The sequence below is a fragment of the Phoxinus phoxinus genome, assembly GCF_949152265.1.
Source record: "Phoxinus phoxinus genome assembly, chromosome: 24".
Taxonomy (NCBI): domain Eukaryota; kingdom Metazoa; phylum Chordata; class Actinopteri; order Cypriniformes; family Leuciscidae; genus Phoxinus; species Phoxinus phoxinus.
The window spans coordinates 7,805,106-7,913,522 of record NC_136899.1 but is presented as its reverse complement, the minus strand read 5'-3'; the positions used below and the strand labels follow the sequence as shown (position 1 = coordinate 7,913,522).

At 39.7% G+C, this 108,417-nt stretch overlaps 1 protein-coding gene across 1 annotated transcript; it reads left to right on the top strand.

The window, feature by feature from the left end:
• Nucleotides 1-11,624: 11,624 nt before the first annotated feature.
• ek1 (eph-like kinase 1) lies at nucleotides 11,625-71,752 on the top strand. Its single transcript, XM_079601093.1, has 17 exons — nucleotides 11,625-11,874; nucleotides 22,907-22,971; nucleotides 24,077-24,746; nucleotides 38,616-38,771; nucleotides 38,886-39,239; nucleotides 42,209-42,321; nucleotides 44,675-44,837; nucleotides 46,965-47,073; nucleotides 55,817-55,884; nucleotides 56,506-56,631; nucleotides 56,769-56,954; nucleotides 62,137-62,198; nucleotides 63,298-63,507; nucleotides 64,115-64,264; nucleotides 65,433-65,626; nucleotides 66,834-66,971; nucleotides 67,952-71,752. The coding sequence occupies exons 1-17, from the start codon at nucleotides 11,787-11,789 to the stop codon at nucleotides 68,052-68,054; spliced, it is 2,955 nt and encodes a 984-aa protein (XP_079457219.1). The 5' UTR covers nucleotides 11,625-11,786; the 3' UTR covers nucleotides 68,055-71,752.
• The last annotated feature ends 36,665 nt before the right edge of the window (nucleotides 71,753-108,417 follow it).

Below are 108,417 nucleotides of genomic sequence, written 5' to 3'. Positions count from 1 at the left end.
TGCCACACATTGTACAGGAATGATTTGAGAAACATGATGAAGAGTTCAAGGTGTTCCTCTGCCTCCAAATTCCCCAGATCGTAATCCAATTGAGCATCTTTAGGATGTGCTGGACCAACAAGTATGATCAACAGCGGCTCCACGTCACAACTTACAGGACTTGAAGATCTGCTGCCAACGTCTTGGTGCCAGATAATGCAAAACGGTTTTGGCAGCACACAGAGAACCAACATAAATATAAACAATATGTATTTAAATATATATACTCAAAATCATTCAAAAGTTTGTTGGCAATAAGATTGTTTAAAATTGTTTTGACTTATATTCGGCAAGGATACATAAAAAATTACAGTAAATATATTTACTAGTCTCTAGTTTCAAAAACATTAAACATGGTCTTACTGACCCCATACTTTTGAACAGTTGTGTGTATATTTGGAGGATATATGTACCGGCATATATTTAATGTAATATGTGTGTGTGTTCTCATGTCCTCATATATATACATAATATACGCCCTCCAAAAGTTTGGAAACACCAACATATATATTTCTCACTTCCCAAATATACAGTATATAAGTCCACTTCTACATTTGTTTTATGAACTTATCCTTTGAACTTGGCAGCTCACTAAGTCCTACACTGAACTTCCCTGTGACTCTTGTGTGGTGCCTACTGAGCACAGCCATCTGGGACAGGTTAAACGAGGGCCGTGCCGCTCCACAGAGATCTGCTTCTGCAGGGCCCCATATACTGACCCTAGGGCTCAGTCTACTGAAAGAAAGCCATGCCCTGTCTGCCATGGAGCGGGGGACGGGTCTTAGGTCCCTCCCGCCCCTCTGGAGAGCAAGCATTGTGCACTTGCCTCTTCCCACACTCCTGCTCACCTCTGGTGGGTGGAGCCTGGACCCCCGTCAATCAGCCAGCATGCGGTCCCTGACGCACCGTAAGCCGGCACAAAAGAGCTTTTTTGTTTCTGTTTGGTTTTGTGCAGCTCTACAAAAGTGTCTGGTGCGGAGAAAGAGAAAGAGAAAGGGGTGCTTGCATGTCTGCTGCAGGTTTCTAGAAGTTGCTATTTGAAGGTTTTTCTTCATATGTTAACTATAAGTTTACTACTTATGTGGTAAAGTTGCATTGCATGCACTAAGGCTAAATGTCATCTTTACATCTTTACATCTTTGCGCTTTTCGTGTACAGACGATAACGTTGTCAAAGCGATCCCCATTCACACAGATCCTCAAAAAAAGGTTTCAGTTTCTTCTGTACACTGTCAATGCCCCCTGAATGAATCACTCTGAAAGGCCAAACACAGTGAGAGCTCAGTAAAAGCAAGCAATGTAAGGCCACATGCATGGCTGAGCTGAGTAAAGTTCAGTGCTCTGTGTTTATTTAACTCATTGGCACTACCTGAAATATTGTGGATGTTGTATAGCTATATGAATGAGTGACTTACTCTCTGTTACACTGTGAGAGTCTGAATGAAAAAAAGAAACAGGAAATGAAAGTGCAATCTAATGATAAAGAATCTTCACTTCTGTTATTTCAAATATTATTCTGAAACAGAGCCAATGTTGAAAGCTAAACTGCTTAATTTGAACTTTTTATAATTTTTTTAAAAGGAAATTAACTTGCTTGTGCATCACCACAATGCTTAATCGATGTGGGTTGTTGTTGTATATATATATATATATATATATATATATATATATATATATATATATATATATATATATATATATATATATATAAATTATATATAGTATTATATTTAAATTCTATGTATATAAAAACCCTCTTTAATTAACTGCACACTTAAACTGTTTAACCCTGTTAAAGCTTTTTTTTAATACTACAACTATCTCACTAACACTAAAAACTTCAGTGCATTGAACTCATAGTCCAAGTATGGGTGCCTACAGAAGGATAACGGCTTTTTCTAAGAATGCATTCATCACAGTTAGGCCACTGAAAACCATTCAGAGGTATTTTTCTCCATATTAAATGCTCTTCCCATATGCACCAACAGCGGGGTTCTGGAGATCCGGAGGGGCCCCTGCTCAAAGTTCAAGAGCTCCACCGTGAACCCCCCTTCCTATGCCTCCTCCACCATGGTTACACATCCATGATAGACACATATGAAAGCATGTGGCTCCCGGCTGCAGCTGACATGATCATTCGTGCTCTGTCTGGCCTCTGGAGCTTGCCAGCAAGCCTCATTAGACTCCAGCTATCTGCACTTGTAACGGGTGAAGGACACTAACTGTTTGATAACCTGTGAGGGTGGGGTGTACATGTGTTTCTCTCCGCAGGTGTATCCAATATTACTGATGAGCGAGAGTCAGCAATGCGATTGGCAGATCCACCGCATAAGAGACTCAATATGCTGTCGTTTGGGGCAGAGAAAGGTTTTGTGACGAGACCGCGCCCGATCGCCTCTGAGCCGATTTTATTGGATAGGATTCCACGTAGTGACCACGATCGTGATCTACTCCTGGCGCCGAGAAGTTTAAGAGATATCAACGCATTCTATCGTCCATATTAAGGGAAGTGGGAATTTCTATCACCTATGCACGAGTGGGCATTCACGTGTGGTTGTCTGTTTTGAACTGATTGCCCTCCCCTTTCTCGCAGTTCGAGTCTATGGTTCCGGTTTTCCCCGTTGGGCATTGGGAACGTCTCGAGGGTTGCCTGAAGTCGGGTCGTACGTGTGTGCAACTACAGACGGACACTATCTCGCCTTCAGCGTTCCGTTTCTGTTTATACGCTCCCCTGATGAATGAGAGTACCGAGTGGGCGGGGTCGTGAGTGGATTTGCATTGACTGTGTTCTAAGAAACTTTAATAAGAGCTATTTGTCTCTGGTTTAGTATTTTCTTAGATTAGTGAGAGTGGCTGCTCGCCTAGACTGTAATCTACCTGTTTTAACAATTCAGTATGGATTGAATTATTTTTAAGGCTGCTACCTCTGATCTAACTAATCTAGTGATGTCCTGATGTGGGTTTGATTTGAAGTGTTCACAACTGTACCGTATATTCTCTAAATTTACGATCTACTCTTGCTGTGTAAATCTCACGTGAGCTGTGTGTTGTTACATGTGACTATATTGGTGTGATTTGTGTTAGCCTCCTTTCTTATTCATAACCAGGGGCGCTAGACTATGATAATCCTCCTAGCTTTGAATTGAAACAGTATTTTTACAGTTCACTCTCTGGAGTATGTGTAATGTGGTATAGTTTTTAAATTGTATAAATAAATTTTGTATTTTTATACGATTTATGTTGTGCATGACTGTTACTTGTGTATAACAGGGGTAAAATTCCTGCGTATGGTGAAAATTGAATTTTACATTTTTGGCGTAAGTCGGCAGGGTCCTTGACATACACAAGTAACATGAGTCACGACGAGCAGCCACAGGTAACTGCATTAATGCCATGGTTTATGGGGGGGGCATGGGTCCCAAAATTTGGAGGAGGGGAGCCCTCTAAATTTCAAGAATGGAGAAACCAAATTGAGGCTTGTATTCGGGCTCAGGGGCTGAATGGGGTACAGCAGGTTGACTTTGTGCTGAGTGCATTGGAGGGGAATGCTAAAAGAGAAGTCCTGCTATTAGCTGAAGGAGAACGAAATACTGATATAAAAATTCTAGATGCCCCAGCTTCATTATATGGTGGCCAGCAGCCTATTGCTCAACTACGGATCCAGTTCTTTAATTGTAAACAACAACCAGGGGAGGGAGTAGGACCATTCACCCTTCGCCTACGTGAACTGCACCATAGGTGGCGAGCCAGAGAACCCCTGACCGCTGGAACAGATGATGAATTGCTGCGAACTCAATGTGTGATGGGTTTAAGACCTGGACTGATAAAACAGGAACTGTCAAGACAACTCCGCCGGGCCCCAACATCTACTTTTACTGACGCCTGTAGAGAAGCAAAGGCGCTAGAACAAGAGCTGGCTCCAGAGGAAGAAGTTCAGGTATGTCCAACCTTTTCAACCCCTCCATTAAGGCCAGCAGCGACACCGACCAGTGTAAAGGACCGAGGGCCAGATGCTTCTGACTGGCAACAAATGAAGGATTCGTTGCGACTCGAGTTACAACAGGAATTAAAAGAGCAGATAACACTCTTGGGGAAATCCTTGGTAGAAGAACTAAAGGGGCATTTGGGCCAAACCTCAGCAATACTACCACCAGCAACGGAGGCACAGTTCCAGCCATCCTGGCATTCACACTCAGACCGTGACCCCCGTCGTCAACGTTTGGGGTCGGCCCCTCCTGACCAACAGCACTACCAGTGGGATGCTCGAGGCCGTGTCATCTGTCATGATTGCGGGGAAGGGGGACACATTCAGCGTTTTTGCCCAAGGAGACGTCCAGCCCAGTCGGGTTTTCGATATCCCCGGTCACAGCAGGGCAAGTGAACCGGGAGACGCCCACAACTGCGTCCCTACAGAGGCCCTCTATGGTGGGTAAGTGCCCAGAGATTGAAGTGTTGGTCCAGGGGCGACTAATCCCATGCATAATAGATACTGGCTCTCAAGTTACACTCTTTAGCCAAACTTTATTCCAGCGTTATTTCAGTGAGGAATGTATGCAAGATCCCAGTCAAATATCTTGGTTGACGTTGAGAGCTGCTAATGGCCTTCAAATTCCTTATGTGGGTTATGCAGTACTGGACTTTAACATTGGGGGTGTGGACATACATGAGAAGGGGGTTGTCATTGTACGAGACGACTGCATAAACACAGAATATGGACTTCTAGGTATGAACATTGTGGCAGATTGTTGGGCGGGCATTTTCCAGGGTAAACACCCTGGTATTACAGCGTTTAAATCTGTGTTCTCCCCTTCTGCAGAGAAAGCCTGGGATGCCGCCTTCGCTGCCTGCCAAAGGATAAACGCATCCATACCTGAGGTAGAGCTTCAAGGCGTTGCTAAACTCCAACGACAGCCACCTGTGGTGTTACCCCCTGGGAGTGAGATGATCGTCTGGGCCCACGTTCCACAAGCCATCAACCAGCCTAATTGCACTGTCTTAGTTGAAGATTTGGATCACTATGAGCGGGAGTGGTGTGTTGCTCGATCACTGAGCTGGGTGCAAGGTGGGAAGGTTCCTCTCCGTGTCTGTAACCCAAATCCATTCCCCCTGGAGTTGCCACAACGGCGCCCCCTAGCTTCTGTGACCCAGATAGAATCAAGGGACATAAAGGGACATTCTAGGCTGGTGTTACGAAATATTGAACCCCAGGTGGTTGAAGTGGATGTTGGGCACGTAGAACAGACGCAGACTGAAGACCACCCAGCCCTTGCATTGTGTGGCGAGGACCTAACCGGTGATCAGCAATCCCAACTGGTGGCTCTCCTGCGGAAGTGGTCTCATGTGTTTGCGGCTCACGAAGACGACTTTGGGAAGACCGCGGCGGTCACCCATCAGATCCCCACCGGTACAGCTCCACCGATACGAGAAAGGTACCGGCCAGTTCCTCCTAACCTTTACCCTGACCTGAGGGCACTATTGCAAGGTATGTTAGAAAGTGGCGTTGTAAAAGAGAGTTCAAGCCCATGGGCCGCTCCAGTTGTTCTGGCAAAGAAAAAGGATGGGTCATGGAGGTTCTGCGTAGATTATCGCAGACTTAATGCAGTGACTCACAAAGACTCTTTCCCATTGCCGCGCATAGAAGAATCTCTCACAAGCCTTACCAGGGCCCAGTGGTATTCGACTCTGGACCTAGCAAGTGGGTACTGGCAGGTGGAGGTGGCACCTGCGGACCAAGAAAAGACTGCTTTTACTACCCCCTTTGGTCTATACCAATTTGAGCGTATGCCCTTTGGCCTCTGCAATGCCCCAGCCACGTTTCAGAGGCTGATGCAACGCTGTCTGGGTGCCCAGGTTTATGATTGCCTTCTCATTTACCTGGATGATGTCATTGTGTATTCGCCCAACTTCAACACCCACTTACAGCATCTTGAACAAGTTTTTCGCTGCCTCCAGGAGCATGGCCTAAAGCTGCAACCTCGTAAATGCCATCTGTTCCAGCGGAAGGTGACCTATCTGGGACATGTGGTCAGTGGTCAGGGGGTGGCAACAGACCCAGAGAAAACAGCAGTCATTCGTGAGTGGGCTATACCAGTAACAGTGAGACAGGTGCGTTCATTCTTGGGGTTTGCAGGATATTATCGAAGATTTATTCCTGCTTTCTCAAAGGTAGCTGCTCCACTTAACCAGCTCCTACAGGGAAGTGCCCACCGCCCCTCTTCAGCCGTCCACTGGACCCCCGAGTGTCAGGTTGCTTTTGAGGCCCTTAAACAGGCCCTTCTTAGTGCCCCGATACTAGCCTATGCTGATTTTCAACTCCCGTTTAGGCTATACACAGATGCAAGTTTGAACGGCCTTGGGGCAGTCCTGGCCCAAGTCCAGGAAGGCAGGGAGAGGGTGATAGCCTATGCCAGCCGTAGCCTCCATCCCCCAGAGCGTAGCGATCAGAACTATAGCTCCTTTAAGTTAGAACTGCTGGCCTTGAAGTGGGCCATTACCGAAAAATTTAAAGATTATTTGTGGGGAGCTCATGTTACAGTGTTCACAGATAACAACCCTTTAGTTCATCTGGAGACTGCAAAATTGGGGGCTACGGAGCAGAGATGGGTGGCCCAGCTAGCCAATTATTCTTATGAAATCCGCTACCGACCAGGAACTGCTAATCGGAATGCCGATGTGCTTTCTCGAATATCAGGAGAAACAGCAGATACGACGGTACATGCAGTACAAAATTTTACACCCCCAAAGTCACCTGAGAGGATAGGACGATGGGAGCGCCAGCAGAAGATGGACCCTGACCTGCAGCGGCTACACACATGGAAAACACAAGGTGAGCCTCCAATAATACATGACCCCTCTACTTTGTCCCCACAGCTCCGTTGCTTGCTGAGGGAGTGGGACCGGCTGGAACTCCAAAATGGGGCCTTGGTTAGACTTGTTACTGAGCCAGACACGGGAGCTCCGGTGCAACAAATCATCGTGCCAGTGGCGCAAGCCCGACGGGTGTGGGAAGAATATCATAAAGCTGCAGGTCACGCAGGAGGGGACAAAATGGTCTCGCTACTGCGGAGGAGATTATACTGGGTGGGGATGAGCACCAATGCCAGAGCGTGGGCAGCCGAATGTCTGAACTGTGTGGTTGGCAAACGGGGTGGGCCACAAAAAGCACCCCTGTGCCCCATTTCTGCAAGTTATCCCTTTGAAATTGTTGCAATAGATTTCCTGTCCCTCGGGAGGCCATCTGACACTTTTCAATATATCCTTGTGATTACAGATTTGTTCTCCCGCTACGCAGTGGCAGTGCCCACCAGAGACCAGTCCGCCCCCACCACTGCCAAGGCCTTATGGACGGCACTCATCCTCCCATTTGGCTGCCCAGAACGCATTCTTAGCGACCAAGGGGGGGCTTTTGAGTCGGACCTGATGTACCAGCTTTGTGGGGTGTATGGTTGCAAGAAAAGTCGCACTACGCCATACCATCCGCAGGGAAATGGAGCTTGTGAGCGGTTTAACCGTACCCTCCTCTCCCTCCTGAGCACCATGGATGCAGAGCTGCATGCCAAATGGCCTAGCCAGTTGCCAGCTCTATTGCAAGCCTATAACAACACCACCCACTCAAGCACAGGGATGACTCCTCACTATGTACTTTTTGGTCGCCATGCAAGACTGCCAGTGGATGTGCTCCATGAAGTTGCACCACCGCAATACCGGGATGATGTGGAAGGTTGGGTTAAGAACCACCATCGAACTCTCCTTCAAGCTTATGCCACGGTACGCAGGAATGTCGAAAGGCGTCAGCAGTGGAACCGATCTAGCTACGATAGGCATGCCAGAACTTTGCCACTCTTACCGGGAGAAAGGGTACTGTTAAGGAACTTCCGCCGTAGAGCCAAGGGAAAATTAGCTCCACAATGGCTCCCTACACCCTTTGTAGTAGTAACCCAGCCACACAAAGATCAACCGGTCTTCAGCATTCGACCAGAGACGAAGGAGGGCCCCATTCGAACTATCCATCGAAATAATTTGCGGCCCTGCCCTGGGGATCAACAATCGACCAGCCTTAATGAAGAGGGTTGTTCTATGGAAAATCAGGACCCCAACCGACGCAGCCTCGGACAGCCTTGGCCCTTTATTCCACTAGCTCCACTCCCCTTTGTCCCCCAAACTCAGACTGCCCCCCCCAGTCCTCGCTGTGAGCCAATGGACTTGATAGCTAGCACTTCCCCTCCTTATGCATCAGCCATACCAGCCCAAGAAGCTCCTGGGCCTGATCTAGAGACCTTGCCCTTTGCTGAGCTTGAACCGGTAAGGCCCCCTCCTTATGCATCAGCCATACCAGCCCAAGAAGCTCTTGGGCCTGACCTAGAGACTTTGCCCCTTGCTGAGCTTGAACCGGTAAGGCCCCCTCCTGTGGTTAGGAGTCACGACCCAGCCCTGGAGCTCGGTGTGATGATTGACAACCAGGACTCTCGTCGATATCCCCTGCGGACTAGTCGTGGCACCACACCTGCGCGTTATATACCTTAGCGGTCCGGACAGTCCATGCCATTGGCCACTTGACATTTAAGGACTATGGTCGGGGCGACCATGATTAAAGATTGGGGGAAAATGTAACGGGTGAAGGACACTAACTGTTTGATAACCTGTGAGGGTGGGGTGTACATGTGTTTCTCTCCGCAGGTGTATCCAATATTACTGATGAGCGAGAGTCAGCAATGCGATTGGCAGATCCACCGCATAAGAGACTCAATATGCTGTCGTTTGGGGCAGAGAAAGGTTTTGTGACGAGACCGCGCCCGATCGCCTCTGAGCCGATTTTATTGGATAGGATTCCACGTAGTGACCACGATCGTGATCTACTCCTGGCGCCGAGAAGTTTAAGAGATATCAACGCATTCTATCGTCCATATTAAGGGAAGTGGGAATTTCTATCACCTATGCACGAGTGGGCATTCACGTGTGGTTGTCTGTTTTGAACTGATTGCCCTCCCCTTTCTCGCAGTTCGAGTCTATGGTTCCGGTTTTCCCCGTTGGGCATTGGGAACGTCTCGAGGGTTGCCTGAAGTCGGGTCGTACGTGTGTGCAACTACAGACGGACACTATCTCGCCTTCAGCGTTCCGTTTCTGTTTATACGCTCCCCTGATGAATGAGAGTACCGAGTGGGCGGGGTCGTGAGTGGATTTGCATTGACTGTGTTCTAAGAAACTTTAATAAGAGCTATTTGTCTCTGGTTTAGTATTTTCTTAGATTAGTGAGAGTGGCTGCTCGCCTAGACTGTAATCTACCTGTTTTAACAATTCAGTATGGATTGAATTATTTTTAAGGCTGCTACCTCTGATCTAACTAATCTAGTGATGTCCTGATGTGGGTTTGATTTGAAGTGTTCACAACTGTACCGTATATTCTCTAAATTTACGATCTACTCTTGCTGTGTAAATCTCACGTGAGCTGTGTGTTGTTACATGTGACTATATTGGTGTGATTTGTGTTAGCCTCCTTTCTTATTCATAACCAGGGGCGCTAGACTATGATAATCCTCCTAGCTTTGAATTGAAACAGTATTTTTACAGTTCACTCTCTGGAGTATGTGTAATGTGGTATAGTTTTTAAATTGTATAAATAAATTTTGTATTTTTATACGATTTATGTTGTGCATGACTGTTACTTGTGTATAACAGGGGTAAAATTCCTGCGTATGGTGAAAATTGAATTTTACACACTAACCAATGGGAGGGCTTAGGTTGAAGGTTGATATGTATTTGTCAGCCCTGTTACACCTGTCAAAGTCCCTCCCACTTCATTAATAAGAGCGGGCACTGGAGATCTCGGATGGGTACAGATTCTCACTCCTCTGCTAAATAATGAAACGGGTTTATGTTGGGGATGTGGTGCATTGTGAGACATTGTGGAAGACACGTCGTGACCGCATCTTCCCCAAACAGGAAGGCTTATTTGACAGGTCACTGATGCATGCAGGAGGGTAATTTTATAAATTCAGCAGGCCCTTCGTTATTTTAAAGTAAGGATATACAACATTTAAAGAGACAGTTCATTCAAAAAGGACAATTATGTCATCATTTATTCATCTTTATGTTGTTTTGGAGCTTTCGAGCTTAAAAATGATGCAAAACCATTGCATAAAAACAATTTGTTTCGAACTTATTGACTCGTATGCTGGTTTTCAAATACATAGAAAAGGAAATTATGAGTGTATTATGAGTTTTTCACTGGACACTACTGTATGGCATCAAAAGACTTGATGTCTATATTGTATGAGCACATTTATAAGACTTTCATAGTGGTTTTAATTGCTTTATGATGCTTGAAAGCTTCAGTCCCTATTCATTGTAATCACATAGAACCAAATGAGCAGTTTAATATTTTGTTGTGTGTGTGTTCTACAGAAGAAAGAGAGTACTAAGTGTTTGAAATGACATGAGGGTGAATAAATTAACTATTCCTTTAAGTTACATGTAAAAGAAAAAGAAAAAGCATGCAAGGGAGCTTTGTTTTTGTGGAAAGCACACAAATGCATTACAATGTAACTTCTTATATTGGTTGCTGCATGCACATGTTCTCTCCAGACTGTCCTGCCTGTCACAATAGTGTGATAGACAGCAATAGAAAGATAGAGAAATGCAGATAAAAAGACAGTGGCACTAAGAAACCTCACTGCATTTATTTTTCAGCTCTAGTGTGTACAGGCTTGTCTGAGCCATCATAAACACCCCCGGCACTCCTCCACACACCCCGGGCAGTGTGCCTGATTGTCTGTCAGCCATTGTTGGAGAGGGTTTGCACAGTAGAGACATCTCATTTACGCTCCCTGCCATCACATTCAGCCTCATGAAATGTGATGTCATGTTTTTGATAGGTGATGGAGCTTATGAGGGCTCCTGCGTGGGAGGAACCAGCTGGCAGAGGGAGGAAAATGGTGGCCTTTTTCCAAGAGCAGTTAGACTATTGATTTGACCTTCATCTTTAAATACCAAACATTAAGGTTTTGATCTAATGGTCTCTGTTGTGTTGGTTCAGTTTGCGTCCCCATGCCTGTGATATGACTTGTGTGGTCATGTGAACATCAGGGCAGTAAAGTGACTTTGACCCAAACCAAACTCCCTGATCTAGATGTCCATAAGTAATTGCCATTGACAATGGGTGATGTACTGTAAGTCGAGGCCATAACCGGTATAGGTATCTATGGCTGCATTTACACTGCAGGTCTTGATGCCCAATTTTGATTTATTGGCTTTATTATTTTGACGACCAGCTTACATCTTCTTTTAAAAGTGAAACAACCCAAGTTACTGTAGATCTATCTATCTATCTATCTATCTATCTATCTATCTATCTATCTATCTATCTATCTATCTATCTATCTATCTATCTATCTATCTATCTATCTATCTATCTATCTATCTATCTATCTATCTATCTATCTATCTATCTATCTATCTATCTATCTATCTATCTATACACAATTAATGAGACCAAAAATTACCTCCTTTCTAATGCACGCACACGCACGCACGCCTACTTTTGACGCCACGGACACACACGCATGACGCCCCCTTCATCCAGCTCGCTGTGGTCAGAGAGAGCATCTCACGCCAGAGTCGGATCCTCCTTCAAGCAGGCGCGCTGTTTTCCCGGCTTAGCTCAGTTCAGTTCAGTTCAGTTCTCCAGCGCAGCCACTGGCTCACCAGCCCAAGTTTACGCACAGGGATGCGGGCGCGTGGAGCCGCCTGAAAATGGCTCACTTTAGGATTTACTCTTTCCTTGCTTCTTTTCACATATTAGTGTTGTGTCAAGCCTTGAGGAATTATCCAGATAATGAAGGTAAGCCATACAGTCGCTGTCATATTCGTGCGCTTTGGATGTTCATGGATTCCGTTGGACTTTGAATCACAAATGAATCAAGGCAAATGCATGTAGGCTACAATTGTCTCTCTCCCGGGGCAATCGCGTTCAAATTGAATATTTAAAGACAGAATATGCCTTAAACATGAATGATGATCACTTCTATCTGCTTAAGAGCAACACAAATGTTTTCGTAGCAACATTTGACGAGTGATACGTTAATTTGACTTTTCATTGCTGAGTTGAAAGGAATGAAAACAAGGATGTGTTTTTGACCAAAATATGATCTAATGCTGCCCCAAAAAGCTTATTTTTAGGACTTTGTTTTTGGTAGTTTGTTTTCATAAATCATCTTAAGCGGTTGTCACAGGTGATGTATAGAAACACACAAATAACATTGAATAATATTCAAAGAAACTGCCGGTTCTTTAAGACAATTCAGGCTAAATCAAACTGTATGTGTTGTAGATTGATGTGCATTTAGGATTGCCAGGGATGGTTTGAACAGGCAATGCCGTGAGCAAAGACAAATGGACGTGAGACACTTATTTGCTTAATTAAACAATTAATTAGGAGAGATCAGAGAGTGGCTCTCACAGACACTGTATTATTCAGACCCACACATCAAATCTGACCCCTGAGAGTGATCTCACTTTGAAATGCCATCAGCCAAAGTTACTCAGCAAGATTTTTTTTGTTTATTTATTTCCCTTTTCAAGTGACCCAGTAACATTTGTGATTTAAAATGTTGGGTAGCATCCTAAATGACTATATGTTCAAGGATGCAGGATGTCAGTTTACAACACAGTCCGACTTCTTTCACTCCGAGCCTTCAAAAATCAGACAATAAATTAACCTCACTGGATTAAAACGGGTTTACTCTTCATTGTTATGAGATTAGGATTAAGCCACCCATTGTGCTGTTGTCAGGAGGACGGTTCAATGGTGGGTTTAATACACATTTAGGCGGAATCTATCAGATAGGATTTTGTGCAGAGCATTTAAACATGATGTCTTTGGCTGACTGGAGGCTTTCGGGAAATTACAATTTGACAGTGGGAGTCAAATCTAAATAAGGTCGTGCAAGGTTTTCCTTTGGCTCTATCAGTTTGTTCATTAGCACATCTCAACAATTGTTAGGCTTAAATCAATCTTTCAGCTTCTCTTTGGGTTGTCATTTGTGTTGGTGTAAATTGCAGGAATGTTATAGAGGTGTGCACTTCCTCTAACCGCCAGCTGGTGGTAACCCTGAGGTGATCTTACAACAGTTCTGTGAATGTTTGTGTTGCGACTCTTGAGCAGATCTACATCTGTGTTCGAGTGTTGATGAACTGTTCATTACCTTCTTGTTCTGCAGTTTTTGTGTCTTGTAAGCATTTTCTACATTAAGGATGGTAGACGTGTCCCATATCAACATATGCTTGATATCTGTCTTCTGGCCAAACTAAAACACATCAGCACATATTTAATGTTAATGACTACATGGGTTTTTTATTCAGGGTCCAAATGACTGACTTCCTCAGCACATTTTCTGTTTTTTTTTGGAAGACATTACTGCAGTGCTTGGATATTTACACCCCTCTGGAGATAATAAAGACCAAGTTGCAGAAACATTTTTAAAATCACTAAAAAAAGGTCTATTCACACAAGCTAAATCTTGCACCACATGTAGTAGGCCTAAAACTGTTTATCGATAACTGTGTTTCTTAACTGGCTGGTCGTAGACCAAAAATGGGCCGCAGTTCTGTTCTGAAACAAAAATGTACTAATTGTATTCTATAATCTAATAAACTAATTTAATATTACTGAGCATAGTTTGGATAGAAAAATAAATAAATTGTCTCTTGTTAGATGCTAGCCAAATTAGGCAGATGCATAACATCTGAATTATTGGCAAGGGCTCGATCCACCAAAATACAGACATTTGGAAACCAAACATATTTATAATTTTGCATATTGTTGCAATTTATGGTAATAATACATTTACTGCTGTATGGCAAACGGTTTTGGTGCAGTGTTAATGTATAGCTTATTGTAAATTCTGAATGCTGGATCCAAATGAGTTGAGAACCACTGATCTTGGGTTGTAAATGTATAGCACATGGAACCAGTGACAACCTTTTACACTGTATAATGATCTTTTTATTTTTAATAAGTGCCTTCTGCTGCCCTCTTGTTTTTCTAGTTAGCGCTAAGGTCCCCCTCATTAGCTCGTCCTTTGTGCGCGTTCTTACAGCATTTAGTGACGGTTTCTCGTCTGCTTTTGTTTCTCTCCCTGGCACTCCGGCAGGGAAATTAGCATGAGAAAACACACTTTTTATGTTCAATTCAGCTGTGCTCCGAGGCTCTGTTTTGCTCTCGTTCTTTCACTCTCCCTCTCACCATCTCTTAGCTACTGACTTAGAGAGAAGCTTGAATTTGCATCTCTCTTGTTTGAGTGTTGTCTGAGGAAGTCTGTTGATTAGTATAACCTGTGGCCTTCTTTTTGTTTTCCAAGGATATTGGTTATTTTTCCCCTCTAGTTGGTAAAAAGAAGGGTTTATACATGGATACTTCAAGTCGTCGACTGGTAGGCCTTTACTTTACTTCAGATCTTAATTAGTTGCAACAGTGCTGTCATTCTGTATCTGCCATGCTGCTTAAATGATTGGAAATCTCGGTTTAAGAAATTGGGTAGGAATCTTAGAGTTAGCATTTCAAAAACAAATTTTGCAGGTCATGTTACTTTTCATGGTCCGATCTGATTCCTAAAAGCTCTTTTTGCTAATATAAATCTCAGGACGCAAGCTGTATTGATTCCAACCCAGGCTCATTGGAAGTTGGCAACATTTCTGCAAAAAGATATTACGTTGCTTTTTGCACGTTTCACGTCACTTTCAAAGAGAAAAGTCCATTGAGTGGTGCTAAGAGATGAACGTGAATCTGGCAACATTTTATCACATTGGTTGTTGTATGGAAATGAAAAGTGGAATTCCATTACCCTAAACCCTACCCTAAACCTAACCGATAGTTTTAACAACAGCAAACGTGAGATAAAATGCATTTGCTGAAGCAACTATGCAATTTTAGCTTGTTTTGAAGTCTTCAAGCTTGTTTTTATCGTGACTTGTTTCACAGGATTCGTACCCCACTGTACCAGGTGAGGTACTGAGCAAGTTTACTACATCAGAAAAGCCATACAATTGGAGCTGGTTATGTGATGCAAACATAAAATGTATTAGTTTACAAGTCATGCACTATGGTAATAGTGTTTTGAGGTCATATAACATAGTATTGTTTTGGGAACTGCACAAAAATAAGTATTTATTAATCAATAATCTGACCATGTAATCCTAATTAGTTTGAAAATGAATGAAAGTTGTTTCTAATTCACTCCTCAAGTCTTCATTTCAGATGGAAATATGTATATTTTTGCAGGTTTGTAAAAATGAGCCTAGATTGATTCAGTTGAATCAGTCAACTCAAATTCCCAGAGCTTTATTTTTATCTGCAACTATGAGTCAAAACCATTAACATGAGAGCTATTACTATTTATGTCTCCTGCTACTCTGAATGGCTCACCGTAGACCTTACCACCACCGGCTGGATCCGAACTCCTGCAGACCTGGCGGCTCATGCGGTAGACTGAGTCTCGAGGCCTGTGGCAGTTCGGGATGGAGGCACATGAATGCTTTGAATCGGGCTGGAGAGCTGGGTGCTTTCTGTTGGGTAACACGCCATGTGAATCTCCTCAATGAAACAATTCATTATTGCTCTATTTACCTCGACTTGAGCGTATCAGTGTCATTGCATCTCATATTGCATGCGTTTATCGCAAAGCTGGTGAAATTCAATCCTAATGGATTCTTCCTTGTCTTGTCGAAGGTGTTAGTTTTATAGAAAAATCTGTCATTCATTATTTATTCACCCTTATGTCTTTTAATTGTTTTTGTCTTTGAAAGTCAAAGAAAGGAATCCAAAACAACAGTAGAGCTCATTGACTTTCAATGTATGGACAAACAAACATTGAGACATTTATCAAAATCTCTAGAATATAATTCCATTTCAATCTAATATAATACTTTCCCATCCTTGTCAATCAGAGGCAGAACATCAACGTGCATCCCACATTTCCGTCAGGGGTCAAAGGTCATTGTGTTTTATCATCCGCCCTTTTGTATGAGGACTTTGCGTGTTTTGCATTTAGGACATCCTGGTTGTGGTAAAGTAATGCGACTTGATTAAAACAGATCCCTTGTGTGTTCATATGCACGAGACCCTTTTAGCCGACAACAGCTTTGATCTGTCCTCACCGCACTGTCCTTACTCCATCACTTTCATTAACATGCTCTCCACTCTCTGTTCACGGGACTCGGCCTTAATGTTTTTTAATGTCTGAGACGGTGTAAATTCTGTTGTGCGTATCTCATTAACAGCACTACGCTTATCACTGATGTTCTGCTCTCCTGGGGGTTTGAAGCTCGTGTCCTATGATTCCTGGGAGGTTTTATTAGATTGGACCCCTGCATTTCGTTAATGCAAGGCTTAATTGCTCAGAGACTCATTCCGAATTTGAAAACGGCCGTCGCATGCATATTACGACAAGCTTTTTTCCTTTGATTGAAGTTAAATAAGTATGTTAAAATAAATTACATTTTGTTTTATGAAATTTGGGATTTAAGCCAAACCCTAACCCTGAGTATTAAACTTTGATGCCTAACTTGAACTATTTATGCTATGGACATGAATGATGCCTCAAACTGTGTGTCTAATAGGGGCTGAATGAGTTTAGATTATTTTTAAGTCGACATTTATGTGATTAAAGTGGACTAGTCGCTGATGATGTCATTAATGAACAAATAAGCCTGAACCTCGAGACTCGGGTTGCCTTGTGGTTCTCTTGTCTTTGGGTCATTATATTTCTCACAGATTTCTGCTCGTTCTAAATCAGATACAGATAAAGCAGCACGGTAAAGATTACTTTTATATGAAATTTTATATGGATTAATTCTGGCTATCTCTATATTAATAGCGAAGCTGTGGGTTTTAGTTACTTAGAAATATATGCTAGAACTTTTCAGTTTCTAAGCTATTTAAATGATAAATCACAGAACAGTATTGACAATACATTTCTGCGCTACTGAATTTTTCTGTGCGCGCGATCTGCACGTGATGTGCGAGCTACTCTGTACGTATGTGTGTGTGATACAATGCAGCAGTGCATTAGTTTAGATAGGCGGTTAACTTGCATCTATACAACGTCAAACTTTAAAACATCATGGCAGGGCATTAAAGTCGACTAGTCTTGTCTGTGCAGCCCCTAGTGTCTATCTACACAACAAAACAGCATTTTAACAGGATACAAAAAAATTGGACCCCATTTACTTTTATTATAAGGACAAAAATACCAAAAAAAAGACACTTTTAAAAAAATGACTTCTTTTGTGTCCTGCAGACGAAAGAAAGTCTTAGTCAAGTTTAGAATAACATGGGTGAATAAATTAATTGTAATTATTAGTGAACTTTCACTTTATGGTTGGGCTTTGTAGATTCTAAAAATCGTGCTTCCCCCATAATTGTTGAATCACGGAAGCTACACCTGATATCTTGCCAAGAGATTTATTATTTGAACATGTGTCATGTGTCAGACAGAGAGAAACACAGGCATATAAGAATAAGACTACATGAGAGGAGGTCTTCATTCTAGATTTCTCTATTCCCCATTATCTATCTTCTCACCTCATCATGCTAGATGTAAATGGTTTCTGGGTTTCTCCTTCCTTACCCCATAATCTCTGTTTCCTCCTTCCTCTCACCCCATCATCATCATGCCTTAATGCTTCTCTGAGTTGGTACAGTACGATCTAGCTTATATACATCACAGAGAGACTTGCAACTTCCTTGTAAGGTAGAAAAACATATTGCTTATGTTTAAAGATGGAATGTCTACCTAATGCACATGGTCAATCCACATTAAGAAACTATTTCTTCAGTGTATACATTAGTGGTGTATACATTAGTGTTATACAAATGGTACATTTGCATCAGTTAAAACATTCATTCTCCTTGCAAAGAACATACGAACTGTACGAATTTGAAGTATCATCATCATTGGAACATCTCCGCTAAGTGAACATTGCATACCTCTAAGCAAAATATAACTTTACCAGCTCTCTGCTCAACACACATGTACAAACATAGTCTGACTTCACAAAATACATTATGAAATTATAAAGAAAATTAATAAAGAAAAATAATACTAAAAAATAACATTAAACAGTCAATTTTCAGTCTTCAGGCTTAGAAATAAAATGCAACTGTATAGCATGCTTCAGCAACCACTGTTGCAATGGGCAAAAAACACTCTAAAATCTAGTTTGTGAATTGCATTTTAATATTTAATGTTTTTGGTCGACAAACTGTAGGTTTTAGGTCCAGTGAGCATCTTACTCATCCGTGGTGTCCTGAGAAACTATAATCTCTTTAATCAGTCTTAATTATAAAGGTTTGTTATGATCCACAAGCTCAAAGGTGATGTCATCCTCTTCGGGTGCGGCTCGCTCTAATCTCTCTAATTATGACTTGTGTTGTTGTGTTGTTGTAACCTGTTTCATGCCCTCTCGGGATTTGATGTCCAGCATGGGTGCAGTTTAATGCTTTTGTGCGACTCCGCACACACACATCCACTCTCACCGATGCGGCAGGTGTGGTCCGGGCCGTGTCTGTGCTTCTAATGAGGCATCCCAAGAGCGTCTTCCCTGCTGTCTTCCACTAACTAACACACACGGGTCACCATTTCATGCCATGTCTTGGCAGCAGACTGTTTACACCTCTCATCATTAAACAGACCTTGGCATGGCCAGTCAGTCGTGCCTGACACACATTACACACGTTATTAGACTGGGAAATGGCCCTTGTGTCCATTGTAATTCCCAATCTGATGTGCTTCCTTTCTAAATATGATGTTTTCTAGATTGTCAGCTTGTTTGGTCAAAATAAATATTGTTTTCACAGTCTAAAAAACATGCAATATGCATCAAATTTAATTATGTAAATATACATGACTGCAATGGCAAGAAAAAGTGATTATTGATGTTTTGGGAAAACAAATAAAATGAATTAACAGTCACTTACAGCAACAGTTCTCTCATCCGCCAATAGTTTTCAGTCATAAATACGACTTTAGAGACCATTCATGTCCAATTTCCAACTATGAAACTTGTATTATGATAATTTCTGATAGCATGTTGAAGGCAGCATAAAAACAAAAAACTAGTTTGAATCCATCCACATAACCTAAGCTTGGATGCACATAAATATGCCTGCTTAGAAAATACCAAAAGATCTTCATTCACACGTGTTAAACAGGTTTGTCAGTGGATATTATGAGATGACTCATGGGTGTTAGGCTGTAACTGGATGGCTGTTCTTTTGGGCATTGAGTCAGATGAGTGTGATGGTTGTGCCGGACAGGCTGGATCTCTGTGGCAGGTCTCATCAGTCAGTTGAGGCCGAATGGAGGCTCTTTCACCACCTCCCTGTAGAGCAGACCTCTGACTCCACATGAGCAGTGACTGACAGGAACTGCCGACTGCATTTCAAATACACTCCACCACTTCTGTCAAGACAGCTGTACGATACCAATCTCTTACAATAGATATGCATTCCGCGCTTGGAGTGGATGCTGTGGAAACCGAGATATCGGTCTTTACAAGCCGTGTATGTTGTGCTTCAGTCACCCCAGAGTCCTTTTCTTGGAACCATACGAGTGAACCACATGACAAATGTGGAAGACTTATGAGACTTAAAGGTTAAGTGTGTAATTTAGTTGATTTTAAAATACTTTTCCATCCTAAAATTTAGGGACAACTTTACTATGGTTGATTTCGGTGAAAAGTGTTAACGCTGTAGCTGCATTAGATATTGGACTACATTTAACTACTTTGAAAATGTTAAATACGTACCGTATGTTTTATATAATATGAGTTTGTATAGTAAGAATGAATACCAGACGTACCATGTTGTCATTGTCAAATGACTTACTGCCTCAGTTGTATACTTTCACTGCCATTCACAATTCCTATCCCGTGGCCTTATGGAGTAGTAATGTATCCATCTGATGCACACTTTGAAATCTCGACGGAAATAGTAGGTTATCAAGTACTTTTTTCCCCCGCTATATAAATGCAGTCCATTTACCATTTTTAGCACAATTTTGTTTTTCAATTGGTGTGTCAAGGGCACAGAAACTACACACTTGAAAGTAGATAAAAAAACTGGTGAAAATATACATAATAGATATAAAATATTGTAAGTTGAGTTGTAGCAGATTTTAAACTTTTTAAATGCCCAATAAATCTAAATCTTATCAAATGTTATTAATAATATTAAGGAGTTAAGAATAGCATCCTCATCGATTGATTTACCTATTAAGTAGGATACTTGAGAAGTACCTGACAGTGGCTATGCATGAGTGAGAGTGACCCCATTGTCCTTTTCAATTCCCTGAGGGCATCTATCCAGCAGCTTGTCTATCCTTTCCCTCTCTCTTGACCTTCCCTTATCCTTTTCCCATTTTTCAGTTTTTGCTTCCCTTGCCTGTTTACATTGGAGCGGTGATTGCTGACCACTGCACTCTTTTAAGAGTTTGGCCTAATGGTTAATCTCATCTATTGCCCTGAGGTGCTGAGATCTCGTGGCCACCCCGAGGGGATTCCAGCGTTGGCCACATCCAGAGTTGCCAGCTGAGAGCTAATGATGAAGAAAAGCCCCATTCTCTATCTAAGCAGCTGTTATAGTAAACATCACATGTATTGGCCTGGACCTGTTCAAGACTGTTACCATTTTCAGGATAATGGGGTCTAAATATAGTAGGCCAGTGAAAAGGAAACGTATCATTCAACCACTAATCTGAATATTTGAGGGGACGCTTCTCCCTCAGGGTCTCTGGTGGTTACAACACTGGTCCTGTAATAGTGATTGAAAATTGAATTTAATAGTAATCTCTTTTGCCATAATGTAGACTGCTTTTGTACCTAAAAGGGTTTTCGTTATAAAATCTTGTAATTTTCTTTTTTCTGTGGTAGTGTCTCGTCTTTTAGTACGCCTGATTGTATTCTTCCTTAGTTCCTTAGGGTAGCAGGAACATCAACTTTGTGAAGCACTCCCTTCTCTTTTTCTTTGAGAGGTAGATTAAAGGGATCTTTCACCTTTTGAATAACACAGAATCTCTGAACTAGGAAGTGGGAAAGAGAACTAGACTCCTTAAACATTTAGTTTTCTGTGATATTTGGTTACATACTCTGCTTGTCAACTTGGTAAGGTTAGCTAAACTTGTCAGTCAGGTAAAATGTTGAAGTTGCTAAAACAGCTTGTGATAATCTTGGTAGCATCAGTAAGAGTGGATTATTGACAATTATAGCAATTATGTTTTGTCATGTTTTATAGATTTAAATTCATTATAGTTAATTTTTTTGTCACAGTAAAAATCTGAGCTACCTTCCCAACTGTTGAGCCCAGGCTAGATCTGTAAATTATTAATTTTCATGCTGGTTTATTCTAGTTAGGGCCTGTTTTTGGTATTTATCTTACTGAAAGGCGAACATAACAGTTATGTGTTTACCTGCAAAACCTTGTCAGTTAAGTTGTTTGCACCTGATCTTTCAGGTGCAACTGGTTGACCAAGTAGTCTTGGTGGTTAAGCTTGTGAAACAAAGTCCTTGGTTCTTCAAGAGTCAACTTGCACCATCTTGCTGGTTTAGAAGTTTGAGCAGATCAGTTGTTTGTGGTTAGGCAGCCTGGTGTCCACAACACGCTAGTCTTTTCCTCAAGGCCTGTGTGGCAATTGTTTAAAGAATGCTCTCTGAGCCAGAACTGATGTCTCAGGTGGAATAAATTTTGCCTTGCTGCGAGTTAAATGTTGCCTGCTGCTTGTATTATTGGGCTGTGCAAGGCCTGTGGCTGTATTCATTTGTTTGTTTTATTAAATGTGTCTTTAAAAGGCAGAGCAGAATGATTTCCAGATCGTTTGGACTGATATATTGGCCTGTCTGGTTTTACCCCTTCATCAGAAAACAGCCACACGAGCACCAGCGGTTAATGGCATCGTAATCTGTATTCGGTTAAGAAGTAATATCCTGCTTTGACTCTGCATATGGTTTTCTCTTCGAGTGTCAAGTCATCAAATTTGCCCAATTGCTCTATATACGACCCATAAAACCAGACATAATCCCTGTTTCCACATCAACCAACCATCAAAGCGCGATTTAAAAATGCACACTGTTTGCATGTCACACAAACCCATTGGCAGTCAGTTTTAATTAGAATTTGGATCCAGATGGTCTTTGATTTTCCTATTTTCCTTCTTCCTTTTTTTTAAATAAAATCGTCACAAAAGGGCTCACACACATGTGCCAGGAGCGGGAGAGGTTGATATTCAGCGTGAAAGAGGAACATCTGAGGTTTGGATGTGATTAAGAATTAATCACCCCGGTTGCCAGGGATGTAATTGGTTTGGAACGGAGCTCAAAGTGGGAAGTTCAGGGCTCCGACCATTGGGAGATTGAAAGACTGTTATAAATAGCACTATCAACCTCTGAAAATATTGATGTGAGAACAGATTTCAAAAAGACTGCGTAAGGAGCTGCATCACATGTTTCGTAATGGTCACAACTGATGTAATGCCACCTGACTAGATTATTGGGATTTGTCTTAGAAGTCGTTGAGGTCAATAAAATAAATCCACTATGCCTTGGCCATATTATTAAAACTAGAATGAATAGCCTCAAATGCAAAGTGTTGATTAGGCGGTTACAAGTGGTTCTGACATTTCTAGAGCTCTATTATGTTATTCAGAAAGACTGCAGACTTGAATGATTCATGCTTTACATGGCATCATGCTGTTTAAAAACCCCACTGTTGTTTTGTGAAAAATCTGAACAAATGATAAAAATGTGGTTCTGTGATAAGTATACAAGCACTGTCTGTGGCTTTAAATAACTCTACATCTCTGTTCTTTTCATTCTTTTAACAGTTACTCTGCTCGACTCTATGTCCGCCCCAGGTGATCTGGGTTGGGAAGCGTATCCATCAGAGGGGGTGAGTACCTGTGAAAGTGTGCACAGCTCCTTTTAATTTTATTTTTTTGTACATTCAAATTCATGTCGCTACCTCATATCAAATTCAGTAATTGATTTGGATTTTAAAAAGCATTCTCAATTGAATTCTGAATGGCACACAATCTTGGTAACATCTAATGATTTTCCCCTGTGGGGGTATTTTGAACCTAAAACCTTTCGATTACCAGCCCAGATTTTCAATTGCTACTTCATCCCCAACTAGTGCTGTTACACCCCGGATTTAAAGTGTAGTGCTTGATCTTCTCGACCCTGAATGGTCCACTGCTCCCCTCTGTGAAAATACAGCCTGTGACTCTTTAGAGTTTCCTGTGGGGGGTCGTAGGAGAGTATCTCGTTTTGAACAACCTTGCCAACCCGCTGAGTAACGATCTCCTCTGTGGGAGTTGGTTCTCATCCCACGCTTTTGTGTCATTCATTCAAATCCATTTTCACAAAATGAAGATGGATTGTAATAGTGGCCTTGGCACAAGTAGTCACGCTCAGATTCATGAGTGCCTGTAAAGAGAAATATCTTATGTTTTTGTGTGGTGCTGATAAAGCAGGGGAAGAGTTCAAGGTTTGGCATTTCCAGCAGTACGCATACTGCAATTCTGAAATGAAAGATTTGTGTTGCGTGAAAAACATTAAGACAGTTTGAACGTTGCTGCTTTTCGTGCCATTATTTTTAACCCACAAACTTACTGACGTCAATGCCAAACCAACAACCCATGGTATTTTTCATGGTTTTCGTTAGCCTTTGTTGATTTTTACGTATTAAAAATGGAAGTTTCCAAGGCACAATTATATTTTCTCTGCATCAGCAATGAGTTAAATTATGCACAAACAAAACAACTGAGACTATTCAGTTTGTAACTTTGAGCTGATTGCCTGTCAGAAGCACTTTCCTCTTGATGAAAGTTAAATGAAGCGTTTTCTCGTAATGCGCCCATCATGCATCTGTCAAAATCTTTCAGAACCCAATGTAAGAGCTTAGAGAGTTCAGAGCCAAAGTATACAGGACAATTACCAAAGCATTGAAGGATGTCTGTCTTTTTGAATTGATCAACTTTTGGTCTGTTTGTCAGTGGGAGGAGATCAGTGTTATGGACGAGAGGAACATACCTATGAGGACGTACCAGGTGTGCAACGTAATGGAAGCCAATCAGAACAACTGGTTGCGCACTGGACTGATCCAGCGTGAGGGTGCTCAACGTGTCTATGTGGAGATCAAATTCACTCTGCGTGACTGCAACAGCCTGCCAGGAGTCCCTGGAACCTGTAAGGAGACGTTTAACGTGTACTACCATGAATCCAACAATGCAGTCGCAGCGCCTTTGCGCCACATTCGCGAGAGCCAGTATGTGAAGATCGATACTATAGCGGCCGACGAGAGCTTCACGCAGACGGACGTCGGGGATCGTGTCATGAAGCTGAATACGGAAGTGCGAGACATCAGTGGTCTCAGTAAGAGAGGCTTGTACCTGGCGTTTCAGGACCTGGGTGCTTGCATTGCTTTAGTGTCGGTGAGAGTCTTTTATAAGCGATGTCCGCTGGCGGTGCTCAATCTTGCCCGGTTCCCGGACACGGTGACGGGCGGCGATTCAGCGCTGGTGGAAGTGCGTGGCACTTGTGTGGAGGACGCGGAAGAGCTGGAGGGACCACGGATGTTTTGCAGTGCTGACGGAGGTTGGCTGGTGCCCATCGGCCGTTGTGTGTGCCGGCCAGGCTTCGAGGAGGTGGATGGACACTGCCAACGTAAGTATTATTTATTTTACTGTCTCAAATGATGGCCTTAGAATATATAAAACATTTTCTGGCTAACTGGGTAAACATGCTCTTGATCGGAAACAATTCTCTTTGAAACAAATATTGCGACCACAATAGTGGCTTTAAATGGCAAGCATGTCCAGAGGTTCTTTATATGTTCTCTCAGCTGTCCTGCTGTGTTAGCTATTGGTTGTGAAACAGAAACTTGAGGATACACAGTTAGAAACTGTAGCAGATGGGGTTGAAGGTTATGTCTTACTCATAAGAGAAATCTGATGTTTGGATGGAAGAGATTTAAGAAGGATTATTGTTAGATTAATAGTGAAATATGACAGCGTGGGCCAGATCCTTTAGTTGATCTATAGATACGGATGGGTAGATGGATAGATATAGATAGATAGGTGGATAGATGAGAAGGTAAATATATATATTTGAACTATAGATGTAGGAATGCAGATAGATAGATAGATAGATAGTTCTAAACAAAGATCCATTATAAAGAGAACATGCTAAATAAAAGCTGACAAATTAAGTTATCCCACTTGAGATTGAAGTAGACCGCACGCTTTATTACGACACGTTCATGGAAACAGGGTTAGACTCAGGTCTTTACACTACTCTTTTTAATCTCAGAAGGCACTAATGGCTTTATTAACGTAGCCTGCTTTCTAGCCAAGACGAGGGCTACACTGTAATTGTTTATTTTTTGCTTTTTCTCTCTCTCTTCGCCTTTGGTTATTCAAAGCCCTGTCACTCCTCAACCCACGTTAGAGGAACTTGCCTGTATACCACCCCAGGACTGAGAAGGCTGCAGCTTTTAAATATTCATTTACCCATTCTGGACGGTTTTCTTGTGGGTGAAAGTGTAGATCAGAAAGGAGGGGGTCTGGACAGGGTTACTAGGAACTTTGGAGTGACTAGAAAGTAGGCTAGAGAGATGGGGGTGGGAAAGCCATCACATCCAATTCAGTGGTCTTTGGTTTGGACCCCAGCTAATAGAGTCCTACAGCTCATTTCAATGGTTAGATCTGTTAATTAGGGCCAGAGCACTGATGGTGCGAGGACCCTCTTGGAATTTGTTTATTTACTAATTGATATTGCTAGTCAGAATCAGGATGGTATAAAGAACTATTAATTGTCTTAATATTATGTCATAGTACTCAGTTTATCTCATTACTTTCAATTCAGATTACTCCATTTTAAACTCACTCAGGAAAAATATAATTTCTTGTGGCACAGCTCAGTGAGGAACATTCAGCAGCCCTGGAAAAAGGTTAACATTTTAACAGCTATTCATTACTGTGAGTGATTGAGACTGGGCTGTAACTCAAAAATAACCTCAAAATAAAAGATTTACTCTAACTGCAATAAGAGATTGGTTAATTCATACGAACCCGGTCAGCTGACAAAACATTCATTGCTCCCTGGCTCTGACAGCTCCATGAAAAACAGGGCATTGCCATGAGGAATGGTACAAAGTGAAACAGCTCGTGGTCTGTTTTCACCTTGCGGTCTCGCTGTGGGTTCTGGAAGTGCTTGCTGACGCTGGCTTTCTCCACTTTTCATGCTGCGAAGGCTTTTATATTCACTGAACAACAGCATTAGTAGAAGGACAGTAGTCTTACAGCTAAATTTTAGTTACCAATGGCGCGAGGACCCTTTTGGAATTACTCCGTTTATTATCTTCCTTTCCTTTAATTTTCTTTTCTTTTCTTTTCTTCCTTTTTATTATTCTATTATGTCCTTTTTTGTATTCCCCCTCCTTTTCTTTTTCCTTTTTCTCTCTCCTGTCGTATTATGTCTCTTGGATTCTCTCTAAATCTGCCAACAGCGCCTCAGTTTATCCCACTCACCATTCACCGTCAGCACACAACGCCGTGATAGAAGAGAGTAAAAAATAGAAAGAGACGGACGTCTTCTCCCACAACCTCGGCTCAGTGAACTGCCTCTTATATTTATCTCTTCTATTCTTTTCCTTTCGTCTTATTGTGGCAGCTCTCGAACGATCTCCAAAAGACCCCCCCCCCCCATCTCTTCTTGTTCAACACTTTGTCTTGCCGTCCGTAGATTCATCCTTTTTTTTTCTGTTTCTAAATCCTCTCTTAACCTTTTATACTGTGAATGTGTGTTGTAAACTCTGATAATAAACCCTCTTGTATCAAGTCTTTTTACCATGGCTGTTCATTCTTATCCGTATCTCTCAGCATAGAGCACTTCGGCTTACAATCACGGCCCTTTTGTTGGATGTAAATGGTTTTCGAGTGGCTTGGTGGTGCACACCAGTCTCTGAGTTTGGGTCTGGCATAAGGTCTGACCCGATGGCCCCTCGACTGTTAGCATGCCAGCTGAAGATGGGCACTCTCTTCTGTTTCCTGAGGCGTATTTTCTCCAGCGCTAAGCTCACACAGTGTGGCTGAATGGAGTGCTTTTCATTGGGGCAGGAATGGCAGAAATGAGCTCTTTGTGACGGTAATCTCGCTGTGAGGAGCTCTGGAGTGTCTTCCTCCATAGGATTTGAGCTGAGAAACTGGGTCATGGGATTGTCAGCACCCCAACGGAGATTCACAGTGGAGGCAGCTTGAAGGGATGAGCTTGTGTGTGTGCTCCAAAACGGAATTTTGGAGTGTAGATTGGAGAGGTTAACACGGTTAAGAGACCTGAGCTTTCCACACATTGCGGTTGTTCGTCTTTATAGGGGCTCTAGTAATCACATACTTAGACGTTTAGTTTGATTTCCACATCTGTAATCCCCACCACGTGATGCTCGCCTGCTGGGTTGACAGCATGACGCTGGAATTGCAGGAGTTTATCTTCGGCCGGTGATTTTGTTAAACCGGACACAGTCACCATTCAGCTCACCCACATAAACCATCTCTTCTGTTTTTGTTAGCTAAACTGTAAATGTGTAAATGGGCATTATGAAATTGGGAAATATTAGTCATTTAGCCTTTTATGGACAGAACAGTTTAGAGCAGTGGTTCTCTACCTTTTTGACTCCAATCCCGGCTATTGTCCACAACAATATTCGAAAGCCCCATAACTTTTCTTTTATATATATGTATATGGTAACACTTAAGGTCCAATTGTCACTATGAACTAGTTGTATATTACTAGGATATTAAAAGCATGTAATAGACATGCTTGAACACGTAATACACATGCACATGACATCACCGTTTTCACAAATTCACATTTTTGTTGTTTACAAGGAGACCGTAAAGGCATAGTTTTTAAAACCTTGCACTTTGAAACCCATTTTCAAAAGCGTTCGTTTTCAAGCCCCCAAAACGCCATTGTCGTGTAAATGAACGGCCAAAACACATAAAAAGTTTTCTGCTTTCATTTGAAAACTGTGTTGTGTAAATGTACCCTTAATCCTACCCAATACCTTAACTTAACAACTACTTTACTAACTATTAATAAGCAGTAATTAGGAGTTTATTGAGGCAAAAGTCCTATAGTTAATAGTGAGATTTGGACCCTATATAAAGTGTGACCATATGTATGTACTGTATATGTGCGTGTTGTATATTATGTTATATTATATTATGTTATATTATATTATATTATATTATATTATATTATATTATATTATATTATATTATATTATATACTGAAGGAGGGACCCTTGAGACATTTACATTTATACATCATGTTTTGACAACATTTGGTGAAAAGAAACTGCTTAGTTGGTACTTCCAGGGAATCCAACCACAAAACATGCCTGTGGATATTTAGGTCCCATAACACATGAAGCGTGATATACCATTTCTGCACTGTGGACATACATATACTGAATCATTTAAGCATCACTGGTACCTGGTGATAGCCCTACAGCTCAGTGAAGCATAAAGCTGCCTGTTCAACATTCAGCCCAACTCCGTAAACTGAGCTGTTTTTCCCCCCTTCATATGCGTTTGAGCCATCCCCGTAGCATATTACTAGTTCTCTGCTAGCTACTCGTTGCCAGTTTGTGTGTGTGTGTGTGTGTGTGTATGAGCTGCATCAAGTGCAAGTTTTTCTTCCAACCGAGAAGCTTTTATCGGTGAAGACAGCGCAAGACATCTGCAACATCTGCAATAGCCATTTCACTTACCCTTGATAATAACATTATTTCTGGAACAAATTTTTAAAGGAGAAAAAGATGCTTGCTCATATGTAGTACACTGACATTCTTTCTTTATAACCATATGCTGAAATGCTTGAAATGGGTTTTTTGGAGAAATATAGATTGTGCCTGCATATGAAATTCTTTACAAAACTCTTTACAAAAATCTATTTATTAAAAAATAAAATAAATCAATGAGCATGCAGAGTTGTAATCGAAAAGGATATTTTTGAAAAGGCTAAAATATACGTTTTTTTTTTTTTGGTCTCTACATAATTACCATATATATAAAAAATATATATTTAGTGGTTCATTTCGTTTTAACAATTACTTTACAATGTGTACAAATAAATAAATATATATGCTGCTTTTATTAGTGGCATCTAGTTAGTCAGCTGCCGACTAAAACGTCTCTCCATCTCAGCCCTCCATCATACTGTCTACCACATGTCATCTGCCCATTTCTTTACCTCAAGCTGCTGTTTGGATCAATAACATTTTAGTAGCCGATAGTAAACAACATGGAATAACCTGTCAGTGGATGGCAAAGTGCCAATCTGCAATTTAGGTTCACGGTCCAACTGTCATAACACAGACGATTCATGATACTTGTTTTCTTTGCCATGCAGTTGTCTCTTAGGAAACTGTAGAACATGTTCGAGTTTCAGATTGCTGGCATGCTGAGATCTGGGCAGAGTAAAAGAGAAATGACGTGCAAATCAAACACTGTGATGGTATCACTAATGACAATTAGGCCTACATGGTACGTAGCTAGTCTTAGTCTTCATAGGTGCTGGGGATATTTGAGATTTCTTTCTCAGAAAGCAGTTAAAGCAAGACCGTTGTGAGCTCTGCTGGAGAACGTCAGGATGGCTACCAGATGTAGCCGCCGGTTTTTTCCCCCTCTTGCTCCTGGGTCTTGGGTGTGGACCCCTGTCGGAAAGACATGAGCTGGAATAGAGTCTCCACAGCCAAGGCATCAAAGACTCGGCGCGCCATCAATTATACAGGGACATTGACAGCTTACAGAACTCTAAAATTTCATCCAGGGAGTTTAGCACATCGTTGAATGTTCCTTTTCTGTCTACAGGATGAATTTATGAATGTTTTTGCATGCGTTTAGTAGAAGTTGTATTTCTCGGCCTGTAAAACCGACAGGCTGGCTTCACAGTTTTTCTTTATTGAAAAAGGAAAAATGTTAAGGAAACTAGACATTTCTTCATATTTTCTTCCTTTCACCCGCAGTTTAAAAGTCACAATAGGCCTATCATTCCCGTTTTAAATATTAACATCATTATTTTTATAGAGATGTTCACAACTCACATTATGACGACTAATAGTGGTGCTATTTTTCACAAGGTGTGGTCAAAATGACACTTAAAATATGGAAAGAAACGTCTTAAACTGTTTCTGTTCAGCATGGGAAGTTTACACTTCTCACTACAGTGTTTACCTTGTGTTAAGTGTCCTTTGCTAATGTTGCCTCACAGTGACGTTGTAATGGGATTTGTTTCTACAACTGTTTTGTCTCTTAACCAGACGTATGTGTGTTTTGAAGAGGAAGAAGGCACGTGGAGGCAACGACACGTGCATCCAGCAGTCGTCTTGCATTATTTTATTTTTTTCCAAACTCTCTTAATAATTCATCTGTCAGGCTGCAGATGACAAGAGGGCTTACGACCAGGAGAAACAGTCTACTGGCTGACTCATACTTGAAATCAACATGAACCAGAATGGACCCTATATACTTGAATGCTTTTCCCCTGGTCTTATTGTCAATGTAGTGAACATTGTTCAAAATGTAAAAACTAATTTTTTTTCGTAATCTTTAGTCAAATATTAAATATTTTATATATATATATATATGTATAAAAAATATTTTTTCTTTTTTTTTTACCTGTTCCTTCCTTAAGCAGCACAAGCTATTGAATAACTGGTTTCATCAAAATCTAATTTAGGTCTGGATTCATTCTGGTATGGAAAGCTCACTTTTTATGATCCAGTCAATTCCCAATGGATAAAATAAAGTACCATGCAACTTTTTTTTATTACCTATTTCTCGTGGAAATACACCCGTTTTTGGAGCTAAAATGTTTTTTTCACATGTGATTTTTAAGGGACAAAACCCTCTCTGTTAAAACACAATCATGTCAGACATTTTAAAGTCATTCCCACATTTAAAAAACAGGCGGAGCAACAGGAGAGACCGGAATGAGATACCCAATAGCATTTACACATGTGTAATGAAATGGAGCCAATAAAACGAGAGACTGTCTTTTAAGAGGAGCCAGTTTCCAGTGCTGTCTCGAAGTCTGGCGCTGGCTGGTTTACAGACCTGATCTACAGTTCATGATTACAGACCTGCACAGCCTCACATCTCACATGCGAATCTGGACTTTTGCTATCAACCTGTATGATTCGAGTGATCAACAGCTTCTCTCAAAAATCCACAAGGCATTTGGAGGCTCTTTAAATAGATCAATATGAATTAATCTGTTTTATTCAGGAAAACAGTAGTAAGAGGGAGACTTCAGAAGTTATTTTAATGGCCACTCTATGTTCAGAAATGAAATAATGCGTTTGCTTTGGAAATTCAGCCTGAAGTTTTAGGTTCTTATGGTTTTAAATGGATGTAGTGAGACTATAGCTTCGTATGCTAGAAAAGACAGGCACGAGTAAGCGGAGAAGAATTCGTTTTTATTGCTACTTTTCTCGCGTGTATGGATAATCTCTTTTTTATAGCTCTCCACCCAAGAGCTGCGGTCAGAAGCTCCCCCTGTTCCCTCTGTATCTCACCCCACTGAAATAACAGCAAGACCGCCGGTCTCCAAACACACCTGCTTTTCATTTCAGCCCCACTGATTACAAAGTCTGCAGGAAAACTGAAGTATTGAGTATACTGTAAGTTTGAGTAGAACAGTCTGGATGCAAACCACATCCAAAGATGTCGTTCCTGCATTTCTAAGATTAAAAAAATGTTGTGTGTTAGTTCCTTAGAAGCAATTACTGTTGTATTATGTTACATTTTCTTTTCTGTTATTTTCTTTTATACTGTATTTTATTTAGTACATTTATTTTTATATATATATATATATATATATATATATATATATTTGTATTTATACTGCTGGACTATAAAGCAAGTGAAAATTCGAATAGACATTGAAGCAACCATATCTAAGGACCAAACGGAGCAAATTTGGACAAGTATTACTCAGTTATTCCTTACTAATTATTCCGTAAGTGAAAATCTGCTTTAGGCGGAATTGATGGTTGAGGAAAATTGTAGAGCTCCGCTTTTGGGTCGTGATAAAGTTGTCCACCTTGTTTTATTCAGTTGTTTCATGGGATAAAGTAGTGTCTGGCTCAAGTGGACATTATATGCCACTAGGTTGATAGGATGTTCCAACTAGGCCTACCAGCAAAGCCTGGGAGATTGGCTCTGTCACGCTGTGCATGATGGATGGAAAGCAGGAAATAGCCTTTAGAAAGAAAGGGCACTCCAGGGAGATCGAGAGAAGATTGAGACAAAGGAGAAATCCAGCAGTAGAGATGTTTAAATCCTCTCCTGACACTTCTGAGGTAATTCGACAGGTATTTCGGATGTTTAAGGCCAGGTAGATGCTGTGTTATGTGAGACTGTTACGTGAGTGCCATTTGTGCAACCATTTTCCCATGGTTATTGGAAAAGGTAAAGGGTTCGACCTCTGAAAAGCAGTCTGATTTCCTCAATTGCTTCTGCGATCAACTCACTCCTGTTGAATGGGTTAAAGAAGTGCTTTAGACCCAAAACAGGCTGATTCTGTGTGAATATTGTGAACAACCTTTTAGCACTCTGGGAGGAAAGTCTGGCTCTACCATTCTCCGGTCAGCTCTGTCATCAGCCGGGATTGGTTGGATTTTTTTTCCTTCTCCAAAAATCAATGCTACAATGCCTAATGGCCATGGCAAAAATGGCTGAAAAGACTTTAAAAAGTCTCTGCTGTGCAATTGGACGCTAAATCAATAGAGCGCTATAATCACTAGAACACTTCCATTCCTGTAGGTGAGATCGAGTTCTGCTAATGTGAAGAACCTTGTTTGTTCTTGTATGTCGAAGGGCTCAGCCAGGTCATTTGCTTACCAACAGAAACGCGAATGTGTTGAAATACCTCAGACGTTAACTGTTAGCCTATTTAGCATGTCATAGGGATAATGACGGTTTGACATTAGCCGTGTTTCCATTACCCTTCAAAATGCGTGAATTGAAAATACGCTCAATGAAAACTTTCGCAAAAACTCCCATTTATCGCTAAAAAGTTTTTACGCTCGCATGAGGTGGTTTTTCAGGCAATTCGAAAAATTTATATTTAGAAGAACTGCAATGGAAACAGTTTTTGCGTATTTACAGGTCACCTGACATAGATGACGCGGACAGAATAGGCTATAAGACAGAGTCCTTTATTAAATTTATTAAATATTCTAAGACAAAATAATTACAGGACTACTGGTTTCTAAACCTCAAAGAAATGCCACAATCAAGACTTCGAAGCAGATATGAGGGAGAAACATCCAGAAACACTCATATTACAAGTATAAGGGTCTTTCCTTGCCATTAATGCTTTGATAACACACCTACGTCTCCTTTGATTAATAATAATGGGTAGTGCGGTGGCTGGGATATATATAAACCTACCAACGTCCATAGCCATGATTTTTGGAATGACTTATCGCGAGAGGAAAAAAGTATGTTTTAGTCGCATAACATCAGTTAATGGAAACGGCGTCAATTCGCAATAGTTTTTTGTCGACATTTAGAAAACGTTTTGCGCAAATCTGTAATGGAAACGCGCTTATTGATGTATTTTGGCTGTTAAGCATTAGTAAGTCAAGCATTTACTCTAAGGTGAGCAACGATTTAAGTCTAACTGTAAGAAACTGAGCTTCACTTCCAATGTATAGTTTAAATGTAAACTAGTCCATATTTTAGCCCATAGCTAGCCCATATTTGTCCATTTGAAGGCCAAACACATGAAACATGCATCTGAAGGTTGACTATAGAGTTAAAATTTTACTGAAAGAGATTGAGGTGTGTTATTGTATTTTCAAGCACTTCTCTTTGCTTGTATGAACTTTTTGCTGTGTGTGGATCAAACTTCACTCTTATAGACTCCTAGGAGTTCTACTATTTAAGTCTTGATTCACAATCAATGAAGGGAGCATTTTGGAATTATGTTGCCATGGAAACTAGTACATACGCCTCTCTCCCTAGGTAATAGAAGGCCCAGTTTCTGTGGGTTTGGGGACTGTTTGACTGACCCTACATTTTTTTCTTCTTTTCTGAGTGGGTCCACAATAATGTTAAATTGAAAAGGGCACCTGAAGCGCTGGAAAAAGGGATGTCACTCTCGAATACACTCTCTTTTCAAATATACAATATATAATAGTTTGTTTTACGTTTCACAAGTTTCAAACTTTCCACTTTCATTGTTAGTTTCAGTTTTTTTTTATATAAAGTTTTCTATTTTGATCTTAGTTTAAATTTTATGTATTCTAGGGCTGCCATTTTTTTTTTTTTTTTGCATTGAACTGTAGTTTAGTTTTTAAAAAAAAATATAATTTAGTTTTCATTTGAACTTTCTCACCATAGTTAGGCACTGTCCCTGATCCCTGATGTGATAGAGAAGGGTCTCTGTTGAGGTGGTGGGTTGATGTCTATTGATCTGCCTCATTCAATATGAACCAGAGACTGCAGACAGAATGAGAAATACACTAATAGCAACCATTCGTCCCCATGGACCAGGGCATTAAACACACTCTCCAAACATGTCTCTCATCCTCCGCCTCGCAGGAAGGAAAAAAAAATACAAGCTCTCCGCTGTTCATTTTTCTCTCGCTTGCTTTCTCTCTCTCTTTATTCCCATGGTGGTGCTGCTCTTTCTGTCTTTCTGTCTGAAGGTATCATATATAAAAGCTATTGATTATCTAGAGCCAAGGGGACACCAATCACACCAATGTAAATATTTGATAAGGGAGCCATTTTAGATCTCTGAGATGTTCCACTTCTCTCTGTCTTCTGCTCATGAGCAAAGGTATTCTTAATATGTTTTGCTTTACATTGATCATTTTCTTTGCCCATCAATAATTTGTGTTAATATGTTGTCGCCTAATATAATTTCCTGTTTTTTATAAGTTTGCTTTCATTACTTTGATTTCGTGGAAAAAACACTATCAAATACTAATAAATACTGTGTGATTGTGTATATATGAAGACTTCATATATATAGATACAAGTGCCATCTGACATTTTCTTCTAGAATGATAATTTTTATCAAGATATGTTTATGTTCAGTTTATTCACTTTAATGGCAATGAAAATTACCTATTAATTGTCATTAAAGTGAAATAACTGAACTTAAATAAACTAGCTTGATAAAAATGCTCATTAGAAGAAAATTTCAGATGGCACTTATGGGCTTTTGCATCTGAAGTCTTCATATATAACATATATAACACAAACTTTTATGTTAGATGCAATTATCCACGATTAATCCATTTAACAGTACTAATATATATATATATTCAGAAATTAAAAGCACGTAGAATGAGAGTAGTGTGTAGAATGTAGTGCGAGAATTTCATCTTTAATGTATTTGTGAAAAAATACTAATAATAATTGTCACTGATGAATAGCATGGCTATACCAGCACCAAACCAGCATTAACCATCATGCATTCACTTATGTTACGATTTCACTATGGTAGACTTGCTGGAGGATTTTTTTCAGGCTTTCATGATCAAATTGCATCTCCTGGATCTTTCCTTCACAGCATTTCCATAACATTTTTTTTTTTTGTGGTTAGCAGTCGTAGTTGAAATCTGCCTTGTTGCCAATGCGCTGCTATGAGACACTAGACCAGTTGGGTTCCACAAAAGGCCGGGCTTTTCAACGGCTTTCTGGTTTGGCATTGGTCACCGAGAGGTTGCAAAACCACAATACACACATGCTGTTTCATTTCAGGCCTCGTTCCAAACCTCCACAGGGTCTTTACACCTCTTACCTCACACTGACCACCAGAGGTTACACATTCAACAATTGCTCCTTCTGTAGGTCTTAGCTAAATACGCTGGGGTTATGGAATCATAGGGTGTTTTTTACACCCCATACAGCAGAACTTCACCTAATAACCCTGAAAACTGTACATTTTAGCTCAGAATTATTTAGGTCAGTGAATACTCCTGGATTTGTGCCAGAATTCAGTAAGCCTGTTAGCATAAAGCTTTAGTTTGGGAAAATGGCTTTTTTGTGTATTTCCACATCTGTGTATCTTCTCCTTTTGTATTATGTACAGCAGAAAAACAGGAACTATGCAACGCTCTGAGCTCTGGCATTAAAAACAATGATGGCTTTTAATGTATCTGTGGTCATGTGGATTATGACATCTCTGTAAATAAAAGGAGAACATGGTTGGATAACAAAACACAGTCAGCGTGACACTGATAAAGGAAGGATTTAGTAATTTCACACTATGGAAGAATGAAAAAAAAAGCGACGTTTTCCTAAGAGCAGTATTAATTCTGCTGGTCTCGACTGCCTCTCGGCAGATTGAAGTAAAAGCATTTAGAGCAAATTCTTGTTCCTTTAATCTCTCGGAAAGATCTCACGCTGAGAGGGTCTTATCTTTACTGAAGCATTACACAGTGTGTGTGTGTGTGTGTGTGTGTAGCCCTATATGTGTGTGGTGGTGTCAATGGTGTTAGATTGAGATAGGTGGAGAAATCTTTGTCTTTGTCCTTGTAGAAAGCCTACCTGTGGTACTTAATGTTTTGTAGGTTTAATTTTGGACCAAAAAAATAGGCTTTGAAATATTAAACAGCAAGAAGTAACCATACTGGTCAGAACGAAAACAGCATTTTGCATGGTTTTATATCACATTAAATGACTCTTCTGCTAATGTTTTGACCCATTTGACCTTTTGAGCTTCATAACAGTGCAATAAACCACAGTTGATTGGTTGGTCTGGAGCTGAAAGATGGTGATTCATTAATTAAAAGGGACAGCTGTCTTATTGATCATGATACATCTCCGGCTATTAACTAAAGTTTAATGTGGTGGTAAATCAGAGCGTCTGTTAATGGATCGAGGAGGTTGATGTGCTTGAGTGTAAATTATAAAGTGTGCAATGTAATGCATATTCTACTCATATGATTATTAATGTGATTCTTTTGGCTCGTGCATTGCAATACTTAGCCCAACACACATTATATTGTAATGAAATATTATTAGGGCGAATTCAGGTAAAGTGGAACACTTTTTACTAATGAGATGACTGGGAAAATAGGCTATGTCCCAATTATCCCTAATTAACGATATAATACTGCTTCATTGCAATATATATATAAAATACAAAATAATATGATTACAACCATTACAATATAATGCTTTTATGTCACTTTTATTGATATTATGGATTTAGTAAGGAAATGGAAGCAGGAAATGTTAGTTCGAATCAAACATTTACCACATTTACCGGCTCTGATGCAGGTGTAAATCCTATTTGAATAGTTTATTAAAAAATGTAGGTTTTTATTTTTTCTGGGATGGTGCATATACTGTAGGACTTATAGCATGACTTCTGTAATGAAATTTCCTTGGAGCCCAAGACATTCCTCAGTGTTTGAGTTATTAATTACAGCACAGGTTGAGTCACTTAGCGTGGTTAAATTTACAAGCAACACTTCTCAAAACTACACCCACCTTTAACTGCTTTTCAAAGCAGCCGTCACTCCACACTCCATTAGCACAGTCCAAAGTTCAGTATTAGTCACTCTGAAAAGAGAAATATGTTGGAGGCATTGTGCTGTGGCTGATGAGAACCGACATGTTTGGGATGTGTTTGCAGAAATATAGAGTTTGCTTTTAGTTCTAGGGGCAACATGGGAGTCTGGCACAGCGTCCCTGAGGGGAAGTGCTCTGATGCGCACACACACACGCACACACGCACAGCTCCAACTTAACCCAGCTTCCCCCCCCCACACACACACACACGGCCGCCACGTGCCTTGAGTCAGGCTAATGCTGCAGTGGGATGTTAGAAATGCTTCACTGAAGAAGGTGACGAGAGCTGAGGGGAAATTTCCCTCATAACCTCACAAAACTCCTCTATTCACATTGCTTCTTCAATAGTACTTAAGTATAAGGTTTCATGCTCTAAATTGTCATAATGTAATTTTACTTGAATTATTTTTTTATCCTCTTTTGTACCCTTAGAATATAACATTTTTGTCTGTTTCTGCCACTGTACCTTTAAGAATGTTTAAAGAATTCTATATGTAAATTACGTTTTAATTTATATTATTTGATGGATGGATGGATGGATGGTTGGACAGACCAACAGATGATAGATTGATGGACGGATGGATGGATGGATGGATGGATGGATGGATGGATGGACAGACAGACAGACATGATTGATAGATAGATAGATAGATAGATAGATAGATAGATAGATAGATAGATAGATAGATAGATAGATAGATAGATAGATATATAACTTCAGCATGGATGGATGGATAGACAGACTGATTCTCTCTCGTTTTACTAAATTGTGGCCACTTTAAACTAATTAATTTCCTTGTTTTGGTTTAATTATATATAATGAGAACTCCTATCAACATTTCTCTTATAATTCAAGTAATTTATTACAATAATATTCATCTTTCTAAAAATAAATAAAATACATTTTTTAATCTTTTGTGTTCTTCGATAGCATGTCGGTCAGGCTTTTACAAGGCCTCTGCCATGGATGCGTACTGCGTGAAGTGTCCCCCACACAGCTACTCCCACCAGGACAAAGCCTCCGAGTGTGTGTGTGAGAGAGGCTTCTACAGGGCGGAATCTGACCCTCGCTCCATGGCGTGCACAAGTAAGCTGAGGGTCTTTCTAAATGTTAACTAAAATCAATCAATCAAACATCCAGTTTGTTGTTATTTGGATAACTGTACAGTTGACGTGTTTTACTTGTATGTACGTTCATCAGGACCCCCCTCGGCACCCGGAAACCCTATTTCAATGGTGAACGAGACTGCAGTCACTCTAGAATGGAGTCCTCCTCGTGACAGTGGTGGACGTGGAGATGTTACCTATAGTGTCCACTGCAGGAAGTGTTCGGGAGAAACGGGGGCTGCAGGGGACAGTGAGAAGTGTGTTCCCTGCGGCAGTGGTCCACATTTCAACCCCAGGCAGTTTGGCTTGACGCACCCCAGGGTTCTGGTCACAGAACTGCAGCCTCACACCAATTACACCTTCAGCATAGAAGCCCTGAACGGAGTCTCAGATCTCAGCCCCAGTCCACGTCAACTAGTGTCCGTCAACGTCACCACCAGTCAGACAGGTGAGATGTCAGTGTTTCTTCAAGAAGGGGTTTTCTATGTGTTATTAGGTAGAGGATAAGACTCCTTAGAAGCCTCTGAATGAGGGGTTTTCAAAACTGGAGTCCAGGCAGGAACCCTAATTCAGTTTTTTTGTTTTGTTTTTGGAAATAAGATTAATGGCAATAACTTTATTCTGTTGACTGTCGAGTTTTAACATTACGTCATAGAAAGAAACCAAATCTTTATATAGTTTTGTATTTTATATTATATTTAGTGCTGTCAAATCGTTTACATAATATAGAGTATGTGTGTACCACACACACACACACACACACACACACACACACACACACACACACACACACACACACACACACACACACACACACACACACACACACACACACACACACACACACACACACACACACACACACACACACACATTGGTATTATTAATATAATATCAATAATATTATTTTGATAATTTACGAATGTATAAAAAATATTTTCATGGTTAGAAATAAATATAATATAAAACATAAATGGAATAATATAAATGCTATTATATAATATCACACTTAATATTTTTCATATAGAGTGTAAATGAGTCCTTAATACATGAAAATGTAAAGCTATCTTTATGTTTTCTGAAGGGATTCCTTGCAAGGAAATGGTTATATTTGGGGGTCCTTCTAAACAACGTTGTTTTTTTTTGTCCTTTTAATTTGATTCATACAAAAAATATGCTGTGATGTAGATTTATTGTATAACTGTCAGGGATATTTAGTCCTTCAACAGCTTTAAACGTCCTCAGTTATACATTTTTCTGCCTGCACTCTTAAATCTCTGCAGCTTTAGTCAAAATGTGTCTCTTGCTTCCTGGTTTTGAATTTTACACTGGTATGCTGTGTTTCAATGGGTCCACTTATATCTCGCCTGACCTTTAAACCCACACTCTGTGTGCGGCTCGAAGCCCGTCATTGGTCGAGAGGAGGGACGAGCTCTCCTGATCCTGTGGTTAAGTATGATTCAGCCCCTTAGAGAACAAGAGCGAGAGAGAGATAGACAGGAGCGAGAGGCAGCGTAATGAGAAGCCTGAGAGGAGAGTCACCCTGGATGCCCAGATCAACAGCCCTTCGCTCTTATGAGAGCTGACATGCCTGTAACCGTGGAAACGCCACTGTGGGAGAGGAGGGATTGAGGTATACGTAACTGTGATTGGTTTATATTTCGAGTACTTGCCCTCTGGTCCACACCGCTTGAAATATTCAAGAGACAATCCGCCGTGCGTCGAGAGGAGGCTTCTGGGATGATGTAGTGCCTGTATTTGCATGTTTTGCATGATGCGGATATCGACTGATGTTTCAGGGCACATCTTTCATCGGCAGGTGTGCGAGTGATGGCAAACAGAATATTTAGAAATGCAAATTGTAAGGAAACATAAAATGACGAAAATATCAAACAAAGCTGACAGATTTATGACTTCATAAGAACTGAAGGCTAAGTGTTGTTATGCTACAAGTGTTGTTATGCTATGAATGTATAATGCAAGTTAGTTGATGCAGAAAGTACACTGTAAAAAAAAATCTGTTCAATTTACGGTAAAATACCGGCAGCTGTGGTTGCCAGAAATTTACAGTATAAAATACAGTAGCAACATTTTAGGTTTTACAGACTTAACTTAAAATTTACAGTAATAAACCGTATTTCATTATATGATATTATGTTAATTTTACAGTAAAATTACATTAAATGTACCATCAGATCTATCACAGTTATTTACCGTATATAGTAAGGAAACTTTCTGTTTAGTTAACCAATTAACAGTTTTTCACTGTAGTCTTTTACCGTTAAAATCACGATCATTTTTTACAGTGTAGTTACTATGTTAATCTCCTCTATTGACAATTGACCCTATTATTTTCTTAATAAAATGTGAAATTTGCACTGTTTACACTACCATTCGAAAGTTTAGAGTCTAAAAGTTTAGTAAACACTTAGGAAAGTGTTTTTTAATGAATACTTTTATTCAGCAAGGACGCATTAAATTAGTCAACAGTAACAGTAAAGACATTTATAATGTTACCAAAAATATATATTTTAAATAAATTCTGTTCTTTTTCATTTTTAATTCATCAAATAACCCTAAAAATGCATCAGTTTTGAGTTTCCTCAAAAATATTTAGCAGCTCAACTCTTTTCCACATTGATAATAATAAGAAATGTTTCTTGAACGCCTTCTAGCTCTTCATACCATGTATGAGTGCCATGTTTTTTAAAAAGACTATTTAAGATCTGTGCCACCTCTTTCATTCAAATTAATATAAATCAGTTCATTTATTTCAGATTGATGTGTTTACATGGTCAGATCATATTGTCTATTATATACAACTTATTTTTTTGTATCTTCTCCTGTGATATTTTGAGACGCCTTTCTTTTCACTTACTCTGAACTGAAGCGCGTCTGTTCTTTATCTGTGAACGAAACACATGCTGAGATATGAGCGTAGCTGTTTGTTTATCAGCTTAAGAGTGTTTGTGTGTGTACGGCAGTTAGCGGTGTCACTGTGTCAGCGCCGCGTGGCAGATCAGAATAGTGTACGCAGAGTTAAGACTCACACGGCTCATTAAAGATCGAAACGTCAGCTCCTTCATTCATCACTGGCTGCCGGGGCCCAAAACGGGAGGCCCTCGTTTGTACTCCCGATCTGACACCATCATTAGCACCTCTGTCTCTCTCCGCTCAGGGCGGCTCGCGAACGCCGCTGTTGTGTGAATAGACGGGGCTGAGGTGCTCTGGCTGCGTGCCAGCTATGTAGTACGGGGGAAAATGACTCACTACACACGCAGAATAATTTATCTCTCCCGAAAAAGACAAGAAGCGCCCCGCCAGCCCTCTCATACTCTTTAATTAGAAGTGTAATTAATCCTCCTCTTTTACACGGAAATCAATCTCAATTCATCTCTCTCTCTCTTTCTTTTTCAGTGAGCGTCATCTTAAAGGAAAGGAAGGGCACTGACAGTGTTACTCTGGCATGGCAGGGTCCAGAACCTGCCGACGGGACCGTGGTGGAATATGAAGTCACCTATTATGAAAAGGTTAGAGGCTTTGGTCTTTCTTCAACACTCAAATCTCCATGACCTTTTGGCCCTATGCGAATTCTCCTTGCACTGATTGGACATATGGCAGCTCACTTTTATCGTACCCTGGGGGACGCTGTAATGTTAACACAGACATGCTTCATTCGGTCCCAATTAACATTCATAGATGTCCCGCCTGCCAAAAACCTTCAAGGTTGTCACATTTTAGAGTTGATGGCATTATTGTCCTGAACAAATCACCTAGGCTTTGTTCCGGCAGGCAGCCAAAATCCTTTTTTTTTTTTACAGCACCCAATTCAAATCTGTTTATATATTTGTAGTCTAAACAGCAAAGAAGCACATGAAATCTCATTCAGTCAAAATTATAGATTTTAATCCAAAAATCATTAGGATATTAAGTAAAGATCATGTTTCATGGAGATATTTTTTCAATTTCCTACTGTAAATGCAGTGTATATAAAAAAAATATTTTTGTGAGTGAATGCTGCACATTCGCGAACATAAATGGTCAACTTTAAAGGCGATTTTTTTTCTTTTTTTCTCAATGTTTAATTTTTTTTTGCACCCTCAGATTCCAGATTTTCAAATATCTGCCAAATATTGTCCTATCCTAACAAACCATATATCAATGGAAAGCTTATTTATTCAGCTTTCAGATGATTTCTCATTCTTGCTCTGTTTAATAAGGACAATGACTCTTTTGGACTATCAGCGTTCTATAGCACATTTTAATACGTGGTGTGAGGATAACTTTCTGCACCTCAATATTTCAAAGACTAAGGAACTGGTCTTTAGCTCTCCAAAAACACAGATCCATGCTTCTAGCGTTACCATTAACAGAGAGATAGTTGAAGGGTGGAGTATTTCAATACTCCATTGTTTTTTTTCTTCCATATGCTAACAGTTACCAACAAGATCAAATTCTTAAAGATAACTTATTTAGCAAGTAAAATTATTGGTATCCCTACCCCTAATTTATTGGATAGTGTCTCGACATTCAAGTTACGAAAGGCACAACAAATCTTCAACGATCCAGACCACCCACTCTATAAATATTTTATCCCCCTGCCTTCTGGCCGTAGGCATACGTCACCGATGTGTAGAAATGCCAGGTACAGTAAGAGTTTTGTCCCTGTATCTATACGAGCTCTAAATACAGAGGACATCGGCCATTGATACGTCACCTATGCTCTCTTTGTTTTTTTGTTGTTTGTCAGTGATTATTTTTTTTTGTATTATATGATGATAATTTAACATGTTATGTGCATTTGTGTTATGTACGCATCTACGGTGGAAACAAATTTCCTCTCGAGGACAAAATTACATATTAATTTTGAGATTTGCTAAAGATTACATGTATTACTCTTTTTAAATATAGCAGAAATGAGCATACACAAAATATCTCTATTATCGGCCAATAACTGATATGGTACAGATGTGTCGTGCATCTCTAGTGTGACCTGCTTTCTACAGTAACATTTCTATACGCAGGGTAAGTGATTTGGCACAGTTAGTTGTTTAGATCCCTCGGTGACACCCTCCTGTACCGCAGTATTTGGCTGTGTGGCATGAAGACAGGGTGATGGGTAATTATTATGATTTATTCAGGTGATTATGGGCTATGTGGCTTTTAGATGGAGCGCACAGATGGACAGGCTTGCCTGCTGCTGTGTCCGCGATCCGTTTGATGCCGCCTGTTTGGCCCATCTTAGATTTAATAGCACCACAGGAAATATGGCAGTCCCTCTCTCGCAGGGTGTGGCGCTCCTGTCTGGAACGTTAGATTTCCCTAAGCGAGACGCCATGTGCCACTTTAGTGAAAGGCTTACATGAAGGAAGATGAATGGATATCGATAAGCTGTGAAATATTAACATGAGCACACTGTTTGGAATTCTCCTTAGGATTGGACAATGAGAATTGGACAATGAGGCGTCAGTAGGATTGATGTCATTTATCTGGATAAATTCCAGTTACTGGAAACCGAAAAGCTGTTAGGCCCTTAAAAAAACCTGCAGAAATCTGCAGTTTCTTTTCAGTTCAATCCGTCTACGTGAAAAGCATTGTGTTAGCTGTTGGCAGGAGGTGCTTGAATGAGCACTAAATTCCATCTGAGCTAATTGCTAATTGGCAATTGACTGATTTGAATCCAATCTGCATGCTTTGTTCTCTTGTTCTTCGTTTGTTTCCATTATGGGAGTCGATCCATTATGGATGATTCGACAAAGTTCACGCGGCCTCCTGGGGTTTGCAGGACAGGAAGGGATTCAGGTATCAGTGTGATGGATCGAGACGTCCGTCTTCAGAGAATGCTGCCTCGTTCATTTATCATTCCATTCTTTCCCACTATAGAACCAGCAGGATCAGAACTACACTGTCCTGAAGACCAAATCCAACAGCATGACGGTGGACGGACTCAAGCCGGGAACCACGTACATCTTCCGGGTTCGAGCCCGTACGGATGGCGGCTATGGGAACTACAGGGGAGAGATTGAGTTGGAGACAAGCCATGAAGGTGAGTGGAAAACCATCTTTCATAAACCAACCAGAAATGTTTAACTTTAAGATCTCTTGCATCCAACGGTGATGTGAATCCCTTTGGAAGATGCTGGTGATTAGCCACGATATTCTCCTCTAGTCTCAGAGAACTAACTGTAAAATCTGACCCTAAAATTTTCATTATGAAATGGACATTTCTGATCCTGTGTGCTGATTGATCGATACCATCCATGCCAAATTGAACTATCATTTCATTCAACAAAGCGGTTGTTCTCCATATCACTGTATAACTGAAATCATTTACATGTCGCAGAAAATATCCAGTAGCGAAAGGATATTGCTGAAATGGTTAATTCACTCAAAAATGAAAATGCTTTTATTTACCGTCATGTTGTTCTAATCCCCTAAGACTTTCATTCATCTTCGAAACACAAATGAATAAAATAAATTAGACGCATCAATTGAACTCTACAGCATTTTGTCAAAAATTGCTTATTTGCTAGCTTACAGTTAGGCTACATTACTTGATGTAAGAATTGATTATTGTGTATATTATTAATAAACAAATTATTATTTGATGGACATTTGCATTTTAATTAGATTTTGATATTTTGTAAAATAAAAAGCCAATTGTAAATTTACAATTACAATGTTACCACAGTTAAATGGGTTTTATGCACATTGCTTTTGTGGCTTATTGCTTTATTACAACCAATTCACAATGTCCTTGATTTTAGATCCCTCTATTCTGTTTCTGACTGTGCAAGAGCCACCATTTCTCATTCAAAGCAGAATATTTTCAAGGACGTTCTGGGAAGGGACATTGCTTTGGCCAAACTCTAACATGTGTCACACCTGTGTATTTCTCCATCACATGCCGCTGATTGAATTTCCGATCCGCCGCGCGTGTAGAAAGAGGCTGTGAAATATTCATACATGTGAACACGTTCAATTAGTCCCCTGAGAAAGACGAGGCTCCTCACGCGCTGCAGTTTGCTCTCTCGCTGCGGTGTTTGAAGTCTGAGCATGTAGATTTTCTGTCAGTGTTCCTCTGAAGTGTGAGCAGGTTTAGCTCAAAGTAGGCAGATGCCCCGCTGTGTTTGTCTCATAGTTTGTGTACCATATGGTACCCGCCACCATTCAGTGCACATAATTAGAGAGAGACGCTTTCTTAAATCTTTTTATTTTAACATTATCTGCAGAAATTCAGCTTATTTAACATCAGTTCTTATTGTTTCTTCACAAAAAATTCAATATATTTTTCATTGTGATAACAATTTTCCCACCAGCTTTATATCTATATATATATATATATATATATGTGTGTGTGTGTGTGTGTGTGTGTGTGTGTGTGTGTGTGTGTGTGTATATATATATATATATATATATATATATATATATATATATATATATATATAATGTGTGTGTGTGTGTATGTATGTATATATATAGCCTATATAAGTTGCCAGCCACCACCAGCATTTTTTATCATTTTCAAAAAAATGTCATGGCCCTTAGAATATTTTGTTGCATGAATATCTGAACATGCATCTAAAAAAAATCATGAGCCTCTAAAAAAGAAAAGTTTTATTCTAGCTTAATGCATTCTTTTTTTATCAACACATTAAAGTTTAATAAAAAAACATTTTTAATAAAAAAGCATCATTCAAAACAACATTTTGAACATAAAGCTGAGAAAATGGCATTTATTTTCAAATATTACAATGTGCATAAAGCAATGCTTTTATCTTTTGTTTCTGCTCCTTTTTTGCCTGTGTTTTGATCCAGGGATTCTCTACTCTTTGCAGAAGATGCGTAATAGCGCCCCCTACCGTATAACAGTGAAAACAGGGAAAGTCAGAAAATTCCGTCAATGGCGGGGAAAGTGTTACTGATGTCAGAATAGTTGAAAATTGTAATGAAATTTGCAACGTGAAAATTGTTGAAAGAAATGGTGACCACCAGCACCTAAAATATACACTTTCCTTTATATATTTATATAAATTTTAACCTAAAATCTTGTTAAACAGATTGATTGGACAACTGCGAAAATAACTATATATATATTATTCCAGAAGTGTGCAAAATTTAACAACTGAAGGTTATATCTGCTTTAATGTAGGTTTCTCTCTCTTCCTCTTAGATATGCTGGCGGTTGGAGATCCTAACCAGCAAACCATACTGGCTATCTCGGTGGCTGCAGGTGCAGTGCTTCTGGTCTTGCTGGTGGCCTGTTTTGTTGTGAGCGGACGGTAAGAGCAATTTACTATTTTTCTTTAATCGTTCTCATCTTATGGATTTAGACTGCACCTTATTCTTTATAAATATCCAGACCCAAAGTATGGAATCTTCTGTGTGATGATAAAGCAGTTAATTGGTGACTTCTACATTGGCAGACTTGGATAAATCAGTGCGCTTATGGGTTCTTTAACTGTCAACAAATCCATACGAAGGATGAAGACACCATATTTCATTTAATCAAAGAGGAACTGTAAATATAGAAAGACAGAATCGAGCAAATGAGATGATGTTGTGCGTCTGTCTCTGTGTGTATGCCTTTGTATCTGTGCATGTGTGCATTTACACAAAATCAAAAGGACACACAATTGTTTAGCCCTCTGATTGCGTAGCGTGATCTGTAGAGATGAAAGCAAACACTTGAGAGAACAATTGAAGACAGACATGAGGGAGAAAAGCAAGAGTAGAGGCGCTGTACGGCTGAGAGTGAGGGAGCTAATGAAATGGAAATGAAAGGAATGGGTGGATCAGAGGAGACGAGGAACAGAAAGCAGAAAATAAACCGCTCTTGATGACATGAAATGGTCAGAATGAGTCATGAGCTGATCATTCTGTAGATGTTTGCCCTTTTGGTCTTCCTGTAGGTTGTTTCAGTACCACAGCAAAAACGAAAATGCTATTATTTATGGTATATTATAAATAATATAAATAATTATAATTATTTAAGTATATTATACGATTTTTCCCCCCCATTTTTTTCATTTAATTTTTTTTATGGTAACACTTTACTTAAAACCTTTATGTATAATGCATTATACATGTATTCATAATGTACGTTGTTGTAATGCATTATGTCTTTTCATAAAGAATTGTAACCAAATATTTGCATATTGAGTTACATCTGAAATTGGTTGTTTGTCATGTTTTAATGCATTATATTTCCTAAAGGTGTGTTCATTAAGTATTATATGTATTATGACGGATCTTACTATTATTGTCTTACTATAATGCATTGTAAGGTGCATTACATGGCATAATTAATGCATTTAGAATGTGTTTATAATGCATAATACTGGTGAAACTTACATTTATTTCAGTAATTCAACTTAAAAGTTGAAACTAATATATTACATAGATAGACTCATTACATGGAAAGTGAGATATTTCAAAGCTTTATTTGTTATAATTTTAATGATTATGGCTTACAGCTTGTGAACATTTTCACAATATTCTAATTTTGAATTTGGGTTTTTCATAAGCTGTAAGTCATAGTTTTCCTGTCTGTTTGTAAAACATGGAATGACACAAGGGCAATATGCAGCTACACTGCACCAAATGTATTCTGTACTACCAATAGAAAGACTGGCATCATTTTCAGATTTTTATTATTATTATTATTGACCGGTAATCACATTCCTATTTCAAAGGCTGATTTTATAGGGGATTTTTTTGTTGGATGATATATGATCCAGTATGTTGTAACACAGAATGAGATTTCCGTCTGCTTTGCAATTTGTAACCCATAATGCACTGTGACAGAACGGTCCCGTAGGATGTGTTATGTCGGCCAAGTTTATGCCTGCAAGCCAAAACCTTGGTGCTGCCACCTCTTATTCATGGTTTCCAAAACCCCCCATCTCAATGCATGTGTGACTGCTTGTGGGAAGACCCTCATGGAAGCAATAAAAACAGTTTTGATGCTGATCTTGAATGACGTGCTTCTAGTGTGGTGTGGTGGCCAATGAATCGTAATGGTGAGTGAAGCTAAACTCCCTAATTGCATTCAGTCCCTTGGCATTGGATTATAATGTGCTATATATACTGGACTTAACAAGGTATTCGTTTCACAGTGCCATCGGTTCTTAAAACTGCTTTCAGAACCTCAGCTGAGCTTTGAGAGAGGGAGGCCTTTCCATTAATGACAGTTTGAGGTCATTGATTTCTGATTCTCTTGCTGAGCTGAAAACAAAACATATTTTGCCTCTAGTGGGAATCTTAAGCAAGATGTTATGGTTTCAAATGCCTAGATTTAGCAGGGCCATGGGAGAATCTGAAGAGAGATTTTTTTTTTTTTTTTTCCCACAAATTTACATTTGTGATTTCCAGGTTTAGAAATGTGGAAATCATTAAATAAAAGTGAAATTCTATTTAATTTCTATTCAGCATGTCTAGTTCTAGTCTTGAGTTACCACATTAAAATGACCCTGTTTTATGCTCGTACACTGTAAATTCTAATTTAATTAACCTTACTCAAAAAAATGATCATCTTTATCTTGCAATTATACTTTTTTTTTTTTTTTTTACTCGTATAAATGCTTTGTTTAGAAGCTATGGGAACTCTGGCTCGTGTGTTTGCACACCAAAGTTTAGGTTGGTCAGAGAAATGTGAAGAGTTCAGGTGTGTTTAGCGTGTTTTTGCACCCGAATTTGCCTGGAAGTGATTTGAAGTTGGACGGTGTTCTAGTGCTTGAAGGAAAAAAACGGCTCTGATTGGCTGATGATGCTGGCAGATGGTCTTCCTTTGTCTTTCATTCCCCCTCTATTTTCCGCTTGTATCCAGAAAAGCAATTAAAAATGGTGGACACACTTTAAAGACTTTAAAGATCCTCATGATTGTGTCTGTGGAACATTTCAGCACAGTGACAGATGCCGCAGTATATCTAGGTGCCTACTAGCCAAATACGTGCACATTTGCAAGCCTGAGGAGCATTGAATGCCAGCCATGAAAATAAGCTGAAAACTTCAGGCTTCCGATATTAAAGCAGTTCTCTTGACTTCCTGTTGGACTGCCACCAAGCGATTCGCTAATGCTCATGTTGCATGAAATTATTGCAGCTTAATGATGAAATCAAGAAGCCACACATTATGAATTCATTGGTTATTATTGGCTTTATTGCATTTAAAGTGGTTATGTGTTTCCCCCTTGTCTCTCTTACTCAAATCACATTAAGATTTGGCAGATTTGTAGTGTGCTAAAACATGCAATTGCTTATTATTTATTACATAACATTATGCAAATTATATATTACATAACGAAATAAATGCACACCATTTAACACCTGCTATTTGATGGTTGAATATTCTATGGGACTCCTATAAAATGTAATGGCAGAGTACATTTTTCAATTCTATCAAATTACATCCACACAATAATCCAATTCAGGCTGAAAACATCATTACAAGTAAAAAAAAAATAACAAATGGTGCACAGGTGGGCCGTTTCTCTGAGCTGGATTTGGCTAGTTTTGATAGTGTCTCAAACCATCAATGAGAAAAAAAAACATTTTGGTGTGTGAAATCGTTTTGCAACCATTGCGATAAAGGAGCTGAAAACAGAAAAACACAATCGGAAAGAGGTTTCACACTGAGAGGTTTCAGGGCCACATTTCTCTCTGTGTAGTGAAACCCACAGTGTGGTGTAATTGTGAATGAAATCCACTTCCCGTGAATGTCATCAATGTACGAACGCGAGTGGATGTACTGTCGGCTGTTTGAGTAGTGTAGATCGTGCTTTCAAAGCACAGCCGAGGGCTTAATGGGTCTTGTTCGGTTGATTTAGTGTAGACATTACCTGTATCTCGCCCTTGGGTTTGATACCGTACCGTGACTGTTTAGTCAGTCCATTTGCATGTGGGTTAACAGAAATAAAGCAACACATCCAAGTACAAACACAAAATGGAATTACTGTGCCATTTTGAAATGGTTGCATGAGCGTGCCAGAGCGTTTTTTTCCCAAACACTTCCATCTGGCTATTCCAACGCCTTTCCGAGCAGAAATCACTGTCCCCGTAGCCCCTGAGCACATCATGACTCGCTCACTCTCAGCATGCAGCTTCACTTAGTATTTCATTTCCATTCGTTTGATGGCAGGCCAGCTGTAAATGTGCCTGGACGCATCAGCGGAACATTCCGGAATATAGAGGTGGATGATATGTTGGATGCATGTGCAATGGATGGAGATGAGACCAGGATGTGCCATCCATCAGCTCGATTTTCTTCCGGATTTCAATTAGCGTAATGAACCCTTCTCAACTGATGGAGTCAATGTTTTTAAAACGCCTGTCAGAGGAGCTAAGAATTGATGGCTGTCCATTTCCTCCAAACACACAATCATTTCCTCTTTTTATCATTAGCTTGATTGTAAATCTTTAATTTTTTCATCAGGTAGGATAAAGGTTTACAGAGATGTCTCTAGGGACCACATTGTCATTTTTTTGTGACATTGGATTAAACATTAGTTTACCACATTTGCAAACAAAGGAATTTCTGTTCGTAATCGTTCTTATTGCTGTATAAGTTAATGAACTTTAGATCACGTTATATGCTGTACCTCTTTGCCAGTATCACCCGTTCTCATTGTGCCAATATGCCTCTGATGAAGTGGGACGAAGGAAAATTACAGATGAATTAAAATGACTTTCTATATTTGCTGATACACATTGCATCATAAATTATCACATGTAGCATTATACATGTGAAATCGTCAGCTTTATCACTTCTATTTGCAGCATATTTAGGAGAAATTCTAGTAGTATATCCATTTTTTTTGTCATTATTAGTTCTTCATTCTATAGAAACCTTTTTTTTTAGTTTTTTTTTTTTTTAGGTTAAATTATAAGATTATACTATGTCCTTCACATATCTGGATGGTTTTATTAAATAATAGCAGATATAATTAAACTGTTTATTGGTAATGATAGATTTGTATTGGTCTGTTCGGTTTGTATTCATCATGTGTATCAACATGTTCTTGTGCTTCTCCGAAAAGGCTTGGAAAAATGTTTACTTCTGGAGAGAAATCATTGATATTCTATGATTTTGACAGCAAACGCCAGGGCTTGTATGCTTTAACTCTGTTTATAGTGTTTCTAGATAAAATGCATGCTTCAGTGATCCATGCCAAATTAGAGCTTTCCTTTGGGAGAACAGGCACATGGCATCATGCAAGGACATCAGTTGAATTTTGTTCTGTTGTGCATGCCACCCTACTGGGATGTATTGACCATGCCAGTGGCTTGGCATGTCCTTGTGGCAGTTGAAAGCTGGAGCTTTCCTGCCTTCCACTGCATGCTGAACAGACCTCAAGACCCAGCTGGAATCTGCTTTACCTCATTAGCTCAATGAACTGGAGTATCATTATGTGATGAACTAGTTTGAGGGTCAGAGGAGAGAGTTACAACATTAAAACTCTTTGAATGTTTTTCATGGCTTTAGGGTAATCCAAATGTTTGACAATCCAAGTATAGCATATGACAGCTCAAACAAAAGGCAAATTGCTTGAGGTAGGTTCTGGAGATTGTCCATTACAATTCTTCCTTCAACAATGATGGCAGGAGATACTGGGTCAAGGTAGATTTGGCGAGAGAATACATCTCCATATTACAACAGGGAAATGTGGATAGACATGATCAGTTGCCACAGTGTTATCATGCCCATGATGGGTTAGTTCGCCCCAAAATGAAATTTGTCATTAATTACTCTCCCTCATGACTTTAGTTCATCTTCAGTCCACAAATTAAGATATTTTTTAAATCCATAGAAAATAAAATCTTCTAAAATATATTTATTAAGTAGTATAACCTCTACGTTATAGTGAAATGTTAAGCTGCTTTTTATTTTTATTTCCTTATATTCTCAAGGAGGTAGATTTGTTAATGTATGTAACATAAACGCTATCAGACATTGCATGTAAACCTTTAATACTTATAATAAGGGTTGCATTACTATGAGCAATAATATTGTTTTGACAAGCACCAAATATGTCTATTTCCTCTTTCTCTCCATTACATCTTTCTCCTAATGCTTATGGCAGACTATCTGAGTCAGCTCTCACTCATAGTTCCCTCAAGCAGGCCAGACAGTTTAAGAATCCCTCTAATGTTGCACCATTCTCCACATGGTCTCAATGTCCCTCTCTCAAAGGCACAGAGAAGGATGTGAGCCCCGTCAGCAGATACAAAGCTGCACCGCTGCACTGTCACCTGCAGATACAAGCTTCCCACTGTGAGAGCGGGAGAAAGACAAAAAAGAGGAAGAAGAAAGGAAAAAGAAACTAGGTCATAGACAAAAGGGCTTCCAGCGGTGTAGGGCTGCGAAACGTCTTTATCACCGCACAAAAGGGATTTGAGGAATACTTCAGAGTTGAAAAATGCGTTAATTGCAGAGTCCTAGACACTAGTCTGTCACTTCCCCCCCTTTTTTATACACCGTTATAACAGAATATGTAAATAGTGCATATTACATTTAAATGAGCGACAAGAAGGTTGAAGGGTGGGATCACGCTTCACTTTAGAAGCTCCTGGATGTCCCGCTGCGGCGCTGGAAGTGTTTCATCAGCGTGTTGAGCGGCGCTGCAGCAGGTGCAAGGGGGAGGGATCCGTCTGCGGGACCTCGAGGGATGGCGGAGCAGGTTAGAGAGCAAGTGGGGTCGGTTTTGGGAGAGTCGATTTACTCCCTGATTACCACATGCTTCGGTTGGGCGGCCCACCTCCGCAAACCCCTCCAGCCCTGCAAACATGTTTCGTTTAATAGACTGTGTTTTGCACATGGGACGGATAAAGATCGAAGGGGTTGAGGGGGTTGTACCTGTGCACAGATGCACACTAGGCCCCGAGCATTTATTTTGGGGGGTGTGTATGTATGTGTGGCTGATGAACAGGTGGGGTCTCTCTTGAGACCCCCAGTCTCATTAAAAGCAGCAGAGAGGAAACGACACACATGTACCTCTGAACCCCCCACCAGACGGGGATGTACAACAGCTGAAAGGGAAAGATTTACCCCCTGCAGCTCCACAGGGAGATGCAACATTCCGGATTAGAGGGGGCATGAATGAACCCAGCGGTCTTCCCATTATGTAATAGACCCCCAGGTCTGCTCTTGCCCCAACCCTGGCCTCAGGCCCCGATGCTTTGACTGCTCTGGGGCAGCTGAGCACGCTCTGGCTCTTGAAAGAGAGGGACTCCTGTATTGATTAGAATTGTTAACAGGGCATAAAATCAATACCAGAACCAAAATACTGATCGCATGATCTTTCCCCCACAGCTGCTACGGGAGTATTACTAGCTTAGCGGTTTGATTGCAGAGTTTTGATGATTTGTCATTGTGGTCTGATTGCAGTGCAACATTCTTGTGTGAGTTTGAATTGAACTGGCCACATCCCACAGGAAGTTAGGCTGTAATGACAGGAAGAGAAATCTATCCATCCGTCCGTCCGTTATCTTATCATCCATCCGTCCGTCCGTTATCTAATTGTTCTATAATTTTGTTTGTCAATCATTCTATCTGTCTTTCAGTCTTTCTATCATTCTATGGTTCTATATATTTATTAATTTATTGTTCTGTCTGTCTGTCTTTCTACCTACATGTCTATCATTCTATCTCTCTTTCTATCATTCTAAGAATCCATCCATCCATCCATCCATCCATCCATCCATCCATCCATCCATCCATCCATCCATCCATCCATCCATCCATCCATCCATCCATCCATCCATCCATCCATCCATCCATCCATCCATCCATCCATCCATCCATCCATCCATCCATCCATCCATCCATCTCAAAAATTAAATGATCATTCTGCTTCCTGTTTAGTGCTTTAATGCAAATTCAGCTATTGAAGTGGAATTTAGAAAGCATTCTCAATTCAGTTTCTGAATGGTGCTCATCCCTGAATTATAGGCTTTCTGAAGGGGCAATCACACATATTTTATTCTGGTGAATATGTGCACAAACATCAGACGAGCACTGTGTCATACCTTGTTGATTGTTGTGTTGTTTAAAAGGGTGTGTCATGTTAAACTGTGTGTCTAACTTTTAAAACATTAACTTTTACAAATGCACCTCAAGACCCCCTGCGGTCTGTTCAATTCTGTTGCACTCTAGCTGGTTTTGGATGCTAGAAAGAATCCTGTGTGTATTCGCCCAAAGGCTTTCAACCCTAGCTGGATTATAGTGTGGATGTGATCATTCATAACACTGTCTCTCTCTGTTGCTGACATCTTAGCTTTATTTTCCTGCAGTTAGAAGAAATGTCTTGTATTTTGTCATCAGCTGTACAATAGAGACTCCAGCATGTATTTCTATTCATAAGTGGATATTCACCTATATTATTGAACCAGTGTCCCCTAGAAACCCATTTAGGAAAGCTTTTTTCACCTGGTCCCCATCAGATGTTCCAGTCTTCAGACATTCTGCAGCCTTTCTCCACATTTCAACATTATGTATAATTATTACTATGGCTAGACAGCCTTTGACATTACTTTTTTGGCAATACGTTCTTGTTAAAGACATGACAGGAAAAGGGAATGTGTGAGCGTGTGTCACTAAGAGGATTAAATGAATAATGAACATAATTATCAGTCCTACGTTGGCCACCTTTCCTCCCCAGTGTATTGGAATATTCATTATCTGGGGCATTTCCTTATTCATGATCCCACTGTGAGAGGAATGATGTAGTTAATGATAAAGTCAGAGGTGATAGGATTGCATTTTCCCAGTGCTAAAGAGTGGATTAGTGCAGTGAAATCTTTACTAGGTGGGAAAACCGGACTCTAAAGACATATTATTGTTAAACTACTCTGTTAAAAGATGATATATGTGACTGTATCAGGCCGCTGTAGAATTGATTCTACAGTTCTCAACATTTTCTTTTGTCTTGGGGAATTGGTTGGTTGAATTAATGTGAGAGAAAGCATGTATTCCATTGTGTCGGACTGCTTTAATTGTGCTTATCCTATTGCTATCCTATTGTTCCAGGCGCTGTGGATATATTAAAGCAAAGCAAGACCCGGAGGAAGAGAAAATGCAGTTTCAGCATGGACGAGGTAATGCATGCAGGTTTTTTGGTCTTGGAAAAGAACTCAAATCTTTTTAAGAGTTATCAGCAAAATATCCGGCAAATGTTGAAAACCTGAACTTTTTTAAAGAAAATAGTTCAAGAAATCTCATCAAATAGGGCAGGGGTTCTAAACTCTGGCCCTCAAGGTCCACGTTCCTGCAGAGTTTTGCTCCAACCCAAATCAAACGCATCTGATAAAGCTAATGAGTTTGATCAAGGTTGGAGTTAAACTGCAGGAAAATGGACCTCGAGGGCCAGAGATGAGAATAGGGGTTGTATGTCTTTTTGGCCAGTCAGACGGCGAACATAATTTGTTCTGGCTGGCTGGATGGATGGATAAAGAAAGTACATGTTTTTCCAGGAAATTGTTGGTTAGTGAACAGTGTCTCTGATGCATCTGCTGATAAATGATGTACCTGATCGCTCTAGTTGCCTAATGTGTGTTTTCTCTAATGACACTTTTCCTGCCTGCCAAAGACAATGTTTAATGAGGTTGAAAATGTGGCACTCCCCTCCTTTTAGGAAAATGGATGGTTCAGTCTAGGTAACTAAAGTGACTGTAAAACAACCCAACCGTTATCCTCACTCCTACCATTTTGCATTGCAGTCAAACTTCCCGAAACCCGCACGTACATTCACCCGCACACGTACGAGGACCCAAACCAGGCAGTGCGAGACTTCGCCAAAGAAATCGAAGTTTCCAACATCCGGATTGAGAGGGTTATTGGGGCTGGTAAGTCAAATGAATGACTCAAGAACATGACCTACTTGTGTAAACCACCTGAACAGCTCACCATGGGAATGTAATGAATTGATATAAGGGATTTAGTGTAAATTCAATTAGTTGACAGGCTTTTGTTTGACTCCTAGGTGAGTTTGGAGAGGTTTGCAGTGGGCGTCTGAGGCTGCCCAGTAAAAGAGAGATCCAGGTGGCCATCAAGAGTCTGAAAGCCGGATACTCGGAGCAGCAGAGACGTGACTTTCTGAGTGAGGCCAGCATCATGGGCCAGTTCGATCATCCCAACATCATTCGACTGGAGGGAGTCGTCACCAGATGTAAGCATTTACATTCGAAACACATTGACGCATGCAACGTCTATTGCTGGAAATAGTTTGTACCCCCTGTGTTTTCCACACAGAGATAATTGACCTTACAATCTTATCTTCAACAAAAACAAAACAGCATGGATCATGAATATTCATTTGAATAAATATGTATGACAATGTTTATATCTGTGCTTTCCTGCCCTACTTCTTCAGAATAAGAATGTGCTATGACAATATGCCTTTGAATTTGCTTTATCGCAATGAACTATCACACTGCTGGTCTTCAAAAAAGTCATAGATAACACATCGTCATGGCGAGACTTAGCTTAATTAAAGACAAATAAATGGAGGAAGCATTTTATTCTCACTGTTTTGTCGGTTTCATGAAGGCATTTAGGTCTGTATCACCACAGATTGCTTGTATCGCCACTACTGAGAATCTAACATTGATGCTCGCTGCTCCCGGATGATAATGAGGATGCTAATTATAATTTGCCAATTTATTGAGAATGCTGTCGCTATTGTGTGTTTCAGGGCTCCTATTGTCTGTGTTTAAAAAAGCAGTGTCTTTCAACAGGTGTTTGGGTCACTATTGAGTGGTAATTTCCTCTACAGATCTCTTTCCTCTTTCAAGCCTCTGTGGATTAGACTGGCAGGCGCTGTAACAAAAGGACCATCCATATTCATGCCAGCTGCATGAATATCGATAATACAAACATGTAATTGGATGTGAGTTTTGGGAGGGATCATGAATATTCAATGTCACAAATATTAACATTAATCCTCTCGACATTTCCTCCCAGTTCCTCTTACTGGCGCAAAATGCTAATGGTGGCCTTTAGTTTGATTCGGTTCAAATAGTTAATATTAATGTTGGCGGTAGAGAGCAATTTTTCCCATCTTATTAAGTAAAAATACAGTAATTTTCTCCTTTTTAATTCTGTGCTGTTAGAGCATAATTATGAGCGTATGCAAGTCTTCATTCAACAAATATGTCAGTATAAGACTTTCATTATTGTAGGCTTGGAATGTCCAAAGGCGCACCGTGAGTTTTACACAGACATAGGTATTTATAAAAAGTGTTTATTACTATTTATTTTTTGTGGGGGTTTGAAGCTGGGGTGGCCAATTAAAAACAAACAAACAAAAATGTATGTGCAAAGTTCTGTCATGAAACTCTAGATGGTGCAGGCTAATGGGTCCTTCACGCAAACTGATGATATTCACAGCGTTAAATACTTGGCACAAGCTGATTGGTTTATGTCACATCTGCAGCCAATGAGCCTGCTGCTCAACATTTAAATGACTGGTTAACATTTACTATAGCAGTTTGCGGCAAGCTTTCAGAGTTCCTCCGAAACCCTCCACCTTCCCCAGCTCCACCTGCATGAATCTGCTTGTGGTCATTTTTATATATGCTATTTGTGCAGCAGCAGTACATCTTACATACTCACAGCAGCGTATCGGCGTATGTATTCATTTATATTCCACCAAGACTATATTTTCATATCCATTACCATGCTAAAAATCTTCCAAGAGTTTTCATGATAGAATATTATTTATTTGCCACTTCATCTGCAATCCTCTATACTGTATGTACACATACAATTTTATGTATTATTATTAGGATTGTTGTATTGTATTATACAATGTCAATATCATGTATTATGCTAATATAAAGGAATGTACAAACTGTAAGCCATGCACTCCCTCATTTAGAACAATCCTGGTTCAAAAACAATCGAATAACAATAAAAACATAATTATGTGCGAGTTTACCCGTGGAGAGTTGCTTGATAACCTTTCCTGCGCACATATGTAAAAACACACTTGTATTTAATTATTAGCGAATGAGGCTCAATGAAACTATCAGATCTTCCATCTTGCTCTTTCTGCCACTGAAGTAATATTACACACACGTGTGTGCTTGTGTCGGTTTGGGAACGTGTCTTCTTCCACCACTGATTGGGTGAGATTTGATAGCCGGAGTAATTTCACAGGTCACAGATCAGCCTGATGGCGTAGGGGATGGGGATAGGAGAGGTCAGCGACCCCGCGCACCGCATTACAGAAGCAGCTGTCAATCCTGCCCCTTCTCGTACGCACAGACTAATCACGGTGCTGATGGAGCCGAGCGGAGATGCATTAAAGAGGCTGAGGAGTGTTTACGCTGCCTGATGGAGCGACGGCGAGATAGACAAAGAGTTTTGCGCTGTAATATGAAAAGCATCTGTCACGTAACACGGCTTTCGGAGAGGCGCTCTATCATTACCACCTCAGACGGAAAAAATTAGACCGTGATTGAGTTTTTTGTGATGCAAATGTGTCAGCAGCTCAGAGAATGGAATCCGAATAGACCTTAATGCCCCATTCAGTTCTTTATCCCCCATCTTTACAAAAACACAGAGCTGTCATCGTCTCTATTATAAACCCATTGTGGATCTAACCATCCGATTAGCGGACTCCAGTCTACTATCTGATAACGTTCGCTATCCACGGCTGTATTTTCAGGTTCATTCCAGCTGAGTTCTCGAGAAAAGTTTTTGTGCCGTCAACAGGGGTAACAATAGACAAGAGAATGTCATTTCTAGATCATTGAATGCATTGCTTTGTTCGGGAGTAATGTGTGCTTTTAAGCTTAACTTGTTTTAAACTTCCTTTCTCCTCTGATATTTTACGACAAATTGCTGTCATCTCATCAAAAGCCCCCACAGCACGCGATTGCAGATAAAGTACAGAGTACATACTGAAGTTGCAGGTTTTTAATGTAAATCACCTTTTTCAGATCACTTTAAATACACGAATGCATTCCTTGCTCCTGTGATAATGACCATAATTACAACCTTTCAACAGCAGTTAGGCGCTTAGAGTAGATCGGCCCACTGCAGGACGTAATATGCTCATTGCCTTGTTTTAATCATGGTCGTTTGAGTGTGTGTGTGTGTGTGTGAATGGTGTCTAATTGGAGCGCTCCTAAAACTGCTGCAACATCAATCACCCTTAAATGTGAGCGCATGGATAAGTAGCTAGGTAATTTAATTAAGAAACTTATAAGTAGAACCGTCTTAAGAAGCTGAACGCCTAGAGTACGGAAACATACACGTCAGTTTGATCTGATAGTGCGAACATCGGCAATGTCAGAGAGATGTTGTGGTTTCTGTTTGAATGCGGTCTGTATTTCATTTCTGGCCAAAGGTTCGTAGGTTGAGGCAAGGGAGCCACGTTATCCAACTAGCTCACTGTCAAAGTAATTTGTCCCACGTTGATAAGCTAATGTGCGATCTGTTCGGATATCCTTCACCACGCTTACCGTGTGACATCATTTCTAAAGGGCGTGACCAATACATTTGTGATAAACTTACAGTGGCAGCGAGGACATACAGTGCAAGCCCCATTCGCTTGAGACCACAAACAGTAACATCTTAGGCCTTGGTGCTATAAATAGCTTGTTAGGCTGAATGGGGTTTTATTGGATTCAATTTCTTTGTGCTTTGCTGAAGTAGAGATTACAAAGCCATAATGAAACCATTGACTCTTCGCTTGTAGCCTCAACCGCAAATCTCCAGTCTGCAGGCTTAAATTGTGTCTTGAAATTGACAGGGTGGATGTCTTGTTAACTTTGTCCTCAAGGTCTTCTACTCACATTTTCTTTTTACTTCGTTTATCGCAGCTAGAAATGGGCAAACGTCACAACTCAATGGCAGTAAAAGCTGATGCGACGTTTCCACGTCATTTCCATTAAACATCCTGTCTAATAGTTAAAGCATAACGTAATAATTAAATCACAGCTGCTAATATATTTTTATTATAATATTTTGATACAGAATTGATTTATTTAATAAGAAAATGCATGCATATTAACTGAACCATCATGATTTTATTTTCTGTTATTTTTTCATTCCATTTAATTAATATTATTTTAAGCTGAAATTTTTTTTTTAAATAAAAAAAATAACCTGTAAATATACAGGAACTATATAACATATAATACTATATTACATATAATATATGCAATAAATAAGAAGAAACGTCACTTTCTGACCTCAATAATAAAATAGTAAAATGGGGAAAAAAAAATATTTAAATTGCATTTACTTATTTATTTGTATGTTTGTTAAATTTGTTGTATGTAGAAAATGCATGCATATTAACCTAAATTTATTTTAATTTAATTTTATGATTTATATAAAAAAAAGGGTCAAAAATAAATATAGATATTTTTAAATCGACACTAATTTACAGAAACAATTCCCATGGAGCAAATTACGGCTACATTGTTCCCTAAATATCATAATGATTATACCTCAAGGATCACCTACTGTATAACCTTTTGTTGTCCAGATTGTTAGCCGCTAGGCTAGGCACAACATAAAGGGCTCCTCAAATACATGGTGAGCATATAGGGTTAAACGTCCTCTCACATGGATGTGTGTCTGGTGCCCCGAGGAGAACGTTTCTGCCGTATGTAACATCCATCAAGCATCTCTGATAATCAGGATGGATTAGCATGCACTCTTCCCTGTCACATGTGAGGCGAGAAGGGGGTCTCTCTGATTGACAGTGTGTTATTTGGTTGGAATCAGGGGAGAATTTTTAATCACTTTGAGCATCGCAGGTGCGAGATCCCCATATGTGCCTCTTGCAGCTGTGCCTGCAACATAGCGGAGAGGTGAACACTTTTCCCATTAGCAGATCTTTACACCCCTTCTTATTTTTCACCCCCCCCAGGGCAATTAATCACAGCACTCCCTAAAACCCCCACCACACCCCCTTCATCATCCTTCCTCCGAAAGGAACTCATTACCATTTTAGGTATTTCTGGACAAAGATATTCTCAGTGGACAGCTCGCTCTAATTATCTGCCTGACTGTTATTGAGAGCTTTGATTAGGGGCTGTCACTATGAGTAACAGGCAGCAGGTAGAGGCGAAGGAAAGCTGGGACAAGGGTCTGTGAAGTCTCGGGAAGTGGGGGAGGTGCCCGCTCTCTTTATCTGCATGTTTTTCTCTGTCAACTTGGAAATGAATTAAATATAGGACACAAAGCGCCATCCTCTTCCTGCCTCTCCGTCGTGTCTTTTCTTACTCGCCTGTGAAAAAAAAAAGAAACCTCTTTCTCTCGCTTCGACTCTCTCTCTATTTTCTGCAGTGTTTCACACTTCCCGTTTTGAATCCTTGTTTTCTGTCCCTTAGGTAAGCCTGTGATGATAGTGACAGAGTACATGGAAAATGGATCTCTGGACACTTTTTTGAAGGTGAGCACACTCTATTTTGCTGCGAATGATGAAGGCCAATTTGCACCAAAGGAAATGCTGTGAAATATCACAGGAACACAAAGCAATCGTCTGGCTCTTCCAGATCAGGCTTGACAACTCGAGTGTTCACACCTCTCCATGCCTGTTTTTTCTTTGTGTCCCTCAGCTAGTCTTCTCCTACCCAGCTTTGACCACCATGAGTTATACTGGTTTGGTGTTTGTGTTGCTGGTGCACCATAATGTTCACAAGCAAATCTTATCTGGTGGAGATAGTCGACCAGCATGGTCTTTCTGATAAAGCTGGTCAAGCTAGCTTAGAAGCTTGATGGAGACACTATAGCCACTGTTTTTTTTTTTTTTTTTTTACTTTTTGATGCCAAATAATTTAAGAAAATATCCCTTCCTATAATATTAAGGCAGATGTGTATATGAACCCTTTTATACTATGTGAGACATTTTTTAAGAATGATATTATAACATTATTTCTGAAATTAAATCATTGGCTTTATTTGATCATTATACTAAAGTCAAAGCAAATTATTGAAATAATATTTTGAAAGTATTTACTTTGTATTAGGTTGACAGTGTATATTTTCTTCCACCCACTTCTAATGTTAGGTTTTAAATAAATACCCATCTTTAAAAAGCAGAATAAAGCCATAATGTCAAATTGGATATAAAATATTCTGTCAATTGACATATATAGTACCTTTTTTCTCAATTTCTGTTTGAAAACCACTGCACTAACACATCAGCATCCTGTTATTGCACCAATATTACCATGCAACAGTAGTTAACAATCAAAACATTTTGTTTTCTTGCCAGAGGGTTTAATGAAACATCATAAATTGGTTAGTTGGTTACTTGCCATTGCTCGCATAAAAAGCCTGAATGATTATACAGTCATTGCAGTTAATCGCTCATGCCCTGCAAGTGCAACATGAGCAACACTTTTAATTAGGGAGCCAATGAATTATGAATTACTCACGAGACAAATTCAAACCTGACCGACAGTGCCAGGATCCACAGAGGTTGAACACGGCAGAAAATAAGGCCACAGGGATGAGTGTTTGACATGAGAACTCTTCATTTTGTTCAGAAACACGACGGGCAGTTCACGGTGATCCAGCTGGTGGGAATGATGCGTGGGATGGCCGCGGGCATGCAGTACCTCTCAGAGATGAACTACGTGCACCGGGATTTGGCGGCACGGAATATTCTGGTGAACGCAAACCTGGTGTGTAAAGTGTCTGACTTCGGGCTGTCACGTGTGCTGGAGGACGACCCAGAGGCGGCGTATACTACACGGGTGAGAGATCATGCTTCTGCTCTGGATGTCTGCTCTTCTGGGTCCTGGTCTCATTTTAACTGGATTTACTTTGCAATGTTTTTGTTGTGATATGTTAACTGGTTTATTTTATTTTTTTTTAGTATAATTTGATTGTGTAAACAAAAAACAGACTCTGTGAGATATATTCTTGCTGACCTGTAGTCTGGAAATGAGGTCACGCAGGACTGTCATATCAGCAGCTATCCAGACTGATGGATAGCTAAACATCCACTCAGTGTGTGTGTGTGTGTGTGTTACTCACTGCTTATGAATGCATTTTTACATGGTTTTGCTGAAAATAAATTCTAAGTTTTGATTTTGTTTTTGGGTCTACTTGGGTTCCCCAAAAAACACCTTATTTTTCACACATTTAACACTCTGGGGTGCGTTTCCCAAAAGCATTCGTTACCCAACTATGGTCGCAAGTTGCGTTGTTATATCAGCATAGTTCAACGAGTCGGTGTTTCCCGAAAACATAGTTCTTAATAGTCTTATTAGTTAATAGTCACTTAATAGTTTTGCAATTTGTAGCGATGCTAATTTCTACAACTGCTAACCTCTGATTTTGTGCTTCTTTTTTTTTAAGGGGGGTAAAATTCCCATTCGATGGACAGCCAGTGAGGCCATCACCTACAGGAAGTTCACATCAGCCAGTGACGTGTGGAGTTACGGCATTGTCATGTGGGAGGTGTTATCCTATGGGGAAAGACCGTACTGGGAAATGTCCAATCAGGACGTGAGTAAATTCTGACAGTTGCATTGCCATCAGTGTATAACCATCAGTGTTATTTTAGCATTATTCATATACCTTTATAATATTTATTATTTTTTTAATAAGATTTATTTATTTACTTATAAGTATAGGCTATATAATTTTTTTTTTTTTCTTCCAGTTTTCATTTTCATTTTAATTAATTTTTTTGGGAATTTTGCCATGTACTTTTTTGGGGTCTTTTTTTATTTATTTAAGATTACGTTTTTAATATATTCATGTTTTATTTAAGCTTTCTTTCAATTAACAAAAATAGTCTTTATTTTAGTTAACAATAACAACACTGGTAACCATTGCCATTTGTCCAGCTTTATATATTTAGTTTTTTAAATGTGACAATCCTCATCGATTTGTAATAAAATACCTTTGCCAGAGAACTTCTGTGGGACTAGATGCTTTTTTTTTTTAAACTCCCAGGCTTACAGAGGTAAAAAGATTAAATGCATCTGGAGGGTGAACATTTCCAGATTTCAATTCACAGGCCGCTTTAAAAGAGGGAATTTGAATCCGTGTCAGTGGGTTCTTGGCAGATTTTCCACACCAGAAACCATTTTCATTTATTTATCTTCACCTTGGGAAGAGATTTGATTGGGATTTGGAAAGAAGCTGCATGGGAGAGAGATTGAGACATTTGGGAATGATTCAGGACTCTATGCTCTCGTCATGTTAAACTGGAGCACGAAAACATTTGCATGCTTGTTAGCGGATGCACTTTTATTGTGTCGAGGGAAGGGAATTTCGAAAGTTCCATTCATGGCGTAAACCACAAAATCCATCTGTCTTCCTTCCTTTGCCATGGTAACAGGCAATGGTGCGTTTCAACGGTTACAGTCTTCCAGGCAAGAGTTAAGATAATACGAATGTTTGCATCAGGCTAGTTTATTCTTTCCCTTACGGCGGTATCATTTCATAAAAGAGACTAAATTAAACAGCTCTCCTTTGCGCAAACAAAGACGGTCTCACTCGAAATCTCATTCTCACTTCATGTCACAGATGGGTAAAAAAATGAATTAATCTAACCCCACACAAAAGCTAATGCATTAAACGAATGAATAAATCTGCTCAGTATTCATGAAGCGTATACGCTGCTAATAAATGTATGAGTTTTAATGTGAAATCTTCTTCCCTCCAGGTGATAAAAGCAATAGATGAAGGCTACAGGCTACCGGCTCCAATGGACTGTCCGGTGGTGCTTCACCAGCTCATGCTAGACTGCTGGGAAAAGAACCGCAGCGATCGGCCCAAATTCGGGCAGATTGTGAACACCCTGGACAGGCTGATCCGGAACCCAAGCAGCCTGAAACAGCTGGCCAACTCTGCAGTCTGGTGAGCCAAATTAAATCTGAATTCAATAGAGGTGATCCGTTGGGATGTGTGCAGCGGTTTGTTCGGCACAAACGGCGTGTAATATATAGCTCACGATGAAGAGTGTTATGATGTTTCTCAGGTGTGTGATTAAAATCTGAGGTGTTTTTTTGCAGTAATCCAATAAGCTCAAAATAAATGAAACCGATATCCGGCTAATCTAGATTGAAGCCAGATGTACATCTGTACAAACTTCTTACTTCCAGTGCATGTTTCTCTCAGTCGAGAGGGGGGTTTGAGGTGATATTGGCTGATATCTGATTGCTTGTCTATCCTTCTGCTGCATTTCGAGGGCTGCCAAATAGGAGGCAGATGGGCGCTGGATTGTTTCGACTGTGCTTGCCACAATTAAAGCCGAATCTGAATTTCCCCACAAACCACTGGGAAGCCCTTGCCCCATGTCCCTACCATTAAGTAAAATGGGGTTAGATCTAAATTACTAAGATTGTGTGTGCTATATTAGACGCTATGCAACAGGGAAGGAGAGGGTGACAGAGACATGGTTTGGTGCAATCTGCCTCCCTTCTGGATCTGGAAAACATTACATGTCCAGGCAATGATAAGCTTCAGATAAGCTTGATAAGTACACACACTCGAACATATAAAATAAACTGGTTTCTCACTCTTGAAACTGATATTTGTGTTTGTGAGCGAATTTACAAATGCTCACATCATGGCAACAGCATGGATTTTGTAGAAATCTAAATTAAATGTGACCACACAGCAAAAAATGGACACATACACTACTGGTCAGAAGTTTGGTCAATGTTTTTGAAATGGTCAATGTTTTTGAAATGCTCACCAATCAGCATATTAGAATGATTTCTGAAGGATCATGTGACACTGAAGACTGGAGTAATGATGCTGGAAGAATTCAGCTTTGCAATCACAGGAATAAATTACATTTTAAAGTATATTTAAATGGAAAACTGTGATTTTAAATTGTAAAAATGTTTCTCAATATTACTGTTTTTACTGTATTTTTGATCAAATGAGTGCGGCCTTGGTAACTGAGCATTTTAAAAACATAAAACTTGTATTGTACATCAGACCAATTTAAAAAGCTTTCTTCAAGGCAGTTCTGGCATATGTCATACTATATTTTGAAATGACATGGGTACAGTAAATAAGGCTGTTATTCTAACTGCACTTCCTCCTCCATGCACAGGGAGGACCCAGTAACTCCTGACACAGGGGTCAACACAGTGGAAGACTGGCTGGACTTGATTAAAATGGGTCAATATAAGGAAGTATTCTGTAGTGCCGGCTACGTCACCCTGGACTCGGTTCTGTATGTCAGTTCCAGGTAAACAACAGCTAGACCTCACATTTATGTTAGTATGAGATGATTGCTTGCATTTTCAAGAGACCGTTCACAATGGTATATCAGCTTACTGCATACTGAGAATCAAACTGTGCACAGTATACATAATGCAAAAAATAGTTCTAGTATGGCGTTACGAAAATACCAGCTATATTTGAAATTGAGTACTAGATGACTACTTACTGCTAATTATACACCATATACTGCCTACTGTTTTCTAAGAATTATGTAAAAGAGTATGCATGTAATGTTAAATGCTCCAAACAATAGTTTGCTATAATGTTGTGATATGGCCTCTTTGCGTTGCATGTTTAAGTCATTAAACATTAAATGTTAAAGTGGCAACCAGTTGTCTCAGAAATAAGTATAATTGTTTTGTTTTCATGCATAATTTACATTTTGGCAGTATGATCAAAAATAAGTATGCAGCAGTAGTATACCACATTGTCACATGACCTCATTACAAGTTATTGACTAGGAACTTGGAAGTACAGTAGTTATACATTTTAACTCAATTGTATGTAAAAATTGTTGTGCATTTTGGTATTTTATTCCAAAATGGGGTTTTCAGTAGTAACACCATAGAAGAAATTTGTTTGGTTCCCCAATGAACCTTTCAGAGAACAGTTCTTAAAATAATATTTTTTTCTTAGTGTAAAGAACATTTGAAAAAATCTAAAGAACCCTTTTTTACTGTAAAGAACCTTTTGTGTAATGGAAAGTTTCCATAGATGATAAAGGTTCTTCATGGAACCATAGATGCCAATACAAGCTTTATTTTTAAGAGTGCAAGATATGAGTAATGGCGTTATGTATTCTACATCATTTGCAATGACATAATCATGTCATCTGTACACATTTAACAAACCGCATGCTATACAAATAGATTGAGTTGTATGCTATTACAAACATAGCCACACTTAGCTAAAGCATTTTCTTATTTCTCTTCGTTTCTCACACAGTGAACTGGATAAGATAGGCGTAGCACTGGCAGGCCATCAGAAAAAGATCCTATCTAGTATCCAGTGTCTTCAGGCACAGCATGGGACTCAAGTTCAGGTATAGCGCCTCACCTCAACGCCCTCAACTTGTTCCGCTTCCACCGAAGAGGAGATTGGGAGCGTTCTTGCCACATGGAAGCGTCTTGCTGCAAAATGACTCTGTCTTATCTCTACCAGCACTGAAGTTCCTCAGCCCTACAGGAGAATGGGCGGGTACCTTCCCTTTTGTGATCAGCATCTAGAAATCTTCTAAGGCAGTAGATCACTCTGGATGTTCAAAGACTGTGGACTTTAAAACTGGATATTATTGATCCAAGTGAAGTAAGGACAAGAACCAACACCATGTGAAATCACAGCACTGTGAACATCACGCTCCACTCCTCATTGTACAGAAGAAAGACCTTGAGAAGAAACACCGATTGTGTCTTGTAAATCTTTTTTTGCGAGTGATACCAGTACGATTTTCTTCAATAACACACTTAATGTGAACCGCGAGGATGAGGAAACCTTCAGCGAGATGTCCTTGAAGACTTGTGTATGTGGAAATAGTTTAGAAACATTCAGCAAAGACAGCTCGCCTTTAGAAAGCAATGAAGCACTGATCTCTCTTTCACGCGTACACGCACATTCAAACGGTACGTAGAAGGGCCGCTCCTTGACCCCGAATGCCACTCCGGCCTGCTCCCGTCAAGCCCTCGGCAGCGTCTTTGGAATATGTCAATTCCACCGCGGAGAACCCAGAGTTTCGAGAGACCACGCTTGTCACTTTTGACAAGTTCTGACATCCGATGCATAGCAACAGAGAAACGAGAGACGTTTAAGGAATGCAAAGTAATCGTGGCTCCAGAGACAGGACAGCGTGACGAAGTCATGAAGAGGGCAGATGTCATCCGTCCTTCACACTGGCAGCAGCTTTCCAACTTTTTCAACACGTTTTTGTGGAGCCACTCCATTTGATGTGGCTTTTCCTCTAATTTCATTGCATATTTAAAGTATTTCGCCTCATTAAATGCATTTCATCATGAACGTGAGCCGTCATGGACATCTTTGTTGGAAGGAGACAGGATGTTGAGCATTTAACGAGGGAGACTTTATCCCTAAATCGTCCTGGTGTTGATGGAGCTGCACTCGGTGGACTGTCGAACCTGTATTTGTGTTGGACCCCTTTTAGCGTAGCGCTCTGATGGTTACCGAATGCTTTGTACCTTCATTTGATTTGATAACAAAACGGTGGAGCTTAAACATTTTAGCATACAATTTCCATGTCATTCCGTGCACCATGTTCACATTCCCGTGTAAAAAGTTGTCCGCAACAGATGCTGGTGCTTTAAAAATAGGTTCATCCTCCATTTTCTGGTTTCTCGCCCCATGTTTCTTGGCAGTGCTTTGTTTTGCACTTGGAAATGGTGTGATTGAACAAGAAAAGAGTGTTTTGCTGTAGAAATCGAGACATTGTACAGTGTTGGTTATTGTATTTGTACAGTAATGACTTCGTGTTTTGAAGGTTTTTGTCAGTTGTAAAATAAGGCAAGGTGGTAACTCTTAATTTAACCTTCAACTCTAGCTTTGAACAGACAAGGATTGTGAGGCTGTAGAATGTAATGGATAATTTAGCTTTATGGTGTTGGGTAAAGCTAAGCATTCTCAGGATTGTTTTTGTTTTCGTCACTGATACACAATTCAAAATGGCAGCAGATCAGACAGAACTGCCTACTCAGTTCTGTCGTCTACGGATTTACTTCCTGTTTGATGCCTTTCAGTTTCAGTGTTCATATTTATGTTTTGCCATCATAGGTCATTCATTTACTTTTGGTATTTTTACATTTTGTCTTGTTTTCCAGTAAATAAATAAATAAACATAAGAATAATATCTAAACATCTATGCTTAAAGTTTGTCAATTGGGTAAAAAAGGTTTCATTCATGATATATCCCCTGAAACACATTATTTTCTACAAACTCCACTACTGTACACCTCGCTACTGGTCAGTAAGATTTTTTAAAAGAAATTAATACTTATAATTCAGCGAGGTTGTGTTTAATTGATCAAAACTGCATTTTAACATGTTAAAACAGAAAACTGATTTTTAAATTGTATACATTTTACAATGATACTGTTGTTACTGTAATGTTGATCAAATAAATGCAGCCCTAGTTGAGTATAAAATAACAAATATTACCGAACAAATGTATTTTATTTTATATTTATTAATATATCTGGTTTTAGGATGTTTATAAAATCAACCAATTTATTGGAAAACAAGACAAAATACTGAATGAATTGTTTTCTTCAACGAAATACTGAAGAAAACAAAAATACTGAATTGCATTTTTTTTTGCAGTGCAGCAAAGTATTTAGATGAAACGGTAATGATTTAATAAGCCAATCCTGGTAAGTATAATGCTAAATAATATTTATTTAATATACAGTAATTATAATGTTGGCAGACACGTTCTAAATGACGAGGCAACAAAAATAGTGTTATTCTCTCATTCTGTGACCTCTCCGGGAAAGTGTTCCTTCAGCTCATTGAGTTCAATTTAATTGAAACGATAACGAAGCATGTTTATTTCTTCCGAATATTTATTGATGCAAGTCAAGGTTATAATTGTAATAATGGGCACATCTGCTCTGTGCTTTTAGTAATTCTTAATTAGGAGCTATTCCTAATTGTCAGATTACTGAAACATATGTGCCTATTCAGATTTGTAATTTCCCATGCGGCAACAATAACAGCGAATAATTTAATGAAGCATTGCAAAAAGCCTCTTCCAACCCAAAACGATACACTTTGAATCCTGGGTTTCTTTGAATGATTTTCAGATTTCAGAGAGTTCTCATTTGTCATGTTTTTAGTTTATAGCCTACCATTTACGCAACACAAACATGCACACAAACTTTTGCAGTTCGATGCAGTAAACATTGTCTTGAAGTGTTTTTGACATTCCTTTTGATTTTTTAGAAATAATAAATGCAGTTGTTTGTGTTCCATTTTTTGAAGTACTGTCATTATCATGCAAACTTTGGTCTGGAAGTTTACAAAGTCCACACTACCTGTTACCGAGTTATATCTGCACATTGCATCAGGACCTTGGTTAGACATTTTTAGCCAAGACACATCACCGATAGTGAACACCTAACTTCTTAAACTTTGATTGCCAGGTTTGAATATCAGCCAGGATTAGCACTGAGAATAATAAATATATGTCACTCAGCGGTCGAGACGTGCAGCGCTGTTTGAAAGATATTAATGATGTGTCTGGAAGTCGTCAATTAAACTGTAAGAGGCCACTCTCTTTTGTCCGAAAGTATCAGTATTACGAAATCGTTGGATGGTTTTTCAGTCGGCCTCTATAACTCAGCCAGTCAGGACTGTTGCTTTGTTGTACGAGTAACCGCACCGTGCATTACATAATTGAATCATATCTGGTATACTTACGCTGAGGTGTACACATGTGATGCACTTTGCCACCCACTTCTAAACTGGAGTACATCAGCCCTGAGTGTAAAAAGCTTCTCTGGCTTGTACAAGGTCAGTAATGGATACACGATCAGATAACTCGATGAAGGGTCACTGAGTCATTGACTTTAGCAAACCAGCTCCGTCAGTACCTGAAGATGTTACCTCTAATTTTCTGTGTATCTTTTGTTTAGAATTTTCAACATTGTGATGATTTGTGTACCGGTTTGGTTATTATTTCATAAAGCTCTTGTTGAATTGTATGCATTCTGAACATTGTCCAATAAATATGTTAATATTTTTAACCTTTTGTTCTCGTCAAAAGTCTATGACATAATTAATGTGAATTTATGTATGTATTAGTATATGTATGTGTGTGTGTGTATATATATATTAGTGCCCCCAGAAATATGTGGATATTCAGACCACATTTATAAAGCTATATTTAATATTTATAATTTATTAGTATTTAACAAATAAACAAAATATTGATCCAAATGCCATTTATTTTAAATAAATATTTCCTACTGAAACAATACAGCAAAAGTTATAAATAACTGGCTTAAAACCATTTTTTCTTTGTGAAAATACTAACATGCCCAAGACTTTTGCACAGTACTGAATATATATATATATCTCACACACACACTGTAAAAAGTGACCAGTTGACTTATCTTAAAAAGTGAGGCAACCTGTTGCCTTTAAATTATGAAGTAAATTTGACAATTCCACATAATTTTTTTTTTCAAATACACAGGAAGTTTATTTACTTAATTATTTCAAGGGAATGGGTTTCCTCACTTTTTTAAGTTGTCAACTGATCACTTTTTACAGTGTATATTTTGTATAATTATAGTACTTTTTTTTTTCATTTAAAGCATCACCAATGCAGAAAAATCAGGAATAAAGGGTCATTTCCAAAGAAAACATTGAACATCTGTCACCAGAAAATGGTTCCTGAACCTAGACTCCCCAGAGTGATAGTGAATCAACACACAGGTAAACAGACTGTCAGACGCTTGTCTCTCTCCCTTCCCTTCTACCTCTTCCAGTATATGCTCGAGAGATCCATGCTAACTGAAAGCAAACACAGCAGAGGTCTTTGCTATTCCCATCATGCTCTGCTCAAACAGTGGGCCACCATCTGGAGGGGCTTCGTTGAATGGCAGTTGGGTTTCGCCTCCTTAAAAACTTTTCAGTTTAAGCTCCTCCACAGCCATTTCGTTAGAGCTTGTTCTCTATATCCAGCTATTCATTCCTGGCCCGGTTCTTCATTACTAAACTCAAGCAAAGATTGATTCAGGTTTTGTTGCATGTATGACTGGTATAGAAATAATATGTGTGGGTGTATTCTGTATGTTTGAAAGACACCAAGCATCGTCATAAACAACGGTGTGATGACATCATCAGAAAAGCGGCAACCTTTTCAATGTCAAATGTAAACCATGTTTTATTCTTGGAGAATATTGCATTATTTTTCCTCATCTAGTAATCCAAGCATCTGCTTTTATCCTACTTTAGTTGAACTTTATGTATTTTTTGGGGGGAGCTATTTTTTATCCTCTTTGAAGATGTTTCAAGGGCAGACAGTCATGGAGGCAAGCCAACAGTGTCATGCTGCACTGCAGCCAATGATTTCCACCTTTTATTTGATTACAGCACAGTGTTTAATTAATGCTGCAGAATAAAACCAGCAGCTAGTGTTAATATCTCTGTTCCAAATCCTAGTTTATAGTCAGCAACCTAATCACCTACTACTGAATTGAATGCGTACAGTAGGTTGCTGCTGTAAACACTGACTACAATGCTTGTCTGATTCACCCAGCAATTAAACTCAAGTTTGTGGTAATTTCAGTCCTTTTTATAGCAACTTGTTAGCATTTTTGTTTAATACAAGCAGCTTAAAAATTCATGGTTTTTGGTGTGTAGCATGCTAACATTAGCCGCTATAAATTATAAACAACTGAAAACCGAGAGGATCTAGGCTCAAATGTTGATTGTCTTCCTGGTTTAATGATTACAAACAGAAGAGTTGCAATGTTAGCATGTTGCTAAGCTAACAACAACAACACACTCTAATTAGCACAAAAATACAAAGTACACATAATCAGTGAAATAGACCACTTTGTGATTAGATACAGATATTTTTACCCGGGCATACTTTGCTGTAGGCTACTGAATGAAACAGTGCTATTTTGAAAGTTGCAGTGCATTCTGGGATTGCTTTACCCGCAAAGGATACATGTGGTGCTGACATCCAATTAAATATAGGTACTTGGAAGAGGCTTTGCATTAGAAGGATGCCTATGATGTCTTAAAATGATGCCTAGTTTAGAACGATGAGTACTATTTATCATGTTGTGGCCTATAAACATACTTGATACATACTTTATTCAAATTGTGTGGATATGTACTTGTTGCATACTTGAGTCCTATAAATGTAAATTGACCCTGAAACAGTGTTAAACTTTTTTGTATTCAGGTATTTCAGTTAAAGTAGCAGTCATGAATGATAAGAATATTATAACCTTTTAGGGTAAAATCTGCAAATAGAATGTTATGAGTCGAAATTTAAAGCTACACTGTGTAGGAATTACTCCCATCTATAGCAGTGAAATTGTATACGACTACCAACTGTACCAATTACTTTCTAGCCCCTCCCATTTCGAGGGCGTTTTAACTCCTACGGTGGCCGTATTATTTCAAATCTGCCGGCAGTCGCGAGTAATCTCCCCCTCACATTCGTCATGGTGCCACTGAGTGTAAAAACGCGAAAGGCGAAGCTTGAATTTCCAGGTATGTCCCTCTTTCGCTAATGTATTTTCAAGATGGAGGCACAACATGGCTTCCGCCATTCGAGCAGCTCACCCGTATGTATTATAAATGGCAGATTCTACGCTTACGAGAATACTTGATTAGTAGGAATAATTATACATTAATGAGCACATCATTTTGAAAGAACAAAGTGGTTTTTGCTAAGAATCAACTTAAAAAATTACAGTGTAGCTTTAAGAGAGAGTTGCTTTGAAAAGAAGACATGGTTGTCTGAACTATAACAAGCACAAGAGCGTCTACATGTTAACAGCATGGACATGTACACGTTGCCATGGTTACAACAAAGACACCCAAGTCTCTGGATTGAACCCAAGTTCAATCCGTAACAACTCCATGTATGGCAAGAACCAATCGAATAAATTCAGTTTGTGTGACTGCAAGGGAATACAAATGTGAGAATAGGCTAGGATTAGCTGAAAAAAGCAACCTGAGACTTTGTGATTTATGATAGCGTGTTTTGTATCCAGTGGTGTTCTTGTGTTATGTGAGAGTTGCCTTCATTTTGCAGTGTCCATCAAGTCATGGGGATTAAAACCAATATAATTTTTCTTCGAAGCGTGAGCTAAGCCGACCACTCTTTGTCCTCACAGGTGACACAAAAAGCTCTTCTCGACTGCTGAGTGCGCACACACACCCATTGCATAAAATTGCATCAGACTGACATATCTGGTAACGATGTGTATTTCATTTGTCTAGTCTGTAAGACAACACATTTCCTATGTTTAATTTAGAACTAGAGTGAACAAAGTCTGTTCATAGAATACTAAACCTTCTATGTTGGCTATGCTCGAAATAGCAAACTAGAATATTTGAAGAAGGGCTATATAGTATAGGCTAGTGTACAGCCTGCATTTTTTGTATGCATAGAATACTACTGGTAGATATATTGTATACTACAGAACACACTGCTCAGAATACTGCAATGTGATCTGCATTTGATTCAGTTGCCAAACGTTTTGGCATTTTTTACACCAATGTCATAAAATGTGCATAAATGGAGCCAATCAAACAGGGTCCTCGCACCATCGGTATTGTTTATTATTTTCTATGGGTGTATCAGCTTCCTAATGCAGTAGTGCACGTCTTTTTTCTACTATAAAATGTACAAAGTGGGTTATACAGTGATGCTTACATATACTGTATGCATAAAAAAATATGAATCTTAAAATATTCTAATAAATAAAATAATCTCTCTCTCTCTCTCTCTCTCTCTCTCTCTCTCTCTCTCTCTCTCTCTCTCTCTCTCTCTCTCTCTCTCTCTCTCTCTCTCTCTCTCTCTCATAATGACAGCTCTCTCTGGCAGCTGTGTGTCTGTATCTGTGGATGTGCACCTGCGGGCTGGGTGGGCTCTGACAGTGGTCTGGCTCTCTGGAGCCGCTTATAACACATCTGTGATGCCTTAGGCTGCCTGTGTTTCTGCTGCCATTAAACGCAAGACTAGACCACAAATCCAGACGTTACAACTGAAGAACTTCAGGGAGTCTAGATGCTTCAGTGTCCTGAAAACATAAAAAATGTACAAAGGAGGAGAAAGGAAAAAGAAAATGATGAATAAGAATAAATTATGTTTCATTAGTTCGGTCAGAATTAGTTAATAATGAAAACGTATCCCAGGTTAAATATTTGCTTATTGAAATGCAAGGCTGCTTAATGAATGTTGACACTAAGTCTCGACGTGGGTCTCGATAAAAAAAAAAAGCATCAATCACAGTTATTCTAATATAATTAAAATGTGTGCTGGAGGGCCTGCTCTCTTCCTCGAGAGATTTGCGGTGTTAAGAAAAGAATATATTAATGTTGAGCTCAGTGACAGGACATGCCCTCACTCAATTAACCTTAAAGAAATGGAGAGACACAAGACAATGATGCTCCACTTAAAGTGCTAATGACGTCTTAACGAGAGAACTCAAGCCTACTTGATCTCTGACCTTTCAGAATTGACGCGAGTCCAGGAGGTCGGAAATATTGATCATATTTTCCCTCATTAGAGTCACCCTTGCTCTGCCATATGATATTTTCTGCTCATTCTGGCGTAAAGGGATAGTTCTCATATATTTCACTCACCCTCATGTCCTTCCAAAACCGTATGAATTTCTGGAAACACTTTATTTCGATGGTCCGCTTTAGACATTCACATTCTACTAACTATAAGTAACTTTGCAACTAACTCTAAATAGAGTATTAGTTTATCTGCTTAATATCTGCTAACACTTTATTTTGATGCTCCCCCAACAGTAACTTTGCAACTAAGTGTCAACTTATTCTACTAACTCGAATCCTAACCTAAAGTCTACTAATCCTCTGAGAGTTAGCTAACATGCAGTTGCAAAGTTACTTGTACTGTAGTTGAATGACTAAAGTGGACCATCGAAATCCATTGCATTTTATTTAGCAAATAAAACCAATAAGCCAAAGTTAGAGGCCATAAGTGATGTCTTGCCTTAGAAAATTGACATCTTCACCCTTCATTGAAATATAATTAAAAATGTGTAAAAGATTGTGTAAGCGTATTGCGTATAGTTGCGCTTGGAGTCGATTGTTTTATTTGTGATAACGCAATGAAACATGCCAAATTGTGTGGAAATAATTTTTGGCCAGGCTGTCACACAAAGAAATTATGAACACATGCAAAAACAATTAAGACAATTAACAATTAGATGACTAACTGTTGTAGTCAATGTATGCCTTTTCATGGAGGTTTTTGTTTTTCTATGCAGTGTTTTGCAAATAAACCCTGTAGCAGTAGTTTGCCTTTTTTGCCATATCATTTTTTTCAGATAATTTTTTGATTTTGAGATCACATCAAGTTTTTCCTCATATTTTGGTGGGGTTTTTTTTTCAAACTTGTAGGGTCATTAAAAACAAATATCCCCCCCGGAAATCACTTTTGACCACTACTGTACATGGCATGATATAAATTCTAGAGTAATAAAGTAAAAGATTGCAATTTTTTTATTTGAAAATTATATTCCCTGTTAACTCTAAACCTGCCATTGCTAACATTGCCATTTAGTTTCTTTATATGACAACAAAGATCACAAATCCTAGTTTGACATACTGAGGATGGAGGCTGACCACCGTTTTAAGGTCTGTCCCATTTGTGCTCGTGGAGAAACAGAAAACCTCACAATCAATTTCCTTGGACAGGGAGTATTAAAACTAAAACAGGTGTGCTTCTTTAGCCTTAACTGGACACACCGGCCAGCCAACGACGCAGTGTCATCCATCATCCTTTAGTCTGTATCAGCAACAGCTGTGTGATGGAGAGAGCGTCACTCTTTAAGAATCAATCTCCATTTCTGCTCCTTCTCCCACAATGCATTCCCTCCGCGACGCGCCGCTATGGCAAATTGATTGACTTCTGGTAAATACGGCATTACCACAAAGTCAGAGGCAGGAATTTATCATCATTTGTGTCTCTTCCATCCGAGAATTCATTATGAGGCTTAAATAAATAAAGATAGGGCCACAATCGTCTGCTTGTGATGCACAGCGTGAGGAAGACTGCTGGAGGGCTCCTCAAGACGGATGCTGCTTAAGTTACGCATCAATAAAGATGCAGATGTATATACAAAAATAATACTTTAAAAATGCAATGTCCATTCAGTGCTTTTATCTGCCACAGCAATGTAATGTCTTTGAATCATCTTTATTGGGTGGCAATTAATATATGTATTTAATTTGGTATATATCGTCATTTAATAAAATTTGTATTGATTGGCAGCTCTAATAAAAAGAGACAAGCACATTTTTGTTACCAATCCAAGGTCTGTTGGGACACTTATGCAATGATAAAAATGCAATATAAATACAGATGCACTTCCAGATCATTGGAAGCCAATTCACTCCGTCTTGTTTTTACACCTAAAAACTAATTTCCCTTCTTTTGGCTTTCATTCTTCCAACACAAAGCCACGTTGAATTCGGCCTGCTGCTGCTAGATTCCCCCCCCAACACACACACCAGAGTGAAAATATTAGTTTAATATCAGTGACCGTGAGTGGAGACAGTGGAGACATGAGGGGCGCAGAATTAGACTGTGGCGCCTTGCGATTCAGGCTTGTGTTTCAAGCCTGATGACAGTTTAATGAAATATATGGGGTCTGATGCCACAACAGGAGCTGTTTTCACATTACAGAGGAATTAACAGATTGTGCCTCTGCATAACCATTGAGCCTGAACGTGTAAATCTGACACTAGACGAAAGTTCAAAGTCAAAGACGTTGTGAAATCATTGACCGTATTTACTTTACCATGTGTCCGTCATCTTGTTGTGCACAGTTCAGTGGTGCATGCTATTCTAAACAATACAGCATATTCAACATGTGATATTTTCATAACCATCAAGATGGTTAAAAACTAGCTACAGTGTCATGAAAATGCTATATGCCTATGCCTTCATTTCTCGTGTTTAAAAACCTTAAAAAAGAATCAGATACTGTTAAATGTTACTGTAGCAATGGTGATACAATTATTGAGTGAAAATATAAACAGTTTTTCACATGGTTTGATTCCTAAGAAAATATACTTGGAATGCCATATAAGTCACTGGATTAAAAAGTCTGCCAAATGTGAATGGCTCATTTTAAATGGTTGTCAATGGACAAAAATGCTTTTTAGAACAAAATTATATAGTTTCAGCTTTTACCATGGTGCGCTAACAAGGCCATACTGAGCTAAATTTGATCCCCTTGTCCCCAAAGTCCATTCGCGGATGGATCCTGCATTGAAAACTAGCAAGAGCTGCGTCCGAAATTGCGTGAGTAGGTACTTCTTTTGAAAAAGTACTTACTTTGCGACCATTAAATAGTATGTTCGGAATCTTGCCAAGTCGCAGATAATCTTTTTACCTCTAGTTTTATTAATTCGGACATACTACTCTTTTCACATACTGTTTTTCCTACTACAGTATATAAAGGGGAAGTATGCATATTTGGATGCAGCCAAGCACTTTCTCAAACTCTACTGTGATTGGCTGACTTCATAACTTCCTAGGCGTCAGTATTACACACATTTTTAATCAGTCTAGTTGCTGACACATATGAATGAACAAAATAAGTTCTTGAGTTACAGGTGAAACTCGAAAAATTTGAATATCGTGCAAAAGTTCATTTATTTCAGAAATTCAACTTAAAAGGTGAAACTATTTATGTAACTAATATGTGAAACAAATATGTGAGATATTTCAAGCCTTTATTTGTTATAATTTTGATGATTATGGCTTATGAATAGGTTTTCATAGCTGTAAGCCATAATCATCAAAATTATAACAAATAAATGTAATGAGTCTATAAATTAGTTTAACCTTTTAAGTTAAATTACTGAAATAAATGAACTTTTGCACATTATTCTAATTTTTCGAGTTTTACTGTTCACTGATTCTTTTTTTTTTTTTTAAGGAATTTTCACTCAGATTTTGAAGTTACAAAAAAAATTACTAAGTAATGGCAAGTAACTGAATTGTGTAGACAAAAAGTATTTATTGTAAAATATACTCATCTTTGCTGTATTTACAACTTCTAAAAAACATTTTTTTTCACAACAATGCTGTTGTGCTGTTTTCGAAGAAAATGCCATGAAGGGGCCTCAGCTGGACATTGTGAGAAGGCAGAAGTAAAAAAGGAATCCGCGATGCCTAAAACAACTTTAGTTTGGCCAGACAGGTTACCCTGTTAGGCCTTCATATCCACTGGACAAATTAGTTTCAGCAGGCATGGTCTGAATCATCTTCATCATCTTCACTTTTCAAAGCTCGAACACACTCTAACCATGTGCGTTTACAGCACGCGGTTAGAAGTTTTCAAGTGAGAACTTGCCCCTTCTTCCTCTGTGGATCAAAATCTCTCACGGCTCCTGCAAGACGTTCTTGAGAGTGTTTGTGCGCTATCCTGCCCCAAATCTCATCTCTACACCGCCATAAAACAGCAGGCTCCATATCTTTATAAATAGAAAACTATTCACAAGCCATAGGTGGGCACAGCCCTGTGTCGCCCACGGCTGCACTCGCAGTCAATCACTGGCAGACTGGCGAGGGCGCTTTTATTATGTGCATATCTTTTTACATCCCAGGGAGCTTGTTACAGTCCGGCCCCATGTAATGGCATGCATGACAAGCCCTGCTATGACAGCTTAAAGAGGGGATATGAATTGTCCCATTTTCACATTCTCTGCCTCATGGTGCCTGAAGACTGACAGTTGACCTTATCAGCGCTCCGCAGAGGATATTTACTGTGCTGCCCTTTTAAAAGTTTGCATTTTAAACACCCTTCTCATACGCCACTGAGGCAGGCGTCTGCGTCTGTGCGGCTGCCTTTGCTTCGGATATGACATGGCTCGGCGCTTTCATGATCTGGGGTCCGTATATGTGCAAGGCAACGATTGTGTCCAAGACGACTGGTGGCTCGCTAAAAATCACAAGCTGTTGGTATTGGCATTGAAGAATGAATCATAAGCAAATATCAAGCCTGTTTACATCTTTACCTGTCTGTCAAATTGCAGTTCACACAGGTCAATAAAGATGTACCATGGCTTTTCAGTGCACTAGAACTGCTGGGTTTTTTTCTGTGTGAATGCACTGAGGCGGAGGAAAGTTATGTAGATGTTCATCCATAAACTAGATGCCTGATTCATTTGATTCATTTATAAACGAGATAAAGCAGTTCATCCCGTTCATTCACATTCAATGGCTGTTATTTTACAAAAAATGTTGTAAAATCTCCTGCGTGATCAAATATGGAATATTCCACGCAATTATAAATTATGAATGAGACCCAATATTTCCCAGTTTTTTGACAAATGAAATGTTGCCTGTTCATTCGGGTTGGTTCAGTGAATGAATAATATGACTTAGTGCGTGAACTAAAATAATGTATTAACTTCAGATTCATTAAAATATACTGATTTGTTTGCAAACAAAAACCCTATTAATAAAGGGAGAGAGAAAGCTTTTTTGTTTGAATTTGCATTAACAAGCATTAGCTCTGATTGCTTTTTTCTACAGTCAGTTTTTTTTTTTGCACATCAACATCTGTCATGCTAGAGCAAATGTTTGAAGTGAAAACTGATGTTAAATTAAAGTTGGTTAACAATATATTTATAGCTGGCTTGGATATCATTTGAACTCAACATAGGAACTCATTCAGTGTAATTACTCAAACACTCTATCGCCCCCTTGAGTATGGAGGTTTTTTTACAGCAACATTCACACAAGAACACAACAAAGTTATGTTTGTTGCCTTTTGCTTGGTTTCTATTTCCCCGCCCATATGAAATCTCATTGGCCCAAATTAATGAATCAAATAAGTTCTGATTGGCTGTTACTGTGATGCGCCCTCCAGCATTTTCACTCTCATAGTACTTGTTGATCGAAACTTGTAGTGAAGTTACATGTGCTGGCCAGAGGCAGTCGTACATTCTAAGACACGAGAGGAATATTTTGCCTCATTCGATATGACAGTGACCCCTTTGAGATATATTTATGGAAATCATAAACAGCCCTGTCCTCTTGTAACCGCTGTGAAATGCAATATCTGTTCTTTTTAATCCACTGACCGTACTTCTGAAATGTCATTGTCTGAGCCTTCCGTACGGCGGAGGGAATTTAGTCACCGCTTTGTGATATTATTGTCTTGGATTTGTTTGTGCCCGTATCAGGTTTATTGTACCTGTTCTGCAGTCATCTTTCAAAACAAATAAATAGCATGGATGTAATAAAGTAGGGATGTTCGCTTTATTGAATGAGTATGAGTATTGATTATGTCCTCTCTGGTGTCTATTGCGCTTAACTCACAATGGCAGTATATGTATATATTATATTTTATAATATTGAGTTATAAAACAACTCAACTAGCACTATGATGACCATTTGAGTGAAAGAGAGAGAGACGCATATACAATCTGTCATCTCTTCCTGTTGTCCATCGCTCTCTTTCTCTCTCGCTCCCTTTTTAACGTGTTTACCAAGGCAAGGATGCTCTACTAGTGTGACGAAACAGAGTTAAGCCCCTTCAGAAATCCATCACCGTAAGCTTTTAATGATTTACCTCATCCAATTTTTCCCTAGCAGACTTTCGGCAGATTAATGTCACAAGTCATTCACCGCAGTGAAGCATGGTGACTATAAAGGTCAGTCGGATTTCTCTGTCCACTATATTGCAACTTCCGGACTGCCCAGCTGATTTATTTGGTATTTCCAAAATGAACGAGAAGGTCTCAGGTTTCCAAGAGCCATGAGAAAACAGCACAAATATATAACACATCTGGAAATCTCATCCTTCCTCCGTCGGTGTAGCTCACAACCTGAATACTCAGTCATCATAAAAGGAAGATAATGTCAGACAGGACCTCGGGTGGTAAACCCTGTCTGAGGAATTATGACCGGCGGTGAAATGGATAAAGTCGAGTTTACTGGCGTTCCATTTGTCTTGGTAAGACACGCCGATTATTAGCTCGCATGCTAGTTTGAGCTGAATTTGTTCAAGGTGACCTATTCTTTGTAGGGCAAAGACAATTGAGCCTAAACTTAATTTATGTAATATGCCCGCTCCAGTGGGACTGCTGACCCGCAAACTGGGAGGAGGAAAACTGATTTCATATGATAGACACTTTTCTCTCCTCGCCCTGACGCACACATAAAAGAAAAGGCTGGAAGGGGGGAAAAATACAGAAAATAATCAACAGTCACCTTGAAGCCATGAAGTGTTAAACACAGAGGTGGCTGCTGGCAGGGGGCAGACTGTGTAATTGTTAGGATTCCATTAGGACTACGGAAGGAGATTAACCCCTCAGGTGTAGGGAAAATTAGAAAAGGGGTAATAATAAACTGGGATCTTGACTGATGTGTGATGGATGAAAGTGTGCGGGTGTTTAGTGGATCAGCCCGCAGAGCTAGCCTGAAAGCAATTAGCCATAAAAAAAAGGTCCATTTGAGCTAATGTGTCTTCAAAAACGAACATGATGTCGGAGTATTAGTTAGACACCCGAGCCAGTTGGGCCTCAATTAGTTGCACTGGGGGAAATAATTGTGATTAATCATATGATAAACCCATGACCTTGCCTTTGCTAGCGCTATGCTCTAGACTGGGGCTAGTTATCATATTGGGAAGGGCATTTAGCATTTATAGGTTGTTTTGAGTCAAATGTCTAATCATGCAAGTGCATGTTTTTTATATTTTGGCATAGGTGCATAGCCTAGAGCATGGCATTAAAAATGGCAAGGCACTGGATTCAAACCAAGGGAATGCATCAACTGAAAAACAAAAACAAACTTGAACTCAAAAATTAAAATGCTTTGGATGAAACCCAGACAGTAACATAGTGTTGGCCCAGATCCGAGATCCGAGACATGCGGATTCCACACGTACCAGGAGTGGGCCGGATCTGGCCCGACACTATGTTGCTGTCTGGGAAGAGTCTGCCAAATGCGGAAATGTAATATTTTAATGGGCTCTACTTTAATTTGACTTATAAATTACATTATTAGTTTAACTTTTATAATTGTTAATTAGAATATTATACCTAGTGATATTTAATTTAGAATAGCCTTCTGTTCTCCAGTGATATATATCAAAAATAACATAACCCTAACCCATATATATATGACACATATATTATGTTAACACAAAGTTTTATTATTAAATGCGATAAATGGATTTTACAGCACTATGTGTCGGTGTAGTGTTTTATTTTGTACTATTTAATTCAATGGATAAAAAGTTGACAACTAGCTTACACAACTGGTGAATGTGAGCATATAAAATCAGAATATTGCTTCTGTGTGAATAATAAGTGTTCTGAAGGTGAATGTGTTTTTTTTTTTACAAGATCCTTGTAAATGTAGAGAACATGTTTTGTGTCTTCCATAAAATCCGCAGGAGTCGTGCTTATGGCGGTTATTGTTTTGCGGCCGTCCACGGTTGGCAATAAATCACTGTTTCAGCAGCTGCTATTCACAATTAGCGTGATCCTCGAGACATGCGTTCTCTTGTTTGGACTATAAACATGATAAAGTCTACATCAATTTAGTTACCTCAGTGATAATATAATATCATCATGTCTGCAGTATTGATGGGAATGCAGTTCTAAAAACAAACAGAGAACATGAATGACAGGCTTTAATAACATTCTGCTAAATTGAACTGTTGGCAGAGTGTGTTGGAGAAGAGGAGAGACTTGGCTATTCTTTCTCTGTCTGCTTTAATGAGAAAAGGGAGGTCTGAGAAGGTCAGTGACAGGACTCTCTCTACAGCCCATTAAACGTGATTATAAAAAACTGATGGCAATTAGAGGGGCGAGATGGGAGGCCTTCGTTCTGATCCAGCGCAGAGATCAGGGCTTTCACACGCAGATCTTTACTCTGCCGGGGTTTATATTAAACTCGTTAGCTAGAGATGGAATCTTAATGTATCTAATGAAAATTCATGTTGGCTGCTCTATTTCAAAATGGGATTTTTTAAAAAACAAAATAACAATGAGTTGGTGTCCAAACTCTGACTAGTGATATAAGGGTCATTCTCCCAAAAAAAGGAAAGGAAAACATTTGGTTTTAATATTTTATTTAAACAAAACGCAGACCACTGATCTACGGAGCCCTTAAAGGGACATGATGTTGGACAAAAATATGAGATTGGAGGAAAAATTATATTTCAATGCTTTTGCGTTATCTCGCAAATGTGCGTTCCCAGGAGAAACTTTGTTCGCTCGCAAACCTTTCTTGGGGGACTTCCACCACCCTTTAGGGGCTCCGTATCGGATTAAATGCAATAAATTATAAAAATATTTTTAACGGAAATCTTTTGCATGAACATTTAACAGCATAACACCAGAAACATATTTCATAGACCATGTGAACCTTTTTACCATGGTAAGAAAATCACCTTGTGCCTTTTTCTACTCTGAAGTTTGACATTGAAAGTACATTCTTTTAACCTTGCTAACACCAAAAACAAAAATTGTAAGTGTACTTTTTAATTGATTTCTATTAATATTTTCTTATTTTGTTCAGCTTTTATCGCTCATGTTAGACTTTACACTAATACAAAATAATTAAAAAATCAATACAAACGAATAGCAAATTCAAACACAAAAAGTAAAAAATTTAAAAAATAATTTAACTTAAAAATGAAAATTCTGTCATCATTTACTCACCTTTAAGTTGTTTCAAACCTGAAAAACATCCTACAAAATATCTTCCTTTGTGTTCAGCAGAAGATAAATTCATACAGGTTTGAAACAACTTGAGGGTGAATATTTGATAAGGCACGTGTTTGTCACCATATTTTGAACATTTTGTTGTTTATTATGTGTATTTCATTTTACCTGGTCACAGCTACATGCTATAGACAATTATGATGCAGGAAATGTTCTGTTTCTATATCTTGGGTCCATCGCCGAAGGACACATTTTTTTCCCGGCCTTGCCAATCTATCTACACGTGTCTCTGTCCAGGCCTTATCAAACTAATGTCCTGGCTCCAGATCTGATGGGCGCAGGGCTGGCAGCTTTATTCCATCGCTGTGCTTTCCATTTGGAGCTGATCCATTCTGCTTATTCAGTCCATCAATGCACGCGGAAGGTCTTAGATTACATCTTCTGTCTCAGACTGGTGTACCTGGCCTCGATAGATGAGCTACATTACTGCCGACAGACTGATACATCACCACCTGTAGACACACACCAGACAGAGAGTCAGCAAGTTGGTCATGTGTATGCAAATGCTATTTGTATACAAAAAGCAATAAAACAAGAAAGCTGGTCCATTTGTATTCATATAGTATTTCAAGTGAGAGCTGCTCAGCTAACAAACAGCCATGGGGTTGGTCTCCAGGCTATTTCAAGATGGAGAAATTCTCGGTCAGTCCTCATTTGCAGAACTCACCTTGAAATCTCACCAGGACACACCGTGGGCTGTCACTAGGGCATCAAATATTGTTCCGCTGCCTTTGTCATCTCACAAACCTTTTCATCAGCCTCCCAGGCTGACTGCCGAAGAGCTGCCTGTCCCTGTCAGACCACCGGTGCACTGTCTGATAAAAGCGTTTTCAGGGAGCTGGTGGGAACCTGTGGGAGGAACCTCATCAATCTGTTGTCCTGGATTGGCTTTTTCATCAAGCTTTGTCTGTAGACAGGACATAATATTGTCCACAATATGTTCCGGGTTTAGAATCCGTGGAATTGACAGGTTATCTTAAAACCCTGACAGAAACGAAAAATGTACGTTGCTCCGACATCTGTTCCCTGATGTGATAGAACGATGCGAGTGTTTTCTTTTGTGAGATCTCATTTTTATATTGTTCATCTGCAATGCATCTTAAATCATCCAGAATATGTAACGAGTCAAGTAAAAAAAAAAAAAAAAAAAAACCTATAGTTTTAAAGCTTTAATTAATGTTATTCAGAACTGAAAAGTATCAGATAAAAACACAGAAAGGGTAGAAAATAAGGTAATAAAGGTGTAATGTGCATGTGTTTTTCACTACTATTTCAGCATCTTGCGCATGAGCACCTTTAAAAAATTTTTTGGAGGTCTACTAGAATAACTTTTCATGCTTTCAAAAAAAATTTAATAGTTTTACACTGTTGCAACACCTTCTTTCCCAGTCTGTCAGTAACGCTCTGTTTAGTTTCTGTCTCTATAGAGCCCCTCCTTGAGATAAGCTCAGTGTGCTCTGATTGGTCAGCTGGACCAGTGTGTTATGATTGGTCAACCCCTTTAAAGGGACACTTCACCCATTTGCATTAAGCTTTGTATCGTTAGAAACCCAGTCATATTTTTGAATGGTCATACATTATTCCCTCATTTTCCCCTGAGAAGGGGAACGTTCATATGCAAAAAAACAGCATATTTTGGACAGTGGGACAACACACTATTGACGCAACTCAGCCAGGCCTTGCACCCTTTATCTGCTTATGCCTTAGGCGGGAATTATTTAAATGAGGAATATTGTGACGAAAGAAGAAAACTCAAGACTACAATCGAGGCGTTTCAGGGAGTTCAGAAACAATGCGCACTGATATAGACACAATAAATACAGAAGCTGATTGTGATTGGTGCTGCAAGTCATAATGGCATTTATCAGGAATCAAAGCAGAGACACAGGGGACATCTCACATTGATCAGAGGCGAGTCAAGCATAAATCAAACACCTGGACAGCCATCAGCGTTTTCCCTTGAAAATGTCAATATTTGCTTTCTGTTTTAGAAGGGCTTCTATTCCCCTCTGTAGATGAATCCCTTTGGATGAGCTCAGATAATGCCAAACATTTACCTCCTCCGAAATTACATTCTCAGTCATCCCTTGATGCCTTGATGATTGGTGCTGATGTGTAATAGTTTTCTGCCTTTGAGAAATAACCATAGAAATGTAATGCAGGGCTGCATTTATCACGAGGGAAAATGCAATACCTTTCCCTCTGACACTGACCGTTATCAGCTGCTCAACGTCATGAATGTGAATGAGGATATGTTTAAAAGGAAAAGGTGTCGCATGTTTGGATTAAGGGAAAACAAGACAAATAAATAAGGAGATATGTACAGTATGTATTAATCGGAGGACTCATATTACTGTAATATTGTTGCAGTGTTCGACCGAATCTTGAAGATGTAAAAATCTTTACTAATCGTAATGTGATTTTTATTTTTATCTTTTAAAAATGTGCCTTCACCCTAGTAGTCCTATACAGTTGTGTTCCGTATTTAAATGCAGAAACACATTAAAGACACCTCAAGTCTTCACACTGATGAAAGACACTCTTCAATGGGTCTGAGCCCAGATGAACATCATCGCAAAATGATCCCTGCAGTTTTGCTCTTGTAAAATACTTATAAAATGAAAGATGAAAAGGGTTATGTGCACTATTAATCCAACATTTTAGGAAGTCTAGAAAGGGGATTTCAAGCAATTAGATTCTCTATTTGTTCTTTTTGATGTTAAAAATAAGAGCTCACACATCTGAATGAGAATATCGCTTTGTGTGATCGTTTTATGCATAGTTCAGCCGACACTAAAGTGATTCACAGCTCACTTTATACTTGGTTTTGAAGGTAGTGTCCTCTCACTCTCTGTTTTTTTATTTTATTTTTGTTATGTTCTGTAATTCTTGGCATGATGAAGTGCTTCATGTCTAGCCCCGTGGAGAGCGTCTAAACCTGATTTGTCATCCTCCATCTCGGCCTGCAAATGTGCTCACTGTCTCTGCGGATCTAAGGCAGTTGAATAAGTCTCCACTGAATAAGTCTCAATTCATACAGCCTCTGCAGTTAGCATTTTAGCTTAATCATTTATTTATGCTGAAAAATAAAATAAAAACCTGCTAACCAGCCATTTTAAAGACCTCCAAACTTTTAACATTATACATGTCTTCACTGTCACTTTTTATGTATTTAATGCACACTTGCTGAATATAAGTATTCATTTCTTTAAAACAATTAAATCTTACTGAGCCTAAACTTGTCAATGGATTTGGCAAGCACTTTTAAGTGACTTACATAGCATTCAATGCATTTCATCAGTTCAATATACTCTTAAAATCAAACTCATGACCTTGGCATTGTTAGTACCATGCTCCAACTGTCTAGCTACAGAAACAGTTTAATACAGTTTAATAACAGTTTTAAACCGTTTTAAAGGTAGGTGAGTATTGAGACCAGTGGCCTGTAAAGGACATATGCAACTTATGCAAATGCTAGTGCCTTGAAACACTGCAACGCAAGGCCAGGGTCATAGGTCATCCTATAGGCACAGAGAAACTCAAGCTGTTCTCCTGGTGTTGCAATTTCAATACTGCTCATTTAAATATAACACCATGTGCTACTTTTTGCTTTGCTTTGTTGGGCAAACTAATCAAACAAGATCAATAAGCTTGTGATCAATGTGTTTAACATGTCATTGTAAAACGCAAGACGCCAAACAGCTGTGATGCCCATTACACAATGTGGCATAATAAACAGTCATCAGCTTTCAAATCAATACAGGCTTTTAGGTCAGTTTCTAACAACAAAGAGTGGAAAAAACGACAAAACAATGATGTGTTCGACTGATTAAATTACCTTTGTTCGGCGTGTAGGTAACACAGCAGGACTGAATGGCAAATCGAGTCACAAAGGGCACGTTACCTAAATCCACTGCCCAATTCTCTGAGCATGAGCTAATGATGTACGGCTTCCTCGTTGTGCCAGATGAGGAAAATTGCATTAATTACAAGCAATTTGAGGATAGAAGACGGCAGGTGGCGGAAAGAGTTGTGGGTAATTGACATGGCGTCACTGAGACCGAACTGGAGCCTGCGAAGTTTAATCAGCAAAGCAGTGGCTTTCATCTCAATGGATGGGCATCCCTGCCACCCGTCCTCCTCTCAGATGGGGCCGCCTGCCGAGTCCACTCTCTCTGCCACATGCTCTTCATGGCAGTAAGGTCTCTGTGAGGAACCGCAGAGAAGGAACCATGCTGATAAAATTGCTGTCAGCCACCTCACCTCTTTTTCACAGGTTGTTCGTGCATGTTGTAATTTAAAACCATTTTAGTGGGGCTTGTCAGATCATGACTGAACAAAGACAATTGCCACTTGCTGCTGAAATTCCATCTTGTAGGGAAGTTGGCAGACACCCATGCCTTAAAACGGCACATGCGGTTTTCTAAAATAACCATTTGATAATCTGTTAATTTTTTTTTTTTTTTACATATTCTTAATTTCCTTCCAGCTTCTTTACAGAAATTTTCCAATATAATGTTGATAAAAAAAGTGTGGTTTAATTTAATGTTATATTGTCTGAGTGAAAATGTATTCCAAAGGAAGCACTCCAAGTTCAAAATTTTTTTGCAGTGAGCTCTAGTTCCTAGTTTGTTCCCATGATTGCTAATTAGTTCCTTCACTGTTTCTGTTTTACCTTGATAACTGTGTATTTGAACCAGTAGTTCTGTTTACGGTTTGTTGTTGTGTAGCGTGGTTGTGTTGCAAGTGGATTTCTGCCATTCTCCTGCGTGTTCTGTGGAAGATTAATAATTAAAGACCGTTTTTGTTATATTCTCCTGCGTTGTGCTTTCATTACAGCACATTTGTGGCATAAACTTGACATAGGTAGTTGCTGTAGTGGTTTATGACACTTAACTAATAATATGCGGTAAATTAAGAGTCCATGGAGGCAAAAGTCATAGTTAATAGTGAAAATGTGTTCCCCAAACTAAAGTGTGACCAAAAATAACAGCACCAAATTATTTAATTATTGAGCATATCAATGTCAAAGAGAGAGAAACACATGCAGCAACATTCTGTAAAAAGGAGAGGAAAACCACAAGCTTTTTCTCAATCTGCAAGCAGTGGAACATTTGGTGTGAAGTCAGTTTGAGTAATTCACCACAGAGGTGATATGAATGTCATATTCCCCAGTGGTCCAAAGAACAAAATGAAAACCTTCTGAAAACATGGCAAACTAGGATTCAGCAAGACCTCATTGACTTTGATGAAACAAAGCAAATTTTGTTTGTTTATATTTGGTTGTAGATCGGTTCTTTTTCGGCAGTGAAATCCCTCCATGTATTTCATATATTAGGCTATTTATCATGTAAGTAACTACGTTTTTGTAATCCTAACTGAAATATAATCATGGATGTCACGGATAGACAAAGCCCACACCTGTAGCAGTGTCAGATGTTTTCAGTGTCTTGCAGAGGCATTTCACGTCAGAATGAATGAGTTATGTAAAATGTACGTGGGGTGCTGGAGAGATTTGTACTTTCCCCAAAGGCAAACTTAAGCTCTCTGTTGAGAGACAGTGAGCTGACCCAGACCTCATCATGAACCCACCTGCTGTTCTCACACACACACTCACACACACACACAAACACACACACACACACACACACACTGAACGTTCATTTTCCGATCTGTCACCACCATCATCTTCCGCATGCAGTGTATTAGGCGACACTCTTGACACCCCGCACACCCTCTCTTACTCTTTATTCATCAACAGTCGTCTTCAAGAATGTCTTCTTTTGTGCCTTAATATTTAGGAGAATCTCTTTGAAATGTCTTGCTGTCACTCACTTATTCCTCTAATATTGCCTTAAATATTTCGAGTTTTTGGTGCAGAGGATTGTCTTTGAAAGAAAACCTTTGATTCATGCAGGCACACACAAACGTTTGAAGTCAAGGTCAAAGTTTTTTTTGTAACGTTTTAAAGTCGCTTATGCTCTCCAATGCATTTATTTGACCAAAATACTGTGAAATATTATTAAAATGTAAAATAACTGTATATTTTAAAATGTAAGTGATTCCTGTGATGGCAAAGCTAAATTTTCAGCATCATTACTCCCGTCTTCAGTCTCACATGATCCTTCAGAAATTATTCGAATTATTTGGTGCTCAAGAAACATTTCTTGAATCAGTATTGAAAATAAACCCATCACAGTTTCCACAAAAATATTAAATATTAATATATAATATAAAAAATTATAAATATTACAAATATTATTTGTGGAAACAATGCTAAAAAAAGCAAAAAAACAACAACAAAACAGACTGACCAAGCACAAAGGTGTGTGTTTATCTTTGCAAGAAATCCATAATATAGTTCTTGATACTGTAATATCACACAATTCTACATGAATTTCATTATGTGGGATTCATTGTAATTCAGTTCTTGTTTCTCTGAGGAGATTCAGAATGAGAAATAAAATCTCTCTCTCTCTCTCTCTCTCTCTCTCTCTCTCTCTCTCTCTCTCTCTCTCTCTCTCTCTCTCTCTCTCTCTCTCTCTCTCTCTCTCTCTCTCTCTCTCTCTCTCTCTCTCTCTCTCTCTCTCTCTCTCTCTCTCTCTCTCTCTCTCTCTCTCTCTCTCATCTTTAATTTCTTTAATGGCTGCTATCTAAATGCTAAACCATTCAACACTCAGGAGACAAGAAACTCCATGAGTAGCTGTTTTTTTTATACAGATGATAGGCAGGAATAAAGGTAATCATCCCATGAATTGGTATTCTGGCAAGGTATGATGGGAGTAATGTGATCTGTAATTGAAATGTGAGTAATGCAGGACTGAATTCAGAGGTAAGTGCTGAGGCGAGCTCTTATAGTACTATTACACATTTGACCAGAATATCAGCTACTGCCAGTCTAGACCGAAATAAAGATTTTTTTACCAATGTTTTGCCACAATTATCCTGCCACATGTTTATGTCAGTATTCCATAATAGAATGAAGAAAAAAGTTAAAGGGATAGTTCACCCCAAATTAAAATTCACATGTCATAATTTATTCACTTTCTTGTTCCAAATCCTTAAGTTTCATTCAACTCCTGTCCGGAACACAAATTAAGATGTTTTATTGAAATCTGATCAATTTCTGTCCCTCCATTGACAGCTATCCAACGAACATTTTGACGCTTCAAAACTTTTATAAAGAGATGTAGTCCAAATTTTCTGAAGAGAAATGATTGCTTTATATGATGAACAGATTGAATTTACTTTTATTCACATATAAACATTGATCAGCAAACATAAACAGAAGCTTAACCGAACATGCTTGATGCGCAAGAACAAACCTCATTGGTTCTTGCTGAAGCTAAAACGTGCTGTGTAACGAGAGAATGAAGCTCATTGGTTCTTACTGAAGCTAAAATGTGCTGTGTAATGAGAGAATGAAGCTCATTGGTTCTTACTGAAGCTAAAACGTGCTGTGTAACGAGAGAATGAAGCTCATTGGTTCTTACTGAAGCTAAAACGTGCTGTGTAATGAGAGAATGAAGCTCATTGGTTCTTACTGAAGCTAAAACGTGCTGTGTAACGAGAGAATGAAGCTCATTGGTTCTTACTGAAGCTAAAACGTGCTGTGTAACGAGAGAACAAACCTCATTGGTTCTCGCTGAAGCTAAAACGTGCTGTGTAACGAGAGAATGAAGCTCATTGGTTCTTGCTGAAGCTAAACGAGAGAATGAAGCTCATTGGTTCTCACACGTCAAGTGAACATGTTTGAGCTTCTGTTTACTAATGTGTGCGTTGATGAATGATGTGCATAAAAGCCTAAATTCAATGTTCATCAGATAAAGCGATCATGCATGTCCCTTCATTAAATGTGGACTAAACTGTTCAATTATGGATTAGTTTTACGATCTCTTTATTAACTTTTTGAATCTCTCAGATTTTCATATAAAACGTGCTGTGTAACGAGAGAACAAACCTCATTGGTTCTCGCTGAAGCTAAAACGTGCTGTGTAACGAGAGAACAAACCTCATTGGTTCTCGCTGAAGCTAAAACGTGCTGTGTAACGAGAGAATGAAGCTCATTGGTTCTTGCTGAAGCTAAACGAGAGAATGAAGCTCATTGGTTCTCACACGTCAAGTGAACATGTTTGAGCTTCTGTTTACTAATGTGTGCGTTGATGAATGATGTGCATAAAAGCCTAAATTCAATGTTCATCAGATAAAGCGATCATGCATGTCCCTTCATTAAATGTGGACTAAACTGTTCAATTATGGATTAGTTTTACGATCTCTTTATTAACTTTTTGAATCTCTCAGATTTCATAAAAAATATCTTTATTTGTGTTCCGAAAATAAATTAAAGTCTTACGGGTTTGGAACAAGAAAGTGAGTAAATTATGACAGAATTTTCATTTTTTGGGTGAACTAACTGTAGCCCAGTGGTAAACTTGGGTATTATAGTCTAATGGAAACAGGGTAGGTTATGATTAATCTCTCTTACTCAAAAACGAGTCACATGACTATTAAAAAAAGTAAACGTTTATTTACTTTAAATAAATAATAGGAGACACTGATTTCTAAAGAAGGAAATATCAATTCATTTTACATAATTAAAAGGAGATCAATATTTGTTTTATTTCATGACAGTGATTAAAGCTTAAAGTTTATATTATTTAGCTAAATAATATTATCAGAGGTTTTATACTGTAAGCCTTTTATTACTTTATTCTTCTTGTTTTCATGTCACAATATTTATTGGTCATTTGGTTAATACGCTGTATGGATACACGTGACCGGAAAGGAAACAGTGAGAGAGAGTGCGGAAAGGTTTTTTCCTCGCTTCCGGCTGGACCAGTGTGGAGAACAGGACGCTCGCGTTTGAGAAAATAATAACGGTGAAAGAGTCGATAAAGCCGATGAAACTGAACGGGGTGTTGAGATGAGAGAATCGCGGACTCGGGGTGTTGTTGAGCGAGCGACTGAGTGAGAAACGAAGGAGACCCGTCGAACGGAGCTGACGCGTGATCGGAGGCGACGCGTGATCGGAGGCAGCCGAGATAGCGAGGCAGGGTGGGCTTATGCTGTGGCGGGACCTGTCGGTTAATCGCGCTGCACGTGATCATCTCATCTGGATCGAAGTATTTCCACGCTCTCAATGTGTTGCAAGTGTTTGTTCAGCGCACTCAATGTTTTGCAAGACCAACACAGGCCTGCAACGTGTTTTTTTTTCTGTTCAGAGAAGTACCGTGAGTAGACTGAAATGTGTGTGAATGTGTGTGAGTGGGCCCACCACTGCATTTGCTAAGACTCGTTTCAGTACACGTGAAGTTTTTTTGTTTATTGTAAAGTTCCTTGTGTATTCACAATTGTTAAGAAAGAGATAACTTTTAGATAAGTTATTCTGGTGTAACAAGTGTGAGTGAAACCATTGAGGTTTCTAGCTAAATCTAAAGAGTCTATCATTTAAGTTTTTGGGGAATTTTTTGGTTATTTATTTTGGATATTCTGTGATATTTTGTGTTGGGGAAAGCTTTTATATTCTATTTGCCAAATTGTTTTATTTAATTAAACCAAGGCATTACCCTATTTTTTGCTAAACTAAAAACTATCTCTGGGTCTCATTATTTCTAAATATTGTATTGTCAAAAGGTTTTACAACTTATTAGGTGCACCTTCGTGGTATCCACCAGAACTACACCGAACCCAAGCACCCACCATTCTCACGTAAGTAACGCTCTGAGTGGCTGTACGGGTGCTACATAAATAAAATGGAGGCCCCGCTGGGATAAATTTAGTTCAGAAGTAGTTTCAAATCAGATCTAACTTTAGTTTGACCCAGAGATTTAAATTGTTTGTTTAAAAAATAGTTTAGAACCAAAAGCTGGCTAGCTGTTAACCTACATGTAAAACCATATTAAAGAGTATCTATTGTGAAAATTTTAAAACTATAAAAGTAGAGTTCTACTAAGCATTTTAAGTCAAGAAAACGCAAATTAAGCTTTATTTGTGTTCAAATACAACTAAAACCTACCAAATTTAGTTCTGACAAGTGATCACAGTAAGCGCACAACCAGTGGGGATGGCTCAGTTGAAGAATTGGTGTTTTGGAGAAGGCATAGACCTGGTGAAAGCCTTGCTGGTTAAAGATGTACCTCCGGAAACTGAAGTTGGTTTCATTGAAGAAACGCTGCAGACTATCAAAGCACTCGGGAGAGTCAAGGTGAGAGGAAGAATGTATGACCCACAGTCTCAAAGTTTAACTGTGCTATGTGAGTGCAGGGAGAATGTGAATGCAGACGCCATTCCTCTTGATGTTGTTCCTGAGGGGCTTGATATGACCTGGAGAATCTTTGGACCTTCTAAGCAGGAGGAGGAACCCCAAGCTCAGGCAGCCGGTGATGGTCAGAATGTGCCGCTGCCAGATTCCAGTATTTTTTCCCCACTGCAAGCGTCCACTCCTGAAGCTATCATTCGAGCAGTTGGTGATGTCCTGCAAATGACAAGCAAGCACACACAAGGTGACAACAATCTTTACAGAAGACTGCGCACTTTCTCAGGGGTCATGCCCACACCCCTGGGAGAAGAACAGTTGGAAAACTGGGTTGAACAAGCCAGACTTTTGATTGAAGAATATGATCGCCCTGAAAGAGAAAAGAAAATGAGAATAATGGAAAGTGTAAAGGGTCCTGCACTCGAGATCCTCCAAGCTGTCCGTTTCAACAACCCATCTGCAACCTCTATGGACTACATTGACATTCTCGAGACCACCTTTGGCAGCCCTGAGAGCGGTGAGGAACTTTACTTTGCCTTCAGAATGTTGTGTCAACACACCAACGAGAAACTCTCTGAGTTCCTGAGACGCCTAGAGAGAGTCCTAAATAAAGTTGTCCGAAAGGGTGGACTTCAGTCATCGGTGGCAGACAAAGCACGTCTTGACCAACTCATTAAAGGGGCCATCCGATCTGACATGATGATACTAAATCTCGGATTGAGAGACCGCAGAGACAGTCCTCCCACTTTTCTCGAGCTGCTGAATGAGATACGCCTGGAGGAGGAGCATGAAGCTTCACGTCGCAGACTCCATCCACCCAAAGCCGTCTATGCCAAAAGTGCTACGGTGACCTCTGACACAGAGTTAAATGATTTGAAAGCCGAAATACACCAACTCAGAACACAAGTAAGTGAACTCTCTGCCCCCGCCGCCAGGTCAAGTCACCTCACGACAAGCACACTGCTTTCAGTCACTCCTGCGGCAGAGAACGCAGAAGACAAGAACGTACAAGCGTTAAAGAAAGAAGTTGTCAAGCTCCGAAAGCAAGTCTCTGTCATGTCAGTCAAGCCAAAGTACAGTCCTGCTACTGAGCCCTGCCCACAAGAGAGCCAGTCAAGACCCTGGCAGCTAAGACCTCCTACAGCCAGAGACCCAAGTGATTTCTTCTGCTATCGCTGCGGTGAAGACGGGCATTATGCCAACAAGTGCTCCTCTCCTGAGAACTATCCCAAAGTTATTCAGAAACTGCTGCAAGCTCAAAGAAAGTCCAAGCAGAACCGCCATTCTGATAATGAAACCAGAACCAAGACCACAAATGCAAGTGTCAAGAGAAGCGCGGTAAATATACCGACCAACAGTTTGCCTGAGGGACTCGTGGGACCGCCATCCACTGCTCAGGTCAGGATCAATGGCAACTTCTGCACTGCGCTGATGGACAGTGGATCACAAGTTACCATCATTTTCGACAGCTGGTATGCCAAACACCTGTCACACATCCAGTTAAACTCTGTGACCGGTCTAGCCATATGGGGCCTAAGTGAGTCAGAGAGCAGTTACCCGTACAAAGGTTACATCCAGGTTGAGTTGGAGCTGCCACAAAAATCTAAGTCCAACAAAGTCATGTCTGTTCCTGTCCTGGCCCTGGTGTGCCCTGATCCACGTTGCTCTGAGACTATACCTGTCCTGATCGGCACAAACGTCAGGGGGGTTCAGCCTTTCAAGTCCAGAACACAGAAAAAAGACCTGGAGAACGTCAATTCAGTCAAAATTCAAGTTCAAGAGGAAAAACACCTACCTGTTCCTGCAGGGATGACTGTAAAAGGCAGCAAAGACTTGCCTGTGGCTGAAGTTAAGTGGTCTGGCCCTGGTCCTCTCAGCATCCCTCCTGGCACTGAATACGTTGCTGTCTGCAAAGTTAAAGAAAAACAAGACATCGGAGACAGCATACTCATCATTGAACGAGCCCACTCACCTGCTCTTCCTCCAAGTGTACTTGTCCAGCCAACTGTGTCGTTCTCCAAGATGCTAGATCCAAACAACTTCCTGGTGCTCCTACGTAATGAGTCTCTAAAGCAAACTGCCATTCCAATGGGCACAGTGATCGCTCACCTTCACGTCGCTGACATTGTGACGGATGCCCCAAACCCTAAAGTTGAATCTGTTCCAGCTATGGATCCTTCTTTGTTTGACTTCAGTGAGTCACCCATCAGCAAAGAGTGGAAGGAGAGGCTGAGTCAAAAGCTTGCCAAACACTCTCAGGTGTTCTCTATTGAAGAATGGGATGTCGGTTTGGCTAAAGGGGTAGAACATCACATCCGTCTGAATGACAACACTCCCTTCAGAGAGAGATCTCGACGTATTGCCCCTGCTGATTTGGATGACCTTCGGCGACACCTGCAAGGTTTGTTGGCGGCTGGGATTATAAAAGAATCAAGAAGTCCATATGCTTCACCAATTGTCCTTGCACGTAAAAAGAATGGTCAACTTCGTATGTGCGTTGACTACCGCACCCTGAACCGGAGAACTACCCCAGATCAGTACACTGTACCACGTATCGATGACGCTCTCGATTGCTTGTCTGGCAGTAAGTGGTTTTCAGTGTTGGATTTGCGCAGTGGCTATTATCAAATCCCAATGGCAGAGGAGGACAAAGAAAAAACTGCTTTCATCTGTCCTTTGGGATTCTTCCAATTTGAGCGGATGCCGCAGGGTATCACAGGGGCCCCTGCGACTTTTCAACGGCTCATGGAAAAGGCAGTTGGCGACATGCACATGCTTGAAGTTATCGTCTATCTAGATGACCTCATTGTTTTCGGTAAGACTCTGGGAGAGCATGAGCAAAGACTCCTCAAAGTCATCGCTCGTCTTGAAGAAGCTGGACTCAAGTTGTCCCTCGACAAGTGCCAGTTCTGTCGCTCGCAAGTCACCTATGTCGGGCACATCGTCTCTGAGAACGGCATCGCCACAGACCCAGACAAAGTTGAAGCAGTGACGCGGTGGAAGCAGCCAACCGACCTTCCTTCTCTGCAGTCCTTCCTGGGGTTCTGCGGCTACTACCGCAGGTTTATAAAAAACTTCTCCATCATCGTCCGACCACTTACAGAGCTGTGCAAAGGGTATCCTCCCACTCAAAAGAATCGAAAGTCTGCCTCTGCATCAGACAAGACCTACTATAAAGTCAATGAGCCTTTTGGTGAACGGTGGGACCAGTCATGTTCAGAGGCATTCCAAAAGATCATTCACTGCCTCACAAACGCACCTGTGCTGGCATTTTCTGACCCAACCAAGCCTTACATACTTCACATTGATGCCAGTATTCAGGGGCTCGGCGCTGTACTCAACCAAGAGTACCCCGAGGGCTTAAGACCTGTTGCTTTCGCCAGCCGCAAGCTGAGTGCATCGGAAAAGAACTATCCAGTGCACCAGCTCGAGTTTTTGGCACTTAAGTGGGCAGTGGTAGACAAGTTCCACGATTACTTATATGGAGCACAGTTTACCGTGAGAACTGATAACAACCCCCTAACTTATATTCTCACGACTGCAAAACTCAATGCGACTGGTCACCGCTGGCTCTCAGCACTCGCCACGTACCAATTCACACTGCAGTACAGGCCTGGTAGCAGCAACATCGACGCTGATGCCCTGTCACGCAACCCTCTTCCAACCACAGACGAAGGTTGGCAAAGTGTACCGACTGAAAGTGTCCAAGCTCTGTGTAAACAGATCAAGTGCCGTGAAACTCCAACAGAGTCTACAACTATTGCTGAGTCGCTCGGAATATCGCCTGATGGGATACCAGAGTGTTTCGCCTTCCCAGTTAGGTTGGATCTCGGTTCTTTGAGTCAGCTAAGTCACAAAGACCTGGTCACCGCTCAAGATGTTGACTCTACTATCGCTCCAGTCAAGCAGTCACTTAGTGGTGGTCCATCATTCACCCGCCCTGACAATCCAACTTCTGTCCTGTTGAACAAAGAAGCAAGCAAGCTGTTCATTCAAAACAATCTGCTCTACAGAAAGGTTGAGAAAAATGGAACTGAGATAAAGCAGCTGGTACTGCCCAGAGAGTATGTCCCGATGGTCCTGAGCTCTCTGCATGATGAGTCGGGTCACTTGGGCATGGACAAGACCATCGAACTTGTCAGGAATCGGTTCTATTGGCCGAAAATGGGAGTTGAGGTTGAGCAGTACATCAAAAACTGTGGCAGATGCATCACTCGCAAAGCTCTTCCTCAGAAAGCTGCTCCCTTAAAACAGATCACCAGCCAAGGCCCTCTAGACCTTGTCTGTATCGATTTTCTGTCACTTGAACCAGACTCCCAAGGTTTCGCCAACATCCTTGTAGTGACAGACCACTTTACTCGATACGCCCAAGCTTTTCCAGCCAAAGACCAGAAGGCAGCCACCGTTGCCAAGATACTGTGTGAGCGCTACTTTGTACACTACGGACTCCCTGCCCGCATACATTCGGATCAAGGCCGCGATTTTGAAAGCAAACTGATCCACGACCTTCTGATGATGTTGGGTATACGTAAGTCAAGAACATCGCCTTACCACCCTCAGGGAGATCCGCAACCAGAAAGATTCAACCGTACGCTATTGTCAATGCTCGGCACACTTGATCCAAAGCAAAAACAAAAATGGAGTCAAAAGATCAGTCAGTTGGTCCATGCCTACAACTGTTCTCAAAACGATGCAACTGGTTATTCGCCCTACCTGCTAATGTTCGGCAGAGAAGCTCGCTTACCGGTAGACATCTGTTTTGGCGTGACCGAGGACAACCAAAAGACAAAGTCCTACCTTCAGTATGTTGCTAAGCTCAAGCAAGATCTCCAAAGAGCCTACAGTCTTGCAACAGAATCGGCAGACAAGAACCACCAAAGAAACAAAAAAGCACACGACAAGCACGTCAAAGAACAAGTCCTTGACAAAGGCGACAGGGTGCTACTGAGAAACTTTGGGGTCAAAGGCAAGCACAAATTGAAATGCAAGTGGCGATCTTCACCATATATTGTTATGGAGAAACTACCCAACTTACCTGTCTACAAGATCAAGCCAGAGAGAGGCTTGGGAGTAGAAAAGACTATTCATCGCAATCACCTGTTACCCATTGGTTATCTGGTGAGACTCCCGGTTGACGAAAGGGAAGTGGGGCCACAACAAAGACCTGTGACCAGAGCATTTCAGCAAAATACAAAAGAACCGGTACAGACAAACAACCCAGATGAAGACGTATCTTTAGGATTAGAGTACGACGAAGTATATTTGCCCAGACCCGTTGAGTTAGACTGGGATAAGTTGCTGACATGTCCAGAACTGTCCACAAAGCAATCCGAGCCAATCGTCAGAGAACCGGAAAGACAAGCTCAAGACCCTGCTGAGATAGAGCCAGTGGTCAACGATCTTCCAAACTTGCCTCTTCACGCTGATCCAGAAGTCGACGCTCTAGAAGAGGGGGCAGATGTCAATTCCTATCCAAACACTCAAGCTGAGAGTGAACAAGTTGAGCGTTCTAAAAGAGTCATCCGTCCAGTGGTCAAGCTGAGCTACGATGAACTTGGCAAGCCCTGTGACTACCCTGTGACAGTACTAAGCCATGGAGTATTGGTGGGAAGTGGAATCTACGGAGACTCTAGAAGCAGTCCATGTCAAACTTTCTGGTGCCACCCCATGGCGTTGTGTTTCACTTGTTCAAATCTGGCCTCTACCCTTGACGTTAAAACTATTAGAGTCCTCTAAGGGTTATTTTGATGAGGACATCAAAACTGTCTAGAAGGGGGAAGATGTAGCCCAGTGGTAAACTTGGGTATTATAGTCTAATGGAAACAGGGTAGGTTATGATTAATCTCTCTTACTCAAAAACGAGTCACATGACTATTAAAAAAAGTAAACGTTTATTTACTTTAAATAAATAATAGGAGACACTGATTTCTAAAGAAGGAAATATCAATTCATTTTACATAATTAAAAGGAGATCAATATTTGTTTTATTTCATGACAGTGATTAAAGCTTAAAGTTTATATTATTTAGCTAAATAATATTATCAGAGGTTTTATACTGTAAGCCTTTTATTACTTTATTCTTCTTGTTTTCATGTCACAATATTTATTGGTCATTTGGTTAATACGCTGTATGGATACACGTGACCGGAAAGGAAACAGTGAGAGAGAGTGCGGAAAGGTTTTTTCCTCGCTTCCGGCTGGACCAGTGTGGAGAACAGGACGCTCGCGTTTGAGAAAATAATAACGGTGAAAGAGTCGATAAAGCCGATGAAACTGAACGGGGTGTTGAGATGAGAGAATCGCGGACTCGGGGTGTTGTTGAGCGAGCGACTGAGTGAGAAACGAAGGAGACCCGTCGAACGGAGCTGACGCGTGATCGGAGGCGACGCGTGATCGGAGGCAGCCGAGAAAGCGAGGCAGGGTGGGCTTATGCTGTGGCGGGACCTGTCGGTTAATCGCGCTGCACGTGATCATCTCATCTGGATCGAAGTATTTCCACGCTCTCAATGTGTTGCAAGTGTTTGTTCAGCGCACTCAATGTTTTGCAAGACCAACACAGGCCTGCAACGTGTTTTTTTTTCTGTTCAGAGAAGTACCGTGAGTAGACTGAAATGTGTGTGAATGTGTGTGAGTGGGCCCACCACTGCATTTGCTAAGACTCGTTTCAGTACACGTGAAGTTTTTTTGTTTATTGTAAAGTTCCTTGTGTATTCACAATTGTTAAGAAAGAGATAACTTTTAGATAAGTTATTCTGGTGTAACAAGTGTGAGTGAAACCATTGAGGTTTCTAGCTAAATCTAAAGAGTCTATCATTTAAGTTTTTGGGGAATTTTTTGGTTATTTATTTTGGATATTCTGTGATATTTTGTGTTGGGGAAAGCTTTTATATTCTATTTGCCAAATTGTTTTATTTAATTAAACCAAGGCATTACCCTATTTTTTGCTAAACTAAAAACTATCTCTGGGTCTCATTATTTCTAAATATTGTATTGTCAAAAGGTTTTACAACTTATTAGGTGCACCTTCGTGGTATCCACCAGAACTACACCGAACCCAAGCACCCACCATTCTCACGTAAGTAACGCTCTGAGTGGCTGTACGGGTGCTACATAACCCTTTAAGAACTATAGCTTAAATTTTGAATGTAGTCTTTAACCTGATCATGATCATTTTCTTGTGTATAAATGGGGCCTAAGGACCACTATATTGCACTTAAGTCGTTTGCCAGTATGTAACACCATAGCAACCTTTAAATCAACAAGCTAAAAAACACTTTGCATGTAAATGTCACCCATGTTTTCTTCATTAAAGGAACACTTCACCTCTGGAAAGATGAATGTGTATTTAAAATGGGTCATTTATGTAGAAGAAATGTGAAATTATTTTTGAATTTGGAGCCTTCTAGACTGAGAAAAGCCAGAAAATGTATTTTTGGCTTATGGGGATGAAAGACAACAACTCCCAGAATGCACTTGCTTCGCTGCCCTAGGAGGCCACGCCTACCGGTAAGAGATCGCAGTAAACAACAAGGCTATGCTACTAGTGAGTCTCCGTGAGTCTGCCCAGTATTTTGATGTCGCCCAAAATGTCCAGGATTCGGCTTTTGCGTTCTTCAGTCGCCATTCCTCATGTTTACTGTGACGAGCAGGAACGAGACTGACGGCCGCGGAGAACGATGCGAGCCCGGTGGCGTGATTACTGATGAGTGGCGCCGGCGCCTGTGAGACGCACCGGTCTCGTATCTCTCACGGAGGAGCGGGAATTTTCCTAGCAATGTTAAAACGCACATCAAACGATCACTTGTTTAGCGTTCATGTAAACACTACATTCAGATTCACCAATCGGAATGAATTCAGTTAGATTGAAACAAAAGGTGTGCGTGTAAACTATGAATGCGACTGCAGAAAGCAAAAGCCGAATCCCGGACAATTTGGACGATCTCGACGGCCGGACATGTCCGGGAAAAAGAGGATGGTCACCGCTACTACTCAGCTTTCTCCACAGAACAAGAACATGTTAGCTTAGCTTCCAAATAAAGAATGGCTGACACTATTTGTACATTCTGTGAGTGAGATCCCTCTATGGGCGTGTTGAAAACATGCGGAACAGCGCCTTCTACTGGATAAATGATGAGCTAATGTTTGTAGTCTTACCCTTATTCAAAGAAATTTGACTTCCTGCTTTTTATGACGCAAATTGACGATTTTTGCGTCATAAAAAGCAGGAAGTGGAACACTTAAATCCTTATTTCTCCCATCTCAGGGGAAAATAAGGGAATAAACCATGACCATTCGAAAATGTGACTGGGTTTCTAAAGATACAAAGTCTAATGCAAATGGGTGAAGTGTTCCTTTAAATGTGTGTCAAGTTATTCACAACAGTTTTTCTTTGACTGAATACTCTAATTGCACTTACACTGACTCACATGTCATGCTTGTTAACAGTTACATACAATCTAAGACATTTATCAGTTACCTGATGTGGCCAGATGACATTTAAATAACTATCCAAGATTTATGAAAATGAATGCATCGTCACTTTTTCTATAACATAGCTTAGTTGAGGCTTTAAAATCCTCTTAAGACACGGACAGCTGAATGGACCACATTATTAATCTAATAGTGTTTGATAAGCACAAACAGCGCTGATGAATCTTCCCGTGTCTTATTCTTCATTAGCCCAGCAGGTTTTACAAGCAGAGACCACAGATACTGGAGCCATTGAGGGAAGATACCAGTATCAGTATCTTTCTCTGTCCATCTTCTTCCACCAGCTCTGAAGGCTGGAGTCCTGCAGGCTCATTTGTGAATTAGCTTTGAGATCAACATGCAATTGCAGGTGTACAGTAATAGCATGCATGTGTGGTAGCAGCAGTGTCCTTGATGTTTTTATGATGGACCGGGTATTTATTCACAAATGGGAAAATGCACAGTGGTGTTTGCTGATTATCCATTAAATCTTCAGCCTTGTTATCTAATTACAAGTTGTTAAAGGGGCAATTATTTTTTAAATAAATACAAATATAACTATCCAATTATATAATTTATAATTTAATTAGAGCCTAATTTTAATGGGTTTTTGAATAAATGAACAATGAGGGAGACAGTATCAAACCAGCAGGGCAATTACTAAATTATAAACACACTGACTCACATAATAAATAAAAAAAACTTCCAAAGTAGGCTATTGCAGTTTCGGAAAGGAGAGTGTGAAATGTTTAGAACGAACCAAATTTCCAATGCCAAAGTCTGTTTGAATTTCTTTCTGTTGAGCACAAAATAAGATATTTTGAAGAATGTTGGTAACCATACAGTTGATGTTGCCCCATTGACTTCCATGGTATTCCCATACTATGGAAGTCAATGGGGTCCGTCAACTGTTTGGTCATGTTTGGGTGAACTATCTCATTAAAGTTACACTGTGTAACTTTTTTTTGTTCAATAATTTACCTAATGAGTCAATATATCATCAATCATTTACATTAAACCTAAGTTTTTAAGTCTATTAGGTTTTATCAAAAGTACTTGGTAACCAAGGAGACAGTGTAAGCGAAGAACATGACAAAAGAAAGTAAAGAAAAATCTTTGTAAATTCTGAAAAGCAATTTTATTTTGTCTCACTGTGTATCACTGTTTTGGTAGTGTAGCCTACTAGTGGTGATGTAATGGCATGTGGCAAAACTGAACGTGCAGCGCCATCTTATGGACATTCAACACAAACAATTATAGTTCGTTGTCCTTACATGAGCTGGAAGTTAAAATATTGAACTCATGTGACGTTCATGAATGTGTGGCCAAGTAATAGGCTAAATTCACTTCAATAACAGAGAGTGAAAGTCACACAAACCCATACAGACTCCCTGCATATGAATATTGTACACCTCACCCTGTGGCAAGTCAGATAATTAGGAGTTGCAGTATTGAAATGACCTACTCTTCCAGCGATATTATTCCATCTCTCCCATGTGACTATGGGAGCTAGAAGCCATAAGATCCGAAAAATGTAGTTGAGCATTAGTAGGCTACCAAGAGTTGTTGACAGTTAACGTGTAGGCCTACTTGTTTTAATATCAAAACGTTTTTTAGTGGTTGTTGTTATGGCTATAGAACCTCCGGATCAAAGGACAAAGCAAAGATGGCGGATGTATGGAAACAAAATGCACAGTAGGCTATTCATTCTACACTCCTGCAGATAGGCTATAAGAACACTTCATCAACAACTGAGAAGTTCATTCTCTGAGAATACAGGAATTCAGATGACTTGTTTTCCTACACAACACAAATATATAGCCCTACATTAGACTTAAACATGATAAATACAGATGTGTAGGCTACCTTCACAAATATTCAGATTAACAATAGAAAAAAAGGACGACAAACCAAACATGACATTAGAATTCATTCCATTATTTGTCCTCTAGTGCTCTCTAGTGTCCGTGAAGAGCACAACTTTTTTTCCGTTTTGGGTTGAAATTCAATTTATAACCAGTGGTGGGTCTGATGCTCAGTGCAGGCACATGATTCTGGACTAACTGTTCTAGTAAGTTTTCCCTGACTTGATTACACCGGTATGGTGTGCAGAACACGCAGAACCACTCAAGCTAACTAATGGCTTTAAACAACCCATTTTAGTCAGTTGTGTTGAATGGTGAAGTGAGATGTTTTTTAGGGAGTTTGAAGCTAAAACAAAATCTGTGTGAGGAAATGCAATCTTCCGTGTGACGCCACAGCCGACAGGCTTTTGTTGAGGAAAACAAGGCTAATATGATTTAACGGGCTAAATATACACACACACTGTTACAACATTCCTCCCTCTGTGAACGTGTTTTCTTACACCCTTAGTTTCACTTTTATATCAGTCCCTTTCCTCGATTTGATTTATCACTACTGATTATCATTATCAATGGAACTGAAACAACACTGAACTGACTTCCGCTGACACTGTTTTCTTTTTCAAGCTGCTGTACAGCGGAAATTAACTCTTTGCATCATTACATTATTTTATCACTTTAAAGCTGTTTTGAAACAATCTGTATATTCTAAAAAGCGCTATATCATTAAAGGTGACTTGACTTGACATTACTTACTGCCTTACTTACTAGGCATTACTGCCTATCTGACAGAAAGCTGGTGCTTGGATAGAGGAAAACAGGTAGGCCTATAATTGTAACATTTATTGGATTTTTGCTTATTCTAAACGTGTGCAGTCTATATCCAAAATTGGGGTTAGGGTCTCTTATTCTCACCATGGCTGCATTAATTGATCAACAATAGCCTACTGTAAAAACATTAAGATTGTCAAATATTTTTTATATTTAAATGTAGGATGGCACAACCAGAATTGTTTGCATATTACTCCAGTCTTCGGTGTCACACTTCAGAAATCAATCCAATATATTATATGATGATTTGCCGCTCAAGAAACATCAATGAAAACAATGTGCTGCTTTATTTATTCTTTTGTGGAGACTTTTCTTCCGGATTATTTGATGAAGTGCAAAATAACAGCATTTATTATTTGAAATAGAATATTAGACAATTTTAAGTCTTTACTGTCACTTTTAATCATTTTAAAGCACCATCCCTTAATAAAAGTAGCCTACTAGTTTATAAAAAAAATAATATAATAATAAAAAAATAATTTATGACACATTAAATGTTTAAATGTATATGCTCCTTTAATGGACATACGCGAGAGAAGTGATGACCTGTGACAGCAACATTGCGTCCTCTGCAGTCTGAACTAACCTGTGAAGTCCATGTTGGTCTTTTGTTTCCCCACACAATGCAAAAGCCAGTCCCATGGGTCACACAAAGAAGAATATGAAGACAGTGAGGTAAGTGGCTGTCCCTGTGCATCTGCTGGGCTGCATCACTGTGGTTACAGCATCTCAGTGCAGAGGTGAGAGTTGAAACTCTCAGGGGAAGAGACACTGTGACGGAGGAAAGAGAGACGAGGGTTTGGCCCCTGGGAAAAACAGCTTTCCAATGGTTTATTCATTTCTTTATTTCTGTTGTTGTTGTTATTGCTGCAAAAAGCACATGTTGACTACATGTTGTATTTTTTTGTTCAGTGAGGTGATTTTGAATTAAAATCATTATATATTGACTAGGCTATATAGTATCTGAATGGCAATTTTTTTATTTGGCCTGGTAAGATTGCTCTGAGAAAAGAAATGTGATGTTTTCAAACTTAAAAACAAATTTGTAACATGACTGAATATATGATGCTTAAAATCTATTATAGATTTTTTCATGACTCTTAGTTGAGTCTCTTACGGTTTGTCACTGAAATCTGAGTCAGGCAAGAAGTCAAACAAAATAGTCTTCCACAGGAACTATGCAAGTCATAACACAGTTCATGGAACACTAACACCAACAGTCACACATCCTCCAAAAGATAATTAACACTCGGGAGAGAACTACTGATAAACTCAAAACAGAAACACGTTTTTATATATATATATATATAAAGACACTGAGCAGAAACCTGTGATGGTTCCAACACGTTCGTACAGTGTTGTTGGGTTTCCTAAGATTAAAGTGTTTTAGAAGACGCATTAAAGAGTGTTCAGGTTGTAAACGGAGTCCTAACCTAAATTTATGTTAATATTCCAGAATTAGTAATTAGTAAATGTTTTGCTATTGTACATAACAGAGCAGATTGTTA

Coding starts and splice junctions, on each gene's coding strand:
- ek1 (XM_079601093.1), top strand. CDS start 11,787: ATGGCTCACTTTAGGATTTACTCTTTCCTTGCTTCTTTTCACATATTA. Junction 38,772..38,885: donor TCGCTCCATGGCGTGCACAA/GTAAGCTGAGGG, acceptor TACGTTCATCAG/GACCCCCCTCGGCACCCGGA. Junction 39,240..42,208: donor CGTCACCACCAGTCAGACAG/GTGAGATGTCAG, acceptor TTTCTTTTTCAG/TGAGCGTCATCTTAAAGGAA.